This window comes from Vitis vinifera, chromosome 14 (genome assembly GCF_030704535.1).
Source record: "Vitis vinifera cultivar Pinot Noir 40024 chromosome 14, ASM3070453v1".
Lineage (NCBI taxonomy): Eukaryota > Viridiplantae > Streptophyta > Magnoliopsida > Vitales > Vitaceae > Vitis > Vitis vinifera.
Window position 1 is genome coordinate 12,830,731 of NC_081818.1, and position 142,642 is coordinate 12,973,372.

Genomic DNA, 142,642 nt, shown 5'->3' on the forward strand with positions numbered 1-142,642 from the left:
CAACAAACCTATATTCAACAACTCTTTATAATCAAGATATATTTTTAATAAAAGTTATTTTTAGATTCAAATATTTGTGTTTTTATGATTAAATTTTTGAATAAATTAGACAGAATTAGACCGGAATTATCTATATTTTTATGCTTGGAGTTCATTAGACAAAATTAATTTGTTGTGTGCATGAACGGTTAAGACTTAACTTTATATATTAAAATTATTTTTAAGAGAGAATTTTAATATAATATAACTCCATTTTAATTGATGTTTCACCTATTTTTAAAAATTTAGAAATATTTTTTTAACTATTATCAAATTTAAAATATTTTTATAACTCTCATTTTTATTTTTTTAAATTTAAAATGCTGCATAAATGCCAAAAAAAAAAAAAAAAAAATCTTATTTTCACCTATATCTTAATAAATCGTTAATCACAAGACATGTGGTAGTGTTTAATATCATTTAAAAATAAATAAAATATTACATCATCAAAATAAAACCTGTGTTGAAATCTTACGAGGAATAATAGTAGTCTTTATATGTAATTGTGACGTCATTTCCAATTATCCGTATACACTTATAAAATTAATTTATTCATTTTTTTTAAATTTTTGAAAAAGGGTAGAAAACAAAATAAATAATTGCGGGAGTATTTATTTTTATTTTAGCTTTTCCTTAGGGTTTCTCAGCTTTTCCGTAGGGTTTATCAGCTCTTCCTCAATTTCATCTACGTCTTCTCTGCCTTCTCACTATCTTCACTGGTACGCTCTTTTTGCTAAATTCCTGTAAGCTAAATTGGTTGTTTATGCTTTTGTTCTTTTGCCCCCTGTTTCTTTGCTGAGATATCCAAGGAAAGGAATTTGGAATTTTGAGATTTGGCGTGTTTGGATTTTTTTTTTTTTGTTTATTTTTTGGCTTTTGATATCTCAGAATATGAAAAACTCACCTCAAGTGAGTGAAACAATTGAGGGAAGGTTTTTGATTTTTGAAGTTCCAAACAGTGTGAAACTATTTCAAATTTTGTATATTTTTTTCTCAGGAAACAAATGGAAGCGTGAAACCTTTAAATGTGTGGTCTAAGGTTATCTTAATTAATTGGTAAATGAGTTTCAAAAATGCGATTTTGATTGCTTTTTAGGTGGACTTGAATCTCTCTATGTGCTTCCTTTTTCCCAAGTTGGTTGTATGTGTTCGTGTTGCTCTTGATATCAGTTTTCAAAGTAAGCCTGATATAGCTATTTATTCTATTAAAAGAATTGAGCTTTGCATTCTCCTGAATGCGTTTTGTTTTCTCGAACAATAAGGTTGCTTGTTGATTGTACCATCCATTTGCAAGAGAGATTATTGGATATCAGTTTTTTATAAACACAGTACAAAAGTGTTTGCCTAATGGTTCCATTGTTTCGGGTTTTCATAGCCCAAGTGCCTGTATTTGCTTTATCTTATCATTTTTTTTAATTACGCTTTTCTTAGTTTGATGTTTGAGAACAATGTTCTGAATCTGAATTTCCAGTTTCTTAAGGATGAGCAGCAATGTGAATGTTCTTTCTGATGTTTCTACAATGTACCATAATGAAAGTCAATTGATTTATTTTCTAAGGTTTCTAATGATCTTGTGGCAACTGCTAGAGTGTTAATGCCATTTCTTTTGCATGATTGAATATTGATTATTCTTTCTAGATATTACATGCCTTTCTCTCTAGTGGTTTTGCATACCTGTAAAACAAACTCATCATCACAAATCCATCAAAAAGGCCAATCCTGAGAACATCCGATATCACTGATTCACTGTCATGAAATGGATTCAAATGCTTTTGAAAACCATGTATATGAAGTAATTTTGAATTTCTCTCTCATTTTCTTTTGCTTGCTCTTAGGTTGTTATCTAACCTTAAGGTTTTGCTGCTTGCACTTTAATTGAATTGACTTGGCTTTAGAAAATTCGTTATTTTCTACTTTTTTTTTAATTATCTTACTAAGCTATCCACTTTAATTGAATCGACTTAGGATGTTAACTCAATGTCTTCATACTCTATAGGTAATTTTAACTATTGACTTTAGTTTTCTTATGTATGTAATTTAAGGTTTTGTTGATTTTAGTGGGGGTTTGTTATAATGTTAGACTTGTGGAATGTGTTTGTTGCCTTGCTTTGTGTTTGGACTCATTTCATGTTTTTTTTAAAATTAAATTAAAGACTATTTATATACCAAGTCTTGTCATAACAAAAAGGAAAAACTATATTTTAGAGGGATATAGATAAAATTAGTGAAAAAAAAAATCACAAATACTATTTGCATAAAGTAAGTTCTTAGTATTTTGCTTTTGTAAATGTTAACTCTACCATTCTTGTGGTCTTTCTAATTTTTTCTTTTTTTTTTAATTAGTACCCCTGATCACTGTTTACGCAAAAGCATTCAACCTCCAAAGGGCTGTATTTTGGTAGATCTCTTACTTCAAGGTATTGTTCCAATCTCTATTCCCAATTCACTCAATAGACTTTTACGTTAAATATAATCAAATAGTGAGAAAATGGAAGAAATTTTGTAATTGTACAATTTTCACCATCTAGGGTTAAAAAATATAGAAGATTACACTTTATCTAAAATTCATTAGACTTTGGGCTTAGTTGATAAGAGTTTTTGAATTTTATTTTTATTTTTGTTAGCAAGGAAAGTGAGAGAGATAACATAGCAATCAAAATGTGGTTTTCTTTTATTTTTCTTCATTTTGTTGTAACCAAACATGGGTTCAATTTCCACTCTGAGTGTTTTATAAGTTGGATTATGCTATTGCTTGAAATTTTCAATTCTAGGGTTTCTCTTTGAACAACCGTGGAACTATTGCCAAGTTGGATGACAACTCAGATTGAAATTTTTGTTAGATTAATTATCTTAGCTATTTGGAATATTTTTTTTTTTTGGGTATAAAAATAGATTTTGTTTGAATATGGAGAAAATATGAAAAAAGTAATTAAAATTTTGAATTATAGAATTTTCACTGACAATAATTTGAATCATAAAATTTTCACCAATGAATGATTTGGGAATACAGAAACATGCCACTTTACTGACATTTCACAGTGCTGAGGGGCCTTTTTTTGGAAGCAAAAGATGAGAAATAAGTTGTTTTCTTTTATTGCTCTATTTTCTTGGAAACCAAATAGAGGGCTAGGGTTTTTCTTTGAATGCTTTCAGCTTGTTAATGCTATTGTTGAAAATTTTGAATTCTAGGATTTATTTTGGACTACAACTCACTTATCAAAAAAAAAATTAAATTGGGACTACAACTCAATCTAGAATTTTTATAAAATTAATTATCTAGGAACATTATCTTGTAGGATGGAATGCTCTTTTTTTCCTCTTGTATGTAATCAGGTATATTATAGTTATATATAACTATTTGGGGCTAATGGCTGCTTTCTCTGAGGGGAAAGGAGCTCCGAAGGGGGGTAAGAGCTGGTTTGCGGTGGAATCAAAGACATTTGAGATCTCCATTGAAGAGATTGGAGGCAAACTGAGGGGGGTTATTCTGGAAAGAAGCAAAGGCTTCTCTTCTTGGATAAAATTTGGTGAAAAGAGCTTCAGTTCTTTGTTGGAAGGAGTGGAAGATTGGTGTAGAGAAGAATCAAGCTCGAGGCGCCTTAGAGTTTGGGAAGAAGGAGGAAGGAAATATAGGTTGGAGTGTCGTTCAAATGTTGCAGGTAGGTATCTGCTTTGTTCGGTGAGGGACGTGGAGGCGAAGAGGTTTTGTCTAGTTTTCCCATAAGGTAAGGGCTTAGTAGGAGGGTGGTTTATGCTGGCTCAGAAGCTAAGAGCCCTTGGAATTACTAATCAACCCATGAGGAATGTTGAAATGGGTACTTCCATCTTTGTAAAGGAGGATTATAGAGGTAAAGGAAAGGAGAAAGGGAAAGGAGTTTTTCCAGATGCCGTGAGAATGGAGACAAGGGTATTAAGGGAAGCTTTATGGGTGCAGGTTGGTGAGCGAGACTTGACCAGTAGGGAAGTGCAACTTAGTCGCTACCTGGTAGGATGTTTTGGTGATAGTGTTGAGGCCGTTCCGTCTTTGTCATTATTGAAGGAGTGGGCGTATGAAAGGTGGTCTCTTAAGGGAGGTTTAAAAATCTCCCGTTTGGGTGGAGCCCTAGTGTTGTTCGAATTTGAAGATAAAGTGGAAGCGGACTGGGTGCTATTAAGGGGTAGTAGAAGTCTTCAGATGAGAGAGTTTTTCTTGCAGAAATGGGGACCTGAAGTGGGGTGTTGCAGAAATGGAAGCCACCCAAAGGAAGTGTGGGTGAAAGTAGTCGGTCTACCACTTCACCTTTGGAGTAGAGAAGTGTTCAAGAGTATAGGAGAGAGGTGCGGGGGATTCATAGCTGTGGATGAGGATACAACCTTTTTCTCCGAGCTGTAGTGGGCTCGTATTTTGGTGAGAGCTCCTGGGAAGATTAGACAGGGTACGTTGCAGGTGGTAGCCGGGAATTGTTGTTGGACGGTGAGTCTCTGGTGGGAAAATCCTCCATGGTTTTCGGAGGTGGTAGCAAGATCAGCCTGGTTTAATGAGGAGAGGTGGGAGGTTAGGGATGAGGGAGGGGGGGGATTCACGTGCCAGTGGCAGCGTGAGAGTGGTTCAAAATGGTAAAAGTGAGTTGCAGGCTCGAGGGACAGGGGAGCAGTTTGAGTGTGGTAGAGGACAAGGTGAGGCGGCAGGTGCAGAGGCGGCAGAGGGAAGGAGGCCTTTTGCAGGTGATTTGGGCCCTTCTAATAGTGGGTTTGGACCCAGAAAAGATAAGGGGCAGGTTTTAAAAGGTAATGAAGATTTGGGCTTAAGTGAGGAAATGTTTTGGGCCAAAGGCCCACTACCCGTTAGTTCTAAAAAGGCGGGCTGGGGGGGGGGCTTCTAAGCCCACTTCTGGTATGGGTTTCGTGGAGCGGTCCTCCTCGGCTAGGGCTTCATCAGTTCCCGCGGAGGTTGAAGGGGGGATGGAACCGAAGCTCATGGCTGTCCAAGTTGAAGCTGTTGTCGAGTTGACGCCGCGTGGATGGAGAGTCACCGACGAAGCTCTGATGGAGGAGGCTTCCAGGTATTATGCTGGTCCTTCTCCTCTTTCTGAGTTGGGGCATCGGGGATACTCCTACTCTTCTTCTTCTTCTTTTTGGGGCAACGCCGAGGCTGTAGGGGCTTCGGAGGGGTTGGTTTTCGGAGCGGAAGGGGAGTTGGGTAGTTATGAGACTAGAATGGGGAGAAACAGAGCCGCGTCGGCTTGCGGAGACTGGAGTGGACATCTTCGGGACTCGGGTGACGCTGAAAGAGGAAAGGAGTTAGCTCTGGTACCAGTTGGGGAGGTTTTTATGAGTCTCTGTGAGGAAGAGGATGCCTGTCACATAGAAGAAGGGGGAAGTGGGGAAGGGTGGAGTGCTAGCAGCCTTGCGAGATTCAATCACTGTTTGGGGATGCCGACGGAAGGCTTCGAAGAGGAAATCTTATATCTCTTAAGGAGAATGAAGGGGAGAATTGAGCAAAAGGGCAAGTAAGGGGTGACTAGGAAGACAAGTTTAAAATCTTCAAAATCCAGTAGGGAACTCAAGAAGTTGGAGTGGACTGTTAGCTACAAAAAGGCAAAAATGGGATCTAGCGCGGGTATTTTTGGAGGGGCTTCAGGATCAGGGTGTAAATAAAGATAAGAATTCTGTCATGGAATGTTAGAGGGGCTAATGATAGGGATAAAAGGAGGATTATCAAGTCAGTTCTTAAATCCCAGAGAGTGGATGTGGTTTGTGTACAGGAAACTAAAATTAAAGAAATGACTACGGGGCTTGTTCGAAGTTTGGGGGTGGGAAGAAATATAGAGTGGAGAGCAGTCAACTCTAGGGGTGCAGTTGGGGGTATTTTGGTGTTTTGGGACAATAGGGTGGTGGAACTGGTGGGATGGGAAGAAGGAGTGCTCTCAATTTCGTGCTGGTTCAAAAATTGTGTGGATGGTGTTGTGTGGGTGTTCACTGGTGTGTATGAGCCGGTTTGGAGTGGTGATAGAGAGGAGTTTTGGGAGGAACTTGGGTCAGTTAAAGGGTTATGGAGTGACCCTTGGTGTGTGGGAGGGGATTTCAACTTGGTAAGGTTTCCAGAGGAGCGTAGCAGGGGAGGTGGTCTTACAGCTTCTATGAGGAGATTCTCAGAAGTGTTAGAGGAGCCGGAGCTCAGGGACTACCCTTTGAGGGGGGGTCCGTTTACTTGGAGAGGGGGTTTGAATAACCAGGTCCAGTCTAGGCTGGATAGGTTCTTAGTGACGGATAGCTGGGATAATTTGTTCAATGGTGCTGTGCAGGGCATTCTCCCCAGACCTGTCTTGGATCACTTCCCCATCCTCCTAGAAGGAGGAGGGCTGAAGAGGGGACCTTCCCCTTTTAGATTTGAGAACATGTGGTTGGAGGAGGAGGGTTTTAAAGACAAGATGAAGACGTGGTGGGGGAGTTTAAATTTTACTGGGTCATCCAGCTACATTTTATATGCTAAATTGAGGGCCCTTAAAAATATTCTGAAGATTTGGAATAAAGAAGAGTTTGGGTTAGTTGAGGCTAAAAAGGGTGAAGCTCTTAAGCAGATTGAGTATTGGGATGAAAAGGAGAAATATGCTGCTTTAAATATGGAAGATTGTGAAGCAAGAAATGGAGCAAGGGAGGCCTACAAGTCTTGAGTGATAAAGGAAGAGATTTTTTGGAGGCAAAAGTCTAGGGAGTTGTGGTTGAAGGAGGGGGACAATAATACCAAATTCTTTCATAGGATGACGAATGCTCATAGTAGAAGAAACTGGCTGTCCAAGTTGAAAGTTAATGGCTGTTGGCATTCAGAGGAAAATAACTTAAGAAACAGTGTGGTGGGGGCGTTTCAAGAGCTGTGCCAGGAGGAAGAGGGGTGGCGCCCTAGTGTCGACGGGATCCCTTTTATGAGGTTAGATAACAGTGAGGTTGAGGGGTTGGAGATTCCTTTCTTGGAGGAAGAGGTGTTAGCAGCTCTTACGGACCTAGGCAAAGACAAAGCCTCGGGGCCAGATGGCTTTACAATGACGTTCTGGCTTTTTGGGTGGGATGTGGTGAAGTTTGAAATTATGGGCTTTTTTAGAGAATTCCATGAAAGCGACAGATTTGTAAAATCCCTAAATGCAACCTTCTTGGTTTTAGTCCCTAAGAAGGGAGGTGCAGAAGATTTGAAAGATTTTAGACCGATTAGCCTTGTGGGAAGCCTTTACAAGTTGTTGGCCAAGGTGTTGGCAAATAGAATCAAGAAGGTTATGGGAAAAGTGATTTCGGAACCCCAAAATGCCTTTGTGGAGGGTAGACAAATTCTTGATGCAGTTTTGATTGCTAATGAGGTTGTGGATTCCAGATTGAAAAGCAATCAAGGGGGCGTAATGTGCAAATTGGATATAGAGAAGGCCTATGATCATGTTGGCTGGAAGTTCTTGTTGGCTGTGCTAAAGCAAATGGGATTTGGGGAGAGATAGATTAAGTGGATAGAGTGGTGTATTTCAACTGTAAGATACTCTGTTATGATAAATGGCTCTCCTTCCGGATTCTTCCAAAGCTCAAGGGGTTTGAGACAAGGAGACCCTCTATCCCCTTACTATGGAGGTGTTTAGTTGCTTAATGAGAAGGGCCATCAGTGGGGGCTTTTTATCTGGATGGAGGGCTAGAGGTAGGGGTGGAGAAGGGATTCTGATATCTCATTTGCTCTTTGTGGACGACACCTTGGTGTTTTGTGAGGAGTCTCAGGATCAGTTGACGTATTTAAGTTGGCTTCTCATGTGGTTTGAGGCTTGCTCAGGGTTGAAAGTTAACTTGGAGAAGAGTGAGCTTATTCTGGTGGGGAGGGTGAATGACATAGAGGATTTGGCTCTGGAGTTGGGTTGTAAGGTGGGTGGTTTGCCTTCCAGTTATTTGGGATTGCCTTTGGGGGCACCTTTCAAATCAGAGGTGGTATGGGATAGTGTTGAAGAGAGGTTTAGGAAAAGGTTGGCTATGTGGAAGAGACAGTATATTTCCAAAGGGGGAAGACTCACCCTAATTTGGAGCACTCTTTCTAGTTTGCCGGTTTACTTCATGTCTCTTTTCCTTTTGCCCAGAAAAGTAAGGATGCGGTTGGAGAAGATTCAGAGGGACTGCCTGTGGGGGGGAGGTGCTCTTGATCAGAGGCCTCATCTGGTTAAGTGGAATCTGGTTTGCCTGGAAAGGAAGAAAGGTGGTTTGGGGGTAAGAAACTTAGCGTTGATGAATAAAGCTCTCTTGGGTAAGTGGAATTGGCGTTTTGCCATTGAAAGTGAGGCTTTGTGGAAGCAAGTGATCAGTCACAAATATGGTGTAGAGGAGGGGGGTTGGTGTACTCAGGCCGAAAGAGGGAGGCATGGTGTAGGGCTTTGGAAAGCTATTAGAACGGAGTGGTTGGGTATGTATAGCAGTTTAGCCTTCCGTGTGGGCAATGGTTGGAGAGTGAGATTCTGGAATGATAAGTGGTGTGGAGATGAGCCTCTCTACGAGTCCTTCCCTTCTCTTTTTGCCATTTCCCGGGCTAAAGACGCTTGGGTATCGGAAGTGTGGAACCCAGATGGTGTAGGGGATGGTTGGACCCCTCTTTTCTCAAGGGCGCTTAATGATTGGGAAATTGAGATGATGGAACAGTTTATGCTAAAAATCCAAGCTTTTAGGGTGCAAAGGGAGAACGAGGATAAGATGGTTTGGACAGCATCTAGAAGTGGTGTTTTCTCAGTCAAGTCGCTCTACTCTACTCTAGAGCCTGGTGGTTCTGCTCTGTTCCCTTATGTTGGTATTTGGAGAGTGTGTGTGCCTCCAAAGGTAGCTTTTTTCGCTTGGGAAGCTTCCTAGGGCAAAATCTTAACTTTAGACCAACTCCAGAGGAGGGGTTATTCTTTGGCAAATAGGTGTTTTCTTTGTCTTGCTGAAGCAGAAACGGTGGATCATCTTTTACTCCATTGTGTTATGACGAGGGCATTGTGGAATCTTCTTTTTTCTTTCTTTGGTGTGGAGTGGGTTCTCTCTGGTATAGTTAAGGAAACTCTCCTTGGGTGGCATGGAGCGTTTGTGGGGAAAATCCGTAAAAAGGCGTGGCAAATGGCCCCCTTATGTATATTTTGGTCAGTTTGGAAGGAAAGAAATTTGTTGGCTTTTGGGAATGAGGTGTTGTCAATCCAAAGGTTGAAACATTCTTTTGTATGTAATCTGTGGTCATGGGTGAGGGTGTTTATAGTTTTGAGCCCGTGGTCTCTTGTTAGCTTTTTTGAGTGGCTAGACTTTAGTTATAGGTAGGGGTTTCGGCCCGCTACCTTGGTTTAGAGTCGAGGGGCTGCTTTTGTATACTCCCTGTATACCTAGAGGGCACTAGTTTGGTGTCTCCTCTTTCATTTTAATATACTTCTCTTTACTTATCAAAAAAAAAATTATCTTGTAGGATTATATATTAAAACAATTTGATTGAGTAAAAACATTCATTAGTTTTACCATGGAAACATTAATGGTACTTACCATGCTATGAACAAATCCCAATGTAAATGTAAGCCTTTGGAAGAAAAGGAAGACCAACCAAATAAATAAGTAAATAATAAAAACAAACACTCTTATCTTGAAGAAAGAAAAAGAAGAGCATTAAAGTGCAAAATAAATGAGCCTATTAGGGCGTGGCTTCGTTGTAGGGGCGAGTATCAGGATATGTGGAAGAAGCTCATGATCTCGGTTTGATTCCTACCACCAGGAATCTTGGAATCCCAGTGCTAGTTGTGATGGGTACAGTCAGTAACCCTGGGGTTTGGTAACCATGGATGGGTCCAAAGGACCTTGCCATGGTGAGGCTCCCTGGTTAAAATGTACATATATTATGATCTTTAAGGTGAATTTATTAATGATTATTATGCTAAATAATGAAGATGTGAAATATAAGTGCAAATAATTTATATAATAGTGGTACTTTGAGAAGAAAAAAGTTTACAAACTCTTTGTACTTTTATATAAATAATATTTGGTTCCTTTCCTCCTAAGTGAATATTATGTTTGTTTCCTTTACTCAATTTTATTGTTCATTGTTTCTTTCATGCTTAAGAATCTGAAGATAGTATCAGGGTTTTGTTTGTTTTGATATTCGGGGAAGGAAAGGGGCCCATGCGGTTGAGTGACATTTCATGTTTCTGTGATTGTGGTTTTTCTTTTCTAGAAAATTTTGTATTCTTCACTCATTCAGTTCGTCATAGTTTAGACATGCTTAGCCAGAGATTCAAAGTAACTACGGGTGAATTCATTCATTTATGTTCATTTATATGACTGTAAGTAGGTTTGTCTCCTCTCACACTCACTCAATGGCCAGGCCATAATTAAGCATTGTATCTAGGAACTATTTGATTGGCTGTGGACTGTAGTTCATTTAATTTGGTAAAGCTTCCTTTTCTTAGATTGCAAGCTCAATTCTTTGTTTACAAATTAGTTGTGGCCTGGTCAGTTGCACTAAGGGAATGGGGATTTGCTGTCTAATAAATTCAACAAGTTATGCCAGGTTCTGAAAGTCAGCTTGGCAGGGTTAGCTTTAACCTTATGATTTGAAGGTGTCGTTGTTTTGCACCCAAATAGTAAAACCCCTTTCCTCATGTTCTGGTTTTGATTCTGGGTTAAAAGTGAGGCTAGCATTGAATTTTATTTTCAATTTTTTCTTTCTTTTTTATCTGTTGTAGGACTGGGAGAAGATCAAAGAGTGTAATGGGAGCAAAGAGGAAGAAGAGAGAAGAAGTTGGGGGGGATGATGAAGTAGCTGGAGGAAAGAAACAAATACTCCCATCTATGATAAAGAACAAGGACAAGAGAAGTGCTGTTCATGCAAAGCTCAAGCACCAAAAGAAGATTGAGAAGCGTAAAAAAGCAAAGGCTCGTGAAGCTGCTGAGAAGAGAGCTCTTGAGCTTGGTGAGGAGGTCCTTTCTACAATACCCTAACCTTTTGATTTGATAATTCATTTAAAGGAATTAAAAACTTGAATATAATAATAATAATAATTATATTCTATCTTAATAATAATGGTACTAATACAAAGAACCTGAAGGTAGTCAATTTTCAAGATTGAGGTTTTAATTTGAATTGTTATATCTTCCTTCCTTCTACAGCCTCCTGTGAAGGCGATCCCCCGCACTATTGAGAACACCAGAGAGTTTGATGAGACCGTTTGCAAGCCTGATGATGAAGAGGTTTGCCATTCAATCTCTCCCTGAATTTATTTCTCTTTAAAATTGATTGTATAACTGATTGTGTTTTTATTTAGTAGTTTCTTGTGGGCTATATGGAATGATAGCTATAGTCTGAAGACATCAATGCTGGACTATTTAATATCTAACAATTTTACTTAGATGAATTTATTTGCACTTTTGTAGTATAACAAATGATGTGCAGTATGGGATATACCAAAAAGAAAGAAATTTTTTCACATTTTTTCATCTGCTTCAACTTAAAGCAGGAGTTATGTTTTTCACATGAGTTTCTAATGTTGGAATTTTGTGCAACCTGGCTTTAGAGTTTCTAAAATTATTGAAGGATTTAGTGTTTTGATGGAGAAAAGCCAGCTTTAGAACTTCTTCTGGAAAAAATAATAGGATGCCGTAATGATCATGGTTTAGCCTCTCAATTTATGGCTCAGGAAAGTATGGTTGTAAAAGTGGTTTGGAGGCCAAGCCAGCCTTTTTTTTTTATTCCCTTATGGCAAGACTTGGCTACTTCTGAGTTTAAAAATACACCTTTCTGTTTTACTTTTCTAAGCATTAGGATCATGTAAGAGTAAGTTGGAAGGATATTTCATCAATAGAACATACAAATATAAAGGCACCATATGGGATTCAACCCATGTATATAGGTATTCAAAGATAAAAAAATAAGCCAAATGGAAAAAAAATACCACAATGGACTATATAATTCATCTAGAAAGGGACAATATTGGATTCTCATGCAGAGATCAGATTCTTCATACTTAAGGAAGTTTGGTGGAGATTCTTGTGGAAGTCTACAAGGTTGGATTGGCAAACTATTATAAATAATTTATATTTGGCCAAAAGCAATGAGTTGTTAAAAATTGAAGTGGCTATTTGTGTGGTTGGGGTTTGGAATAACTTATTTTCTGTCAAAATTGCTAAGTGAGGGAGGTGTATAGATTGACACTGGATCACCCTGGGAAGTTGGCAAAAGTTAGCTCTCATTTTTTTGTGCATCAAGAGGATAAAGAAGAGTAGTTTGAGTATGCTATGAGTCTGTGTTGATAACTAAAATGAGATGCATTAGAATATTATTAACTAGTATTCTTCTATTATTGCTGTCTGGATGCATTGTGTGGAGTGGGTGGATTTGCAAATGCTGATTAGTTTCAAATCCAAAGTAGGGTACATAATTGCCTGTGGTGACAGATTGAAAGGAGTTTTACTTTTACATCTGCCTGGCTGCAGTGACAAAGGAATCTAGATCTTACAGTTGTTGATTAATGGCAGTTTTGAAGATCGTTGAACATAGGTTTGTGCAGAATTCAGATTTAAAAGAGCCTTTTGGTCTCATGGGGCCTTATATGGAGGGTAAAACCCAAACTTCTGGAAGGAAATCATCAGCTGTCTAAGAGGATTGATGCTAATGAAAGTCTACCTATTTCTAGTAAAATCTGATGACTACAAACTTCTGACATCAGGAACATGAACCTAACCATGATGGATATGATTTCCACGATCTTAAGTTATTGTCAAATGCAGAATTCCATAAATTAGATAATAGCTCTCCTTGATACTTGTTACTTCAGTGAAATCTCAACTCAAACATATTTCAAAGCTTGGATGACAACAATAAACTAGTACATGGCTCAACTCAATTGATTGAAAGATTGGTAGATGTTATTAGCTTGTTTCATGATTCTACCTTTGTGTTTGGAGGATTCTAATAATGATAATTTATTTATTGATAACTGGAACTAAAGTGTAGTTGAAGGTGTGATCTGAAAAATTGACAAATTATCAATATATCAGACAAGTTATCATTCTGAACATAAAAATTTTGAGATCCTGATCTATCCCAAAATGTATCACATGGTAAATTAGTGTTATTCATTAACTATGGATGATTCATTGATACTTGTATGTTTCCTTTAGAAGAAGGGGGGTGTCTTTAGTAAATAGATGCTTTATGTGTAAAAGGGAGGAGGAATCCATGGACCTCATGCTTCTTCATTGTGTTACATCTGGTTTCCTATGACTGTTGATTTTTTCCTTATTTAGGTTCTAGTGGGTGATGCATTTTTCAGTTAGGCTGATGTTGCTAAGCTAGAATGGGGCTCAAGTAGGAAAAAGGCGGAAGAAAACTTGGTTAGTTGTCCCATTGTTTCCTTTTTGGACCATTTGACATGAAAGAAATCGGAGGGTGTTTGAAGATGTGGAATTCTAAGATCAATTGCTAAAATCCTCTTTTTTGCTTTCTTTTTTGGATTGTGTTAGGCTTCATATATAAGGTCTTTAATTGATTTTTTTGATTGGTTAGAAGTCAAGTAATTGTTGGGCAGGTGCTGTTTTCCTTTGTTTGCCACCTTTCGCTGTCCTTTTCCCTAGGTTCCCTTTGTATACTCCCGGTGTACTTTAGCAAACATTTCTGATTGTACCACCGGTTCTATACATACATACATGCATACATTTCTGATTGTACCACTCTTTCTATACATACATACACATTTTTTATTGTACTATCCTTTCTATACATGCATACATACATTCATACATTTTTTTTTTTGATAAGTAAAGGATATGCATTAAAAAGGCAAAACGCCGCAAAACATACAGGGAGTATACAAGGCAACTAAGGCCTCAAAAAACAAAGACAAAAAGAATCACCTCCCTTTAAGTGGAAGCTACCCACTCTAGGAACCCTATAAGGGAGAACGCCTCCTCACCTACATATAATTTGGCCCAACTCCACAAATTACAGACAAAAAAATTCTTTTAACTTTTGAACGTTCAACACCCCCCCCCCCCCCCCCCCCCCCCTTAAAAGCTAATCTATTCCTCTCCTTCCACACCGTCCAAAAAATACACAATGGAATGACATCCCATATCTTTTTCCTTTTCTTTCCCACAAACGATCCCCTCCAACTAGCTAAAACCTCTTTTACAGTTTCTGGAAAAACCCATTTCACATCAACTAAACCAAAAACAATATCCCATAAAGCTCTAACCACTGTACAATGTATAAGGATATGATTTACACTTTCTTTCTCACATCCACACAAGAAACAACGATTTGAAAGTTGTAGACCTCTTCTTTGAAGTCTATCCAAGGTAAGCACCTTCCCCCATGTCGCCTCCCATGCGAAAAAAGCAACTTTAGTTGGCACCCTTGCCACCCAAATGCTTCTTGAAGGAAAACCTGTATCATCAGACTTCGTCAACAAACTATAAGCTTCCTTAACCCTAAACTGACCACTTCTTCCTTGCCTCCACAGAACTGAGTCTTCCTCCAATGAGGGTTTATAACCCCTCAATATATGGAGAAAATCCCCAACCAAATCCAACTCCCAATCATTGAAGTCCCTCAAGAAATTTAGATTCCAATTTCCTTGACCCGAATTTTGATCCCACATTTCCTCAACCGTTGAGTTCCTTTGCGCAGCCATACCAAAGAGATGAGGAAAACAGTGAGACAACGCTGATTCTAAACACCACACATCTATCCAAAATCTGATCATGATGCCCTTCCCCACTCGGAATATCATGTTGTCCCAACACTACTCTGATTCTTTCAAAATCTCCTTCCAAACCCCTACTCCAACCACCCCATTTGCCTTCTTTGGCCTCCAATCAAGACCCTCCTGCCCATACTTCACCTTGATCACTTGTTTCCACAGATTATCTTTGTCACAGGCATACCTCCATATCCACTTGCCAAGTAAAGCTTTGTTCAACAAAGCTAGCTTCCTAAGTCCTGACCCACCTTTATCCTTGTTTGTACATACCACCTCCCATTTAACCAGATGAATTTTCCCCTCCATATTTCCCCCTCCCCACAAAAAATCCCTTTGCACTTTCTCAATCCTTCTAACAACGACCTTGGGCATTCTGAGAATAGACATTTGATAGATTGACATGCTAGCCAAAGTACTTTTTATTAAGGTGACTCTTCCGCCTTTAGAAATATATTGCCGTTTCCAAAGAGCTAGTCTCCTCCTTACTCTCTCTTCCACCCCATCCCATATATAAGGCGCTCTATTAGGGGCCCCTAAAGGAAGACCCAAGTACTGAGAAGGTAAAGACCCCACCCTGCAGCCTAGCTCAACAACCAACTCCTCCATCTCCACCACCTCTCCAACTAGAATGATTTCACTCTTGGCTAAATTAATCCTTAGGCCTGAAGTCGCTTCAAACCATAATAAAATCCAATTTAAATGAGTTAGATGATCCTTTCTGGCCTCACAGAATATAATTGTGTCGTCAACAAAAAACAAATGAGAGATGTTCAAAGGGGGGCCACTTCCACCCCTTATATTACACCCTGATAAAAACCCCCCCTCCACAGCTCTCCTGATAAGAACATCTAGCACTTCCATTCCCATAACAAAGAGATAAGGAGACAAAGGATCTCCTTGTCTAAGACCTTTAGTGCTAGGGAAGAATCCTGCAGGCACTCCATTAACCAACACTGAAAATTTAGCTGAGGATAGGCAGCTCCACATCCACCCCACCCACTTAGACCCAAAACCCATCTTTTGCAACACCTTTAGCAAGAACTTCCAATTGATGCTGGCATAAGCTTTCTCTATATCCAATTTGCATATAAGGCCCTTTTCTTTTCGTTTCTGCCACGTGTCTATCACTTCATTTGCAATTAAAGAAGCGTCAAGAATTTGTCTTCCCCTCACAAAGGCATTCTGAGAAGTGGAAACCACCTTACCAACTACTTTCTTCAGTCTGTTAGCTAGTACTTTAGCCAATAACTTGTAAAGCCCCCCCAGGAGACTAATAGGTCTGAAGTCTCCAAGGTCCTCAGCCCCACTTTTCTTGGGGATCAACACCAAGAAAGTATTGTTGAGACTCTTGAGGAACGAGCTGTGTTTGTAGAAGTCCTTGAACATTTCTAGAATCTCCTCTTTAATGAACTCCCAACAACTTTGCCAAAATGCCATAGTAAAGCCATTCGGACCAGGGGCTTTATCCCCATTCATCTCCATCAGATCCACATGGATTTCATCCTCTGTAAAGGGCCTCTCCAGGTTCTCAGCCTCTTGTTGGCTGATCTGATCAAACTGAAGTCTCCCAATGTCCGCCTTCCACCCCATATCTTCTGAAAGCAAATTTTGAAACGCATTAGCAATTCCTTCCCTGATTTCCTACTCCTCTAGCAGCCATTCTCCATTGATCTTAATTCTCTTCAAAGAGTTATTTCTACGGTGAGCGCTTGCCATGCGATGAAAGAAGCCCGTGTTTCTATCCCTCTCCTTTAGCCATATTTCCCTTGAGAGCTGTCTCCAGTGAGTTTCCTCCATAATCACCCATTTTCTATAGTTTTCCTTTGCTTTCTTAAGCTCTGTTTCCTCCACAGTCAGAATTCTTTTACTTTCCTCCCTATCCCAGAATTCCACCTGCTGCAAGGCTAAGGATTTGTTGCACTCCAGCTTTCCAAAGACTTCTCTATTCCAAACTTTCAATTTCTGTTTGATTTCCTTCATCTTAGTAGCCAATTTGTAACTAGCACTGCCCCTAACCTCAATTCCTTGCCACCAGCTGTGCACAAGATCTTTGAAACCCTCAACCTTAAGCCACATATTTTCAAATCTGAATGGAGTCGGGCCTCGTCTTATTCCACCCCCCACTAATGTGATTGGGAAATGATCGGATATCGGACGGGGCAACCTACACTGATTAATCCCATTGAATTGGTCTATCCAGCTAGGGGACACAAGGAACCTGTCCAATCTTGCCCAAGCCTGATTATTTTGGCCCCCATTCCAAGTAAATACTCCCCCCTGAAGGGGAAGATCCACCAGCCCAAGATCACCCACAATTTCAGCAAATTTCCTCATTGCTGAATTCATTCTCCTCTGGCTACTCCTTTCCCTCGGAAACAAAGTGATATTAAAATCCCCCCCTAAACACCAAGGGTTTTCCCACAGCCCTCTAATCGCCCCAAACTCATCTCATAATGCATCCCTTTCCACTTTGGAGAACGGGCCATACACTCCCGTAAAAACCCAGATAGCCCCATTTTCTACGTTCCGGAATCTGCAAGATAACGTAAACTAACTCTCTTCCCAATCTAGAATGTCCAAAGACCTTCTATCCCAGCATATAAGAATTCCTCCTGAAGCCCCCTCCGCATTCACAGCTTTCCAATCTAGGAATCTCTCGGAGCCTATACTTCTCGCAATGCTATCCGACATAGCTTGAATTTTAGTCTCCTGAATACAGATTAAGTCCACCCTCTGGTTCCTTATGAACGTCTTAATAACTTTTCTTTTGGAGCTATCATTTGCTCCCCTCACGTTCCAACTCAGAATTTTCACCTTCATTGGACAATCACAATCTGGCGCCCTTTGCCTTGTGCCGAGCCTTTCTGTTTAATCCCCCCCTCATAATTTATGGAACATTCCAGTCTTTTTAACTCCCTTTCAAACTTGGATTTTTCCAGTAGCTCTTTGCTATGAATTTTCTCCCGTCTTTTTCTGATTTTGGTAAGAAAATTCAAGATTTCCTTCTCCAGCCCCTCCGTGGGGAAGCCCAGGAATTGGCTGAATTTCGCCAAATCACTCTCTTCCCATTTGCCCTTCGACTCACTTCTCTCTGCTTGGGCATCATATGTGTCTCCGACCCCATCCATCCCCCTGCCTTTGTTACTGCTACTTTTATTTGTTCCCAATTCCTTACAGCCATTGCTCCTTTCATTACAAGCCTCATACACTGTTAACCACATTGTATTATCAGCCCGAACTTCCTCATTCCAGTCCCCAGAATGATCGAAAAACTCCCCCCCCGGAGTCCGATCAAAAAGAATAGAATTGAGATGAGAGGCCCCCAAAACCCTTTTCCCCCAAGAACACGACTCCATTCCATACCTCATTGATTCCTCTTCAAGCGCCTTATCCGTCTCTGATATCCTAACCACTCCATGTAGCTTCCTCATATCCTTAGTCTCCCGCGCAACAAAAGGCTCTGGCTCATGGGGATTACTTGAAGCGAGACATGTCAACAGTAAGTTCGTCTCCTGAAGATTATTTTGGTCTTGGGCTGCTGAGGAAGTTGGGCCCTCCCTTAGCTTTCCATCTGGATCGGGCTGTTGGGGACATCCCTTTGAGTAAATTGGGCCTTTGTTTGACAATCGGGCTTTCGGCGAATCTGGGCCTTTAGCAGAGCAGCCCACCTCATCCCTATATGACGGACCTACTTCTGGGCCAATCTCACTTGCAGCCACACCTTTCATCTTCAAGCCCATGGCTCCGCTCATCAGACCAGGCCCACCAACCCTCCTTGGCTCCTTTGGGCTCGCGGTTGGGCTTAAGAAATGCATTTTACCAGTTGGAGCCCAGTCCAGGTTGTCGGGCTTATAGCTGCACTGGCCACAACCCGAACCGACCCGACCCCCTGCTCACCCGTCCCTTCATCTGACGGGTTCAGAGTCTTGAGCCTCATGCTCACCCACTCCTTCGTCACTCGCTGCTCCGCGCGTGAGACCTCCTCACCCCTAACCTCACTGCTATGACGACCGGCTTCTTGTCTGCGATTCCTCCTTAACACCGGACGACATTCCCACCATAAGGACACGACATAAACCTCCTCCTCCGCTTCGACTTCCAGGATACTCGGTCTAGTTTCTCCTCTCACTCTCACCAAGATTCTGGCCCATTGGAGCTCGCCCATCGTTTTCGTCTGTTCATCGACTGTAATAAAACCGCCACATGTGTCCCCCACTCTCTTCAAAATCTCTGGACTCCATAGCGAGACTGGGAGCCCAACTATTCTCACCCAAATTTCCTTTCTCTCTTCCTCCTCTGCCCAACATCCACTCCTAGGACTCCAGTACTCCAACCCTACCTGGATTCCTTCCATCGCGCGATTCCCAGAGGAGACAACACGTCTAGCCTCTTCCAAATCTTCAAAGTCCAGCAGAGCTCTTTCCTTTTCCAACTTAGCCAAACCTAAGCTACCTTTAAGCTCCCACGACTTTGCCCAAAGCTGCCCCAACTTCTCAAGATTATCTTCTCCCCCTGAGTTATCTTTCCAACTCGCCACAACACAATGTTCCAATTTCTTTAACAATCCTATTGATTCCTCCCTTTTCACTTTCACTACGATTGCATTTGGGTTACCCGACAGTGATTGTTTTGCTATTGTTGCATACGATCTTCCCCCAACAGCCTTCTCCATAGCCTTTCCTTCCTGGTTTTCTGGTTTTTTGCCAAGAAAACCTACCATCTGGTTAAGCTTCTCCGCCATGGTCATCCACCCCCTTTTATCCCTTCTACCTCTCGGGATGAAGATGCAGAACTGCTTCCTCTCTAGATCGGAGACCCCTAGCCGTATAAACCCCCCCGCTCTGTTTATCCCTCGTGTCATAGAGTACATTCTCCCCTGCTCCTTCCATTCCCTTCCCCATTTTGCTTCTTTCTCATCCTTGATACAGAGATTCAGCCCTTCTAAGAAAAACCCTAAGCTGTCCGATCCCAATCGGACCCATGACGAAACCCCTCCCTTCTTCTCCACAATGAGGACTTGGATTTTTCCTTTTCTATCATCCACAACAATCTCGAACGCCTTGGATTCCACTATGAAGCTGTACTCCTTCCTTCTGCTTCGCGGCGCCGAGCTCTCCTCCCCTTCCTCACCATCGCACTCACCTTCGCACTCTCTCTCGTCCTCTCTCGCTCTCTCTCTCTCTCCCATTTTTTATCATACATACATTCATACATACATACATTTTTTATTTTACTACCCTTTCTATACATACATTTAAACCTCCCACAATATACCAAACAATATCCTCTTCTTCTATTTTTTATATTAACATCTGTATTTTTTGGAATATATACATACATACATTTAAACCTCCCACAACAAACACATACATACACATACAATATCCTCTTCTTCTATTTTTTACATACACATACAATATCCTCTTCTTCTATTTTTTATATTAACATCTCTATTTTTTGGATAGAAAACAAATACTTCTATGGCGTTTGTTTTTTTATCTATAAAATTTGAAAAAATTGATGTGAAAGTGCCATTTAGACTTTAGGTTTCAAATAAAAGTGACAATTTTTTACTTTTTGTATTAAAACAAAATATCTGAAAGTAAGACTTAAAAAAATAATGGTCTGCATCTCATGGAAAATGAAAAATCAGTATAAAATGATGTTATCCTTCAAAATTGTATATATCTACCCAAAAGGAAAAAATAAAGAAGGAAAAATATAGTAGAACCAAAGTGGTGAAAAATGCCCCAAAAAAGATACCAAGTAAGAGGTGTCTCGTTTGGCCAAGCTATCCACTAATCAATGAATAATAGATGGAGTGCCTTAAAGCTTTGGCCAAGTCTATAGTTTTATGAACTATCCTATCAAATTTCCACAGATTACTCTTTCTTTGAGAGACATCTCATCCCTTTCAGTAATGTCTTTTGCAGCCTTTTAAAGTTACATTTAGAATTCCATGTTTTCACTATAACGGTTGAGGATGTGAGAGGTCTTCTCCTTTCTAGACATAGATTCTTATTCCTTCTCAGTACTTCTCTTTGTTTACGAATTTAAAAAATAATTCCATGTTTTGATACTAATTGCAACTTTTTTCACAATTGATATTGATATAATTATACCCATCAATATTTCCATATATTTTACGTGTTTGACATTTGTGAGTGCCAATGTTTTATTCCTTGGTTGAAGGTACCAGGAGGGTCTATGAGATATTTTGACTGAGATTAACACAAGGCTTTGAGTTGTACCCATGAGACACACTAGCTAACCCTTAAAATGATTTGGGGATTCTTCTCTATGGTTCTTCTTGGAAATTACTATTTTTCTCATCCCCTAGATAGTGTTACTTGTGTTGATGTTGAGGAGCATTGATGTAGGATGGTCCTAGGATGGTTGTGTACACTGAAGTAAGGTGAGCTAGTGGTCTACTCTTTTTGGATTTGTGGGAAATAGTAGTTAAAGTTATGGCACAAAGAAAAAAAATTTACAAAGTGGGAAAAGGAGAGAATATAAAGAAGAGAAGATAGAAAAATTTTAGAATTTCATATAGGCTTTCTAGGACTCACCTGTAAGAGAAACAATGGATTCTCACTATTGAAAGTTGTAATATGCAAAAAAAATAAAAAATAAAAATAAAGAAGAAGAAGAAGAAGAAGTATGGTACAAGATCAATGAGCTATTTAAGGCTTTAATATCTATCAACTTCAACATTTAGTAGTGCAATTAACAGAGCTATTGAAAGAAAATTTAGTTTGTGGTAAGATGCTGCCCTAACTTTACAAGTGATCCCTCACAAGGCACAGCAAGAGATTAGCAATGCAGCAGCTACTGACAATTTCTGATTGGCATGAGTTTGAGGATGAAATGCATTTGAGGTTTTCAGTTTGTTGCCTAATTTGGGCAACCAGGTTTAAAATCACTCACTAATTCATCATCACAATTAGAAATAATGGAGTTTGGAAGTCCCTGTAATCAAATTATGTTGTTGAAGAAGTGCTTTCCATAGTATAAAATGAGTCATTATGGACAATTGGTCACCACAACAAGCATGGAAGCAAAACCCTGTTTTGGTAGTCCAAGTACCAAATCCATGCTCAAGCCTTCCCAAGATTTGGTTGGAAAAGGTAGTGGTGTATATAACCCTCTATTCTGAACATCTTTCTTCAGACTAGACTAAAAGAATTGATCCTCTATTAAAGCAATACTCTTGTCTTGTCCAAATGTCCTCCACTAACTCCTCCATGGAGTTCCCATATGATACAAACATGTAGGGAAGTCCTTGGCAATCATAGATGCCTTTTACAGAAAAATACCCATTCAAAATCTGGGAATCAGTTTGTGGTACCTCTGTAGTTTGTAATATTTCTTTAGTCAATGCATAAATTTCATGGTTCATTATAATATTTTCTTCTTTGATCTTTAGCTGTGAAAAAATAGATACTGCTGCCATGATTGACATCCCATTATCTATGTTCATTTGCAGCTATTTGCTGGAAATGATGCAGATGAGTTTAGTTCAATTCTGAATCGGAAATCTGATCCAAAGATACTGATTACCACCTGCCGCTTCAATTCTACTGTATGTCTTCTTTCCTTCTTACTGTGATTTTCAAATCACTTTCGATTTTTTGCATGAATGATGAGTCACTTTTTTAATCCTTTTCCCACATTTCAGGGTTTTTTTTGTAGTTAATTTCCAGTTTGTTTAGGTCAATATTGGTTTATATTTTGCATGACATGCAGAGAGGACCTGCTTTTATATCCGAACTGCTATCGGTGATCCCAAATGCTCATTACTATAAGAGAGGAACCTATGACCTGAAAAAGGTGCTGGTTATTACTCTCTCTCTCTCTCTCTCTCTCTCTCTGCCTTTTCCTGTGCATCTTTTTGTAAAAGATGGTACTGAAAAATTTATTACCTGATATCAATGTTTTATTTAAGATATCATTTTATTTTTTCTGCAGATTGTAGAATATGCAAAAATCAAGGACTTCACTTCTCTTATAGTTGTTCACACCAATCGCAGGGAACCAGGTTGACTATACTTTTGTTTGATTTGTGCTCTTTGGCTTTTTTATTTTTTTATTTGCCTCTAAACTATTAATTGAAAATGTTTTCTTTTTTAATCAGACACATCCTCTTTTTCAATATTTGTCAGCATAAAATTTCTAATTATCAGTTGATGTGTGTGTGTGTGTGTGTGTGTTTTGTTTGTGTTTTTGTTTTTGTTTTTGTTTTTGTATCAGAAACAAACAATTCATTAATATGAATTTTTCTGGTGGTTGTTTTATAGATGCTCTTCTAATCATTGGCTTACCAGATGGACCTACTGCCCATTTCAAGCTCTCAAAACTTGTTTTACACAAGGATGTCAAGGTTTGTTGTTTTTTACTTCAAAAGTTGCATGCTTATTTATTTTCAAACAACCCTAAAATATTTTTTCAATCAAAATGACCCTCCCCTCCAACCCCACCCCCAACCAACCACACCCCCCAACACAGGGACATAAAAAACTACATGAAAAAGCCCATAAAACAAATTATTTTATATATAGTTTGCACAAGTGGAATTTTCTGGATGGTTCTGTCACTCAGGTTTGAGCATACATACCCCATAGCATGCTCACCCTAGTTGATCAGTAATGGATGATTATTTATTTTTATGTGTTGTGTTATTCCCCCCCTATTATTTGTAAGCAACCTGTCATGTTTACAAGTACCTCAGAAAAAATTTTGCGTGTCTTTTTGATCTTTAAATAAGGAAAGCCAATATCAAATATAAGATATGGACTACAGTGAAGAAAGTTGAGTATTAGGAATTTAGTGCTGATGCTAATATAATTTCTCTTATTTTTTATTCTATTTTTGCTCTACTGCAAAAGGCACTAACACTAGCAAGATCTGAAAAACAGTAACTCCTTGATGAAACAAAGGAAATAAGAGAAATGAAATTTATTGGCTAATAACTTTTCTGAAAATTGAACATTATATTACATGTATGTGTATGTGAAGGTGCGGGAGTGTTATGCATGAGGTTTTGATTTTACTATATATTGAACTCTATTTGCATTTTTTGCAGAATCATGGAAACCCAACTAGTCACATACCTGAGCTAGTGCTGAATAACTTCACAACACGTTTGGGTCATCGTATTGGGAGGTTGGTTCTAATATCTTCTTTTATATATAATCAAGGAAGTAGTTCATAGATTGCACTCTATTTACAATCATCAAAACCATCTAATGTTTTTTTTTTTTATCCTTTTGATATGCATCACCTAGGATGATACAATCACTTTTTCCTCAAGCTCCAAACTTTCGTGGGCGTAGAGTTGTGACATTCCACAATCAGCGCGATTTTATATTCTTCCGCCATCATCGGTCTGTCTTGATTCTTTTGTAGAGTGTGCTGTACTTTGAGGTACAAAACTTGTTTTAAGGTTTTGTATTACTTATAAACATTTTTGCTTCTGTCTGAAGGTATATTTTTGAAAGCAAAGAAAGTAAGCAAGGTGATACAAAAGGTAACAAAGACAAAGATGCCAAGGGTGAGAAAAGCTCTCAAGGAAAAGTGGTTGCCCGCCTTCAGGTTCATGTCATTTAATTTATTTGATTTATTAGGATATTGTTACCTGATAGTGATGATATCCAGTATCTGCTAGCATTTAAAACTCACGTTGGCTGGCCGAAATTATCATTATTATTATTATTATTTTATTTATTTATTTATTTATCAGAAACAAGAATTGTATTAATAACGTATAAAGATTTCATGAGAGGGATGAGGAATCCTTCCCACAGATATACAAATCTAATCTAAACTACTAAAAACCTCTTCCATACAAGGAGATTTGTACAATAAGATAGATCGCAAAAGAATATACTAGAGGAACCTCTCCTAAAAAGACAGCTAGGCTTCCTTCGATGGTGGCCCAACCCTAGTGGTGTACATACTGCAAGCCAACTAAGCTGAATAACGTTATTATTTGGGTGGGTAAAAAGACTAACTCACATCAAACGGGCCTATCAATATATTCAACCGTCATCAATTTCACCTTAAGATTTTGTTAGGAATTCCTAGCCTATGCCAAGCCCACGGGACTTGGTTTCCCATGGGTTTTTAGAAGTCAATAAAAATTCTAGAATGAAATCTCTTAATAAATAAAACAATTATTTGGAAGCCATAAAATATGAACTATAAAACGCCAAATATGTTTCAAAGTTATAAAATATATCATTTATTATTATTATTTTGATAGGCAAAAAGAGGACATGTATTAAAAGCACCTTGGAGAAAGAGAAACAAGTATACACGAGGTATACAAACAAAACCTAGTATAGGCAAAAAAGTAAGGAGACAAAACCCTTCTCCTTACTAGGAACTCAACCAATATACAAAATCTTACATAGTGTATGGTCCTCTATATACACCATAGCCCAATCCACAAAAGTATGCATAAAAATAAGATTAATCACTTGGTCAGATTGCTCAACATCATTAAAAGGCCTTCTGTTCCTTTCCTTCCAAATAGTCCACCACAAGCACAAGGGAGCAACCCTCCACACTTTCTTCCGTTTCTTACCCATGAAAGAGCTATGTCAACCCAATAGATTCCCGATAGATTCCCAATAGATTCCCTCTAATTGAGGAATGCAAAGCCCATTCACCTCCAAAAAGGGAGCAAATCAAATTCCACAACATTCTTGCTTTGGGGCAAAAAAGAAGCTAGTGATCAGTAGGTTCCTCCTCTATTTTGCACAAATAACACCTATTTGGGGGAGCCAAACCCCTTCTTTTAAGCTGATCAAGAGTTAAATTCTGCCCCAAGATGTTTCCCAAGCAAAAAAAAGTGACCTTGATAGGAGTCTAAGTCCTCCACACAATAGTAAATGGAAAAGGATCTCTAAGTCCTTTAGAAAAGGAGCAATAAAGAGATCTAACTAAGAACCTGCCATTCTTGGTTTTATTCCAACTCAAATTGTCCTCAACATCCCTTTTAAATACTAAAGGTTGTAATTTCCGAAACAAAGTTTCCACTTCACCTTGTTCCTACTTGTTAAAATGTCTTGAGAAACGAGGGCTTCAATTGCCTCGATCCCCATCCTCCTCCCAAGCCTCAACCACCCAACCATCTTTGTTGACTACACAGGAGAACAAGCTTAAGAATGCTTCTTCCAAAGTTTGGTTTTTGCACCTCAAGTCTTTCCAAAATTTAACCACCCTTCTCTCATTCCCAACTAAAAAGTGAGATCTACTTATTATATCCTCCCATTCATTTCTGATGGCCTTCCACACTCCAACTCCATAACCTTCTCTCGCTTCTCCGAAACACTACCCCCCTTCCTCTCCTCTATACTTCCCTATCATGATTTGTTTACATAAGGGCTCCCTTTTTGTAGCAAATCTCCAACTCCTCCCAAGAAAGGCTTTGTTTAGGTCAACAATGTTATGAATTCTGAGACCCCTCTCCTTCTTGCCTAATTGAATTAGATCCTAATTCACTAGATGAGGTTTATTCTCTAGTGCACCACCTCTCTACAAAAAATCTCTTTGGATCTTTTCAAGCCTTGAACTATCCTTTCTTAGGATGACGAATACAGACATGAAATAAATGGAAAGGCTTGATAAAGTGTTTTTGATCAAAGTAAGTCTCCCACCCTTAGAGAGGTATTGTCTCTTTTACATCGCTAATATTTTTCTAAATCTCTCTTCCACTACATCCCACACCTTAGAATTAAACGAAGCTCCCAAAGGTAGGCCCAAATAGGAAGTGGGCAGCTTCCCTATTCTACATTTTAACACTAATGCTGGGTTCTTCGCATTAGCTATCCCCCCCAGAAGAATAACCTCGCCTTTATCCAAATTATTTTTTAGTCCAAAGATTGCCTCAAACCACATGAACATTGAACTCAAATGTTTCAACTGATCACTGTTGACCTTACAAAAAATCAAGGTGTGTTGTTGATGAACAAGAGATGAGACACATCTATCCCCTCTCCACCCCTTCTTTCCACCCTAAAACATAAAATGAAGCCATCACTCCTAGCCTTGCTCAACAATTGACTAAGAGCTTCTAGAGTCATAATGAAAAGATAGGAGGATAAAGGACCACCTTGCCTCCAACCCTTAGAGCTCTGAAAGAAACCCGAAGGAGCTTTGTTAATGAGAACTAAAAATCTTGCCATTGAAATACATCAATTTATCCATCTTATCCACTTTTGCTCAAACCCCATTTTAGACAAGACAACAATAAGAAGTCCCAATTGACATGATCATAAGCTTTTCAATATCCATCTTTAAGATAAGATCTCGAGTGTTGCTCTTTAACCTAGAGTCAATGGCTTCACTAGCAATGAGTGCTGCATCAAGAATCTCTCTCTTTTATAAAAACATGTTGAGATTCTAAAATCACCTCTCCCACTTTCTTGAGTCTGACAACTTTAGCTAGCAACTGGTACAAGCCCCCTACAAGGCTAATGGGTCTAAAGTCTTTTAAATCTTTAGCTTCCGCCCCCCCCCGCCCGCCCGCTTTTTTTGGGACCAACACCAAGAAAGTGGTATTTAAGCTTCTTTGAAAAGTGCATTAAGTGAAGAACTCTTTAAAAAATCCATGATCTTAGTCTAGATGAAATCTTAACAAAATTGCCAAAACACCATAGTAAAAACATCTAGTCCTGGAGCTTTATCCCCACAAAGACTATTGAGAGCATCAAAGACTTCCTCCTCTGAGAAAGGCTCCTCTAAGCTCCTAGAATTGTCTCTTCCTAAAATTTTAAGGCACAAACCCCTTATGGTTGGTCTCCCATCCCTTGACTTCGAAAGGAGAGTATGAAAAGCTCTACGCACTCCATCCTTAATTTCGTCAACCTTGGTCAAAAGAGCACCATTAACTCTCACTTTGGTCAACAAGTTATTTCTACTTTGAGCAATGGCTATTTTGTGGAAAAGCCTGATGTTCTTATCTCCCCCCCTTAACCAAATTTCTCTAGCCTTTTGGCTCCATGAAGATTCTTCCATTAAATCCCACTTTTTAAACTCCTCAAAAGCCAACCTTCTAGCTTCTGCCAACTTGGGGGAAGGAGGAGAAACAGAGCTTCTGCCTTGCTAAACATTACCAAGAACTTCTTTATTCAACACCTTAAGGTCCTTTTTAAGGCCCTTTAGCTTCACAAGGCAGTGACTGCTAGCTCCATTAACAACATACCCCATCCACCAATTTCTGAAGAGATCTTTGAACCCATTCACCTTAAGCCCTTTTTGAACCCCCCCTGAAACTAAGGAATGGTCAAGCCTCAAGGCTGACTGAGAGTTCCACACCAGGTAAATGGACCTCCAAAAATATATCATTTATTATTAAATTCAACTATCTGCGTTAAAAATTACTTTAACAATTAAATAAAAATATTTAAATATAATTAAAAAATGAGAAATGTCAGTTTTTTATCATCTATTTTATATTTTTATATTTAAATAAAATAAAAAAATAATACAATTCAAAATTAATAAACAAATAATAATGTGCGGGTTGAAGTTCTGATGGGTTGCTTGGACCTTCAACACTGGCCAACCCTAATATTTTTGCCTTACTATTTTTCTGCTCCAGGTTCAACACTAAACCATAAACCCAAACCTTTGGTTGGGGACAGATTGGATCCGCCCAAGTTATAGTTCAATTATTCCTATTTTAAGCTTATTTAGTTAAAATGTTGGCCTTGTAACTTATCCTTCTATTCCAATATGCAGGAGTGTGGCCCTCGGTTCACGCTGAAGCTAATAAATTTACAGCATGGAACATTTGATACCAAAGGCGGGGAATATGAGTGGGTTCACAAGGTAAATTCATTTCTCATCTCAATCCCAATCGGTCTGCTGTATGGATTTGATTCCTGATACTTAAATCAGTTGGTATTTGCTCTAATTTCTTCTCCCTTGCCCTGAATTTTAGCCGGAGATGGACACAAGCCGCAGGAGATTTTTCTTGTGACCCGTTTTCAGATTTGTCGTGAAAGATCAGAGTTTTGGCGCATTGGAAACTCATATTTGACTTCCTGGGCGTCTGAAATTTTGTTGTTTGAATTCAACAAAAAAACGAACTGATATGTACCATCTGTTTAGGCTGATTTTGAATTCAATACAAAAAAACGAACTGACATCACAGATTAGGGTTTTCGTTTCCTGTTTGAGATGCAAGATAAATTCTTGTCATTATCTACAGTACGGCTGATGATTTGTATTAGTTGATCAAACTTTGATGGAACACTGTTCATACCCGGAGAATTTAAATGGGTAGAGCTATTTTTTGGTTGGTAAATTGAAGCCCGATTTGGCCGCAGTTCTTGTCAAAACGTTTTTAGCCTGTGGCCTTTCGTTATGTTGGAAGTATTTTTATGGAGAATCTGTTAATATTTTGAGATAAACCTCTAAATAATAAAATGTAATTTTGAAATCTAAATAGTAAATTTCAAGGCAAATGTTTTAAGGAACAACTTATTTCCTAAATTTATCATTTGAAATGGAACACTTTACTACTAAATGAGTTTATACAGTATAAAAGACTGCACTTTTTAAGCCGTTTGGTAGTGTTCTGTAGTGCTTTAGTGAACTTAAAAGAGAATTTAGAAAAGTGACTTAATAGTGTTTTTAATGATATATTGCATAAATATGAAATAAAAAGGATATAATTTAATTAGAAAAAATAAATATAATAGTAAACCAAGAGCTTTTCTTATAAAAGAATATATAAATATCTATGTGAAAAGAATATATAAACATTTATATTGTTAAAAAAAATTAAAAATAATCACTTTTATGATTATAAGAAAATTTTGAAAAATATTTTTTTAAAAATGGATTAATAAATAAATATCAATCATGATATAATATTTTTTCAAAATAAAATAAATTATTTGATTATATATTATATTAAAAATAAGATATATATATATATATATATATATATATATATACACATATATATGGAATGATGGGTGATAACTACATGAATCAAATGTTAATTCTTAGCGTATTCCTGGGAATGGGGGATTAGGTTATAAAATATGATTGAAAATGTAGCTTTACAATATTTGTGATATGTGTGTAATCTGTAGGTTCGGACACCACATATGTGTTGAATATATGCCAATTTTCTTCCTTATGTGATATAGGAATGCCTATATACACCTTGCACATCATTCACTTTACAAAATTTGCATATTTAGAACAGAGAGTACCTTGGAGTAGAGTTCAAGGATGTTGAATGAAAGTGATGAGAGTCTTTGCATTGTGGAGTCTCTACTTGGATGAAGAGGGAAGGAGGAAGAGGAGAGTGAAGGAGGATATTATGTACAAATTAAATTTCATAATGACGAGGTTACAAAAGTTGTAACACTATATTCATATAAATGAAATTTTCTTACTTCCCATTTATAAATTTAGTCTTCCATACATAAGACTCTTGGATGCCCAATCAATTGATTTATCTATCTATCAATTGATACTCTTAAATAATATTTACACAAATATAATTATATATAATCATACATTATAGGAAAAATGCTAACACTATAGGCATTAGCTAGATAAAATGTTGTTGTGCCAGTGGAAGCATCAATATAAATATATTGAAGGAAGAACACAAAAATAAAGCAAACCACACAAAAGGTACACAAGGTTTTAAAGTGATTCGACCAATCATGTTTGCCTCCATGGATGAGATAGAACATTCTATTATATGATAGAGAATATCACAGAAGGCAAAAATTAGATACAACTATTGGATCCCTTTGTATCTCCACCCTAAACCATGAGCCATTTTGGTCTACTAGGTGTCTCTCACTCTTCCTTACATCTATATCCTAGTAGGCCCTCTAACTTCACTAGGTGTCTCTTGCTTTTCCTCACACCTCTATCCCATTTTTCTCTCTCATAATTTTTTCCCCTCACGATCGAGAATATTTATATAAATATTCTCACTAACTTTTCTTAAAGGAATCTAACTACAATCACATATAAAATTAGGAAGAACTATATTTTAAATAGGAATTTGAGACACCTTAACAATCTCTACCCTAAATCAAATTCCAATGAAGTAAACTTCCATCTCTTCATAATCTACTATTTCTTTGTGCATGTCACTCTTCTCATGTGTCATTATTCTTTTCATGCACTATGTTCTTGTTGTATGCCACAATTTTCTTATTTCTTGTATTATTGATGATAGAAAAATTGACTTCATTTGAAACTTTTTTTTTTTTTTTTTTGTAATCTTCTTCTATGCTTTAATCTCTTTACTCTTCCTGAAATCTTCAAATCTCTAGGACATCTTCAACCAAAGTTTTTCTAGGTGTTTTCACTCAAGGCTCTTCCAAACATTTTCAACCAAAGCCTCCATAGATTTTTTCAACCAAAGCTTTGATAACACTTGTTGAGTATGCAAAAGCTCTAATACCACTTGTTGGAAAAAATCACAACACAGTTGGGTGTGAATTGTTACAAATGACATCGGAGCCAATCCTTGATCCCGATGTGGGGGTTTGTTTTGCCTCGTGAGGGGTGTCCATTTGTTTAGCCCCACAATCCCATAAGACAAAATGAAGATGTTGTGTCTTCATGAAGAGGGGGAGGGGGAGAGAGAGGGTGTTTGTGATGTCTCACATCGAATATGGGATCAAGTTCCTAGTGCTATATAAATATTAACTCTTTTTAACAATGTAGAAAAGTTTTAAAATTGTGAGGGCCTATTTGGGCTTAGAACGGACAATATCTACACAATTGGGTATGAGTTGTTACAAATGGTATTATAGTCAATCTTCGACCTTGGTGTGAGAGTTTGTTTGGCCCCTTGAGGGGTGTTTGTCTGTTTGGACTTTTAATCATGTGGGAAACAACTAGGGATGACAGCGGGGCGGGTTTTTTCGGGTACTCGCCCCACCTCGTCCCTAATGGGACGAGGTTTAATTTAATAAATGGGTTTGGGACGGGTATGAGATTTTTTTTTTTTAAACCCGGGGCGGGTTCGGGTATTGCTCCGTCCCGCCCCGTTTACATATAAAATTAATTTTAAAATTAAATTTAATTTAAAATTTAAAATTAATTTAATTTAAAATTTAATTTTTCTATTTTTAATATATAGATAATAATAATTTTTTTTAATAAAATAAGTTATAAAAAATATAATAATTTTATTATTTATAAAATATATTTATTTTAATGTAATTAAAAAATTTAAAAGTAATTTAGAAAAAAAAATTAAAAAAAAAAGAAGCTAAACGGGGCGAGGCGGGGTATGGGAAATTCCCATACCCACCTTGCCCCGTTTTATTTTTTAAACGGGACGGGGATGAGAATTGTTTTTAATAAACAGGGCGGGGTTAGGATGGGGGCGACCTGTCTCAAACCCGTCCCGTTGCCATTCCTAGAAACAACAATGACATTGTCTTTATATGAGGGGGTGTTTGTGATATCCCACATCGGATAGAAGAAAAAGTTACTGGGACTATATATGGATAGACTCCTTTTAACCTTATAAATGCGTTTTAAAACCGTAAGAGCCCCCTTGGATTCAGAACGGACAATATCTACACGATTGGGTGTAGGTCATTACAAATGACATTAGAGTCAATCCCCGACCTCGGTGTGGGGGTTTGTTTGGCCCTATGAGGGGTGTTTTTTTTGTTTTGCCCCACAATCCCGTGAGACACAACGAGGACGTTGTCTCTACATAGGAGGATGTTTGTGATATCCCACATCGGATAAGGGAGAAAGTTACTAAGGTTATATATGTATGGACTACTCTTAACCTTGTAGACGGGTTTTAAATCTATGAGAGCCCATTTAGGCCTAGAGCGAGCAATACTTACACGATTAGGTGTGGGTTGTTACATTAGTACTTCATTAATTCTTTATAGTGCCTTTTGATGTGTCTCCTTTTATGATAGTAATAACACTTTATATCCTTTCAAAATCATGATTAGGAATGATAATCTTTTCTATCACAATTCCTCCCTCATGATTTACTCCTACCATGATGTGGTTTAAAATTTATCATAAGAGCTTGCCTAGTATGAGACAAACTACTTGGCTGCTATAATATTTTCAATTTCTAAAAGAGCCATTGACTCCTCACCCGATGTCAACGTTGTCTTCCCAATTAAGAGCGTAATCATTATTGCCTCATGATTTTGGTAGAGATGCCAATAAAATAATAATTTGATTTTTTTTTCTTATTAATCTTAATCTTTACACTTAATAATTGAGTGACACATTTATTAAATTTATTTATAAGATCACCGACATCAATTCCTTCATTCATCTTCAACTCAAATAGTTGTTTCTTCAAATATAGCTTATGTAAGGGATTTTGACATATAATTTTTTTTTCTCTCTAACTTTTTCCATAAATCAGATGGAGACTTTTCATTCAAAACACTATACTTTATTTCAAGAGCCAGACTTAAATGAATAGTACTTATCACTCTTGTTTCTAATTCTTCCCATTCTTCATCTCTCATCCTCTCTAATTTCTTGCCTTTTAATGCTTTAAGAAGTCTTTGTTACACCAAAACATATTTAACAATACTTTGCTAAATACTAAAATTGTTTTTCCCATCAAAAGGTTCAATATTATATTTTATCCTCGACATCATCCTCAAAGCAATTTTCGAACGATCTTGACACTGTGACCCTAATACCACTTGCCGAGTATGCAAAAACTTTGATACCACTTGTTGAGCTAGTGGAAAGGTCAATCTAAACATGTTAAAGGAATAACACAAAAATAAAACAAATCACACAAAAAGTGCATGAGGTTTTAACATGGTTTAACCAATTATGCCTACTTCCACGGATGAGAGATAACAATCCATTATATGAGAGAGAGTATCATATAGGACAAAAATTAGATACAATTATTAGGTCCCTTTGTATCTCCACATTAAACCATGAACCCTTTTGCTCCACTAGGTGTCTTTCACTCTTCCTCACATCTACACCCTAGTGAGCTCTCTAGCTTCACTGGATGTCTCTCGTTCTTTCCTACATCTCTATCCCATCTTTCTATCTCATAACTTTTTCTTCTCATGACCTAGAATATTTATAGAGATATTCCAACTAACTTTCCTTATTCTATAAGGAATCTAATTACAATCACATATAAAGTTAGGAAATATTCTATATAATATTCCTTTTAAAAAAAAAACTAGATTATAAATAGGAATTTGAGACCCCTTCCTAAAAAATGTCTCCTTGTTCTTTTGGTCCATGATACTACTGCCTAACATGAGGTCAATTTTGCTGCCATTGCATATGTGAGTACATACCCAAGTGGTGAAGTTAATGACTTCTTCGTCACAGTGAGGCGTTGAAGGAACTTAGGGTTGAGCCTAACAATCCAATAGTTTGCAAAACATTGAATATGAATATGGAAATATTGATGATAATGTTGAGGCACTTAGAGATCAGGCTGACATTTCAATGAGAATTTTCATAACCAAATATGAGGAGATTGAAGATGTTATTGATTCAATTGGCTTGGAAGAGAACACCATCAAGACCATGCATGCAACTAAATCATCCATGGATAAGTTGGAGAAAGTTTAACTACTTCTTGTTGGGTTAGACCATGCATACATGTTTACCTATAGTGATTGGATTATTGCATGGTTAAATAGAGTCACTTGTACTCTTTGTTTTAATTTCAAATGCCATGTTGATTCTATTATATTCAAAGATAGTTATTGGTTTGATCTTAAAAAGTTTCTCTTAATCGTTTGATGTTAATGATTATAACCAAAATCCATTAGAATATGAATTGTATTATCCGTGATTAATTTACTGAGTTAAAAAAAGGTTTAATTTTTTTTTTCTTAATTTATATAATTTAATTAATTAGGGTGAAAGTGTTCAATTTGTGTTCCTATGTACTTAGAACTCATGCATGCATATCCAAAATATTGGTTGGCATCTCAATCATCCAACATGCCAACCCAAGTATGTGATTGTGTACCTACCCAAAGGCATATGTGTTTTGTGATGATGACAAGATTGAGTGGGTTTGGCAACAACGCATTTTGTGATAAATGTTTTATCCAAGGAGACATTGATGCTATTAATTTGTTGATTATGGAATCATATGAATGCATACAATATTTGTCTGTTTAAGGGCTATGTTGCTAAACAATATTCCATATACAAGAATCAACATATAATTTTACCTTCATTAGAGCCACAAAAGCCTCCCATGGAGTTTCCATGCTTGTCATCATACAGTTCATGGCATGTTTGAAATAACATAATATAGCATCAGTTTTCCTATTTGTGCATATCCTAGGCTATTTATAGGATGCTTTTAATTAGACTCAAGATTAATGATTGAGGGATATAGAATGTAGCGTAGAAAGATGATACTACAACATATAGAAATTGGATATTTTATTCACTATAAGAATGTGTAGAAAGTGAATAAAAAGTAAGTTTTTTGGTGTTTAGTGATTTGAGATACATCTTAATTACCAATTTTTACCTAAGTGGATTAGGTATAGATTGTGATGACATGATATCTTAATAGAATATAGCTGTTTGGGAAGGGCTTTCTAGTTAAGAGTAAGAATGAAAATATTAATGTTTATGGATATATCAGTAACTCGATGTTATGAATACATCAGGATATATAGGGAGATATCAATAGATATTTTGACACAAAATATCAATGAGATGGAAATTGATTAAAACTCATAAAAAGTTGAAAAAATATTCTAAGAAATGATATAAGAAGTAATAATAGACATTTTAAGGTTGTTTTGTTATATAAATTGATATATGTAAGATATAATTTGTGACATTCAACTATAATATTCAGAATTTAAAAGTACATTTTATATAGGTTTATCTAATTTGGATGTATGCAATGGCATAAAAGAAATTATGTTTTATGTATAAGTATTTTTATTTTAAAATATTGATAATTTTATTTTTAAATTTATATTTATTTTGTATTTAATCATTATACAAAATACATGATAATTAAAATTACTTTATTTGTAATAATTTTATTCTAATTATATATATATATATATGGAGGACATTGGATTCGAGATTGAACTAGCCTTGGGGGTCTAGGCTTCCCATGCATACTTGGATGGGAGCTTTTAGGCTAAGCACTCACATTTATGGCCTCGTGACACTCCCTACTCACCATGGTCTTTAGGATGTGGCTCCAACTTAGGAGGTAGTATAGGAGGCATCCTTAGATGAGGATGAGCTTTGAGTGATGGATTAGGATGCTCCTATTCCAGAGACAAACTTTCCTAAGCTAGCTCTAAGGACTTAACCCAATCGTGGTTGTGTCGGTTCTTCACGAGCTTCTCATACTATATTTTCTTCTATCGACCCAACTTCCCAAGAGATGTTAGGTTCCATGGCCCATTTTCACCTAAGGATGGACTCATAATACATTTAACTCCATGAGATCCAGGGTTAGCTTACATATATCATATCTTGGATCCACTGTCAGGGCACCTCGAGCTCCGCTCCTCCTCCACCTCCTCTCGATGCTTTGTTATATATGTATCTTTGTATTTTTGATCTAGATTGTTCTCTTATTGTATCCAAAATCATTTTTAACATATATATATATATATACATATGATATTGATTTTTTATCTTTCTCTCTTGTGGGCTTTCCCATTCATATTTTTGTTTTTTGCCATTTTTGTGACAAAAAAGGAGGGTACATTTCATAATTGCTAAGCCTTGTGGTTCACTTAATTAAATGGAGTACATTAAGTTTGAGAAAAGTTAATATTCTTAGACAATAAGGGGGAGACATTCCCTAAGGGGGAGTTAGTTATTTTGAGATAGTTATTTTTTGAATTGTTTAATTCATTTTTTTTTTGAATTTTTGAATTCATTTTTTTCTTTAGGGAAATTAATTGAAATATTAAAGGAAACTAATCTTGATACATTGTTGGAAACCAAATCAACTGTTGAAAACATGACTTAGAAGTTTAAGAGAGATACCTGATACAGATGTTTCTTACAAGATATTTCTATTTGAATTGTCGATTTCTCTAAAACTATTCTAAGTCATAGAATCTTCTTTCCATGATCTTCATTGCCTATTTTTTGGTTGGAGATAGACCTTTAAGTTTTATTGTTGAGCGATTGTGTCTTATCAGGCTTCTATTATGTTTGGTTGATTTGCATGCATCTATATTCCTCTCAAGTTTTGCTTTGTACATTGGTGTTGCTACAGGAATTTGTTCATCTTTCATGTTTTCATAATGCATCAAGCAAAATCTCCAATTATCCTACTTTGTTGTCTTGACATTATTCTATCCTACACATTCACCTTTGGTATAGTTTTCCGTATGTGTGCAAGTTATAGGTTTGGGATATAAGTACTACAAGATGATGCAGTGTATTCCCTTAATTATTTTTAATTGAGCATTAATGTGTGTTATGTAAAATCCTTTATGAGAGTTTAGGTGGGTTTATGTAACGATGTTTTCTCGCAAAATTGCCAAAAAGAGAGATTGTTATGACATTTAGTCTTGTTTGTATGCTGAAAATTTTGTTCTTTTTAATGTTTGACCATATAAGTCATTTTAAATAGTGACTTGCTCTCCATTAAAGATCAAGAGTTGTTGTTCGTCAAACTAAGAAGTCACATGTACGTCTAAAAAGGTTTGATTGTGGCAAGTTAGGCTCCTAAGAGGTATAAAGAGGAACAATACTCTTTTAATAAATGAAAATTGATTTTACATGAATTTGGAAAGAAACAAGGAACGCTCGAGTGGGCAGCAACACTCAAGTGTTAGGACCGCTCAAGCGCTTAAGGAGCTTAAGCGGTGGTTAAGTGTGCTCAAGCGGTCATGCCTTTTCTGCCAAGATTTGGAAGATATTTTCGAGAATTTCACATAAATCTTATTTGGAAACTTTACAATACCAAACCTCTTTGACATATTTGCTTAAAAATACCTCACTATAACTCTTCTAGGGTTAGAGATTGAAGAGATTTCAATAAAGAAATCTTAATTTCTTTAGAAAGAGAGTTTTTGAGGAGAAAGCCTAATGAGTCACACCTTTCCCAATCTCTTATTCAAAGGATTCAAACTTTGAATCTTAGGTTGAAGATTTCATCCCTTCAGTGAGGCTGAAATGTATTCACTAGAGCAATCGAAGGTTGCTGTGTCACGGACATGGATTAAGTTGTAGATACTGAAGAGTAAGTCTTTAGGGTAAAACAGTCAGGTAAATCCGTGTAACTTGATCTCATATAGTGGATTTAAATTAGCGGTCTTAGACATTGTGATTTTTTTTTATCTCCATAGTTAATGTGAGGGTTTTCCATGTGAAACTCCTTGTGCCTCATTGAATATTTTTATTATCTTAATTACATTACTTATTGTTGAATGATTTGATAATCCTTAACTACTCGCACGGAAAAAGTTACTTATAATATACAAATAATCATTTAAAATTTTAAATACACCCATTTACCCCCCCTCCTCCCTTTGGGTGTAACCCTACTAGATTTTGATTTTTCAATGACATACATTAGACTATCACTTATATGTGAATATTGTAATTGAGATATTGTTTAACCAATATTTGAGATAATATAGATATAAATCTATTGGTGTCTTTATTATATCTTCATATTTGTTAATTTTTTTACCTATTGTCTTAATGTAATGTGATTGAGATAACACTAGTTCGTCATATGTCTTAGAGATTTTGATTCCTAATATGACATTTTCTTTCTTAGTAATTTTATTGATATCATTATTGTTATCTAAAATTAACATATTTACCAGATTCATTGATATTGAAGCCATTAAATAAAATAATATTGACAAAACTCTCATGTCATTGCTTTGGTGTTTCTTTTAATCCCTACATGGATTTGATAAGCCTACACACTTTTTACTATTGTCTTAGGACAAAAAACCCTTTAGATAACTTCTTAGAATTCACTATTTAAGAAGGTTGTCTTGACATGCATTTGATGAATTTTAAGATTATGCAATGTACAGATAGCAATTAAACTTTGATGGGAGTTATTCTTGTAACTAGTGACTATGTATGAAAAAAATTTAGGCATTCTCTTTGTTTAAAACCTTTGGCTACTAGTCAATCTTATATTTATCAATTGATCCATCAACCTTCAACTTCCTCTTAAAAATTCCATTTGCATTTTAAAGGTTTATTACTTGGTGTAAGATCCACTAGATCCCATGGATGTTTTTTCATGATGGATTCAATTTCACTATTGATAGATTCTCTATAGAATGAAGCTTTTGAAGTCTTGCTTCATTAATGTATTGAACTAGTTGTGTATTGGTCTAATTAGTTTAAGTTGACAATTTTCTTCCATCCATCCTAGTTTAGAACTTTATATTTTCCTACAACTTACACTTTATTGAAGACTCAAGGTTGTTATTGAATCAACCAAGGATAGCATAGTAAAGTACAAAGAGTTACTAAAAAGATAATAACTTTTACAAGTGGTATAAAGTGGACTTTAGGGAATTAAGTAATTGAGCATTTTGATTTAATTGAAAAATTGGATTTTAAGATCAAATGCTCAAGCAGTACTTGATAGTACTAAAGCGATGCTTGAGAGCACTCAAGCATTGCCTTGAGGCACTTGAGTGCTTGAAGTATGAACAACCTAGTTTAGTTTTCAAAGTTTCTAATTTTTATACATATTTGGGGTTTTAGAAACTAGTCTAAGTCTAGTAGGATTTCTCACACACGTGTGTGTGTGTGTTTGTATGTGTCTCATATTTTTAGTTTCTTCTTGATGTGCAAAAAAAGCCTAAAAGTAATTACACTTTGCGTTAACCTAAAATTGTTTGGTTTAATTCTTGCATTTGTGAGTGAGATTTACATCTCCTCAAGTTGTTGAGGAATTCCCAAAGGTGCATGGTGGTGCTACGTCATAGGTGTGAGTTCAGGTGTAGGTATTAGGGTGTAAGTCTCACAAAGTAGTTGTTGTCAGATAAATCTATATATCTAATTCTTCATAATTAGTGAATTATAATTTTACGGTCTTAGACCCATAATTTTTTCATTTACAAAATCTCTAGAAGGCATTTGGTGTGGTTTTCCACATAAATCATGAGTCTCTTCATGTGATTAGAATTCTTGAATGGTTATTAAATTAATTAAAAAATTCTTAAAAATAAAAATTTGGAATATTTAGGCTAATTGAATAAATGATTACCTATTCATCCCCTTTTGGTAGTTTCAAGAGTAAGATCTTAAACTTTTAGGGTTCATATGATTGGAATTCTTGAATTCTTGAATGGTTATTAAATTAATTAAAGAATTCGTAAAAATAAAAATTTGGAATATTTAGGCTAATTGATAAACGATTATCTATTCACCCCTAAGTAGTTTCATTACTAAGATATTAAACTTTTAGGGTTCATTTTCTAACATATAAGTTAGAGAACAAGGCTTAGAAGTTTTGACCCTTATAATACATCTAGTATCTTCAAACTTTTGATGACTATTATTAGTGGTACTGTATGTTTTTGTTTTTTTTTTCTTGAGAATTTTTCTCTAGTGTGTGTGCATATGAAAAATTCTAAAAAATAAAAATAAAATTATATATATATATTTTATAATGAATGGAGTTCTAAAAGAACCATCAAAGATTGTATTTTCGTAAGTATTAGGAATGTTTGATGTTTTTGGATAGGACTAACCAAACCGTTGATTAGAGCTTGATCTAGTTTGGTTCACATGTTGAGCTAGGAAACATATTGAATTAGTGTGGAGTCGAACCGATTAGTGATTCAACTAGTACCAAATCAGTGAATCGGTCAATCGATTCTATCTTTTTCTTTTTTTCTTTATTATTATTATTATTATTATTATTATTATTATTTGGATTTGGCGAAAGGATTAACCCATGATCACTAGCCAAACTGTTGATCAGAGCCTGGTTTGGTTCCGTTCACATGTTGAGCTAGGAACTATATTGAATCGATGTTGAGTTGAACTGAACAGTGGTTCAGCCACCAAATCGGTGAACTAGTGAAATGGTTCTATCATTTTCTTGTTTTGGATTTGGGCGAAAGGGTCAGCCCATGCTCTTAGGCAGCTCTATGGGCTCCACTAAAGCAAGGCCCACATGGTTGGATTTTGATTTTAAAGGCCTTCCTTCATCAGTTTCTGACCATAGAGTAACAAAGCAGCGGTACAACCACTAGGCTGAGTACAGGTTTTGCTAAATATTGCAAGACAATAAATAAAATTAACATTGTTGTTTATAAATATGAAAATAATATAAGCACAATAACCTAATTTTTTTTTTAAATTATAAAATAATATGATATATAATATATACATAAAATTAAATAATATAATTTTATTTTTTATTTTTAATATATATATATATATATATATATATATATATATATATATATCTTCACATCTAAATATTATGCATATTTTGTCTAATGAAATTTAAAATATTAATCATTTATATTTATTTATTATTTAATTGACGATATCAGATATGAAAAATAAATATTATTGCTTTTGAATATATTATTATTTTTTAATTATTTTTCCTTTTAATAAAATAAATGTAATGGAGAATTACTTCCGACTCACAAATTTTGGATAACAATAATTTATTAACATAACATTCATCGTGTCCTTTAATGTTTGATTCCTGTGTTTATAAATACCATTTGATTGAGGTAAATAAGAAGTGATAACTTGGTTAATAATAACATGTTTTGAACATTACTCTTTAGTAATTTCCTGATGTAGAAAAATAATTTTATTTATTTTTCACACAATAAGCATTTTAATTAATATTAATTTTTCCATACAATAAAATCAAATTCTAAAAAGTATCCATTTTAATTTACTTATGAAATTAATTTTTAATGATTTTTTTGAATAGAAATTTTTAATTTTTAATTATTTGTAATTCCTAAGTATAAAAAATTAAAATTAAAAATAATTTTTTGTTTAATTGATTTATAATAATGACTTTTTATTGGAAGATTATAAAATTTCTTATTAAAGAAAATAAAAAAGAGAGAGAAGAAGATCAAATTTAAATACAACAAAATGAAAATTTTAAATAAATTTTCATTTAATTGATTTATAATAATTACTTTTTATCAAAAGATTGTTAAATTTCTTGTTAAAGGGAAAAAAAATAAAATAAAAAAGAGAGAAGAAGATCGATGAAATTTAAATGGTAGAATATAAGAACATTTTTATGTTATTTATTTATTATATATTGTGATTATTATTTTTATTTATTTTTAAATATTTGATATAATAGAATTAGAATTTGAATTAAACTCTATTTGTATGAAAGTAAAATGAAAAATACGAGTTCACAAGATATAAATTAGTTTGACTTATGGCCCAAGGTTTCTCATAGAAACCTAGCTAGTATTAACTATGAAAAAACATATTCTCTCATAATAGATGTAATTATATTTAAGCATCTAATGGGTTTAGTAGTTTCGTAAGAACTAGATTATGTCTCATCATAAATGTAGTCACAATTTATTTATATGGATCCTTGGATGGTGATATTAATTTATATGAAAATTTTCGAAGGATTTAAAATTTCTTAGTATTTATCTCACAATCTTGTAGTTTATACTCGATTAAACAAGAATAATTCTTACAAGGATTAAAGCAATATGGAAACATGTAGTATAATCGTTTTAATGAATACCTAATAAAAGAATGATATGCAAATAATTTAATTTGTTCATGCGTCCTCATTAAAAAGTCAAAAATTGGATTTAAAATTATCATAGTATATGTCAATAACCTAAATATTATTGGAACTCTTAAAAGGCTCATATATAAGAACAATGACTAATTTGAAAAATAAAATAAAATGAAAGAACTTAAAAGGACAATTTTGTGTCAACATGTTGTTTGTGCATGTTTTAAATGCAATATTTTTCCATCAATCAACATACACAAAAAAAAGTTCTAAAATACTTTCATAAGAGTAAAGCACATACATTAAGCTCACTAATGGTTTTTCATTCACTTGAGTGAATAAAGAATCATTTCATTCGTGTGAGCATGACGAAGATTTACTTAGTTTTGTACTACTATATCTTAGTGCAATCGTGCACTTATGTGTTTTGAAAATCGTACACAATTTAATATCACATTTTTTATGAAATAGTATTAGACATGTATTGCGTTATCTATGCACAATAATTGACACAAGTCTATTTTATTCAAGAAATTCAAAATCAAAAGTACTTAGATATGCAAATGGAGGTTATCTTTCAAACACTCATAAGGCTTGGTTTAAAAAATGACATTTATTCTCTTATGACAATTAATGTTGCATGTATTACATGTATTAAAAGAAAATATATTAAAGATGAAATAATTAATCATATCTTACCTAAATTCTTTTATACAACTCTAAAAGGTATTACTAATTATAACATTCAAAAGGTTAATATACAAGATTGGAATATGCTAACTCAACAATCTTTTTTGATAAATCAATGAAAAACTTGTACGTATATCAACACAAGGTGTAGATTGTTCATAAAAGATATTGGTATACTATAACTTTTTTTTTTTCCTCCTTTGTTTATATTTTGCCCAATTAAGTTTTACTAGTGAGGATTTTAATGAGATAGTCATGATAGACTAAGATTATTTTTTAGATTTATGAAAATATTAATATACTCTTTTCTTTGTTCGATTCTTTTAATAGGTTTTTTCTAGCGAAGTTTTAATGATGTACATTCTTCTAAATTTAGTTGACACCCAAAGGAATTTTTGCAAATGCATGATGGTAAATGACCACATATGCATGCACAGACTATTATTTCATGAACAATAAATACTCTTAATGCATGTTTGGTACGTGAGAATGAGAAATAGAAATGAGTATTTTGTTTCTATTCCTATTCCCTCTTAAATAAAAATGAATTTCGTGATTCAAATTATTGTGTTTAGATGCATATAGGAATATAAGATCGTGTTAGGAATTTGAGGCTAATCCAACCTATGGTAATCACCCTAGAGGAGGGTGAATAGGGTGATGGTCTCTTTTCGCAAATTTAAACAAGTGAATGCAAGAGACAATTATATGCAAGTATGTAATAATCAATATATAGACAATTGCATATAAATTAAAGAGTAGGGAAGAGAGAATGCAAACACAAGAGTTTATAGTGGTTCGGCGCAACCCGGCCTACATCCACTCTCCTCTAGCTTCAATCCCGAGCTTGAGGTTCCACTAATCCAAGGCTTCCAAACCAAGCCTTCAAGCAATACAATTGGATTATGGTTCCAATTCACCCTCTTGGACTTTTGGCTCCAAGCACCCTTTACACTTCTCAAGAGATATCCTACTCTTGAACAACCCCTCAAGTGATACCCCACACTTGAGAAACTTCCTCTCAAAGATTTACAAATGAATGATCTCTCAAAAATCCTGGCACAAGAACTTTAAGTTCAAATGATACAAGAAAAACTAGGATTGAATGGTGCACTAAAGATATGCAAGTTTTGAAATAATGGTGCACTAAAAAATACTCTTCCAAGGCTCAAATATAATCAAAAAAGATTTGGGAAGGTTAAGCTCTTGAAACAATGAAGATTGGAGCCTTTTTATAGAAGAAAAAAGCCAAACTAACCGTTGGGGGTTCGACCGGTGGATTAGCCGTTAGCATTTAATGCTTGGTAGGTGACCGTTGGGCCTCAACCGGACCTCGATCGGACCTCAACCGGTTGAGGTTCAACCTTGACCGGGAAGAGAAGGCCACTGGAAGAGAGAGAAACTTTTTGGCCTCCCTCAACAGGTCCTCGACCGGACGAGCACAACCGGTCGACCGATTGAACTGGTTGAGCCATTTTTTGGCTCAACACCCAACCTTTTTCAACTTAAAACCTTTTAACACAAGTTTGAAAATCATTTAACATAAGGTTTTAGTTGAAAACATGAAATCATCCAATTCTTAAGATATTTAAAACAATATTACTCTTGGATGATTTTGGTGCATAAATAAAGAATGAAATGCATGAAAATATTGAAAATAAGGCCTATTCTTAAGAAAACTCCCTATGAGCTTTGGAAAAACAAAAAACCCAACATTAGCTATTTCAAAGTCTTTGAGTGCAAATGCTTTATATTAAACACCAAAGACAATCTTGGAAAATTTGATGCAAAATTGGATGTTGGAATTTTTCTTGGTTACTCAACTTCAAGTAAAGCCTTTAGAGTTTTTAACAAAAGAACCATGGTAGTTGAGGAGTCCATCCATGTTATTTTTGATGAATCTAACAATTCTCTCCAAGAAAGAGAGAGTTTTGATGATGATTTAGGCTTGGAGACCTCCATGGGAAAATTGAAAATTGAAGATAGAAGGCAACAAGAAGAAGTTGTAGAGGATCCCAAGAAAGAAGAATTACCTTTGGCATTACCTCCTCCTCAACAAGTGCAAGGTGAATCAAGCTAAGACCTCCCTAAAGATTGGAAGTTTGTCATCAACCACCAACAAGATCAAATTATATGTAATCCATCTAGTGGGGTAAGAACTAGATCATCCCTTAGAAATATTTGCAATAATCTTGCTTTTATCTCTCAAATTGAACCTAAAAATATAAAAGATGCTCTAGTTGATGAAAATTGGATGATTGCCATGCAAAAAGAGTTAAACCAATTTGAAAGAAGTGAAGTATGAGAATTAGTGTCAAGACCTCAAAATCAAAGTGTTATTGGAACTAGATGGGTCTTTAGAAACAAAATGGATGAAAATGGCATAATTGTAAGGAATAAAGCAAGATTGGTAGCCCAAGGTTTTAATCAAGAAGAAGGGATAGATTATGAAGAAACCTTTGCTCCCGTAGCTAGATTGGAAGCCATTAGGATGCTACTTGCCTTTGCATGTTTTAAAGACTTTGTTTTATATCAAATGGATGTGAAAAGTGCTTTCTTAAATGGCTTTATAAATGAAGAGGTATATGTTGAACAACCACCCGGTTTTCAAAGTTTTAACTTTCCTAATCATGTTTTTAGACTTAAAAAGACACTTTATGGTTTAAAACAAGCACCTAGAGCATGGTATGAAAGATTGAGTAAATTTCTTTTGAAAAAGGGTTTTAAAATGGGAAAAATTGACACAACTCTTTTCATAAAAACCAAAGATAATGACATGCTCTTAGTACAAATATACGTTGATGATATCATTTTTGGAGCTACTAATGTCTCTCTTTGTGAAGAATTCTCTAAATGCATGCATAGTGAGTTCGAAATGAGCATGATGGGAGAACTTAACTTCTTCATTGGACTTCAAATCAAGCAACTAAAGGAAGGAACCTTCATCAATCAAGCAAAGTATATAAGAGATCTCCTCAAAAGGTTCAATATGGAGGAAGCCAAAACAATGAAGACTCCAATGAGTTCATCCATCAAGCTTGACATGGATGAGAAAGGTAAGCTCATAAACTCAACTATGTATAGAGGCATGATAGGTTCTTTGCTATATTTGACCGCTAGTAGACCCGACATCATGTATAGTATATGCTTGTGTGCTAGATTTCAATCTTGTCCTAAGGAATCTCATTTAAGTGCTGTAAAACGAATTCTTAGATATTTAAAAGGAATTATGGACATAGGCCTATGGTATCCTAAGGGTGATAACTTTGAATTAATTGGATACTTGGATGCCGACTTTGCCGGTTGTAAAGTTGAGAGGAAAAGCACTAGTGACACTTGTCATTTCCTAGGACACTCACTTGTTTCATGGCATAGTAAGAAGCAAAATTCGATAGCTTTGTCTACGGCGGAAGCCGAATACATAGCAGCCGGTTTATATTGTGCACAAATCCTTTGGATGAAACAAACACTTAGTGATTTCAATTTGATTTTTGAGCATGTTCCTATAAAATGTGATAACACTAGTGCCATAAATATTTCAAAAAATCTGGTACAACACTCTAGGACTAAGCATATAGAGATAAGACATCATTTTCTTAGAGACCATGCACAAAAAGGTGACATTACACTTGAATTTGTAAGCACAAAAGATCAACTTGTCGATATTTTTACAAAACCCCTAAGTGAAGAGCAATTTGTTGATATTAGAAGACAACTAGGGGTGATTTGTTTATGATAAAATGATTGCTTGATGAATTCTTGTTGATATTACACTTGAATATACCCTATGATTGCGTGAAATTCATATCATATGCATCATATAGAAATAATCCTAGGAAAGAGGTCAAATTTTGACCAAAAATCAAAATTCCCGTGGCATTGGACATAAAAAATTGGGGATTTCAACTGAAAAGGGTAGGGGGAGGATCACGAGACAAGAAAATGCAACAAAATTTGGAAAAATTGACCGTTGACCACGACCGTTGACCGTTGACCAGGCGGTCGACCGGTTCGTCGGGGCTGGGAATTTAAACCCCCCCCGCGCGCGCACGCTTCATTTCTCACATTTTCTCCTCCATAGCTTGTCGCATCACATACCTGCTTCCAGAGGCCATTTTGGGTTGAATTTTGGACTGATTGAAGGCTTAGACTTGTTTTTGGGACGGATTTGAGCTAGGGCTTTGATTTGAAACCCAGGGTTTCAACTTTTGGGAGCGTCTCCTTTTTGCACCGCGTGCCTCAGGGTTGTTTCAGCTTCTTCTCCGTGCGCCTAGGGCTTCGGGTTTGTGATTGCTCCTTCTTGTTTCATTTTCTTCTCTCTTTTTAAACTCCTTCTCATTTTCGTTCATTGATGGCACCAAGGCGAGAGACGGGCATCTCCAGGGCTCAGGGCAAGTGCCCTGCTGAGCCATCTCAGCCCGAGCAGACGGAGGCTCGCCGAAAAGCGAGGTATGATATGACACTCTTCAGTTCGAATGAAGACTATCAGCGCTACAAGCAAAAATTTGCCCAGAGGAAAGTCATCCCAGGGAGAAGTGTCAATTTCTCCCAACTTCAGCACTTCGGGTTTGGAGGGCTTTTCGGACGGATGGGATGGCTGCCAGTAGTGACGATTTCTGAGCCAATCTTCCCGACTCTGGTGCGGGCTTTTTATTCTTGGGCGACCTATGGGCTTGGAGGACCCGTATTGTCCACTGTGAGGGGGAGTTGAGATCAAATTGAGTCCCGAGAGTATCTGCCGCATTCTCGACATCCCTTCGGTTGGACTCCGAGTGTATGAGGCCAAGGCGTGGCCCATTGTGTCGGGATTCGATCCTAGAGAGGTTGTTCAGAGGTTGTGCGGACTCGCCGATCCCCAGGGGATGGGCAAACCATCGGCTCACAGCTTGACCGTGACCAGCCGAGTCCTTCACTACATGATCTGCTCTATTCTCTTGCCACATGGAGGACATTGAGATGAGGTTTCTTACCTCGAGGCTTTTATTGTGGACTCGATCCTCACCGGGAGACGGATTCACGTGGGATACTTGATGATGATGCATATGATCTCTTGCATTGAGAGCACAACACGAGTACTCCCCTACGACCGCTTCCTTACTCGAGTTTTCAAGGATGCCGGAGTCGACTTGGGTAAAGAGACGAATTTCGAGGCCTCCACCAACTATGACACGTATGATGAGTAGTTTTTGGGGCGCATGAAGTTCGAGAAGGCACCCGATGGCTCTTGGGTTAGGAAAGCCGAGCGATAGGCCCGGGGACAGGATCAGATACATCCCGGAGTAGAGGAGGAGGCCGAGATCAGAGAGATGGAGGATGAGTTGGACCTTCAGAGGGACTTTGAGTAGAGAGGGCCCGAGCTTGACATTCCGCCTCCACCTCAATCAGAAGGCATTCATGTTGAGGCTACCTTCTCAGAGCCTATGATGACTGAGCCGTCTTTCATAGCAGGCCCTTCATCTCAGCCATCATTTACCGAGCTACCATCTCAGGTACCTCACGTTCCTGATCATGCGCCTTGGATGGATGTCTCTACTCAGATAAGCTCTCTTGGGACTCGTATGGAGGAGCTTGCCTTAGTCCATGACTCTCGCTTCTACTCTATGGAGGAGCACCTAGATCAGTATCAGAGTGAAGTCACTTCTCGGTTTGATCACTTCCAACAGCAATTTGAGCGCATAGAGGAGCGTATGGATCAGCAGCAGGCTACCTTCGACCATCTCCAGCAGCGCATTGATCGTATTGAGAGCCGTCAGGCGAGTCAGCATGAAGAGATGATGACATATCTCCGCTCTGTGTTTCCTCCTCCACCCCCTCAGCCTTGAGACTATTTAGACATCAGCCTCCGTTTCTTTTTGATGTTGCCAAAGGGGGAGAAATTTATAGGATCTAGGAGACCCTCATGCATGTCATTGTTATCATTGTCATATCTATCTTGTTGTACATGTGAGGTTTCCATATATATATGATATGATATTTTTATGATCCACTGTTCATTTTTCGTGTTTTACATTGCTTCATATTAAAAATCATTTGATTGATCCATGATTGGTTTGAGGGGGAGATTTTTTTTCTCCTAGATAACCAAGGTTTGTCATCATAAAAAAGGAGAAGATTGTTAGCCCAAGGGTTCTCCTAATGGGGTTTTGATGATAATAAACCATGGTTAAATGACTAATTGGTTTAATGTTTAAGAATCTCAGGTATAAACTCGAAAATTCATCAAAGGACTAAATGGATACAAGATCGAGACGCTTGGGAGACTTGTGATCGTAGGAAACTAATGTAAGATGAATGCATGAGTGCACTTAGGATTTTCATACGTTTCATGTATCTTAGAAAACTCGGTTTATTCTTTAAAACGTTGATTTTATTAAAACCCGAGTTTTTAACTAATGTACCTTAGGCAAAATGTTTTATAATTGGCTTAATAATTTACCTAAAGACCTTGCCTAAGTGTTAGAAAAGAAAGGAATAAAAAAATAGGTTTTCGGGGCCAAAAAGGCTCAACCGGTCGAGGTTATGGCCAACCGGCCAACCGGTTGAGGAACCGGTCGACCGGTTGTGGTCGTCCGGTCGAGGAAGGTCAAAAACCTTTTCTCTCTCCCAGTAGCCTTCTGTTCCCGGTCGAGGTGATTCCCTTACCGGTCGAGGTCCGGTTGAGGCAACGGTAACCTGTCATGCATTAAATGCTCCAACGGCTAGTGAACCGGTTGACCCTTAGCTCGAGCGAACGAGGTTACCTTTTGCTGTTTTTGACTCCCGAGCTTAGAAACCTATAAATTGAGAGTTCCACTTCATTTATTGCCAAGAGAACACTTGCATTCAAAGCCTATCTACCTGTTCTTGATAAAAAAGCTCTCATTTCTTTCATAGTGCATTAAATCATCATTTGCATATCCTTTAGTGTACTCTTATTTGTCATCCTAGCTTTGTCTTGTATTTGAGTCATCTTTAAGCTAGGTTGAGTGATTATATCTTGCAATAATCTGAGTGTTAACGCCTTCAAGAGGGTTGAATCTTGAATAGGTTGTGTAAAACCCCATTGGAACCAGAATCCAAGTGTAAGAAGATTCAAAGCTTGGTTGAAGCTTCAAGTTAGTGAAACCCTCACTCGGTTAGAAGGTTGAAGAGAGTGGACATAGGCAAGAAAGTGCCGAACCACTATAAACCCGAGTTTGAATTCTCTAAACTCTATCTCTTTACTTTGCTTATATTTTGTTTAAATTTGTTGTGATTGAAAAGATTTTAAAAACCCAATTCACCCCCCCTCCCTTTTGGGTGTTTTTCTTAACTAAGCATAGCCTTTGTTTTCTCAGATTGGAATGATAATTTGTTTCCATTTTAATATTAAGTAAAAAATGGGAATGAAAATGAAAAAAGAAATAAATTGTCAATAGCATTCACACATATAGTTTAAAATAATTTGTTAATTTTTATTTTAAAAAAAGCCTCACATTGAAATAATTTTTTATTTTTATTTAAAAAACTCCATGATAGTTTTTTTGCTAAATAATATAAACCCATTTGGGCGTGTCATTTAAAGACAATTGTTTTTAAAAATTTATACCACTTTTTGATTGTTATTTTATATAAACACTTTTTTAAAACAAAGTAAAATAGAGAATTTTTCTTCCTTTGATATTTTTTCATTAGAGAAAACAAATTTCAAATCAATTGAGACTTTGTATTGAATTTATTGAGAAGTTTAATAATTTTAAAAAATAGTTTAAAACACAAAAAATATATAATGACGATAAAAAATAATAGACATAATTAATACTTTGAATTCTTTAATAAATCTTGTAATTTTTAAGAATAATTTTAAATTTCAAAAACCGATTAATTAATTATAGATTAAATAAAATAATGCAAAATGTTATCTTCATAATTGAGTAATAAATATATGTATATAATACAAATTTTAGTTTCATTTATACCTTAAAAAATTAAATTTTATTTGTTCTTATATTCATTTAAAATAGAATAGTAATAGCAATTATTCATTGTAAATAATTATATTTATTTTTAGTAAAATAAATTAATTATATTTTTATAAGGTGTTAATATCAATATTTTATAACATTTATAAAATCATATATATTGTATTAGAAATGATTAATTTTGAATTATTATTATTTTATTTATTTTTAACAAAATAAATCAATTAATATTAATATCTATAAATTTTTATAATATTTATAGAAAATATAATTTATGATTTTATTATATTATTAATATTCATATTTTGATTAAAAAATATTTATTTTTAATTTATTTATAATTAAAAAAATATTTTTATTTTTAATAAGATGTGAATTAATTTAGTTTATTTATATAAATTGAATTTACAATTTGTGTTTTTTTACAAAATCAAAATGAAAGATTACTTTTAAAAACAACTTATTTAAAAAAGTATGTAGTTTTTAAATTTTTGAAAAGTACTTTTAAAAAATCAAAATATTTCCTAATTGGGATGAATTGAAATCTCACTTATAAGTCGGATTTTATTTCCATTTGAATCACTTTTAATTTTATTTCTATGATCATTTAAGTTATCTAAAAATAAGAATTGGGAAGAAAAAAAAAGATGCCCGTTCTCACTTCTCATTCTCGCTTATAACACGCCATTAGTTTGTCCTGTGGAAGCCTTATAAAATGCTATTGGCAAGGAAAGTGCACTCCCTGGGAGCAATTTCTTTCTCATTCTTCTTTCTATTTCCACTATTTCATATTTTATTTTCATAATATTATTAAACATTTAAGGAGTATTTTGAAAACTGCTAATGTGGAATATGAATGTCCAAGAATAAAACCCATCTAAATACGCAATCAATTACGAAATTTTCTTTCATTTTCAGTACTAAAATATATATCCAATACACGTGGATATAATATCAGCCATGATTCCTCAAAGGCTTCTCCAACAAAGCCGAAAGATACATCTCCCTGAGCTTGGGCCCTCTGTCAAGCTTTTTCCCCACAACCCACTTCAACTTTTTGAAGCCAACACTCTCAATTAGTGGTTTGTACACCTCCTCCATCTGCTCATCCATACAGAAGAAGTGGTCTAGCCAAAACAGCCCGCCTGGCCTCAGAACCCTATAGATGTCAAATAACAGGAAATGCAGCAGCGTGTTGGGGATCCAATTACTCAATACATGCATAGAGTGCACAATATCAAGGGTATTATCGAAGAATGGCAGCCTCTGAGAAATGCTTATGTACAAAGGAACAACCCCTCTGGATGCTATAAAGCTGTTGAAAGGGCCATTCAAGTTCATGGATGTTGTCACAATAGTTATGTTCCTCTCCAACATTCTCACAGCAAAAGTTCCTGCGCCACCTCCAATGTCCAGACCTATTCGAACCGTGCCCCGCTTCTTCATTTCAAGTACTTCATCAATGGTGAAGTCCAGCTCATTGTGTCCGCTCTTGGATCCAATCCAACGATATCTCTCAGTGCCCTCTAGATCAAAACAGTCTTTGCAGTCATCGAAGCCCTTTTGGTTGCGCTTTCGGTTGATGAGGCAGGAGTAGTTCTTGCACGTGTAGGCTGTCCACACCACAGATGAGTCGGGTGGAGTGGACCATAGGCTAGCAGGAAGGGGATATGGTTCTTGATATTCATTCGGAGTGGTGGGGCGGCAGCGGCGGCGGGGGAGCGGCTCACAGCCCTTGAGGAGGAGCTTTTGGGCAAAGAGCTCGTCATCAGGGCAAGAGCCATTGACTCTGTATGACATGTAGCGGCTGAGGTCATTGGCGAAGAAGGTGCATGGATGGCCAACAGGAGCGATGATAGAGTCTGAATCAAAGTTGGTGGTGAACCCAAATGGAAGTAGCTGTGGAGATGTGAAGGAGATAAATTCAGTGGGGAGGTCTGTAGTAGTTTGAGAGTTAATAACATTATCTGATACTGGGTCATCAACAGCAGCAACATGTGTGGTGGAAGGAGTAATTGAACACGAGGAATAGAGGCTGGAGGAGAATAAAAAGGTAAGAAAATTGGTGGAGAAGAGGACGACAAGGAAGAAGACATTGGTGGAGAAAGGCTTCAACTTCTGAGAGGAATCCATTGGTTTGGTTCAGTTTGGTAGACGATGAGACATTTGGGAAGTATATAAGTGCTAAAAAAACAAAGTGAAATGCATAGCTTAGAGCAGCGTAGGCATCTCAGTTACACCTGCCCACAATAAATTAGTGCTGGATTAGGTACTTGGAAATCATAGAGGGTCAACGCTGGGGTAGGTCCAAGGATTCCATAATTAGTCCATTGTTTTCTATAGTTAATTTAAATAAGTTCAGAACCGTCCAAAGCTCCTAATATGTAGAATTGTTTGTTGCAATGTTTTAAAAATCAGAGGGAAACGGATTAATTAAAATTGTTCATTTTAATCATAAATGACTAATTTTACTCTGACTTTAAATTTTAAAGTTGAAATTTTGATATAATTAAAGGAAATGCTTCTTTTTTCTTTTTTGCTTTAGTCAAATTTATCATTTAAATATGTATTTTATTTTATTTATTGATAAAAGGAAAATCAGAAAATAATTGAGAATTGGACTTCACATAAAAAATTGATAATATTGTTTTTATTGTTTTTATTTATTTGTAGTAAGAAGGTGATAATTAGTGGTGTTTTCATCAATGTGTGTGATACAATGTACATACGATTGAATCCATCCGCACTTGCAACTCAACCCATTCACCCATCTCAATCCTGTCCCATTTATTCAAAGTAATTCTCATTCTCATTCCATTTAATTTTTTTTAAACGAAACGAGGACTCGAGTTTCCCATAACAACCCTCCTCATTTATTTATTTATTTATTTATTGAATATTTTAATTTTTTAATTATATTAAAATAAATATATTTTATAAATCATTAAAAATATTATAATTTTTTATAACTTATTTTATTAAAAAGTATTATTGTTATTATTATTATTATATATCAAAAAATAGAGAAATAAAAAATAAATTAAATTAATTTTATATTAATCGAGGTGAAGTGGGATAAGACAATATCTGAACTAGCTTCGAACTTGTCTTGGGTTTAAAAAATAATATCAAACATATTTTCAATCCATTTATTTAAATTTCAAACTCATCCTGTTAGGTGTGGGGTGAATACCCGAAAAAAATTCGTGTGATTGTCATCCCTAATTGTGTATATTTTAAAAATATTTTGAAATGATGTTTATTAAAGAATTTCTTAATGCAGCTAAAACATAAAAGCAAAACCAAACTGGGATGTCCCATTATGATGGATTAAAATTATGAAACCCGTTTTAGAAGTCTTCCCTCTATTAGTGGAAGTTTATTGTGATTGAGATCGGACTTTGGAGGTAGTTTGGCATGTATATTATTATTTATTTTGAGAAGCTTATTTGTATAAATAAAATATTAGCATTATCTCTCAAATAACAAAAAATTTGTAATTATTTAAGCCTCATTGAGTTTATTCAATAAAGTAAAAGAAATTACTTTCCCTTCCAGCAATGCCAAAAAAATTTAAGAATCAACTATCCCAATTTCAGTACGTGTTTAGCAGTGACTGGACTCAAAATTATAATAATCAATGGCTTATATTGGGGCTTGCATGTGATTAGTTAGACCAAATTTCATTGTGTCAAAGTAGTTCCTAGGATGATACACTGATTATGCAGCCTTCACCATCAACCAAAACTCAGTGAACTTGGTTACTGTAGCTGGTAAAGTAAGTATTATCCACCACGATGCTAGGATGATATGCTTAAGGTATAGAAATTGTAGGAATCAAGATGACATTGGCACTAGAAAAAGGTTGTGATGGTGAAATTGTTTTGTGAAGAGCAACTTTGATGTAAAACTGTGGCAATGGTTCAGCAAAAGATTTTAAGAAAGACTACAGTAGTTGCAAAGCTTTGGATTTAAGATCTACTTTAACCCCTGAGATCTTCCACTAATCTTACATATTATCAAATATATAATGGCTGTTTGGTAAATCAATTTTGACTTAATAATTTAATTTAAGTCATTAAGTAAATTAAGTATGTTTGGTTAAATAATCTAATGGTATGACTTAAAGTATATTAATATGATATACTAAAATGGGGAAAAGAGGAGGGAGTTGCTGGTTTGCAGTAGACTCCAAGTCTTTTGAAATTTCTATGGATGTGCTTGGGAAGAAACTAAAGGGGATCATTGTGGAAAGAAACAGAGGATTCACTTCGTGGATAAGGTTTGGAAGTTCCAGCTTGTGCTGGCTGTTGGAGGGAGTGGAGGCTAACTGTATGGGTGAGTTTGGGCAGAGATTCGTCAAAAGTTGGGAGGATGGAGGTAGGAAGTTTAAACTAGAATGTCGAGCAAATGAGGCCGGTAGATTTTTATTGTGTTCAGTGGTTGACTCGAATGCAAAGAGACATTGTTTAGTGTTCCCAGAAGGAAAAGGTTTTTTGGGAGGTTGGGCTTTGTTGGCTAAAAAACTTCGCTCACTTGGAATATCGACACGTGATGAGCCAAGGAAGTTTTTGATTCCTCTAAGATTGAGAGCAGAGATGGGGATTCTAAGGGGAAGAAAGAAAAATCCTACGTTGATGCGGTGAATACAAGAGGAGTTTCAAGAGTGAGAAGGCTAGGGGAAGCAGCATGGTTACAACTAGGAGAAGAAGACGTGTCAAGAGGAAGAAAGCTGTTAGACCGATGCCTGGTTGGGAGATAGGGAGAGACTTTGGTTTCAGTTCCACACCTGTGTGATCTGGAAAGCTGGAGAAAAAGTCACCAGAAGCTCAAAGGAGGAGTAAAGTTCGCGAGGATGGGGGCTCCTTTTATTTTGATTGAGTTTGAGAATAAAACAGAGGCAGACAAAGTGTTATTAAGAGGTTTATGATGTTTTAAGGATTCAATTCTGCACTTGGAAAGGTGGGACCCAAAAGTGGGGTGTTCTCAAAGTTGTGAACATCTTAAGGAAGTTTGGGTGAGAGTGATGGGATTACTATTGCACCTTTGGAGCCGAGAAGTTTTTAAAAAGATTGGAGACTGCTGTGGGGCCTTTGTTGTAGTGGATGAAAGCATTGTTGCTTTTAAGGAGCTCTAATGGGCCAGATTATTAGTGAAGTTGGAGGGGACAGAATGGCCAAGTTCCCTGCAAGTGTTAATCGACACTACTTGCTTTGCTATTCAACTGTGGTGGGAGGTTCTGCCAAGGGTGTCCGAAGTGCTTCCGGCGATCAGAAATGGGTCGGGGAAGGAGTAAGAGGTTAGGGAAGAAGAAGGGGGGACTTCACGCGCCGACTGCGTGGTGAAGCAGATGTAGTCAAATGGATAGCTTGTAAAGGTGGCTGTGCCGTCTGAAGATGGAGCAAAAACACTATAGGACAGACATGGAGGCTCTTATTTCTGACTTGATGTTGACAAGAGGGGCAAAGGCAGACAAGTCCAAAAGAAGGCAACAGTTTGATTGAGGGAATAATTCAAAAACTAGGCTTGCAGCTAAAGCTAAGGGAACTTTGGGTTGGGACGTGGAACTGGCAGTAGAGAGAAGGTTCATTGAGGAGGGCCTGCTTGGAAGCAAAGAAGTTTGTGGGCCGTCACACTTAAGCCCAATATCATTCATGCTGGAGACAAGTCTCTAGAGGAGGCCCAATGAAGAGGGCCTTTTTGGTTTCATGGAGGACGGTGGGCTATCCCACTTAGGCCCATTGCCAAACATGCACTTACTGCTTGGAAGTGGGCCGACCCACTCTGGACTCTCCTAAAGGCCCAATTGTGGTGGGATGACCCATTGTCGAAGACACGTATGGGGGCTAGGGCTAGTGGGGGTTGTTGAGAGGAGGTCTGTGGGTGTCTAGACGGGGCTGATTTTGGCCTCCAGCAGGGTTCGTCTCCTTCGACGCCAAAGACTAAAGTACTCACCAATGAAGCTTTGATGGAGGAGGCGTCTAGGTACACAGGTTCTCATTCTCGACCTTTATTCTCATTGGGGAAGCGGGTTTTCTTTTCTTCTTCTTCTCTTTCTGGGCCGGATGGGTTGTTTGTCACCACAGATGGGGGTTTCAGTCAGGGTTGTAGTTCGGAAATAGGTGGGGGAATAGAGTTGGGTCCTCTAAGAATGATATTGGCGGATGGAAGGGAGGCGGAGGTCTCCAGGTTATCGAGGTTGGCAAACGAGATGACCGAGGAGGGGATGAAGGATGTTTTGGATAGGGCTCCTTATGAGATTATAGAGGAAGGGAACGAAGTGGGTGAGCTGAGTTGGCAGTCGAGTTGTTTGGCTAAGTTTAGTCGATGCCTCGGAATGCCAACGAAGGGCTTTGAAGGAGAGATCCTATTTTTGCTTAAAAGAATGAAAGAAAGGAAATCTCAGTAGGGGAAGTTGGAAGGTAGGAAAAAGAGAAAATTGGAATCTTCAAAGTTTGAAAGGGAGTTGAGAAAGTTGGAATGAACTGTGAATTATCTTGGAGGAGGAAAAAGGGGGGGGGGTAGCTACTCTAAGTTTAGATGAAGATTCGTCTTCTTTCTTGGAGTGTCAGAGAGGCTAATAATTGTGATCAAAGCTTTGATTAAGAAGAATAGGGTGGACCTGGTTTGCTTATAGGAAACAAAAATCCAATAGATGTTAAGGGGTCTTATTCGGAGCTTAGGAGTGGGGAGATTTTTAGAATAGGGAACTATGGATTCAAGGGGCTTAGCGGGTGGTATAGTGGTGTTCTGGGATAATAGGGTGCTGGATTTGATCGAGTTAGAAAAGGGAGAACATTCAATTTCTTGCCATTTTAAAAATTGTGAGGATGGTTTTATGTGGACTTTTACAGAGGTTTATGGTTCGACCTTGAGGAGAGACAGAGAATGTTTATGGAATGAGTTAGGGGCCATCTACGGTCTTTGAAATGGGTCGTGGTGTGTTGCTTGTGATTTTAATACGATCTTAAGCCCTGAAGAGCGCAGTAGAGGAGGGAACTTGAATTCATACATGGGAAGATTCTCAGATGTAATAGAAGATTTATAGCTAAAGGACTTGCCCCTGATAGGAGGTCCTTTTACTTGGAATAGAGGGGTGAATAACCAGTCTTTCTCAATGTAAGATGGATTTTTGGTCAATGAGGAGTGAGATTGCCATTTTCATGGTTCAAGGCAATGTGTCTTCACAAGACCAGTGTCTGAGCACTTCCCAATTCTATTAGAAGGAGGGGAGTTGAGAAGAGGACCATCCCCTTTCAAATTTGAGAATATGTGGCTTAAAGTGGAGGGATTTAAGGAGCTGTTGAAGGCTTGGTGGGAGAGGGACACCTTTAATGGTTCTACAAGCTTTATTCTAGCTGAAAAACTAAAGGTTGTGAAGTCTAAACTGAAGGAGTGGAACAGAGATGTCTTTGGCAGGGTGGAATATATGAAGAATTTGGCTTTGGATCAGCTGTAGTTTTGGGATGCAAAGGAGAAGACTAACAGACTGTCCTTGGAAGAGATGTATGCTAGAAGAGAAGCGAGGGAAGAATACAAAAAATAGGTTTTATTAGAAGAGATGACTTGGAGACAAAAATCTAGGAAAGTGTGGCTGAAAGAGGGTGATAGAAATACGGGATTTTTCCACAAGATGGCAAACACTCACAGAAGAAGAAACAATGTGGACCAAATTAGGATTAATGGTGTTTGACATTCGGAGGAGAATGAGATTAGCGAAGGAATAGTGAATGTCTTTAGATCTTTGCGGTCTAATCCAGGGGACTGGTGCCCTTCTTTATCTGGGCTATAGTGCGAAACGTTGTAGAATTTGGATGTTGATGCTTTGGAGGCGCAGTTCACGAAAGAGGAGGTGTATGGTGCGCTGTTGGGTTGTAGTGAGAATAAAGCTCCGGGGCCTGATGACTTTACAATGGCTTTCTGGTAGTTTGCTTGGGACTTTGTGAAAGAGGATGTGATGAGTTTCTTCAGGGAGTTCCATGATCACAGTAAATTTGTTAAAAGCCTAAACACAACTTTTCTGGTTTTAATCCCAAAAAAATTGGGGGCTGAAGATTTGAGGGATTTTAGGCCCATAAGCTTAGTGGGAAGCCTGTACAAATGGTTGGCTAAGGTTTTAGCCAATAGACTTAAAAAGGTGGTTGGAAAGGTGGTTTCTAAGGCTCAAGGGACCTTTGTGGGGGGTAGACAAATTCTAGATGCAGTGCTAATAGCTAATGAAGCCATTAACTCGATTTTGAAGAATAATGAGAATGGTTTTATGTGCAAACTTGACATAGAGAAGGCATCTGACAATGTGGATTGGTCTTTCCTTTTCACAGTTATGCAGAAAATGGGCTTTGGGGAGAAATGGATAGGGTGGATTAAGTGGTGCATATCCATTGCAAGTTTCTCTATGTTGATTAATGGTATGTCTAAGGGTTTCTTCCAAAGCTCAAGGGGATTGAGGCAAGATGATCCTCTCTCGCCTTATCTTTTTGTGATTGCCATGAAGGTCTTTAGTTTTTTTCTTAAAAGGGTTGTGGATGGAGGTTTTATGTCGGGCTGTAAAGTGAAGGGTAGGAATGAAGAAAGGGTTCAAATTCCCACTTGCTGTTTGCTGATGACACCTTGGTGTTTTGCTAAGCTTCTCAAGACCAGCTGACTTACCTAAGCTGGTTGCTTATGTGGTTTGAGGCTGTATCAGGATTGAGAATTAACTTGGAGAAGAGTGAACTCATTTTAGTAGGGAGGGTAAAGAATATTAATGATCTTGCCTTGGACTTTGGTTGTAGAGTGGGTAGTCTCCCGTCCACTTATCTGAGCTTCCCTTTGGGTGCTCCGTTTAAGACAGTATCAATGTGGGATGGAGTGGAAGAGCGATTCTGTAAAAGATTGGCATGTGGAAGAGACAATACCTATCAAAGGGGGGGATAGCAACTCTAATCCGAAGCACTTTGTCGAATCTTCCTATTTACTTTATGTCCTTGTTGAGGTTACCAAGTTCAGTTAGACGAAGACTAAAGCAAATCCAAAGGGACTTCCTTTGGGGTGGTGGCAACTTGGAACGAAAACCACACTTAATAAGATGGGAGGTGGTGTGCTTAAGTAAAAAGAAAGGGGGATTGGGGGTCAAATGTCTTTCCATTCTCAATAAGGCTCTCATTTCCAAATGGAATTGGTGATTCGCAAATGAGAGAGAGGCTTTGTGGAATCAAGTGATTAGAAGAAAGTATGGGGAAGCTAGAGGGGGTTGGAGCTCTCGGGAAATGAGAGAGACACATGGTGTGGGGCTTTGGAAAGGAATAAGGATGGATTGGGAGTTGGTGGGCGCTCGGATTTCTTTTAGAGTTGGCAATGGGAGGAGGGTGAGCTTTTGGAGGTGTGGGGACTCCCCCATGTGTGAGTCTTTTCCTTCACTCTTTGCTTTGTCTGTTGGAAAGGAAGGTTGGGTGGCGGATGTTTGGGATCCCTTGGTCGAGGGGGGTTAGAGCCCCTGTTTTTCAAGAGCTCTAAATGATTGGGAGGTGAAGGAGGCGGAAAGATTTTCGGAGCATCTTCGCGGGAAGAGAGTGCTTGGAGATGTAGAGGATATGGTGGTTTGGACCAAAACAAAGAGTGGCAAATTTTCGACAAAGTCTCTCTACCTTGCTCTAGAAGCGGATTACCCTGCTTTGTTTCCTTTTAGCTATATTTGGAATGTGTGGGTACAACCCAAAATCAGTTTCTTTGCGTGGGAGGCTGCATGGGGTAAAGTTTTAACCCTAGATCTTGTTCAGAAAAGAGGATGGTCCTTAGAAAATAGATGCTTTATGTGTCTTGAGAATGAGGAGACCATAGATCATTTGCTTCTTCACTGTTAAAAAACAAGGGCCTTAGGAGTTACTCTTTACCTTGGTTGGGGTCTCTTAGGTGTTGTCCTCTTCAGTTAGAGAGACTCTTCTTAGCTGACATGGTTCATTTGTGGGCAAAAAGCGCAAGAAGGTGTGGAGAGCTGCTCCTTTTCATATATTTTGGACGGTGTGGAAGACGAGAAATAGATTGACATTCAAGGATGATGAGTTGTCAATCCAAAGATTGAAATATTCCTTTCTTCTCTTTCTTTGGTCTGAGGCTAAGTTGTTTTATAGTTGAATGCCCTCTAACTATGGTTAATTTTATTGATTTGTTGGGATCCTTTTAAGGTTGTTTTTTGGGCTAGGTGACTTTTTGGGTCTCTTTCTTTATCTTTAGCCTTTTTGGTGGTGGGTGTTTAGGTTTGTATACCTTGCATAGTTTTGTATACCTTGAGTCGCTTTTTTGGCGTCTCTTTTTAATGAATTTATTTTTACCTATAAAAATAAAAATAAAAATGGTATGACTTAAAGTAAAAAAACAACTTTAAGTAATAAGTAAAAATAATTAAATTATTTTTAAATTCATATTTTTATTTTACTTTTTTACACTTATTTATCATAATTACTTTCATGATTTTTTTTTGTTACTCCACAACCTTCAATGTCATTCGACCTCCTTTATCCTAATTATAATTTATGAGGATAAATATGTTAATTTGATGATTTAAAATGAATTTTAAATTAATTTTATCAAGCAATTTTAATGCTTAAAGTAAAAATTAAGTAATAAGTTTTAAGTTAACAATTTAAGTATAATTTAACTTAAAATCGACTTAAGTTATCAAGTGTTAAGTTTTACCAAACACCCCCATAGTCGGGGAAACATGTGATATTGTATTAAAATTCAAATTAAAAATGCATTTGCGATTAGGTTTTAATCCCTTGAACTTTTTTCACCTTCAAATCTATTTTCATCTCTAATATAAAATGATTTTGCAGATTATGAATCTAAACTAATCTCGACATATCAAATAACAAACAAGAATTTGCTGAACCAACTAAGCATTCACTTTCTACATCTCATCAAAGATAGTTTACAAGAGAGTTAATTTCATCAATTTAAGTTAAAAGATAATTAAAATTAAGTACCAAAATAGACTCAAAATACTCCATGATTTCCATGTATTATTTGGAATTAATCCTCCTCCAGCAAAAGAAGATCTAGCCATTCATGTTCTAGAGGACCTCAAAAGCCCTGTTTGGTTTGAAAGAAAAATATAGATAGTAAGGAAAATGAGAGTGCAGTTAAGAAAATGTTGTCCATGATTTATCTAACTTATTCTTTAGCAATATATATAATTAATTATATAAAATAAAAAAATGAGGACTCAAGGATTTTTAATATCCATGCGAATTTAGGAGGAGATCAACAAACACTTTTTAGTTAGAGGAGAACCATAACATATAGCATAATATATATAAGCCCAAAACACAGGAGCTGAAACAAAAGATCAGGAGCTCCTCTTAACAAGCAGATCATCTAAACCAGAAGAAGCCCAAGGATTAAATCTAGGAGTAGCGTATGTGTTGAACTTGCCGAAAATGATTTTGTGCTGCTGTGTTACATGCAGTTGGAAGATCATTCTCCAAGTCTTCCAGCGTAGTCTGCTTCTTGGAATTTGATTGATCAGAAGAGAACAGATGAAAAACCCTACCCAAAACATGGTAAAACATGGTGAAGAAGGAACAAAAAACCTTAGAGCTTCTCAGAACCATGGTTTATGGGTGCTCTAGTGACTAGGAACAGTTCTGGTGACTTTATGAGATTGATCAAAAATATATTCCAAATGTGGAACCCACGGCTATTAAAAATTTAAAATTCAATCGCGTGATTGAGAAGCCAACTCCCTGTGCATATATGTGTATATCTTTAGGGCCTTTGGAGATAGTGGCTGTGCATACACCCACGTACATTTGTATGTCCAGGAACTTAGAGGAATGATGATTATTTAGGACACAATGTGGAAAATATGTTGCAATTCTAATTATAAAATGAAATACAAAACCTATTGGCCTCAACATGTAGCTTATTATCACCTATGTTTCTTTTCTCTCTCTCTCTCTCTCTTCTCTTTTCATTTACTGAAATTGTTTGTTCGACCTCTCTTTGATTTTCTTCATGTGGGAAATAAAAACTCGTTGGAATTAACATCATAATATCTGTCTACGCGACCAAGTTTCTCTCAAACCCATACAATTTAATTTTGTTATCAAGTACATCTTTTGAGTGTTAGGTTGATGTCAACATTGTCAAGAGTCACTTTATGTTTGTTTTATACTTATTATTAAAATATTTTTTGAAAAATATTTGTTGTAACAATAGTTAAAAAAAAGAAGTAATAATTTAGAAATAATTTGGACGAAAAATAATTTAATTTTTTTAGAAGTTTTTAATTACATATTGTAAATTTTCAAGTAAAAATTTTAATTGTAAGTTTTTAATTTAAAAGTTAAAATTTAATTTTTAGAAGTCATTTTATTTTAAATTTATTAAAAGTTTCAAATTTTAATAAAATTATGCATTTTAAAATTTTTATTTAATAAATGTTTTAAATTTCGATATTTTTATTTTAAATTTATTAAATATTTTAAAATGAAAAAGATTATTTTATTTGAAAAAAAAAAATAAGAGTGTGCAGGGATAAAGTATGGGAAGGTTTTATAATTTTTTTTTTTAAATTTATAAAATTTTCAATTCTTTAATGCAATTATACCATTGTTTCTACACCCTAAAGTATAATTTTTTTTGAATAAAATAAAATATAATAATCCTCCTTTTCATATAGTTAATGAATTATAATTTGTATGACTATCATATGGGAGATACTATACAGTTTTCTAAAAATTAAGATTCTATTTAGTAACTGAATTTTAAAAAGGTTTTGAAAAATAATTTTTACCTACGATTTTTGAAAACTATTTTATAATATTTTATAAAATAAAAGTCTATTTAAAAATTTGAAATATTTTAGTTTATTTTTAATATTTTTAAATATGTTTTAGAAATAATTTTATGTCTAGAACTTGATTTTTAATCATTATGTACATTTGTATAATTATTTTTAAAGTAATTTTAAAAAACAAGTAAAAATAATTAAAAAAAGTTAAGAGATATTATATAAAAATATTATGTTTTCTATTATTAAGAATAGATGTTGATAACAGAAAAAAGAAAATAGTTTTTTAATTGTTATTTTTATTTTTTATTTTTAAATAGAAAATTGTTTTCGAAAATAGTTTCAAAAACCGAGCTTAAATGATATTAATTATTTTATCATGCTAAATGTTTGAAGTTTTTGTATAGTTTTGTCATATTTTTGGTTCCCTAGTCCAAATCATCCATAGAAGAAATACAAAGTTAAATTTATTTAAATTTAACTTTGGCAGAATTTGCAATCAGTGCTGTGTAGACTTCGTGGAAAGAGCAGATGAAAAGTCTTTCCTGAACTTTTTCATATTAATATTATAAGACAGAGAGATGGTAATGTGATAATAAAAAAAATTAAAAATTTCTATAATGAGATTGAAATTGAGGCCCTTGATATGATAGCAATATTCCAATATGGATACTATTATTTTAATATGTTAGGTGAGCTGCTGGCTTCTTTTTGAAGCTGTGTGGATATTATTGTAGTCATGGAATCTTAGGGAGACAAATTACGTATGCCCACGGCTCACATCGCGATTTGTGCTTTGTAGCTTGCGAGATAAAAAATGAACTATGATTTAGACGTGCATTACAATGGGGAAAGATCGGATTTCCGAACGAATCTTACGACACTTTTACGTTTGATAATATCAATGGGAAGTTGTCTATTTCCAAATTCAAATAAGACGGTATTTACAAAACACTAATATTTTCAGAATCAAATTGGACATGAATTGGAAAGTTATTGATTCACGGTTAATTGATCGAATCGGTGGTCAAATCGCGGTTGAACCGGTGACGTTATAAATATATAATTTATATTTTATTAAAATTAAAAATGATTTTAAAATATTTAAAATATGTATAATTAAAAATTAATAATATTTATTTATTTTTATATAAATGTTTTAATATTTTAAATTTATTAAACAATATATATAATATTTAAATATGAAAATATATTGAAAATGGTAAAAAAAATTGTATTTAACTATTTAAGTATGAAAACATATGGAAAAAGAAAAAAAAATTATGTAATTTATATATATAAATTATTTTTTGAAATAAATCCTAACACATTGAGCACAGGGGTGGGGGTGGGGGCGGGGGCGGGGGTGGTTGTTGCAGTTGGAGGCTACAATTGACGCAGGAGGAGAGGGGTTTTAACATGAGGGGTGGGGGAGGGAGGGATTTACAGTTGATGTTGCCAGGGAAGGGGGGTTTACAGCGGGTGCCACTTAGGGAGGGCTTCACAACACTGCAAGAGGGTGGGATGGGGGCGTTTTGCTATCATAGGGTGCCATTGGGGGTGCGTTTTGCTGTCACGGGGTGTTGCCGGGGGAGCGATGTTCGACCAATGGTAGCTCCATGTTAGCGATAGTGGGCGGGTCCTAGAGAGGTTGCTAGGGGAGGGTTGAAATGTCGTTTTGATATTGTATAATAATAATAATAATAATAATTGAGCCTCCCAGTCGATGGGAATCGATCGGTTCGTCCTATTTGCCGGTTAGACTGTTAGTTCAATCGGTCCAATTCTAGTTCAACCTCTTTCCGGGCCAATTGACTGGATCGGACTAGAACTGTGACCGGTCAAAGGTCAAATTGGTCGGACCGGCTGGTCCGGTCCGATTTTTAAAACTATGCAAAACACTACTTTTAATTGAGTTTTTTGAAAATCCCATATATTTAGAAATAATTTTAAAGTGTGATATTTTAATAAATGATTTTTTTAAAATCACTATATGTTAGCTAAGAACCGAGTTTTAAATGACTACAACATAAAGTTAATACACTAATGGTTCAAATTAAGCTAAGTTTTTAGGTTTGTTTGTGAAAATTCAAAGAAAGCTCATATAACAATGGAACAAGACCAATACACTGAAGAGTAGGGTTCCATGAAGACTTGAAGTGACTTGGGATTAAATGTGAGATGATATTTTGTTGGTGCACTTAAATGTAAATCGTTTTCATGCATTTGAAGTTTTTTATTTTTATCATTATCATTATCATTTCTTAAGCTTAAAACGATGTCTTTTATCAAAGAATTGATTGGATAAATCTTTATTTTAATCTAATACCTAGAGCTAAATTCTTTCTAAACTTATCCTAAAATGTTTTATTTTAATCTAAAATCTTTGTACACAAGTTGTTGAAAATTTCAAATATCAAATTTGGTCATTTTAAGCACTCTATAATGCAATCGATTGAGGGTGCCTTTTAATTTTCTCTCTCTTCTAATAGTTAGAGTGTAGTTGGTTGAGGCAATCGAGTTGATTGCCTTAGCATTTGAGGTTCTAAACCCTAATAGCCACTTGTAAAGCATTAGATATACAATGGTTAGTAAACAAGTCAAATCAGGGTCCTCAACTAGAAACTTATAAATTAAGGATTTTAGAGCATTTTTTTTAATAAGAGAACAACTACATTTAATTGAAAAACATCATTTTTTTTCTTGCATTTAAAGCTCTTCTACAAGTGCATTGATTTCCTAACTTGTAAATCCTTTTGTACACCTTCAAATCTATCTTAGTTTATTCTTGTATTAAGAGAAAAATTTGCTACTATGTTTGGACTTATGAAATCCTTTCTTACCTACTCTTTGTGGGAGATTTATTTAAGTAAGGAGGTTATTTGAAGAGGTTATGAAGGTCCATTGGAACCTTGGAATCCAAGTGTAAAAAGTTTGAAGATTTTGGCTATAAAAGTCTCAAAGATAGTGGAATCTAAAAAGCCTTTTGTTCTAGTAAGGTAACAACCAAAGAGGGACGATGAATAAGTGTATTTCAAAGATTTCAGTATAAGTTGTCAATGATAATCCAACACACAAGAGACAAGAGGTTTTTTATGTGGAAAACCCCTATATTGACTATGGAGATAAAAAAGAAAAATAAAAAGAAACCACGAGGTCTAAGATCTAAGATATAAAATCTATTGTATGAGATCATGATATATATTTTTATCTGGATGCTTACCCTATGACTTACTCTTTAGTACCTATATCATGATTCATATATGCGATACAATACCTCGAAGGCTCTAGTGGATTTGCCTTAGTCTCTGGGGGGATGTAGGTCTTTTCAACAATATAGAGTTTGTTTAAAGAAATTTAGAGAGCTTTTGGAAATGGTAGGGCAAGTTAATGTGTTTTCTAAATGAGAGCCCTATCTTAAAATGTATTAGATATGATAGATCTAGGCTTTAGAGCTTAGAGGGTCAGAAATGGAATTTTCTTAAAAAGTAAAACCTCAACTTTCTAAAAATTAATTGAAGCATTTTAACTCAATTCTAAAACTTCAGATCCAATTGTACCTTATTAAAAAAACTAACTTGCCTTTACTCTAACCATTTTAAACTTACCTACGATGGTTTGGTTGACTAAATGGCAACTTAGAATCTTCAATGGAGAGTAAGTCATTGTTTTGGAAAGATCCTATGCTAGAATGAAGAGAAACAAAATTGGAAAAAAAAAAAGAAAAAAAAGTCCTAACAATCTCTCATTTTGTCAATTTTATGATAAAACAAAGTTACATAAACCCCCCCCCCCCCCCCAAAAAAAAAACTCTTAAATGAAGTTTACATAACACTTAATAGCACTTGTCTAAACCTATTCAATTGACCACATGTAAAGGATAAAACTATGCATCCAATAACGCAGAATATCCTTATACTTATAATTTGCACACATTAAACATAAATACCCAAGGTAAAGTAATGTGTGGAAATGATATAAACAACGAAATCAAATAAGAATAATAGGAAAAGTAAATCAAGAATGTGAGTCATGCACACATGTAAATCAACCGAAATCATCAAAATTAATCCTATTTCCCCTTGTTGTCATAAAATATGATAAAGAAAAGAAAATATGACATAGAGAGAGAGAGAGAGAAAGAGAGAGAGAAAAAGAGAGAGAGAGAGAGAGAGAGAGAGAGAGAGAGAGAGAGTTAATATCTATAGATAGATCAAAAGGGTTTTGGATGCAAGAGATAATGAAATGAGAAACATACATCTAGACCAAGTAAGCAAAAAACAAAGAAAAAAAATGAGCCTACATGACTTTAGTGTACACAAAATGGATCATAAAAAAATAGTGATAAATTCAAAATCTATAACTTAGGGCTCAATTTAACCAAATAAACTTGAAAAATTAGAAAGAATAGTAATAAATCAACAAGTACAAGATCTAGATAAAAGATTTTAATCAAATAAGACTGAGTTTCTAAATCCAGAGAAAATTGTTAATCACAATCTCAATTTGGAAAGAAAATCAATATAAATCAAAGTATATGAGAGTCAAAATGAAATAAAGGTATTGATTTTCAAGGGAATTAACTTACTTTCTAATTCTATAATTTGAATTTGAATTCTTAGAAGCTACTAAACCATGCCATGATCTAATTAATTTACATTCAATCAATTTGATCTAAGTTCACTGGACTTATGTTTAACATGACATTTATTGATCTACAAACAATACAACTTTATTCCCTCTCAATTATATATCATCATTTTTTTTGGAGAAGCGGAGACATTATACACAATTTATGGAAATCATATTTTCATCATGGTTGCCTTATTCCACTTAGAGGGTGTTTCCAAGTATTGCAATGATGACATATAAAACTTAAAAGGAAACTTTGATTTTTATTTTAGCTAACAAGCCATTATTCACTCTAGAAACAAAACGTTGAACATAGTCAAACATGATATATGTATTAAAATTGACTAGGCATGGTGTTTGTTACTTATAAAGAAAACAAAAATCACTTTATTAGTTAAATTTACTAAGATTCCCTATCAATCACTTACTAGAGATCATTTTAGATTTTTTACTATAGAAGAATTTTTATATACCTTGATTCTTTACCTTAAAAAGTGATTAAAAGTATTCAAAGGAAGAAAAATCAAATCTTGTGGATATAACACATTAACCCCATTCCTTAAAATCGAGAAATTTAAGATCTTACTAATAAAACAAGTAAATAAGCTACCTTGAGTTACCCTAAATAGAAATGGAACAAGCTTAGAAGCAAAAACAAGGAGACAATAAAAGCACATATTTATAGGCCTATATGTCATAGGTGCAAAAACTCTCATATAACTTTTTGCACTTGTATGACGCTTAAACACCCTTCTAGCTTTAAGCCAACCTTCTGAAACCCACATGAGATTAGATCAAAGAGACCCACACAAGCACACACCAAACTATGAGGCATCGACCCTAACTTGTATTTTTTTGCTTCATTAAATACGAATACAAGACACTATTGTTAGTAAGATTCCTATAATGGAATTGGTGAGTTCATTCTGTTTAGATCTCTTTCTTACTAGATCCTTCTATAGATCCTCTATGTGTATCAGAGAGGCTCTCCCCTCCCTCTTATATAGAGTGGTTGCCACCCACTCCTTGTTAGACTAGGAGTACTCATCTTAGTTCTACTAGGACATATTTTCTGATAGGTCGTGGAACCAACCACTACATCTAAGACTTTGAGTCCTATTTTGACTACAATTATGATTACAATAGGAATACACCTTCTACTTATGCTGGGCTCATAATCCCACTTCGAGTTCAACTCTTCATGCTATTGCTGTATGCATCAAGATATATCTCGTGTGCCTTCCAAGCATTTTTTGGTCCAAACATTTGAGTCCTATCCGTGCCGAGGCAACATACTCTTTGCATTATCGTGTTATTGTTATGTATGCCTACATAAGTAGCTCTCGTGTGTGCCAAGCCCTCTTCTTAGTCTGCACATCCATGTTGAGGCAACCATCCATCTTTATACCTACACCCTATGTCATTGCGCCCATGAGTTGCATCACATCCTAGCTCTTTTCCCATGATTGCATGCTTTGGCAAGGGTCACTCCCACTCCTTGCTCATGCTTAAAGCCCCTGCCTCTTCTTGTTGTTGCTATGGCACCATTCCACATCCTATCATCTCTTGGTGCAACAACGTGTCATGACATTGCACCCATGACTCCTCAACGATGCACAAGGCATTATGCCCTTATGCATAGAATCTTACATCATATCTTGAGCCAACTTCATTGCTGTTGCATCCTCATGGCTCATCCAAGTAACAAACCATGACATTGTGCCCATAGCTCTTCAAGTTGCTTCGCACAAGGCATTGCACCTTTTTTCCTTCATTAAGAAGGGAGTTCGCATCATGCCTAATGCCATTTCAACCATAGGTTACACATTACTACATGTCATGGAGCTCATGCATAGGTGCCAACAAAGATTACCCTATGTGCCTTGCTCATGTTAAAGGCCTTACACCAAGGCTTCTTGGTGTGGCCATGCCCTTGTCGCCATGTCTCACCTTGAGGCATGATACATAGTTTTATTTGGATGCTTACCAAAATACTTACTCTTTAACACTTATATCACGATGCATGTCTGTGATGAAGCACCTTGAATGCTTTAGTGGATTCACCTCAACCTTTAAGGGGGTGCAGGTCTTTTCAACAACCTAGAGTTTGTTTAGAGAATCTTTGAGAGCTTTTGGAAATGGTAGGGTAAGTTAGGTTATTTTCTAAATGAGAGCATTTTATCCTAAAACATATTTAGGTAAGGTATATATGGGCCCAAGGGCTAGAGGGTCAAAAAAAGAATTTTCTTAAAAAATAAATCTCAACTTTTCAAAAATTAATTAAGACATTTTAACTCAATTTTAAAACTTCAATCTAACCATACCTTATAAAAATACTAACTTGCCTTTACTTAAATATAATGTCTTAATAAGAACTCTCACTTGGCTAGGAGCTTGAAGAGAGTGGACATAGATAAATTGCCGAATCACTATAAAAGAGTTTGCATATATCTTTTCTCTTTATATCTTATATTGATCTTATTTCGTTCCTCATGGCTCATAAATTTTGTTTTTAGTTGTTTTTGGAAAAAATGTTTAACCTCTTCCATCTCTTAGATGATTATCTTAATTTAATTAGCCATTTTTCACAATTGGTATATGAGTTAAGCCTTATTTTTTTTTTATTTAACCATTTAAGAGGAGATGACTTATTCTTCTAATTCATCCCATATGGAAGGGTTGTCAATCAATAGACTTCTATTCTTTTTCGAAATCGATTGCTCTTATTGGAAAACTATAATGTCATAGTTTTAAAATCTACTAATAATTATGATATTTAGGATGTCATCTAAACTGGTCCTCATATTCCAACCAATCTTGAAATTGGAGCAGTTAGTTCTAAACCTAGCCAAGAGTAGGATGAGCTTTCTAATGGTCCCCTTATTCCAAGCAAACTTGAAAAGGGAGTGGTTATTCCAAAACTTAGCCATGAATGGGATGGGCTTGACAAAAAGAAAGTTCAATTAAATACTAGAGCTATTTATTATTTACATTATGCAATTGATAGAAATGAATACAATTGTGTTTGCCATTGTGAATTTGTTAAGGATATTTAGATTATGAAAAATAACTCATAAAGGAATAAATCAAGTTAAAGAATCTCAAATAAATATATTGTATAGTTATGAGTTATTTTCTATGAAAATAATGAATCTATTGTTGAGATATTCACTAGGTTCACCAACATCATCAATAGGCTCTAAGCTTTGAGAAAAATCTACCAAGAATTATAGAAAATCATGAAGATTCTAAGATCTCTTCCAAAGAAGTGGGAAGCAAAAACTGAGGATATACAAGAAGCTAAAAACTTCAAAAAGCTTCCTTCAGAGGAATTAATTATATCTTTGATGACCTATAAAATCACCATGAAGAGTCATCAAGAAGTGGAAGACAAGATCGAGAAGGAAAAGATTTACCCTAAAAGCCTCCACCATTGATGAAGAAGAAGAGAATGAAGTCAATGAAGAAAATGAGAACCTTGCACTCATCATAAGAAAAATTGAAAAAGTTCATCAAGTTTGAGAAAAACAAAGGAAAGAAATTCTATCCAAGGAAAGATTCTAAAAATAAATTAAGAATAATCAAATGTTGAAAATAGAAGAAACACTTCATATGCTACAAATGCATAAAACGTAGCCACATTAAGTATGATTGCTCTTTCTACAAAAGTAAAGCGAAGAAGGAAAAGAAGAAGGTAATGATGACTATATGGAGTGATAATGAAGATGATTCAATTGAAGAAAATAACTAAAATAAAATAACCAATAAGTGCTTTATGGCAATTGAAGAAGATGAGGTAAATTTTAACTCAAGCTATGAAGATTTACAAGAAGCTTTTGAAGAACTTTATGTAGATCTTTAAAAACTTGGTTTGAAAAATGCTTTCTTCAAAAATAAAATCCTAAGTTTTGAAAATGTATTTAAGAATTTACAAAAGAAACTTGAAAAAAAATTGAAAAAGAAAAGATTTCTTTTGAAAAAATAAAAAAAAAAGTATTATTAAAAAAGACAAAGGAATGGTTGACCTATTCTCTTTCAAAATCTTTTACGGACATAAAGCCTTTGAAATGATTCTTGCTAGACCAAAATGCATTTTTCATAAAAAAAAAGAAAAAAAAAAAGAGGCCTAGGCTACAAGCCATTCAAGAATAAAAAAAATTTCAAAAACTACTTTGTTAAGGAAGCAATTTAGTGCTAGACCATCCACTACTTGCAACTTTTGTAAAAGAGGATGTCACATTAATGGTATTTGTTCCCTAAGAAATGTTTCCTAAAATGCTACTACTCCAAAGTAAAAAAAATGTTTAGGTTGCAAAAGTGAAAAATACTAATCCTTAAGGACCCAAGAAGATATAAGCACCTAAATTAAATCATCTTGAATTTTTTTTAAGAATCAAAGAAGGATAAAATATTTTTGATTAGTGCATATTTAAGACATATGATTGAAGATGAATCCAAATTTGTTTTTCTTGTAAAAAAGAAATGTGGTTTTATGACTTTTGGAGACAATATAAAAGTAATGATTATTGGACATGGAAATGTTGCTAATATAATACTTTTTACTTGATTGAATTATGAACATTAATGTTAGGATAAAGCCCTTAAAGGCATGACATAATGTAATAAACCTTTGGATTTTATTATTTATTAATTAATAAATTTCCAATTCACTTTTATCTATCCACATTTTATGCATTATATCTTGTAAGCATTTTGGCTTGCATCTCTGGCATTGTGCGAGACTTGAGTGTATTAGGAATTCCTCAAAAGATCCAAGTCATGGGTTCCTTACAAGTAGATGACTTGTTTATAGCCAATTTATGGGCTTAAGCAACTCATTAGAGACTATGGTGTACTACTTCCTAATTGGAAGAATGATCGGTCTTAACTATCATAATAAGTTTCTCATGGTGAGTGCACTAGTGTGTATATAGTTACACATTAGACATGACCTACAATAAGTTAGGACATAAGATTATCTTGTTATTATAACTTCACCAAGCTATTTCATTATTTTATCTGTTAACCTTGAGAGAATACTGAGTTTGTACTAAAGTTAGTAGTGGTTTTGACCTACGAGCTAGATTGTAAGATGATCATATATTTCCTATGTACTAGGTCATTTTTGATGGAAGTTGGTAGGAATAAGTATTCTCAATAGAGGTACCATGATATCCCATGGAATTAAACCAACGTGTCCTCTTGGGTGATTCTAAGGAGGTGTGTTAATATAAACTATAGCTATAATAGCTCCTTAAGTGGAACTTGACATAAGCTCTTGGAAAGCTAGGATATGTCATTAGACACACAATAAGAGGGTTTGTAACCCAAAGATGGTAGAGGTAGTCTTGAAAGGCTGATAACTTTCATTTTTTTTAGATTATAGACACCAGTTTATGAACAGATTAAACACAATTGATGGCAGGTCGTGGACCCGAGCACTTAGCGTCTCATTGTTATTTATATAGGATACTTGAATGTAGTTAATTCTTTATAGCGGGATGTTGAATCAACTTTATAATTGAATTATGGGGGAGCCAATACTGTCCTATGGGTCCTAGTGGTTCCTACATAAGCTTATATACCTTGTTAGCATAATTTATGATGGTTGGATTAGCTCTTAGTTCACTTTTATACATAAAATTGTTTTGGTAATTACGCAAGGTTGCATAGGAGTTAGTGAACAAAGTCTCTAGGTTAGGCTACTTTTGATTAATTAGAGGACTTTGTGGGGTTAATTAATTAATAGGACCAATTTTAGGCTAGATTAAGTGACCCAAGGCCTAGGTGGGCTCAAGCCACTTAAGCCCAATTAGAAAACTCGATAAATACCTCCTTAGAAGTTAGAGTTTTTAAATTAGTCAGCTTTCTCCATCTAAAAAGAAGAGAGAATCATAGCCTTCACCCTTCAAGACACTCATATTTGGTGTGCCAAGATCAAAGAAGAGCCATCAGTTGGAAGATCTTGGGTGTATGAGACTTTTAGAGGATTTGATCTTCATCTACATCGAAAGGAATAGATTTAAGAATGTCCAAATCTAAGGTATTGTATTCTATAGCACTTGATATAAATCTTTGTTTAAAAATATGCTTGTTTTCATTGTGCATAGGAGTTAGAGAAAGCCTAGGAAGATTTGTATGTATCTAACCTAATTTGGGTATAGGGAATGAAGAGGTCCGGGATTCCCTACAACTACTTCATAGGGAACTTATGAGTAATGATTAATAGGTCAAGGAGTTGAGATATTGATTAAATTAGATTTAATTAATTTATTTCTTGATTTAATTTCATAAGATGCTAGAATGCAGTTGACTTTCTATAATAGGATTTTAAGCCAACTTCAAAATTAGATAATAAGGGAGTTAGTATTTTCCTATGGATTCCAATGGCCCTTGCTTGAGGTCGTATGATATTTTAAGGGATATTTTAGTTTTTATTCATATGTATGCATAATGACATTTTGATAAAAACATAAGGTTGCATAAAAGCTTATGAATGATTTTTTTGGATTGAGCTAATTAATAATTAATTGAAACCCACCGGAGTTAATTAATTAATTAGGACCTAGTGAGCTAGATTAAGCGACTTAAGCCTAAAATAAGCTTAAGTCTAAAAGGTAGTTTATATAAAGCATCTTAGGGATTAGACACTGTAATTTATTGTTGTCTTCTAGAGAGAAAACCCTAACCTCCATCCCTCTAAAAAGAAAAGTTTACATTTCTCTACTGTTAAGATCCAAGGAAGAGAGTTATTGAGCAAAAAATCTTTTAGTCTTCGAGACCATTCTCCATTGATTGGAAAATGATTTGGGAATAGCCAAATATGGGGTATGAATTCTTGTTTATTTCTTTGTAGATAGAGGCTATCTAGTTTTCTATGGTGACCATGATCTTATTGCATGCACTCTTTAGAGAGATCTAGGGTTTGGGTCTTTCCAAGATTCTAACAGTTAGTAGTGTGCATTAATTGACTTATATTAGAGTAGACATTGTGTATTGAGTTGAACATATAAACAGATTCATAGTCTTTACAACAATCTCATTTGCAAGCAATAAAATATATCTTATGATACATCGAAGGTAGGTAAAGTAATAACATTTTTTAGTATGGGCTAACAGGATTGAGCTTGTTAGATATACAAGTAATGATTAGGCAAGTGATATAGGAAAGTAAAAGAGTATTTCAAATTATGCATATAATTTTATTTTAGAAATTTGATTTTGATCATCTAAGAAACAAAAATATGTTGTTTTGTCAATATCAAAAGCTTAGCATATTGCAAATGCTTTCTAAATTATTTAAGATATTCATAAAAGATATTGGGTGATAGTAAATCAATAATTATATTAACATAAAATCAATTTTTTCATAGAAGAAATAAAACCATTGATACCATATTTTATTATACTTATATGTTGGTAAAAGATAAAAATATATATATATTATTAAGCTTTGTTCCTTTTTGAAAAAAAAATAAATCAAATTGTTGAGTGAAAATTTGCTCAAAGAAAATGATGAGAATGATTAAACTTACAAAGCTTGATTTAAAGGAGGCAAATTAAATAATGCCAATTATATCAAGTATATGTTTTCTTAGTTTACTAAAATAATTTTGGTAGCTTTTGTATTATTAGTTTTTTTGGTATTTGGGATCCTAACTTTACTAAGAATTTGGTTTCTACTAGGATTAAGCTTTTATAATTTTTTTCTTACATACATTGGAAAAGAATGAAGAATAGAGAGTGATTTTTTTTTCTCTTATTAAGTTGTTTTCCTCTTCATAGCTAGTTTTTGTTCTTTTTTAAACGATTCTTGATTAGTAACCCTAGAGTAAATTTAGTTCTTGCCCAAGTAACAAGAACAAAAATTAAATTGTAAAATAACCAAATTTGTATTTGAACTATATTAAGGATATATTTCCACCTAATTTTTTTTTAATCTATTACTTAGAAATTTGCAATTAAAGTAAGAAGATCTAGGATAGAAATAGAGAACATAATTGATATAAGCAAGAAAGAAATATCCAAGGTGTGGATTTGACTTGAGAAAGTATGCTTGAAGTTTCCCTTTTTCATAAATCTTCAACCACCATGGTCCATTGTCCACAATATACTTTTGCTAATTCAAATTCATGGAATAACATTTTTTTTTTTTTTTTTGGAGACTTTCAAAAGAAATGAAACAACCTTGAGCCCAAGAACACACTCTTTTATCTCATAGAAAATATATTGGATTGATTATATATGGGCTTACAGCCAAAGCTACATGCTCCCAACCTTTTGATCACACCTATCTGTTCCCAGAGAACGATTTTAAAAGAAACACAGGAAGATCAGAAATGGTATGATGAGTTGAGGCAGAAAATTAACGGAAAACCAACTCCTCTTTACAAGTAGAGCATCTAAAAGCAGCAACCATAGCATCTAAAACACCAGAACTTATGAAAAGCGAACGTGTTGAGGTTGCCGAAAATGGTTTTGTGCTGCTTGGTTACAAGCAGTGGGAAGATCAGTTTCGACGTCTTCCAACATGGTCTGCTTGCCGGAATCTTCAGTTGGTTCCGATTGAGAAGAGAGAAGATGAAAAAAATTACCCACGAGAAGGCCTAAAATGGTAAAGAAGGAACAAAAAACTGTGGTGCTTCTCAGATTCATTGTTTCCGGATGCCCTAGTTGGGTGAATGTAAGCGTGGAATCCACAGCTCTTAATAAAGGTCAATTGCGTGGTTCTCAAGTTAAGGAAAATTCCATGTGTTGATAGAATTTTCAAGCCCACCTCGTAGGAAAATCCAAAAAGAAAATATATGTACAGTAATGTTTGTTTTCTTGAAAGCAGTTTGATGGATGTTATCCTAATTAATTAAAGGAGCTAGGGTCATGATATAGATGAGGATAACTACGTGTGCAAGAATTAAAGTTCACTTAGAGTGTCGTTGATAATAATTTTAGAAAGTGTTTCTAGCATCTTTAATACTTGAAAAATTTTATCTTTAATACTTGAAAAATAAAATTCTTCAAGTATTATAAATACTAGAAACACTTCTTAAAATCATTGCTAAGTGCACTCTTATGTGGAAGAAATTTGCTCCATCTTACAAGTGCCAAAATTTAATGTTAGGAAGCTTTGACATCTTAACAAATTTAGTTATGGTAATGTTCCCAAATGTTATTCTATCAATTGTTTGATTAAGATTGCTTTTAATTGGAAGTAATTCCGGTTAAACGTTTTTAATTTGGATTGCTTTTATTGATACCACTTTAGTTAGAAATGCTTTTAATAAAAATTAATTAGTTTAGAAATGCTTTTAATAAATATCAATTAGTATTTAAATTGTGAGTGTTTAGCTAAATTAGTAATTTTGGACAAAAATTCCTAAATATCTCTTAACTCGGGTTTTTCGAATCCTTTCTATGACTACATGATTAATGAAGATCAACATGTTGGCCAAGGTATTTAGTTTAGGTTGTAGATGGAGAAACTTGAATCAATCAAGTTTTTCAAATTGTTGTTGGATCAAGCTTTTCAAATTGTTGTTTTTCTTGATTTGTTTTTTTAATTAGTTAGGGAGGCTAGAGAATTTGTCTATTTTAACTAAGTGTTTATGTGCCTTGTTCTATGCTTGATCCAGATTTAAGTAAGATCGATCCATATTTTGTTGGATCTTTATTTAGCCATTAAATTAAGGGGTACTCTTTCTTTTTGAACCAAAATGCTTCTAGTTTAGGAAGGGGAGATCTACAATCGATTCAAACTCAGGCAAAAGGCTTAGGTTGAAGCCTGACTACCATTGGGCTAAATCCATGTTTGTTAATATATGTTCACAATAAATATGTTAAATTTCATTATTAAAAGAATAAATAAATTAATTCTAATTATTTTATTTTAAATTTTATTTAATTGATTAATAAAAGTATAAAAACTATCACTATAATTTTCTTAACAAGTCTTTTTTTATATCATTTATATGATAATTAAATATAAAAATATAAATATTAAAAAAAATCATATATGCATAATCATTTATTTTACATTATTTACTACATTTGAATTAAATAAATTATAGTTTTAATATTAAAAGTATCATCATTTATCTCATTAATCATATTTTAAAAAATTATTATCACTTCACTTTTAAATTTTTTATATTTATCCTTTTAATTTTATTTAATTTTGAATATTTTTATTTTAAAATATTAAAAATATACATTTATTAAAAAATTTACTAAAAAAAAAATAATAACAAAGTTCTAATATTTTATAAATTAAAATTAATTTAATAAGATAAATAATAAATTATTAAGATTGATATATCCTTGTTTACCGATATTTTTCTCCTTAACCATACCTATGTCAATTACACTCACAAAATAGCTTTAACATGTGTATTATTGCTTATTTTATAATTTTTTTTGGATGTTTTCTAAACATTTTCAAGAATTTTGAATAATTTTCACTTCACCAATATTTTTATCAAAATATCCACCAATATTTTTTTATATATTCGTAAAATCCAAGTACCAATATATTCGTAATTACCAATATTTCAAACCATGGTCTCATGTAATTTTTCTAAGAAATGAATAAATAAGTAAATAAAAAAAATATGAATAAATAGATAAAAGGTATAAAAATAAAAATTAGACGTATTCAATATATATATATATATATATATATATATATATATATATATATATATATATATATATATATATAAAAAGAGGAATTAAACTAATGCAACATATAATAATAATCGAAATGTCAAACTAAAACCACCAAAGATCAAAAAATTCATCTCATGCAATAAAATAATAAAAAATCAAGTCAATACTTACCTAATCTAAAAAATTAAGCAATCAAAACCAAGAACTAACCTAAGTGAGCTAGGTGGAAAATGTATCTAAGTGGCCTAAGTGGAAGTGCCAACGTGAACTACGACGTGTTTAAGTGACCTAGGGTGTGTCTAAGCATGCTAGGGTGTGTCTAAGTGTCCTAAAAGTGTACCTAAATGAGCTATTCTAAAAAGAAAAAAAAGGAAAATCCTAGATCTAACTCAGTGCTACCAAGGGTCACAAGGAGGGGTTAGATAAATCCCTCAACTAGAGTCTCCAAGATAACTAAAAAAGGTAAGTTATATGAGTAGTAATGGACCACCGGAGAACTATTGAAAGAACACTCAATAGGACATGTGCTAAGGGGATAAAATGAAGGGTTTACACTTACAACCAAATATATAAACAAACAAAGAAAGAAAACAACTATCCCATTCGATCAACACATGCAATAATAAAAAGGAACATACACGTGTCCCTTGGCCATGGGATAATATCAGGTTGCAAAAAAGAGGTTAGCACACCCTAAATAAAGATCTAAACATGCTTATAAACATTATACTCTGATACCAATTGTTGGAATCTTAGATCTAAGTAACAATAGTAATACCAAATTTTCAAAAAATTGATTTTTGTGGTTAAAGTACTAATATTTAGGTTTGGATGTTCCTAAACCTTAAATTCCAATTATTGAAAACAACCTTGAAGTTGTTAAAAGTTTCATAAACCCACAATCTTCCACCCGATGACTCAACCTCTGTAAGACCCGCACCCAACCATATAGATATTGTCTGCTTTGGGCCTAAGAGGGCCCTCATGGCTTTAAAACGCGTCTACTTGGTTAAGAGGAGCCTCTACATATATAGCGCTAGGAACATTCTCTCCTATCCAATGTGGGACATCACAAACACCCCCCCCCCCCCATGCAGACACAATGTCTTCATTGTGTCCCATGGGATTGCGGGGCCAAACAGACAAACACCCCTTACAAGGCCAAACAAACCCCACATTGAGGTCGAGGATCGACTTTGATACCACTCTGTCACACCCTAAGACCCACTCCAAAGGCGTGATGGTCATTTCACACCTCAAACCAGAAGGTTTAAAGTGTAACCTGACCCAAATAATCATATTGTAACTGGAAGTAACCAATTACCAAAAACCTGTTCAAAGTAGCGGAATAAAATTCTAAAATCTTCAAACTTAACTTTAAAACTAAGCATCCATTAACCAAAATCCATTATCCAAATAGATTGCAAGCTTAAATAAATCAAGTGCTAACAAATTTCCATAATCTCCAAATCTCAACTTCAAACTTATCAAAAAAAATTATTTAAAAGCTCAATATCTAAATAGCTTCCAAAAACCAAATAATCCTAAGGAACATAAACTCATAAGCTAACAATGTCCAAATAACATCCTAAGCAAAATCCTAATGATGACCATTCCTCGACCTAGCCATCACTCTTCGCCCGAACTAAGGGTGCCTGAAAAGTAATCAACAAATAGGAATGAGTTCAAAGCCCAATAAGGAACATTAATGCAGTCCATGGATCAAATATTTCAAGTTCACTTGCAAAATAAGAGATATTATAATTAATTATTTTCATAAACCTTTGAGTTAGTTTTGCCAATACATTCAAAACTTTTAATTGTACACTTTCATTTCTGATTCAAACATTTTCATATCAAATTCAATCATAATATTCAAATCATTTATTTACTATGATCATCAAACATCAAATAGTGCCTAGTTAGGTGGGACTTTTCAAATAGGTGGCTAACCTCAAATTGTTCCTTTAAGGTGGACAGAACCAAACACTACTAGTACTAGTAACCTCTAACCAAACCCCTAGAGGCTGGGGTTCAAATCAATTACATTCCCCACCAAGAAATGTAAAGGTCAACTATTATATCCCGTTGACAAGGGCCAAAAAGTCATAAGTCAACCATTATATCCCATTGACAAGGGCTAAACAAACCAGAGTCAAACATTTATTTCAATTATTCAAATTTACAAAACATAATATCTCCACATTTCTCTGTTGTAAACAAAATATAAAGTTCTAACATACTTTTCATACAAAACATATTTGATCCATGCATAAAACAAATATTAATTCAAAATATTTCCAAAAGATGTATATAAAAATTTGTTTCTATAAAATAATAATAACTGCATTAATTTCCCTTATCTCAAAAGAAGTCCTCGAAAACTTGAGAGAAAAATAATTTTGGAAAATCTACTCTTCACCTAATATAATATAAGAGAAATAACTATTACTATTTATCTTTAATTTAACTAATTTATTCCTTATTTAAATAAAATTAATAAATTCCCAATTTGTTTCTAATAACACATTACTAATTTAATTAAATTGCAATTTTATTTCATTATAAAAATTCTATATAATTTTTTTTTACTAAATCTCTCATTCTATTTATTACAATAAACCATTATTACTATTATCTTATTTAATAATTTAAAACTAAATACTATTATTTTATTAATTATCAAATTCAGTAGCCACCCAAACCATTCCCCACTTGTCTTAGTACACACAAAACCGATAAAGCAAAGCAAGTACTTTCCATTGCTATCATCATTATTATGATGATTCATTATATATATATATATATAAATCAAGCTTTGGTTCTTCAGTCACCGTCTCACTCCATTATTCCACTTTTGCAGGCTCATTGGCCTTTCCCTATGAATCATGTCATGGAGGTATGTGAAGTCCTTGTTTATATGAAAATCTTCTTTTTCTTTGAATAATCGAACTTCTGGAGTTCATCTCCAAAAAGTCTAAATTAGTATCTCATTTCTGATTTGCGATTACTACTAAATCTCTCATTCTATTTATTACAATAAACCATTATTACTATTATCTTATTTAATAATTTAAAACTAAATACTATTATTTTATTAATTATCAAATTCAATAGCCACCCAAACCATTCCCCACTTGTCTTAGTACACACAAAACCGATAAAGCAAAGCAAGTACTTTCCATTGCTATCATCATTATTATGATGATTCATTATATATATATATACACTACAAGGAAAAAGGTATATGGTGACATTTATAACGAGTCACCATAAACATAAGGTGTCATTACAACATAGCGTCACCTTCTCCACTGACACCATAGAGGGTACCAATTGGTGACATATTTGGAAGTGACACCAAAGTAGATAAATGGTGACCCATTCAGAAGTGACACCATATATTTCTAGTGATGATAGGGTGTCACATTAAATACATCATCTTTGAGTTATGATGTCACATTAAATGCACCACCTTTGAGTTATGGTATCACATCATTGTAAATTATTGTGAAATATATGATTGGTTTTAGTTGTTGATTTTTGTAATGCTTATGAATTAATAAGATTAACCTATTTATATTTTGTCCATAAATATAACAATCATATTATATTTAACTCATTTTTCTGTAATGTTTCTGGAATAACTCATAATACATTGATCATCTAATAATATTTGTATATCAAATGTTCACAAAAGGATAGTACGTCCAACATATCAAACCCATCAAAACTAAAAAAGAAGAGTGAATACATACCAAAACATGATTTAGAAATGTTAAAGATCCCAAGATTCATGTATACCTCCATTTCATAAGCATAAAACCGGCTAACCATAAAATGACATAGAAGTCCCATCTAAAAATCTAAATTTCTCAGTTGCAATTAAAGTAACATTTATGTCCTACAATGTATGACATAAGAGTTGCATTTAAAAACCCAAAATCTTGTTGCCTTCTTCTTTCTTTTTATTCTCCATTTCACCCTCCCAAGGGTGTATACCTGCATTTCAAAATTTAATGAGTTTTAGAGATTTTTATTGAAGAAAATAAACATGGATCTATGTTATCATAAATGAACAAATCTAAGAATTAATTTTTTTTTTCAAATAGAAACATTGTTCAAAGAATAAGCATTACTATACAATACCTATGGAAAAATTCATGTAGTAGCTAAGGGACTCACCATGCATGGTGATCATGATGCATCAACATGATTCATGATTAGTTGTAGCATAAAAGTAGCCCATTCTCCTCTAATTTCATCGAATTCTACTTGAGAATATGTTTCTTTTATTACAAAACTGAAATCAAATAAGAAAATAACATTAAAATGCATAACATTTGGAAGCCTAAAACTATGTACAATTCATTAAATAAGTAATACCTTTGAAGCAATAATTGTAGGATAAAAAATTATCTCTTTAATGAATCTCATAACAAAGTAGCCACATTCGAACCCTCCTTCTTATCTTGGACACTAATCGATCAATTATAAAATAACATTAATACTCACATATATAAATGGTGCAAATGCATAAGCTAATGTGTAAAGAAATTTTTTTGGATGTCACCTGCACTAGTTGCTAAGATGGCTCCCTCTTAGATGTTTTCTTTGCAGATATTCGAAGAGCCCTATGTAAATAAGTTCAATGGGTACATTTTTAAAATAGGTAAATGCTATATGTTTTAATATATATAAATAATAAAAAAAATGTGTTTGAGGTGAATGTATTTTTTTTTTTATTTAAAAATAATACTATGAAAAATAATAGGAAGAACTTACATGTTTACGATATCCTTTAAGTCCTCACATGGTTTGTGATGCATAGGGTCAAGATAGTGGACTATCATTTTCCTTGGTTCAAGCACTACCTAAATATAAACCTTTTAAGTCCTCATATCTATTTCTATTAACAAAATATAAAAACTTTCCAAAACTTAACTACTTAAATATAAAAACAAAATCAAATAAAATATTTAGCTAATTGGATTTTAGAAACTAAATAAACTATAAATAAACTAAATATAAAAACTAAATAAAATATTTATGCCCATGAATTAATTGAAGAGGATAGAAAGACACAGAGAGAACATGACTATGGTTATGATTTCCATCTTATCATTTCCTGTCAATACCACACATGCCCATTTTAAGGTTGGACACTACTTTTTGTTGCTGGACTTGGAAAGGGAACTTCAAATTTGAAAACATAAATAAACCCTTATGTAAAAAAAAAATAACATTAAAATATAATTGAGCATTAAAATATTTACTCTCTTTCATCACTTTCATTTGAATATTAATAATCTCTTATTGAGATAGATACTTACAATTTAACAAAATAGAAATTCCTAATAATAAAAAATATAAAATTTCTATTTCTATTAACAAAATATAAAAACTTTCCAAAACTCAACTACTTAAATATAAAAATAAAATCAAATAAAATATCTAGCTAATTGGATTTTAGAAACTAAATAAACTAAATATAAAAACTAAATAAAATATCTATGCCCATTAATTAATTGAAGATGATAGAAAGGCACAGAGAGAACATGGCTATGGTTATGATTTCCATCTTATCATATCCCGTCAATACCACACATGCCCATTTTAAGGTTGGACACTACTTTTGTTGCTGGACTTGGAAAGAGAACTTCAAAATTGAAAACATAAATAAACCCTTATGTAAAAAAAAAAAAAACATTAAAATATAATTGAGCATTAAAATATTTACTCTCTTTCATCACTTTCATTTGAATATTAATAATCTCTTATTGAGATAGATACTTACAATTTAACAAAATAGAAATTCCTAATAATAAAAAATATAAAAATTTCTATTTCTATTAACAAAATATAAAAACTTTCCAAAACTCAAATACTTAAATATAAAAACAAAATCAAATAAAATATCTAACTAATTGGATTTTAGGAACTAAATAAACTATAAATAAACTAAATATAAAAACTAAATAAAATATCTATGCCCATGAATTAATTGAAGAGGATAGAAAGACACAAAGAGAACATGGCTATGGTTATGATTTTCATCTTATCATCTCCCGTCAATACCACACATGCCTTCCCGGATTGGTCCTTTTGGGGTTGGATACTCTCAACGAAATTCTATATCTCATTCCCACTTAGATACAAAGAGAAAAATTATTCTTTTTTTTTCCTCTCTCGTTTTTTAGAAAGGATGAAGATTATGTGATAGTATATCTTAAAAAAATTCTGTACCTGTCATTCTCACACAAATACATATTAAAAATCATTCATTTTTTCCTGTTTTTCACTTTTTTTTAAGGACTTGATCATGTGTTTGGTTTAGATTAAAAAAATCAATTAATCTATAGTTTTTTCTTCCATGCTAGAAGATTAAACCTAAATTTTTCTTCCCTACAACTCAAGAAAACACAATTCACAAAAACCATAATACAAAGATGTTGAAACAATTAATATAATGGCATTAATAAAAGAAAAAAAAAATGATAGATCCAAGAGATTTTGGGTTACCTGGGAGTCCACAAAGTGAAGAATGTTGGTTTTGAGCGTGTTGACTATGGATGAGTGAGAGAAAAGGTTGAAGAAGATCATGATTTTATATATAGGATTTATATATTGAGATTTTTTGGATTGTGGGTGAGATATGGAAACAATGGGATTTTTATATGGTATCCATCATTATTAATTCTAAAACTGGGCTCATCAAATTATAATACTTAAAAAAATTTATTTTATATGATGTCACTTCCCAAAAAATGACACTATAAATATAAAATTAATATTATCTAACTACCTCAATTGAAGATTTTTTATATGATGTGTCACCTTTATTAATTATAAACCCTATGATGTCATTATTTTAAAAGTGACACCGTAAATAATGACACCATAAACTATTTTTGTAGTAGTGATATATATATATATATATATATATATATATTGTTTTTTTGTTTTTTTTTTCCAAGGCCTTCCTTCCATCCAATGCACACTGCCTTTTTTTTTTTTTCCAGCAACGTGCACACAACTAGAATGCCTCAATACAATAAATACAAGTATCTATATCAACCCTCCAAAATCCAGAAATCATGTAATTCTTCCTATTATTTATTTATTTTTCTTTCAATCTAACAACTCGACAAACAACATATTTATTCATTATATAAATCTAAAATTTATTTTCTTCCTCTGATTTTTTTTTTCATTTTAAATTTATTTATTTATTTTTCTATTCCATTGAAAATTTTGAAATTTTCCTATCTTCATCAATAAATCAACCTATACTTGCAAATTTTCAAACATTTTGATCTAAAAGTTAAATAAACAAACCCTAATCTAGATTTGGATTTTCCAAAAAATATATAATGTGTTTGAATTTAAAATATTAATCTAGGGGTTAGAATCTCACCTATAGAGATCTGTTCTTCAAACCTTGAAATCTGACTCCAATTTTACGTTCTCAGGAACTCTCTATGAACAGGAAGAACAAAATTCTAATTTATACCTAGAGTATTATTCGTAAAATTACATTTTCACCATTATTCCATTTTATTAAAATAATTAATTAATTAATTTAATATTATTGATATTTTCCTAAATTGCCCCTAAAAAAAAAAACTTGGGCGTTACATCCTCTCTTCCTTAACGAAAGTTTAGTCCTCTAAACTTGACATTCCTCAGTCTTGAAATAATTGAGAATGCTTTTCTCTCATCTCTTTTTCTAACTCCCAAGTGGCCTCTCGGATACTATGATTGCTCCACTGGACCTTTACCAACTTGACAACAGCATGTCATAGTACCTTATCCATCACATCCACAATTTGAACGGGTACCTCTTCATAGGCCAAGTCCTCAAAAATTTGAATAGGCTCCAACTCCACAACATGAGAGAGATCATAAATATATTTTCTCAAGGTCGAAACATGGAATACATTATGAATCTTAGATAGACTTGGGGGCAAGGCCACTTTATAAGCTAAAATGCCTACTCTTTCTAATACCTCAATTGGTCCCAAAAAACGAGGACTGGGTTTCCTTTTTCTTTCAAATCTCATTATAGACTTCATAGGTGAAACTTTCAAGAAAACATGATCACCCACCTCAAACTCCAAATATCGTTTACGATTATTAGCATAACTGTTTTGTCTACTTTGTGCTGCTTTCAATCTTTCCTTAATTAAAGAGACCTTTTCAACAGTCAACTACACAAGTTCAAGCCCCAAAAGATTCTTCTCTCCAACATCATCCCAACAAACAGGAGATCGACATCTCCTACCATACAACGCCTCAAAAGGTGCCATCCCAATGCTAGCTTGAAAGCTATTATTATAGGCAAACTCCATTAGGGGCAAATAATCATCCCAATTACCTTTTAGGTCCAAAGCACAAGCTCTCAACAAATCTTCCAAGACTTGAATTACCCTCTTTGATTGACCATCAGTCTACGGATGAAAAACAATACTAAAACTCAACTTAGTACCTAATGCTTTCTGTAAACTATGCCAAAATCTAGAAGTGAAACAAGGATCTCTGTCAGATACTATAGAAACAGGTACACCATGCATTCTCACAATCTTCTTAATATAAAGAGAAGCCAAACGATCCATAGAAAAAATGACTTTCATAGGCAGAAAATGAGTAGACTTTGTCAATCAATCAACAATAACCCAAATTGCATTATTGCCCCCTAAGGTCCTTGGTAACCCAGTCACAAAATCCATAGTAATATGTTCCCATTTCCACTCGGAATAGAAAGTGGTTGCAAAAACCCTGCTGGTCGTTGATGCTCATCTTTCACTTGTTGACACACCAAACATTGAGCCACAAATTGCGCAATCTCTCACTTCATACCTAACCACCAATAATTCTATCTCAAATATTTGTACATCTTTGTCCCTCCTGGGTGGATTACAAGCCTAGAACAATGAGCTTTCTCCAAAAGCTCCCTTCTTAAGTTTCCATCATTTAGGACATAAAGTCCAGTCCTAAACCTCAAAATCCCATCATCTAATAAAACGAAGTCAGGCTTACTACCCTTTTTAACCTCTTCCATAAGTTGCACTAAATTCAAATCATTCTTTTGTAGGGCCTTAATTCTCCCAACTAAGTTTGGTTGTACTCTAAAGTTCGCCACAAGAGCTCTCGAGTCCAAAACTCTCATATGGACTTGTAAACTCCTCAAATCTTCCAATAATTACCTCTGACAACCTCTAATAGCTGCTAAAGAACCAACAGATTTCCTACTCAAGGCGTCAGCCATAACATTCGCCTTTTCTAAGTGATACCGAATAATGCAGTCATAGTCTTTAAGTAATTCAATCCACCTCATCTGTCTCATGTTCAATTCCTTTTGGGAAAATAAATACTTCAAACTCTTATGATTTATGAATATCTCATAAGTTTCACCAAAAAGAAAATGTCTCCAGATTTTAAGTGCAAAAACCACTACAGCTAACTTCAAATCATGAGTAGGATAATTTTGTTCATAAGACTTCAACTGCCTAGAAGCATAAGCTACAACTTTCCCATGTTGCATAAGAACACAACCTAAACCCTGATGAGAGGCATCATTATACACCACAAACCCTCTTAAGCCTGAAGGGATAGTCAAAATAGGGGCTGCCACTAATATGTTCTTTAACTCTTGGAAACCACGTCCACAATCATTATACCACTCAAACTTAACCCCTTTCTGAGTCAACCGGGTTAAAGGTAGGGCGATCTTAGAGAACCCCTTAATAAGCCACCTATAATAACCATCCAGTCCTAAGAAACTTTGAATCTCGGTCATAGTATTAGGTCTCCTCTAATTTGACACAACATCTACTTTTCCAAGGTCAATAGAGATGTCATCCTTGGTCACTACATGCCCAAGGAAAGAGACTTTATCTAACCAGAACTCACACTTCTTTAGTTTAGCATACAGTTGCTTATCTCTGAGAGTCTGCAATACAAAACTCAAATGGCGCTCATGCTCTTCACTACTCTTTGAGTACACCAAAATATCATCTATAAAAACTACCACAAACTGATCTAGATAAGGCTTGAATACCCTATTCATTAAGTCCATAAAAACAGTAGGTGCGTTAGTCAAACCAAAAGGCATAACCAAAAACTCATAATGCCCATAACTAGTTCGAAAAGCAGTCTTGGGTACATCTTCACTTCTAACCCTTAACTGATGATAACCAGATCGAAGATCAATTTTAGAGAACACACATGCACCCTGAAGTGGATCAAACAAATCATCAATCCGAGGAAGAGGATACTTGTTCCTCACCGTCACCTTATTTAGCTTCCTAAAATCAATGCAGAGTCCATAGATCCATCATTCTTCTTTACAAATAAAACCGGAGCTCCCCAAAGTGAAACACTAGGCCTAATGAAGCCCTTATCTAACAACTCCTAAAGTTGAATCTTCAACTCCTTAAGCTCCATAGGTGCCATCCTATAAGGGGCCTTAGAGATAGGAGCTGTCTCTGGTGCCAAATCAATAGTGAACTCCACTTCCCTCTCTGGTGGCAAGCCAAGTAGATCATTTGGAAAGACATCGGAATAGTCTTTTACAATGGGTATGTCTTCCAACTTTAAATCATTTTCCTCATTCACAACATAAGTCAAAAAGCCTTGACAACCTTTCCTGAGCAAAGAACTAGCTCACAAGGCTGAGATCATACGTAGTGGTTTGTCCACATGCTTGATAAGATAAATATAAAAATAATAATAATGAAGTTCTAATATTTTATAAATTAAAATTAATTTAATAAGATAAATAATAAATTATTAAGATTGATATATCCTTGCTTACTGATATTTTTCTCCTTAACCATACCTATGTCAATTACACTCACAAAATAACTTTAACATGTGTATTATTGCTTATTTTATAATTTTTTTGGATGTTTTCTAAATATTTTCAAGAATTTTGAATAATTTTCACTTCACCGATATTTTTATCAAAATATCCACCAATATTTTTGATATATTCGTAAAATCCAAGTACCAATATATTTGTAATTACCAATATTTCAAACCATGGTCTCATGTAATTTTTCTAAGAAATGAATAAATAAGTAAATAAAAAAATATGAATAAATAGATAAAAGGTATAAAAATAAAAATTATACGTATTCAATATATATATATATATATATATATATATAAAGAGGAATTAAACTAATGCAACATATAATAATAATCGAAATGTCAAACTAAAACCACCAAAGATCAGAAAATTCATCTCATGCAATAAAATAATAAAAAATTAAGCAATCAAAACCAAAAACTAACCTAAGTGAGCTAGGTGGAAAATGTATCTAAGTGGCCTAAGTGGAAGTGCCAATGTGAACTACGATGTGTCTAAGTGACCTAGGGTGTGTCTAAGCATGCTAAAGTGTGTCTAAGTGTCCTAAAAGTGTACCTAAATGAGCTATTCTAAAAAGAAAAAAAGGAAAATCCTAGATCTAACTCAGTGCTACCAAGGGTCACAAGGAGGGGTTAGATAAATCCCTCAACTAGAGTCTCCAAGATGACTAAAAAAGGTAAGTTATATGAATAGTAATGGACCACCGGAGAACTATTGAAAGAACACTCAATAGGACATGTGCTAAGGGGATAAAATGAAGGGTCTACACTGACAACCAAATATATAAACAAACAAAGAAAGAAAACAACTATCCCATTCGATCAACACATGCAATAATAAAAAGGAACATACACGTGTCCCTTGGCCATGGGATAATATCAAGGTTGCAAAAAAAAGGTTAGCACATCCTAAATAAAGATCTAAGCATGCTTATAACATTATACTCTGATACCAATTGTTGGAATCTTAGATCTAAGCAACAATAGTAATACCAAATTTTCAAAAAATTGATCTTTGTGGTTAAAGTACTAATCTTTAGGTTTGGATGTTCCTAAACCTTAAATTCCAATTATTGAAAACAACCTCGAAGTTGTTGGAAGTCTCGTAAACCCACGATCTTCCACCCAATGACTCAACCTCGTCTTAGCATACTTCTTATGAGGATGAAAGAAGGGTGGATGCTATGACTCTCTTTCTCTTTAGATGGTGGATGACAAAAGTGATGGAAACCTAACCTTTATAGAGTATTTATAAGGTTCCTAACTAGGTTTAAGTGACTTGAGCCACATGGACTCGGGTCACTTAGTCTAGCCTAAATTGAGTCTTAATTGATTAGTTAACCCAAAAAGGCCTACTAATTAATCAATTAGCCTAATCCAGAGGCCTTGTTCACTTACCCTTATGCAACATTACGTAATTATCAAAACGTCTTTATACACAAAAGTGAACTTAGAGCAATCCAACCCTCATAACCCATGCCAACAAGGTATATGAGCTCAAAGAGGTGACCATTAGGACCCATAGGAGTATTGACTCCTTTAAAATCCAATTCTAAAGTTTATTTAACATCCCACTATAGAGAATCAAGTGAACTCCAACATCTTATGTAAATAACAAGTAGACACCAGGTGCTTCTAATCATGACCTGTTATCCATTGCATTCAGTCTTCCCATGAACTAGTGTCTGTAGTCTAATAAGGTGAAAGTTATAAGCCTTTCAAGACTATATTTACTACCCTTGAGTTACAAATCCTCCGATTGTGTGTTCAAGTTTCGCTTAAGAAACTACTATAACCATAGTGTCTATGAACACACCTCTTTAGGATCACACAAGAGGAAACTCTGTCTCAATCTTATGAGATATCATGGTGCCTTTATTAATAATACCTATTTCTATTGGCTACCATCAATAGTGACCCATTCCATAAGGAATATATGATCAACTTATGTGTCACCTATAGGTCAAAGCCACTGGTAACTTTAGTACAAGCTTAATATTCTCTCAAGGTTGAGATATAACACAATGAAATAACTTGGTGAGGTTATAACTACTTGATAGCCTTAAGTTGTAACTCATTGTAGGTTCTGTTCAATGTGTAATAATACACACTAGTGCACTCACCATGGGAAACCCATCCTGATAGCCCAGACCATTCATCCCTCCAATTAGGAGGTAGTGCACTACAACCTTTAATGGGTTGCTTAGACCCATAAACCGGCTATGAACAAGTCATCTATTTGTAAGGAACCGATGACTTAGATTTTTCATGCAACTCTTAATGTACTCAAGTTACATACAATGTAAAAGATGTAGGCAAGAATGCTCATATAGTATAATACATGGAATAAGGATAGATAAAAGTGAAACTGGAATATCATTAAATAATAATTCCAAATTTGTTACATCAAGTCATTCTTTTAAAGGCTCTATCCTAATAGTCAAGTCCTTTGACTTTGATAAAAATAAGGATGAACTTTGTGTGTATAAGAAAGTGCAAGGAAGCACAATGGTCTTTATGGTCTTGTATGTTGATGACATTCTACTCATTGGTAATGATGTAAGGCTATTGTCATTAATCAAGATCTAGTTGCCTACTTAGTTTCAAATAAAGGTTCTCGAAGAAACGTAATATATTTTTGGGATAAAGGTCCTCAGAGACAATAAGAATAGGAAATAAGTGTTCTCTCAAGCTACCTACATAGATAAGTTTTTTTTATGAAGTATGTGATGCAGGATTCAAAGAAGGTTTATTACCCTTCAAGCATGAAATTCTTCTTTCTTAGGATCAGTGTCCTGGACACCTAAAAAGAAAAAGCATATGTAGCTAGTACCCTATCAAATCCAACCCAAAACATTGGACAATTATCAAACATATACTCAAGTATCTTAAGAGAATGAGGGATTATATGCTTGTGTTCTAGAGTGACGAGATAGAACCTAGAGGATACACAAATTCAAACTTTTAGTATGATAAGGATTCTAATTGGTTTACTTCTAGTTTTGTTTTTACTTATGGTGGTGCAGTTGTTAATTGAAGAGTGAAACAATTTTGCATTGCTGACTCTACTATGAAAGTTGAGTATGTAGCAACTTCTACAGTAGTAAAGGAAGTTATTTGGCTTAGGAAGTTCCTCATGGAACTTGGGGTTGTTCCCTTAGTCATATAACCTATGATACCGTTTTGTGACAACAATGGGGCTATGACACAATTTAAAGAATCAAGTGTTAGGATTAAGCCCTAGAAAACATGACATAATGTAAAAGTTTGAGATATATTTATAAATTTATTTATTTATTTATGTTTCTTGGTTTCCCTTGATCATATTTACATTATTTGGTTATTTAAACATATACACCCCACATCACTTGCTTTGTACATGACTTACATGTATTAAGAGTTGCATAGAAAATCCAAGTTATGGGTTCCTTACAGAGTGATGAGTTATCCACAGTCAATTCATGGATTTGATCAATCCATCTAAGATTATAGTATACTACCTCCTAATTAGAGGGATGACTTATTTTGGTTGTCGAGATAGTTTTCCCATGGTGAGTGCACTAGTGTATGTGATGCACACTGGATAGGACCTATGGTGAATCATGACATTAGGCTATTAATTGTCATGATTCCCCAAGCTACTATATTGTATGGACTTTCAACCTTGAGAAGATATTGAACCTATGTCAAAGTCAATAGGAGGTTTTGACCTATGGATATATAAGACCCTAAGGTAGTCATATACCCCCATGAATTGGGTCATTGTTGATGGAAATTGGTAACAACAAGTGTTCTCAATAAAGGCATCATGATATCTCATAGATTGAGACACTGTATCCCGTTGAGTGATCTAAAGGACATCTGACCTAGAAGACTATGGCTATAACATTTTTTTTAGTGGAAATTTGACATATGCTCCTTAAAGCTAGAGTATTTCAATTGATCACACTAATCTTCGTAGGTGATAACACTACCTTTTTGGATCATGAACACCAGTTCATGAGAAGTATGCATGTAATGGATAGTAGGTCACAGACTCGAGCTTCGTCTCATTGTTATTTACATACTAGAGAGCAGTTGATTCTCTTTAGTGAAATATTGAATCAACTTCATAATTGGATTTTGAGGGAGCTAGTACTCTAATAGGTCCCAATGGTCCTTACTTTGAGCTCATATACCATGATGACACAGTTTATAAGGGTTGAATTGGCTCTAGGTTCACTCTTATGCATAAGGGTGTTTTAGTAATTACGCAAGGTGGCATAGGGGATAGTGAACAAGTTCTCTGGATCAAGCTAATTAATTAATTCGTTCTTTGTCTTCACCCATCGATTTGAATTAGGAACATTCGAATCTAAGGTATGTTTTTCATTAGCACTTTCTAAATCCATATTAAGTTTAAAAATACAATTTTTTCACTGTGCATAGGATTTAAAAAATCCTAAGATAGTCAAGATTGTTCCTAAAGGAGAGATTTGAGATTTTCCCATCATAGATGACTTGTTCACAGCCGATTCATAAGTCTAGGCAATCCATTAAAGGTTATAGCACGCCATGACCTAATTGGAGGGATAACTACTCTTGGTTATTGGGATGAATTTCTTATGGAGTGCACTAGTATGTATGGTTACTCATTGCCTTTCAAATGGTTGTAGCTCCACTCCAGGCATGAGTATACTTTTTCCTCCACTTCTCTGATGTTTGTTGGTGCAGAACTCCTGAGTTCTTCCAAGGCATTCTTCCATATAGCCAGGCTTTCATCTTTTAATGCCTTTGCAATTGTTACAATTGCAACTGGTAGAAGACCCTCGCATTCTTTAACTGTCTCCCTTGCTGTGGGTTGCAATTCAAGATTATTCTCCACGGAATCACCTGCTGTCTTCTTAAATAAATGCCATGCTTCTTCTTGTGATAAATGTTAAATTGGAAAACATTCTTGTGCGCCCATGTCTTTGCGTAATAAGGCTTCATTTCTAGAAGCCAACACTATTTTGCATTTTTTCTGATCATCTTTAGAAGGAATTCCAACTTTCTCCAAATCAACTTCCTTCCAAATGTCATCTAAGATAATAAGGATCTTCTCCTTCTTCAGTCTCTGCTTCAGTTCAACTGCTCTTGTGGTTTCATCTTTCCTCTGAAATTGGAAGCCTAACATTTCTGCAGTTTTTTTGTTGAATTTTAGCAATTCCTTCTTAAAGTTTTTCTGACTGTCGAGTCCAGGATGAATCTATATAGATTTCTGTGGCGAACAAATTCTCTTGCTTAGCTTGTATAGTCACTTGTTTGACCAGCGTGGTTTTGCCCACACTGCCCATGCCCCATATCCCAATCATATTGACATCATCACATCGTAACCGCTCCATGATTTTTTCCAATGTCAGGTTTCTTGATTCAAAAGCTTCGTGACCTTCAAGAGCTGTAGATCCAGCCCCTAACAGGGGGAGCCGATAAAATATTGTTTGAAAATCGCCTCCTTCTTGGCTTTTCTTGACATCCAGGGCCTTTTTCTTTGCTTGACTGCTGAGCTGGTATCGTGAGATCAAATTATTGGCACAACCCAGCAGTTTGTTTTGAATCCGGGATTTTCTTCAATCAGTTTGTTGATAACTCCTTAACTAGTCAAACTACCATTTCGGGTGGAAGTTGTTGCCATTGAGACTTCTTCATCTTTCAACTTCTCTCCACTATTGTAGCATGAATTGTGGGAGTTTTCAGCCTTATCACTTCCATAGTTATCCACCTTATCACTCCGTTGAGTCCCACAATTCACGCCAAGGTGCTGCTGGGTTGTGCCAATACAAATTAGGACAGCCCTTGAGACAGCTCTTCTTTGCTTTCTTTTCATCTTCAATGAATTCCTGAGCCTCCTAGGAGATGTCATCAGCTCGTGTCAGCCAGATGCGAACATCTAGTAAGATTTCACCCCCATGCCTATTAGCCTCGCCCACACGTAGCTGCAGGCTCTCCCTTGCTTCACCCAGCTTCTCAACTTGATCCCGGATTTCCGCCATGTTGCAATTGTAATGAAAGAGATAACCTAGCTGATGTCCAACTGGAGCAACCAAGTATTCAGCAACTTTTGCTGCAATGGAAATAACAATCTCCACCATTTTCTACTTTTGATTTTTTCTTTTCCCTGGGTAAATTGGTGAGAATTAAGCTAAAGCAGATAACAGAAAAAGAAATAATAAGGACAGAGCGCTATTGGATTGAATGTGAGAAATGAAAAACAAGGAGATGAAAGGTTTTAGCTATCAAAGGAGAAGAGTTTTGCTCCAAGAGGAGAGACAAGCACCAGGAATGCGAAAGGACCGAAAGTAGGAATGGACAACAAACAAGGACAAAAGGGCTCCGGAATCAAAAGAGAGATAACCCAGCTGACGTCCAATTGGATCTACCAAGTATTTAGTTGAGTTTTCTTTTTCAGGTTATGGCGAAATAGCTAGATGAGGAAAGCAAACTGGAGAGAGGATAATGATGTACTTGGATTGAACGAGAGAAACGAAATTAATGAAGGAAATGAAGGCACCAGTGTATTTGTTAATCAAAGAAGGAAAGATGGTAATAGGATGGATAGTGTTGAGGAGTGAGAACGAGCATGATGGCAAGCGTAGAGGGCAGTAGTAATGGATGGTGAGTAGGAAATGAAAGGCAGAAGCAAATGAAAGCAGCAATAAGAAGAAACTAAAAGAAGAAAGCGCAAGAAATGAAAGGAGAAGAGTATTCTGTTCCAAGTAGAGGGGTGGTGAGTAGGAAAATGAAAAGAAGAAACAGTGGTGAAATTGAAAACGAGTGAAGTTAGGAATGGATGATAAAGAGGCAAATGGGTCGAGAGTGAAGTGATGGAGAAAGCTCAAGGAATGCTTGTGATTTGATTCAGTGTGAGAAAACGAGCACAAGGAAAGCTAATGTTTTGAAAGCAAAAAAGGCAGAGCAAGCAGGTCCCTGATGTAAGGTTGGATGTGAAGACTGAAAACGAGATTAGAGTGGTAGGTACGAGAGAGAGCAGCAGCAACAGGGTTCCAAGCAGAGAGAAATGAGAATACACCACCAAAATTCATTAATGATTTGAGTGTATTTAGGCATTTTTAACAAAAACAAGTATTTTGCAGCCTTGGATTCCAGTGGCCATTATTCACCTGCATCTCACTCCCACAACTCATTCTAGACTCAGTGTCACCCGTCTGAACTAATATTTTTTAAAGCGTAGTAAATTATAGGTATTGAAGACGACAAGAGGGAAATATTATTAGAACCTTTTTAAAAACCTTTTTATATTTTTAAAAAATCATCTAAATTATCTCTCATCTTACTCCCCTTCCTCCTTTATTCCCATTTATTCATCTCCTTTAAAACAAAAATATGCCAAAGTGCCCTAATTTCTATTCTTTATTAATATTAGTAAGTTACTGTAACGAATGTAAGATACGTGTCTTACTAAGACAGTGTTTGTTTTTTATTGAACCAAAAAAAAATTTAATTTTTTTTTATTTAGATAAAAGTAATCTATCGATATCAATTAACATAATTAAAATGAATTTGTTATTAATATATTCAATTTAGTTATATTAATTAATATCAATAAATTACTTTTAGTTGAATAAAAAAAAAAGTCAAATATTTAACTTTTTCTATTTAGAAAAACCAAACACCACCTAAGTTTCTACTATTTATTCTTATTATTATTAATTTATTTTTTAAGCATATAATTAAATTTTCTTTACATAAAAACAATATTAACTGCTTTGTTGTTTAAAAAGATCACATTTTTAAAGTGCTTGTAATTGCAATTGATGGGAAAATGAAAATTACTCGAAAGATGTTTGTATTATTGAAACATAGTTGTTTATATGTATAATGTTTTAAAAAATATATGTGAATTTAAATGTATACACTTCTGTGGACCCCGTATTTTGGCTCAATGCGTTTCCCACTCGATGGCAAGCTCGATTTTTCTTTTGAAAATTTGATTTTATTTTGATTAAGAAAACTGATTTAGAGTCACCACTTATTTTTGTTTTATTTTTAAAAGGGTAAACAAAATAAGAAAGAAAAACCCTAAGTGTGACTCCTTATTTTGGAAAAGGTGATCTACGAAAAACTGGATCGGGTTCGGGGGTCAGGTTACTTATCGGGAAGGTACGGTAAAAACCATAGCACCCCTCTAAGCCCCTGAAGTCGGGTCTCTACTAATAAAATGAAGTTGACATGGCAATTAATGAGAAAGTCAATGGATACCTAAGTCAAATCATGCATATGAGAATCGGAACATACGTAGAGAATGATCAGGATGAAAATGCATGCGTACCTGGGCCACGAGCCAGAATGCGCTATCAAGAAACAGGATTAGGACACAATTAATGAATACAAAATACAGTTCATGCATATCGGAGTGCAAAACGAAGATTAAGCAAAATATATTAAGCACAACAGTTGACAATCGAAAGAGATCAAACATAGGGCCCCCACCAAAGCCTAATTTATTACTCATGAACTAGTCTCACAAATTCTGTGTTTTAGAATTATGAAGAATTCAAGAATTCACTATTACTTATGTAAAATCAAGAAGAACAGAGGATTATTTAGGAACCGAAATGGAATTAAAACTATTTGAGTAAAAACTGGATTCTTGAAATTTGTTTGAAAATCGGGGGTCTTGGGAATTAAATTTAAGATTGAGAATTAAATTAGAAAGAAATTAGAATTTTGGAAATTGGAAATTAAGTTCGGAAATTGGAATTTTCAAGAATTGTTTAAAATGAAATTTCAGAATAAATAAGTAAGATAATAATAATTAAATAGATTAATGTGAATATTGAAATTTTGGAATTAGAAATTAAATTGGAAGTCGGAAATTTTAATGAATTGTTTAAGAATGGAATTTTAGAATAAATAAGTAAAAATAATAATAATTAAATAGATTAATGTTTAGCATAAATAAGTAAAAATAATAATAATTAAATAGATTAATGTTTAGAATAAATAAGTAAAAATAATAATAATTAAATAGATTAATGTGAATGTTGGGATTTGTGGAATTAGAAATTAAAATCGGAAGTCAAAAATTTTAATGAATTGTTTAAAATGAAATTTTAGAATAAATAAATAAAATAATAATTAAATAGATTAATGTGAATATCGGAATTTTCAGAAATAGAAATTTAATTCGAAAATCGGAAGTTTTAAATGAATTGTTGAAAATGGAATTTTAGAATAAATAAATAAAGTAATAATAATTAAATATATTAATGTGAAAATTGGGATTTCATAAAATTATTTGAGAATGAAATTTTTAACGATTATTTGAAAATTGGAATAGAAATGGGATTGTTCGTGAAATCGGAATTTTGAGAATCATTTAAAAAGAATTTACGAAAATCAGACATTTGATACCAAACTTTGACACATGAAAAAAAAATAAAAAAAAATAAAAAATAAAATAAAATCCACCATGGAACCACAACTGGGCCTTGCCACTACCACTAATTTATTCAAAAAGAAAACTTGTGCCCAGCCACTTATGAGAAATACCATGCCACCATTGACTTTTCATTTATTTAAACTTTCTTATGTCCTTAGTGGATGGCCACCAACGAAGCCCCATTTCTCCATTGAAGCAACAGCCCGCAGCCCATGTACACTCGGCAACGCACAAGTCACCATGCGGAACCTCATTCCACCTCCTAAAAGGCAGCAAGAGACTCGTGACATGCTTAAAAACATCATGACTAGGTATCTCGTGACATTTGCATGGAGCTTCGTTTACATGGGTATGGATATGGATGGGGAGAAACGGGCACGAAATGGGCATGAGCATGGAATGAGCAAGATGCAGCCATGCATGGCCACGCATGGCCATGCAAAAGTGGCAAGTGAGGGGTTCAACGGATAGGTGAACAACGAGGAAGCTGGATAGAGATGTGGGCATAAATGGTGATCAGTCCAAGTGGTCTTGGGTGTGTGCGTGGTGTAGTGAGAGGAAATGTGAGGGATAAAAAATGGGTGTGGGCATGGGGGTATGAGACATGGATATAAAGAGAGAAGGGGAGAGGGACCATGCGTGCCAAGCGGGTGTGGAAATGAGAAAACATCAATGAGGATGGATGGAGATATGACTGTGGGCTGATGTTGAATGTTTCCACAAGTTTTACATTTACACCTTTCATCTTTAAAGAGTATCTCATTTCGTTGATGCAACTGTAAAATTTGAAGACTCGCCATGGATCCTCACCTTGTAAAACTAGCACATCCTCCTCACTTTCATGCAGTGTCTTTAGCTACCGTGGGGAGTGAGATTCTGAGGAAGGAGACTTTTCTTGTATTTCATGGCAACAGTCCCAAATAGAGCACCAACTCAGACTCAGAACCCTCATTCCATGGCGGATAGGTCACCTGTACGCTTGGATAGCCTCCAAACACTCACCTACTGAGGATATGCCTTTGATAACCCTTTGTTCCCATAGGCAGAGATGAAGAAAAAATTAAATAAAATAATGCGTCCCAGGAGCAGGTACAGCAACAGGGGAAGATGGAGAAAACAGAGCACGAAGTGCTGGAGTGGAAACGAAATCCATACATGGTAAATCTGGAACCAATATGCTTAGGTGGAGGGATATATTGAAAATGGATCTCAATCAAATCTTCAAAGAAGAAACAAACAAGACATGAATACCAAAATAGAAGTTTGAAAATGGATTGAAGACCAAGCTAAAAACCAAGCATAACGTGAAAGCTCAAATCCCATAAGAACATGATAAAATCCACAAGGCTCACATGCAGACATCAGAATAAATATATATATATAAAAAAAACTAGTGATCCCATAAATCATAACTGAAACTAGATGAAAGCAAAGAAATCCATTTAACATAAAACCATACCCATGCTATCCCTCCTTCAGCAACACCCCTCCCAGAAAGATGAACCTGATAGAACCAAAAATGACAAGTTCTGTAAATGCAAAGTTTGATAACACTAGAACTCTGGGAGAATGCAACTTAGATTAAAAAACAATAATCATGGCTATTAAATAGCCTTACACCAAAACAGAAATGTAAACTGCAACCCACGATTTTACAGGACCTAGAATCGTGGTTCATGACTAAGTCTTGAACAAGAAACAGCAAACGTATCCCTCAAGTATAGGAGGGTTATTAGCACGACTGAAACAAATCCTAAAAACAAGGTTCCTGACCTTAACAGCTAGGAAAAAACCAACAATTTTATCATCCTCCCTTAAACTGAATACTATTGACTTTCAGTTTATTCCAGAATATTCGCAGACGCCCATTAAACCTCGCAGCTTCTGAAATGCTTCAAGCTTCAATGGCTTTGTCATGATATCTGCAATCTGCTCATGGGTAGAACACTGTAACAGCTCCACTACTTCATCTTTGATAAGATCTCGAAGAAAATGAAAGCGCACATCTATGTGCTTGCTCCGACCGTGCATGACTGGATTCTTCGAGAGCTTAATTGCTGATACATTGTCGCAGTATATCACCGTAGGACTAGTTTGCACTTGATTCAAACTTTTCAAAATTCTTCTTAACCAAACAGCTTGGCATGCACTTGACGCTGCAGCAATGAACTCTGCTTCAGTGGTAGACAGAGTAACCACTGGTTGCTTCTTTGAAGACCATGATACTGCACTTGAATTCATAAAAACATAACCTGAGGTGCTCTTCCTGTCGTCCTGATCACCAGCATAATCGCTGTCCGTATAGCCAATAAACTTGTCATCTCCTCCCTTCTTGTAGAACATTCCAAACTCAACTGTGCCCTTCACATACCTTAGTATTCTTTTTGCTGCCAGCAAATGGGACTCAGTGGGATGCTCCATGTATCTACTAATTAAACTCACACTAAACATTAGATCAGGACGCGTTGCCGTTAAGTACATAAGGCTTCCCACCATTTGCTTGTAAAGAGTGCCATCGACTTCCACTCCTTCTTTATCCCGTGTAAGTTTAAAACCAGGAACCACTGGATTTTGCACTGGGTTACACTGATACAAATTAAATCTCTCTAACACTTCTTGCGCATACTTCCTTTGACTGATAAAAATACCATCTGTTTTTTGCATCACTTCAATACCAAGGAAGTACCTCAATTTTCCGAGGTCAGTCATATCGAATTCCACCATCATGGACTTCTTGAATTGCTTGAACATAGACTCATCATTTCCAGTAAAAATAAGGTCATCAACGTAAAGACAAACAATCAAAATTTTACCTCCTTCTGCTGTTTTAGTGAACAAAGTGTGCTCGTAGGGACATTTGTTGAATCCTTCCTTGATGAAATATGACTCTATACGACTATACCAGGCTCGTGGAGCCTGTTTGAGTCCGTATAATGCCTTTTTGAGACGATACACCTTTGATTCCTTCCCTTTCTGTTCGTAACCTGGTGGCTGTTCAACAAAGACTTCTTCATGAATTTCTCCATGCAAAAATGCCGATTTCACGTCGAGTTGATAGATCATCCAATCCTTTTGTGCAGCAAGTGAAATAACTATTCGAATTGTTTCTAGGCGAGCTACTGGTGCGAACACTTCGACGTAATCCACCCCATATTGTTGGCTATATCCCTTAGCAACTAACCGAGCCTTGTACTTGTCCACTTCCCCATTCTCATTAAGCTTCGTCTTGAAAATCCACTTCACTCCAATGGTTTTCCCTCCTGATGGTAGATCCGTTAATTCCCACGTATTATTCCTCTCTATTGCTTCGATTTCCTGATTCATGGCCAGCCTCCACTTTTCACTTCTCACGGCATCATCATATGTTGTGGGATCACTGTCAGTGAACAAGGCTAACTGAGCCAAATTCACACTTTCTTCATCTGAAAGTCCTGCACCAGTTTCGTAATCTTGCATCCAAGTTGGTGGTCTTCGTGTTCGTCCTTCATGAGGTGTGCTATCTTCATATGTGGTTTCTCCATTTTCGAATGAGTCACTGTCGTTTGACTCACTGTTTCCCATATCTTCACCAGCTTCAGGTTCTTCTTCATTTCCGTCATCTTCCGTATTTGTTTCTTCATCCGATTCCCACTCAAGATCAGCCAAAATGGTTGGCTCATGACTGTCATCCCACTTCCATTGTTGATCTTCTTCAAAGACCACATCTCGGCTTATAATAATTTTCTGTGAGATAGGATCAAACAGTCTATAGGCCTTAGATTCTTCACTTACCCCTAGCAATATACACCTAAGACTTTTGGCATCAAGTTTCACTCTTTTGTGGTCAGGCACGTGCACATGGGATATGCATCCAAATATTCTGAAGTGGTCGACAGATGGTTTGCGCCCACTCCATGCTTCTTCAGGTGTTTTATTCTTCACAGCAAGAGTTGGACTTCGGTTTAGCACATGCACTGTCCAGTTGACTGCTTCAGGCTAAAAGGTTTTAGGAATTTGTTTCTCTGATAACATACTTCGTACCATATTCATAATGGTTCGATTCTTCCTTTCGGCGACACCGTTTTGCTGAGGAGTATAGGCAGCCGTCAATTGCCTTAGGATTCCATTCTCATTGCAGAAACTTGTGAATTCGTTTGATGTGAATTCACCCCCACGATCTGTTCTCAGGCTCCTTATGAATGCTCCGGTTTCCTTCTCAACCTTGGCCTTGTACGTTTTGAATGTGGCATAGGCTTCTGACTTTTCAACTAGGAAGTAAACCCAAGTTTTACGACTGAAGTCATCAATAAAGGTGATTAAGTACCTTTTCTTGCTATTCGAAATTGGATTTATCGGGCCACATATGTCAGCATGTATTAATTGAAGGATCTTGGAGGCTCTCCACAAACTTTCCTTTGGAAAAGGATCACGGTGCTGTTTGCCCACAAGACAGTTCTCGCACACTTTCTGAGAAGCTTTGAGCTTTGGTAACCCTTCAACCATGTTCTTCTGTTGGATCACTTTGAGTCCATTCCAGCTGAGGTGCCCATAACGACAATGCCAAAGATCTGCTTGATCTGTGGTCATCATGGAGAGACACTTTTGTTCCTTTGGTGGGCAGCGAGCAAGCACAGCAAACATTCTATTATATGTCATCTTAGTTTCCATAATGAGACCTTTCTCAGGATGAAAGATCTTACATTTGCCATGTTGTATAAGCACGGCAAGTCCCCTTTCTTGTAGTTGGCCTATGCTGAGCAAGTTATTCTTCAAATCTGGCACAAAGTAAACTCCTGTAATCACATGTACGATCCCGTTCACCTCCATTCGAACCTTGCCCTTGCCTTTAACCGTGAGACTAGAATCATTTCCCAGCTTCACTGACTCTCTGAAGTTGCTATCGAGTTCAATAAATATTTCCCTTCGGCCACACATATGGTTGCTACACCCAGAGTCAAGAAACCAAATGTATTTCGTCCCAGCTTCTTTAAAGTCCACCTGTGCCATCAATAACATCTCTTCTTTTGTTTCTGCGTAGTTCACCTTTGGATCCCTTGCTCTCTTAGGGCACTCCCATTGAAAATGCCCTAATTCATGACAGTTATAGCATTCCAGGAAAGATTTGTCGAACCCAAATCTACCATTTCCCCTTCCTCTTCCACGATAAGCACCTCGACCGCCATGTCTTCCTCCCTGCTGGGCTCCTGTCGTGACTTGGAGTGCTTGTTCATCCACAACATGCCGACTGATTCGCTGTTCGTGCACCAGGAGGCTACTCTGAAGCTCATCTATGGACAAAGTGTCCAAGTCATTCGACTCCTCAATTGAGCAAACGACATAATCATATTTTGAAGTCATAGACCTCAAAATTTTTTCAATAATCACCACATCCACCATTCTCTCGCCGTGAGTCCTCATCTTGTTAGCTATGATGAGTGTTCTTCCAAAATAATCGTTGACAGATTCTCCAGTCTTCATGTGCAACACTTCAAACTCTTTACGAAGAGCTTGCAGTTGGGCACGCTTGACCCGTGCCGTCCCCTGATATTTCTGCTTCAAAGAATCCCATATGTCCTTTGCAGTATCTTTCTTCAAGATTGTCTCCAGGATTGAACGATCAATGGCCTGGAATAAGTAGTTCTTAGCCTTCAAGTCTTTCAGCTTCTGATCTTCCAATGCCTTCTTCTGCGCATCACTGAGATCAATTCCTTCTGCTGCTGCAGTGATCCCCGTTTCCACCAGGTTCCAGTATTCCTTGGAACGTAGGAAATTCTCCATTAGCATGCTCCAGTGATCATAGTGTCCATCAAACCTTGGAATGGCAGGTTGTACGAAACTGTTCTCAGATGCCATGTCTTTTGTTCCTTCATGCTAAGTTTGGTCAGGCCCGGTGATGTTGCTCTGATACCAAATGATAGAACCAAAAATGACAAGTTCTGTAAATGCAAAGTTTGATAACACTAGAACTCTGGGAGAATGCAACTTAGATTAAAAAACAATAATCATGGCTATTAAATAGCCTTACACCAAAACAGAAATGTAAACTGCAACCCACGATTTTACAGGACCTAGAATCGTGGTTCATGACTAAGTCTTGAACAAGAAACAACAAACGTATCCCTCAAGTATAGGAGGGTTATTAGCACGACTGAAACAAATCCTAAAAACAAGGTTCCTGACCTTAACAGCTAGGAAAAAACCAACAATTTTATCAGAACCTCCCTCTCTCTAATAGAAATGCGATCCCCCTCCAAAACCCCGTGAGTCTCCCCGCCCTTCTTTTTTTTTCAGCTCGCACTTCTCCCTGACTCGCTTTTCCACAAGCTCCTCTCACCCGAAAAATCCGCACCCATTCCTCTATTCACCACCTCAGCAGGTCAGGAGCTCCAACCACCACCCTGGCTCTAGTCACCTGCTCCGCTACGTGTCTCCAACAGCTCGCTTGAAGAAGTCGGTCCCCCTCTCCTCCTCTACAAGAAGCTGTCGTCCATCCCAGGTGCAGTATGAGGGGTCTACAACTTCCTATTTTTTATTTTAAAATTAAAAGATTAAAATAATATTATCTTTTATATAATATACCAGATTTTTATATTCAAAAGAAAAAAAATTTTAAAGTTGAGATATCAAAATAAATAATGTCTTAAAATTTTAAATATGAAGTAAATCTAAATTTTTTTATATAAAATTTTATTTTTTATATAGAATTTATTAATATATTCTATTTTTTTTATAAACTTTTTAAATGAAAAATTATCATCCAACCCACCCAAGTTTTTTTATTTACCAAGGGTATGTTTAGTTTATGGAAAATTTGAAGGAAAATGTAAGGGAAATAAAATATAGAAGAAATATAAAAGGAAAATAAAAAATAAGTTTAAACTTAATAAATTATTTATATAAAGATAAAAAAATTTAAAAATATATAAAATTTTAAGGAATTTTAATTATATTTGGTTTTCATTTGTATATTTTATTATGATACTAAATATGAGAAAATCATTTTTTTTAATATTTTTTTTTTCTTTAATAGTTTTTGGGAACCAAAAATAGCCTAAAACAACAATACGGGTGACTCACTCTCACCTATAAGCATTAAAAAATAGTAAAAAAAAAAAATTATAATTTTATTTCCTTTTTATTACATAATTACCAAACATTTTTTTTTTTCTCATTTTGATGAAAATAAAAAATAAAATTGTAACCACCAACAAAGGAATACAAATACATGGTCTATAGCTTTCACGAAAGTGGGTCATCGGTTTTCAATAACTCCTGAGCCTTGGATGCCTTTACATCAACCACTATTGTGTATAGTGAAAAGGGGCTCGCTCAATCAATGGGAGCCTACTGTAGCAATGAATGAAATAGAGAAAAAGACCAATACATGAAATCATAATCAGTACGTGACTTTAAATTCCATTGTCCGCCGTTCACCAAGAGCATGTGACTCCCACAACACATTCAAGTTTCGGTCTCCTTTGGTTGTTAAATTATTGTCATTTTAATCTCTTCTTTGACTATAAAAAATAATCATAATTTATTCATCATACATGTTTTAAGATATAATATATGTGAATCGCCCCTCTTAGTTACTTAAATTATTTTTGCCTACAAGGTTTGATAATATGATCTAATTTTAATGTCTTTATACTATAAAAGTTGGAATGTAAGTTTTGTTATAACTTTTTTTTACCATTTTTACCCCTATTTTCTTTGAATATTTACAAAACTACCCACACCAATGGATAATGCCCTTTTGAGATATTAATAATAATGCCCTAAAATATTAGGTTATATAACTTATATCAAATTGGATATGTGTAACAAGTCTTATATTATGTATGTTAAAGGTATAAAAATTAGAGTGAACAACATCTCATCTTAATTTTTTATATATATAAAATAAAATTATATAACATCTTAATATGTGACATTAAAAATATATGAAATCTCTCTTAGAGCCCATTTGACTCTGCTTCTAGTGAAAGTGTTTTCTTCTACAATATTTTTATGAAAAACGCTTTTCTAAGAATTTAAAAAAGTGATTCTAATAATGTTTTTTTATAATATATTGTATAAGTACAAAAACACTTTTAATGATAGTAAATTACTAAAAAGGACATTTATTTAAAAAAATAAAATATTATAATCAACCAAATACTTTTATTACATATATATTCTAATAATTTGTTTTATAACTAAGGGAGAATTGTGTTTTGGGCCCAGTTGGGCTCAAAAATTAACATTTGGTCCTCCAACCACCCATAATTGATAATAAGGATATGAGATAGTAATTGACAAATATACCCCCTTAACTCATTTTTGTCTTTATTCTACTACTTGTCACTATTCTTATTTAACCATTTTTTGATTTTTTATTTTTTTAAAACTCTTATAAATAATTGAAAAATTAACATTATTTTTTATTTTAAAATTATAAATATAAAAAAATTATATTAATGATTCAAAGACTATTTTGGAAAATACTTTCTAAAAAAACATTAATTTAAATAAATAAAAATTATCTTTTACATTTATTTTTATCATTTACATTTTAGAAATAAATAATTTAATGATTAAAATACCATTTAAAATAAATATATTCACTATTTTAATTTTTTTATATTAAAAAGTGTTTAAATTTTTATTTTTTTTACTATTATAAAATAAAAAGTTCAATTTTTTTTTTAATCTTCTTTCTTCCTTATTTTAATAACTTTTTGAACATGACTTTTAGTAATAAGTTATATGAAATGCTACAAATTAGTTTATGAAGGAAATTTTTTTTAATGATTTGAATTAATTGAAAATTTATTAAAATAAGAAAAAGAAAAATTTATTCTAAACCACTTTTTTATTTTTCCTTGTCACCCAAGAATTGTATGCCTATGTCATACATTTTATTTAACTTTCATATGAAAATTCTAATATTTTCCCCAATAATGATATTTGGGAAAAAATTTGATCCTAAGTCATCTACCATTTTCTTAACCAAACAATTGAAAATATGATTAATACACCTACATGAACATATAAGTTATGACAAATATGAAATTTGTGTCATTGTATAAGGGTATTACACTAATTGTACAAAAAAAAATGTGCTAAGTGTACAAGGGTATACAAGGCTCCTAATAGGTTTTGTATGATTTTTAAACAACTTGAATTTGATATTAAGACAATTATTGATAGTTTTTTTTTCTTTTTTTTACTAAACTATTTTATTAAGACATTCCCTACAAAAATTAACACATAGGAAATAAAATTAAAATCAATAATGTTTGAATTGTTCATTATAAGTAAACTAAATGAAATATACATTTTTACTATTTTTCTTTTATAAACATAATTTCTTTGTTATAAATAGAGATTAAAAAAAATCATATTTAAATAGAATTAAAAATAAACAAAAATTATTTATAACATTTTTATTTTTTTAAATCATTAATTTAAATTATGAAATTAGTTTTAAAATTAAAAATATTTGTTGTAATTATAGTTTTGAAGATTTCATTATTTTTATCTTATTACTTTGAAAAAATTGCTTTAATAAGAAAGTGTTTATTTTAATTATTTTAAATATTTAAATCTTTATTAAAAAATATTTAAGATTGGTGTGGAGAGCAATTAGGTAATTTTGGAACGGAGAAATTTTGAATATTTTGAAGAATTTAATTCGGCAAATTACCCTATTACACTTTTTAAAATATTTTGGAATGGAGAAATTTTGAATATTTTGATGGCATAGTTCAAAGAATTGAAAGATTTTAATCAATTTTGGACAACTTTTTTTTTTTTGTCTTGTCATCTAAGGATTGCACACTCTTAAGGTACACATTCCTTTATTACACATTCATTTTATGCACTTTATTTAACTCGCGCATAATCATTCGAATACTTATCCTACTAATGATGTTTGAAAGAAAATTTTGTTTTTCCATCTTCTACTATTTTTTGAAAAAAAAACCAATGAAAACATGGTTAAGATACCTATGCTTATACATTGAGTAGCAGGTATATGGAATTTGAGTCACTGTACAAGGTATTTACACTAAATGTACATGGAAAATATACTAACTATATAAAGGTGTATAAGACTATTATTTGTGAAATATTTTAAGTGGTTTTGAAAAACTTGTTTGTTTATTTCCTCTAACCGATGATAAATAACATTCCTTACACACATTGGTTAAGTATACATTCATCTCATGTGCTTTATCTAACTTGTATATGATTATTTGAATAGGTACCTCACTTATGATGATTGTAAAACAAAATTCTACAACAATTTTTCTTCTTTTTTAAAACCAAACCAATGCAAACATGGTTAACCGACCTATTGTTAGATATTCATGATATGATTTATGAAATTTAAGTTATCGTACAAGGGTATTACACTAATTGTACAAGGCAAATTTACTAATTGTATAAGGGTGCACAAGACTACTTTTTGTTAAGGATTTCAAGTTATTTTGAAAAACTTTCCTTTTTTTTTCCACTCAAAGATTTTTTTTCCCCACTCAAATTCTCTCACTCAAGAATTGTTTCAAATTTAATTTTTAAATTTCATCATCAAAATTTTGTAATTGCATATTTTGTTTTTATAGTTTTAGCAATGTTCTTTCTTTTAACTTTTTTTTTTTTTTTTTTTGTGAAATTTTATCCAAATGAATCTATATTTAAAATTATAATCATATTTATCAATTTTTTTACTAAGATTATCTTTAATTCTTTTAATATATTTATACTCATTTATTTAAAAAATGAAAAACTAATTTTTTTTTTTGTAAACATGTTCTATTACCTTTCAAGTAAAAAATTAGATAAGTTTGAAAGTCAATAAAAAAAAATTAAATACCACTTTCAATAATTTTTAGATAAAATTTTATATAATATATTTTATTTAAAATTTAATTTTTAAAGCTTAACTTAAAAATTGTATTGACAATTTTCTTGTTGTGAGTCAAAATACTTTGCATTAGTCTATCTAGATAAGAAAAATTATTAATATAATATTAGAACTTCATATCTTAGTTATTTTTTTTAATAAATTTATCATTTTAAAAATTAAAAAGCTAAAAAGATATTTATATATATATATATATATATATATATATATATATATATATATATAATAAAGTGAAGTGATAATCAATTTTAATTTTTTTTTAAATATGGTTAATGTAGAAAATATAAAAAATAATTAAAAATAAGAGAAAAATATAAATGAAAGTCCTGAACTTAAAAAACCATTAAATGAACGAAATAGAAAAACCCAAGTAAAAATAAACCTAATAAATGAGTATCAGCTAGATAGTGAAGAAGAAGAACTTATCAGTGAATTAGACTGTTATCAACTCCAATTATATTTTTAACAACAAGCCTTTCATATTGTTCAGTCAGAAGAGCTGATTTCTTAATTAAACTAATTACTTCAGGTTGACTGTTTGAACAGTTGGTTTGATTGGTTGACACTGTACTGGTTTTCAAATCTTCTATCAGTTTTTCTTGATTTTCTTGGATTTTAAGGTTTTGGAATTTTTGGGTTTCTAAAGCAATCAGTTGGTTTTGAAGGTTTTGTAAATGTTGGGCTAAAGCTGAGACTGTTTTTCCATAAGCGTATTCTAAATTTTGGTTCGGAAAACTTTGTGGTTTTAAAGACCAAAAATTATCTACAATAACCTTATGTTCTTCAAAAAGGTTTTGAGAAAATAAAGAGTTAAACCTTAGGTTTGGATTTAACACTTCGTTTAGACATATGGTTCCATATTGAAAGGTTCTAGCTTTCGTAGGTTTTCTTTGAGCCATGTTCCTGTAATCATGAAATCAATCATTAGTATTATCGACATTATTAATTATTTGTCTACTTAACCAGTCTGCTAATATATTATATTTTCCTTTAATATGTTCAAATTTAGGTTTGAAACCAATTAAAGAGTTTTGAAACTTTATCCATCTTTTGGTGGACAGTTTTGAAGAATTTTTGTTTTCAAAGAATTTTTTAATATTCTCACAATCGGTTCTTAAAGTAAATTGTTCTTGGTTCAAAAATAATTGAAATTTTTCTAAGACTAATATTATTGCTTCAATTTCTAAGTCTATAGAGCTAAGGTTCTTTTGATAATCATTAAAAGTTCCACTACAATATCTACAAACTTTTTCTTCTCCTATATTAGTTACAGCTAAAAGTATACCTCCCCATCCTGTTTGACTAGCATCAGTTTGGACTATTTTATATTCATTTTCTAAGGGTAAATGTAAGGTTGGGAGATGTTTCACAAGTTCTTTTATTTTCTGTATAAGTTTAATATCTTCTTGGTTAAAATATCTCTACCCTGTATTTTTTGTTTTACTATAAAGGGGTCCAGCTAATCTACTAAGGTTTTTAATGTACGGTTAACATAGCATAGTTTAATAATCCTAAAAAACCCTTCAAAGTTTTTTAGGATTATTAAACTATGCTAGGCCATACATTAAAAACCTTAGTAGATTAGCTGGACCCCTTTATAGTAAAACAAAAAATACAGGGCAGAGATATTTTAACCAAGAAGATATTAAACTTATACAGAAAATAAAAGAACTTGTGAAACATCTCCCAACCTTACATTTACCCTTAGAAAATGAATATAAAATAGTCCAAACTGATGCTAGTCAAACAGGATGGGGAGGTATACTTTTAGCTGTAACTAATATAGGAGAAGAAAAACTTTGTAGATATTGTAGTGGAACTTTTAATGATTATCAAAAGAACCTTAGCTCTACAGACTTAGAAATTGAAGCAATAATATTAGTCTTAGAAAAATTTCAATTATTTTTGAACCAAGAACAATTTACTTTAAGAACCGATTGTGAGAATATTAAAAAATTCTTTGAAAACAAAAATTCTTCAAAACTGTCCACCAAAAGATGGATAAAGTTTCAAAACTCTTTAATTGGTTTCAAACTTAAATTTGAACATATTAAAGGAAAAGATAATATATTAGCAAACTGGTTAAGTAGACAAATAATTAATAATGTCGATAATACTAATGATTGATTTCATGATTATAGGAACATGGCTCAAAGAAAACCTACGAAAGCTAGAACCTTTCAATATGGAACCATATGTCTAAACGAAGTGTTGAATCCAAACCTAAGGTTTAACTCTTTATTTTCTCAAAACCTTTTTGAAGAACATAAGGTTATTGTAGATAATTTTTGGTCTTTAAAACCACAAAGTTTTCCGAACCAAAATTTAGAATACGCTTATGGAAAAACAGTCTCAGCTTTAGCCCAACATTTACAAAACCTTCAAAACCAACTGATTGCTTTAGAAACCCAAAAATTCCAAAACCTCAAAATCCAAGAAAATCAAGAAAAACTGATAGAAGATTTGAAAACCAGTACAGTGTCAACCAATCAAACCAGCTGTTCAAACAGTCAACCTGAAGTAATTAGTTTAATTAAGAAATCAGCTCTTCTGACTGAACAATATGAAAGGCTTGTTGTTAAAAATATAATTGGAGTTGATAACTACTCTTTCGTCAAAACCTTTTTTCTACAAAACCAATATAACAAAGTGTTTAAAAATCAAGAACTTTTGTATAAACATTTTAGAACTAAAAATGCCGGGATAAAAACAGGGTATATGGCATATCACGACCCTGAATTTTTCTTTGTTATATATCTAGCTTATGTAAATATGTCTGTTGTAAATAAAGAAAATTTTGATTTAGTACCGCAACTTATGGATCAGGGAATTTTAAAAAATGTTTTTATGAACCATATATCTCAAATCCCTGAAAATTTCCCAGAAAAATTGAAAGATATTTTAACTTATCTTTTTAAAACCGAAAAATATATAGATATTTCTTTTGAAACCATTCCACCTTTATTTCAACCCGATGGATCAGTAGTACTAGCCTATCATCATGTATATATAAAACATAATAAAGAACCACTCATCCCTCAACAAGAACCAGAATGGGAAATGACCCGTTCAGATGAATTTCCAGAATTTTTTACTCACTATAAAGCTTTTCAAATCTATGATCTTAGACCAACCCGGAATAAATCATTTCATCTCATTGGCGAAACAAAAACCATGTCTATATGGAAAATAAAACCTTTAGAACACATTATTGTTCCAAACCCTTTTATTACTTCTGAAGAACAGAATTTTATAACCGAACTCAGTGTAGATATACCGGAACCATCTTCCTACCTCAGCGATGACGCATTATTTTGGGACAACCTGGACGATGAAAGTTATCATAATCTACAAAATGCAATGGAAGGATGATGTCAGCAATGACGACATTGAAGCAGTAAATGCGTCTTCAACTACAAAAATTAAACATGGCAGTACAAGTTCAGAAGCAGTAAAGACATCCACAAGCCACGTGTTATGCATGTAATAAAAAGAGAAGAAAAGGACAAGAGAAAGAGACAAGAAAGAAGAGAAGAACGGATGAATTAAAGTCATAGTCTCAAAAGTCTTTGTATTTATTTTATACCAAACCTTTGAACACCGTAAATATTTTTCCTGCCATCCAACCACTTGAAATTAATTCTCACCTGTATTCTCACCTGTCATTTGTAAATGCTTTGCCTATATATTAGTGGTAAAAGGAAAGAAGTGTGTGCCCGAGAGAGTGTGTCAAAAGGTGTGTGCAATAGTGTCTGTAAAAGGAAGCTCCATCTTCAGCCTTGTATATTCATCAGCAATCAATAAGAAAGTAAGAATTTTTTGTTAAATTTTTGCCTTCATTTAAATTTATTATGTATTTTTCTTACCCTTAGGGGGTAAAAAGGGGTAAAAAGGTAAAGTAGGGAAATGAAAATTATTTGAATTATTTTTAAGTTTTCTTTACTAGTTAATATATGTAATATACATGGATCCTTTTTATATAATGTTCTCATCAACATAAAAAAAAAAAAAAAAAAAAAAAATCGGTTTATTTAGAAAATTTTGGGTGTAAAATCATGTTTTAAAACTAGAGTCTTTAGTCTTAACCCTTGACCTCAAACCCGTTTTTGCCGGAAAATTGGCGTTTTAGGGAGACTATGTCTGGTCAGAAGGGGGGTATTACCTTGACACGAAGTGATGTTTTAAAATTTTTGAATTTTACTACCTGAATTTTTGAGATATCCGATTTCAAAAACTTAATTTTTATACGTTCAAGATTTCAGAAACTTAATTTTATATGTTAAAAAACTTTAACTATAAGCACAGAACCCTTTTTATATTATTTTAATAAGTGTTTGAAAAATTTTTATATTAAAATATTAAGTTTTTCAAAATGTCTGAAACCTTTTATGTTATTTTAATAAAGTTTGAAACTTTTATGTTAATTTAATATGTTTTTGTAACTTTTATATTAAAATATTAAGTAGATGTAAAATGTTTATATTATTTTAATGATAGTAATAAATGTGTTCACACTTTAATTCAATAAAAAACTTTAATTGAACTCTCATTGCTAACGGAGAAATTCAATAAAAAACTTTAATTGAACTCTCATTGCTAACGGAGATTTTAAGAACCTTTACTAACAAACTGTTGTTGAAACTGATTAAACTGATTATTGGGAAAAGTGACTGGTGATGAGAAAAGTTGGTATCAGAGCTTCTCTCTGTGTATTGCAGTATATTAATTAGGAAAGGAGACTGTAGATTCAAATTGATTTTCAGAGTACCGAACTTTACCTTACCCCATATAAAGTCTGATTAATTTTGCTTAATTTATTCTAAATCTTTATTTGCTCTGCTTACTTAACATGAATTAGGAATTAATGTCTTTTATTCCTTATCCTCCTGGTATATATAATATAGATTATGATCGTGTAAAAGAACTTAATAATAGGTCGTATTCTCAACGTAAAGAATTTAGAGAAACTTGTGATAAATTACATAATTTAAGAACTACTGTAAAAGATTTAACCATAGATATTAAAAACTTAACTTCTCTTAAATATTTGAATGAATACGAAGTAGCTATACAAGAAGCTTTTGATGAACTTTTTGCTACAGAAACCATAATTAGAAGAGAAATTATAAAATATTATATTGATAATTTATATGCTAGCTCATCTAATTAAAACATACTAGAGATAATGAACCCTCATCTACAAACCCAAGAGGTAAAGCAGTTAAAATTTTTAGTAGAGACACAATTAAAAATAACAAACGAAGTATTACAAGAACAAATTCAGAAAGAAAACCAAAACAATATAGATATTTTAAAAGAAATCCAGAAAAGACAAATAAAATTTGTAGAAAAACTAAACACGGTCTTAGGAATTAGAAAAGAAGCTGAAAGACTTTAAGAACCATAATTTGCTAAGAAATAACCTAGATTATATTAAAGAAAAATTAGCTAGAGAAGAAAAATTTGTTAGAAAAGAAATAGAACAAATAAAATTAGAACAACAAAATTTAAAAGAAACTTTAGAAAAAATTAACCAAAAAGTAGATAAACTTTTAGAACAAAGAAATATAGTAATATCAGAGGAACAAAAATTAAATAACCTTTTAAAACAATTTGAAAACTTTAATTTAGGAGAAAAACCAATAATTAAAATAGAAAGAAAAATAAATCCTTTTGAACCAAAAAATCTAGCAATAAAACCATGGAAATAGTAGAAGCAATAAACCCTCGAGACAATGTAAAAGAATTTATTGAAGAAAAATTAAAAAAGGCAGTAAAGGAAGTAACACCTTACAAAAAACAATTAGTTCAAAATTATAAAATAACTAGATTTTTAAATCAACATACTATAAGTTCAATAGGAAATATTGCATATTTAGATTTAGTATCTCCAGAAACAAAACATAAATTATTAAAAAATAAAACCGATAAATATATGCACTTAGGAATAATTTTGATAGGAATAATAGGACTTCATCGTAAAGAAATTGGAGCACTTATAAATATTAACCTTTTAGATACTAGAAACAACACAGTAGGACGAGCTCTTTTAGCTAGTGCAGAAGTTAATATGAACCAAAATTACGCAATTATTGGTTGTATACCTCAATTTTGTATAGATCTTAAGGAATTCACAGAAAAAATAAAAATAACTGTAAATACTAAAGGTTATGATATGGAAGTAGGAAGTAAAAACCTTAGCATAGCTATAGGATTTATAGGAAAAACTACTAATGCTTTAAGTTTAAAATGTATGATGAAATTCGATGATATAGTAAAAACCTTTGGAAGTAAGACAGTAAATATGATAGAAGCAAAACCTGTAAATATAGACTATTTACTAGGACGAGAGTGGAAATTACCTCAAATAAATAAACCAATAATAAGATATCCAACATCCAGTAGCTTATATGAAAACCAAGATGGAAGTGCAAGTATAACCTTTGGAAATTATAAAACTGTAAATGTAGAGGTAGAGTCAGATAGTGAAATAGAAAATGTAAATGTTATACAAGAAGATATTTTACTAAACATTGAGACAATAGAAAACCTATACAAAAACTCAGAGTTAGTAAATATAATGTTAGAAGAATTTAGTAATCCAATATTACTAGACGAACAAATGGATCAAGAAAACTTTGTTAATATAATGTTTAACAACTATACAGATGACCAAATAATAGAACAACTCTATAAAACCAATTTAATCAAAAAACTTATAGATATAGAAATGATAAATCAATTTACTATTCAACCAAAAGTTAACGAAAACATAGAAATAATCTCAAACGAATCAATAAATACAATAAATGAAGAAAAAGAAACTGTAAATGTAAAAAGTGAAATAGTAAAATATAATAAGTCATATAGCAAGCCAAAAGGACCTCAATGGAAAACTAAAACAGAACCTTCTAGTTCTTTGCAACCAATATACGAATATGGAACAATATTAGATATAGATAGTGCACAAGATCTTAGAAAAACCATAGAAAATTGGGAGCAATCTTTAAATTCAGCAGGTGTGGTAGTATCCTTTGAAAATCAACAAGAAATTTATGAATTTTGTAAAAGCACCCTTAGAGGAACTGTACTACAATTTTACCTTTCAAGTAAAAAATTAGATAAGTTTGAAAGTCAATAAAAAAAATTAAATACCACTTTCAATAATTTTTAGATAAAATTTTATATAATATATTTTATTTAAAATTTAATTTTTAAAGCTTAACTTAAAAATTGTATTGACAATTTTCTTGTTGTGAGTCAAAATACTTTGCATTAGTCTATCTAGATAAGAAAAATTATTAATATAATATTAGAACTTCATATCTTAGTTATTTTTTTTAATAAATTTATCATTTTAAAAATTAAAAAGCTAAAAAGATATTTATATATATATATATATATATATATATATATATATATATATATATATATATATATATATATATAATAAAGTGAAGTGATAATCAATTTTAAATTTTTTTAAATATGGTTAATGTAGAAAATATAAAAAATAATTAAAAATAAGAGAAAAATATAAATGAAAGGGTAATATAATTTTAAAATAAAAAATAAAAAATAAACTAAAAGATAAATACAAAAAGATAAAAAATATTTGGATGAAAAATCCCAAAATTTTTATCATTGCTTTTAATAAGAGCAAAAAGATTCAATATCTTTAAAAATAAAAAATAAAAAAACATTATTGTTTTTTATTTGACATAAAATAGAAATATATATTGGAATAAAAAGAAAAAAAAAGTTAGAAATGAGTAATACTTAATAGGGAATAGAAAAGGAAAAAAAAACACAAAAAAAATTGAATTTCACTCACATAAGGGATAAGGGTATTTTAGGAATTAATGAAAGACAATATCCTTCATCTTAATTTTCATTCTTTGTTTGGGTCTTGGGCTTAAATATGCATGATAGATGGACCAAATGTTAATTTTTAGGCCTAGCTGGGCCCAAAACACAATTCTCCCTATAACTAATTCAAAATTCACTATAACGTAAATTATATACGAGGATATTACCATAAAAAACAATAGGCAATCGCAAAACCCACTTTGTTTTTTCCTCTTTAACTCTTTGATCTCGTGCACAAAATAAGACGATACAAATTCAACCCAATTCATTTTTTTTATTGAATCAATGTCTTCCACAAGATGTAAAAAAGAATGTTTCACAAAAAACTTCATTGTTGGGCACAACAATGCATCCAACACAAATAATACAAAACAAACTTTGAAATCATTCTCACCTTCTTTACTCTCACTAATTTGATTTTCTAACACGACTAATGGCAATCACCCATTTTATCACAATATTTGTTTATTTACATTAATAATTCTTATTGCTAACATATTTGTTCATGTCAATCCTCAACTCTCTTACCCTCAATCCCATAATAAATTCAACATTAATTGAGGATAATTTGATACAAGTATATAGCTCTAACATATAAGTATTTTGATTGAAACTATTTATCAACAAAGACATAACCCATGATCAATTTTCCTACATAGAAGTTCCAAGAGGCTACCAAATCCTATTTCTTCTATGGTTGTTTTTTGCTTTGGTTCTAATTCTTCAATAACACTAATCACTCGCTCGGGTGAGCATCGAGTATGAAGATGTAACTGAAAAGATACACAAACACCAAACATGTTTACATTAATATAATCTGCAACAAATACATAAGTAATGAATTTTTTTATTCATTACAAAAAATTCACCTTTGGACCCACACCCTTTTGAAGCAAATATTGTTTTGAACTTCCCTTTGACTTTACCATGAAACTACTTTTGAAAGCGCATTCCACTTCTTGCTCATTTTTTTCTTCAACTACATTAATTTTCCATTTACTTCAAATTCAAATTTTAAAATTTAATTATTTTAGCCATAAAAGTATTACTCTTTACATCATCATTTATCTCCACTCATTTATCCTTCTCTTTGATCATGGTCAATTGATTATTACTACAAAACAATTTCAATCAAATATAACTATAACAACCACCAAAAAAAAAAAAAAAACATATTCTTTTACATATTTCTATTTTTCCTTACTAGTAATGTATCCAAGCTCCCATAGGTCTCTTTGGATTTCTACGAACTTCAACACCATCACACTTACTCCTAAATCATAAAAATAGTAAAAAATCATTTAAAAAATATAATTTTATTTCCTTTTTATTACATAATTACCAAACATTTTTTTCTCATTTTGATGAAAATAAAAAATAAAATTGTAACCACCAACAAAGGAATATAAATACGTGGTCTATAGCTTACATGAAAGTGGGTGTGGACCCCGCATTTCGTTTCGCTCAATGCGTTTCCCACTCGAATGGCGAGTTCGATTTTATTTAAGAAAAAATTGATTTTTTATTGATTAAAAACTTTGACTTGGAGTCGCCACTTATTTTTGTTTTATTTTTAAAAGGGTAAACAAAATAAGAAAGAAAACCCTAAACGTGACTCTTTATTTTGGAAAAGGTGATCTATGAAAAACCGGATCGAGCTCGGGGGTCAGATTACTTATCAGGAAGGTACGGTATAAACCATAACACCTCTTTAAATCCCTAAAGTCGGGTTTCTACTAATACAATGAAACTGACGTGGCAATCAACGAGAAAGCCAATGGATACTCACCTAAATCATACACAATATGAGAATCAAAACACGCAATAGAGACTGACTAGAATGGGAGTGGATGCGTACCTCGACCACGAACCACAATGCGCTATCAAGAAACGGGATTAGTGCATAATTAATGAATACAAAACATAGCCCATTCATATCAAAGTGCAAAACGAAGCTCAAGCAAAATACAGTAAGCACGATAATTGACGGTCAAAAGGGATCAAACATAGGGCCCCCAACAAAGTCTGATTTATTGTTCATGAGCTAATCTCACAAATCCCGTGTTTTAGAATTATGAAGGAATCACTATTGCTTATGTAAAATCAAGAAGATCAAAAGATTATTTAGGAACTGGAATGGGATTAAAAACTATTCGAGTGAAAACTAAATTATTGGAGCTTGTTTGAAAATTTGAGTATTTGGAATTAAATTTTAAAGATTAAAGCTCCGATGATTAAATTGAAATTTGTTAAAGAAAATGAGAAACGAACTTTAGGAAATTGAACTGCGAGACCATAGACTTTTGAAAATTGAATTTATAATAATGATAGTAATAAGGTCTTGAGAGTTTGAATTAATAATAGTAATAATAATATGATTTCGAAAGTCTGAATTAATGATAATAATAATAATAATAATAAGATTTTGAGAATTGAATTAATAATAATAATAATAATAAGATTTTAAAAGTTGAGTTAATGATAATAATAATAATAAGATTTTGAGAGTTTAATTAATAATAATAATAATAATAATAATAATAATAATGAGGTTTTAAAAGTTGAATTAATGATAATAATAATAATAAGATTATGAAAATGTGAATCGATAATAATAACAATAAATAGATTTTGAAAGTCGAGTTAATAATAATAATAATAATAATGAGATTTTTGAAAGTTTGGATTAATGATGATAAGAATAATAATAAATAGATGTAGAAAGTGGGAATTAATAATAAGGATAATAATGAGATTTTGAAAGTTGGGTTAATAATAATAATAATAGTAATGAGATTTTTGAAAGTTTGGATTAATAATGATAAGAATAATAATAAATAGATGTAGAAAGTGGGAATTAATAATAAGGATAATAATCAGATTTTGAAAGTTGGGTTAATAATAATAATAGTAATAAGATTTTTGAAAGTTGGGTTAATAATAATAACAATAGGATTTTGAAAGTTTGGATTAATGATAATAAAAATAATAATAAATATATTTTGAAAGTTGAGTTAATAATAATAATAATAATGAGATTTTTAAAAGTTTGGATTAATGATGATAAGAATAATATAATAAATAGATGTAGAAAGTGGAAATTAATAATAAGGATAATAATGAGATTTTGAAAGTTGGGTTAATAATAATAATAGTAATGAGATTTTTGAAAGTTTGGATTAATAATGATAAGAATAATAATAAATAGACGTAGAAAGTGGGAATTAATAATAAGGATAATAATCAGATTTTGAAAGTTGAGTTAATAATAATAATAGTAATGAGATTTTTGAAAGTTGAGTTAGTAATAATAACAATAGGATTTTGAAAGTTTGGATTAATGATAATAATAATAATAATAATAATAATAATTAATAGATTTTGAAAGTTGAGTTAATAATAATAATAATAATAATAATATTTTAAAAGTTGAACTAATAATAATAATAACAAGATTTAAAATAATAATAACAACAATGATAATAAGGATTAAATAAATAAATGTAGAAATTGGAATTTTGGAAATTATAAATCGAATTTGGAGATCGGGATTTTAAAGAATTACTTTAAAAAGAAAATAAATAAATAAATAAATAATGAAAATAATGTTGATTAAATAAATAAAGGTGAAAATTAGAATTAAAAATAAATAAATAAATTTGGAGTGTTGGGATTTTCGGAAGATTAAATTTAAAAATTTGAATCCTAGAATATTAAATTTAAAATCAAAACCTTATAAAACTATTTTGAGAATTAAATTGAAAGAAAAATAAAATAAAATAAAATAAAATAAAGAATAATAATAATAACAATAATAATAAATAGAAAAAAAAAAGTTTCGGATAATTGAACTTCAAGACTTAAAGTTTGATAAACTGAATTGACACACCATTTATATTAAAACAAAAAAAAAAATCCAAAGGCTGCCATCAACTTATAAGTCCACCACTACCACCTTTCTCTCTCATACTAGCCAGCTAGTGCAGACCTAATGCATGGCTATCACCCAATCTACTCAAGCTTGAGACCACACAATCCACAAATTCATCAAGCACTGCAGCCTTACACGTCTTGTTGAGGCAGGACAAGTTCTTGCAAAGCTTTCACTCTTCCTGCTATCCTCTCTCTACGTAACATCCCAACAACGCTGTGAGGGTCAGTGACTTGTCCACACCAAACACGCATCCTTGGGCGAGTAGCAGGCAGGTGTAGTGCAGCAATAATTCAGACAAGAGTTGGCTGGCCGTGAAAAGCTTGGTGGATCTGAGGAACGACGAGTCGGAATGAGAGAGACTGTGCATGTCCATATGCCGAAAATGAACCATCCAAATGCATCGACTCTCTCTCGCTCCTCCCTGAAAAAATTCTGGCATCAACGTCACCTTGAAAACCTCTCGTCACTTCCCGACGCCGCCTATGTCGTTGTAATCCCGCTCTCCAAGCTCAGGCCTAACGGAAAGACCGACCCTTGGAAGCCGCCTCCGACGAAGTGGATTGAGCCATCGCCTAAACTCAGCCGCAGCGCCATGGTAGAACCCATTACTAGAATATAAGGGTCGTGTCCAGAATAGGAGAGAATTGCGAGAATTTTGCTCCAAGAAGTCACCGGCGTAACCTTCAGGCAGGTTGGTGGCCATGGCTGATGAATGGACGGGAACGGAAAATAGATTTTCCGGCGAGAAGCAAAGAAGAGATAAGGATGGTTTTCGGGTTTAGCAGAAAGGTCAAATGGTTGGAGAAAGAGGTCACAGAGAGGTCATTCGATGAATCGGAAAGAGACGTTTGGGAAGAGAAACAAAAATGAACCCGTGAAATCCACATTCAGATCAAAATAGGAGAGAAAAGCAATGCGACATTACATCCATACTCACACAATCAAACAATGCTTAGAATGTGGCAGAAAGAATGAAAATAATAATGATAATAATAATAATAATATAGAGTGACAAATAAGAGTGAGCTCAAAAGCTACAACAAACATACCTGGAAGTACTCCCCTTCAGTCGGAATCCCTGAGCTCCAGGCTGCTCTCCGTTTTCGCCTTAAAAAAACCTCTTCTTTTTTTTCTCTCTCAAGCTCCCCGTCTTCCCTGATCCGGCATCTCCTTTTTCTTTCCTTCACCAGTAGCTCAAACTCCTTCAAAACATCTCCTCAGCTCTCAAAAATATCTTCTCACGGCAGCTGCAACTCTCTCCTGCAGCTCCCTCTTTTTTGCTTTTTTTTTCTTTCCCGCCCATTCCTCCACAGCTCTCACCTACTCTCTGCCCCTCTCACGTCCCAACTGGCCGCCACCACTAGCCTCATTTTCGGGTCGTCGGGAGCATAAATCAATAAAAGCACTATCACCCCTAAAGAAACTCCACTGTTCGGAGGGTCTACAGTGGGCTATCAATTTTCAATAACAAAGACAAACATCTTGAGCCTTGGATGTGTTTACATGAACCACTATTGTGTATAGTGAAAAGAGGCTCCCATTATTAGGCTCAATCAATGGAAGCCTATTGTAGCAATGAATTAAATAGAGAAAAAGACCAACACATGAAATCATAATCAGTGACTTTAAATTCCATTGTCTACCATTCACCAAGAGCATGTGACTCCAACAACACATTCAAGTTTCGGTCTCCTTTGGTTGTTAAATTATTGCCATTTTAATATCTTCTTTGGCTATAAAAAATAATCATAATTTATTTATCATACAAGTTTTAAGATATAATATATGTGAATCGCCCCTCTTAGTTGCTTAAATTGTTTTTGCCTACAAGGTTTGATAATATGATCTAATTTTAATGTCTTTATACTATAAAAGTTGGAATGTAAGTTTTGTTATAACCTTTTGTTTTTTTACCATTTTTACCCCTATTTTTTTAATATTTACAAAACTACCCACACCAATGGATAATGCCCTTTTGAGATATTAATAATAATACCCTAAAATATCAGGTTATATAACTTATATCAAATTGGATATGTGTAACAAGTCTTATATAATGTATGTTGAAAGGAATAAAAATTAGAGTGAACAACATCTCATCTTAATTTTTTTTATATATAAAATAAAAGTATATAACATCTCAATATGTGATATTAAAAATATATGAAATCTCTCTTAGAGCCTTTTTGGCATTGCTTTAGTGAAAGTGTTTTTATTAAAGTAATTTTTTCTACAATACTTTTGTGAAAAACACTTTTATAAGAATCTAGAAAAGTGATTCTCATAATGTTTTTTATAATATATTGTATAAGTATAAGAACATTTTTAATAATAGTAAATTACTAAAAAGTACATTTATTAAAAAAATTAAATATTATAGTAAATCGAATACTTTTATTACAAAAAATATATATAAAAATTTATATTGTTATAAAAAAAATAGAAAAATATTGGTATGAAAGGGAAGTGAAAGAAGAAGAGGTGAGTGAGAAGGAAGCAGGGGGTGAAAGAGAAATGGAGAATAGCGGGAAATGGTATTTTAGTAATATATGAACATTTTTAAAGTGTTTTTTTTTTAAAAGAAACACCTCTCAAGTGCTTCTCTAAAAAAACTTTAAGTGTTTTTCTAAATTTTCAAAAGTGTTTTTTTAAATATTGTCAAACACTTAATTTTTACCTTAAAAATGTTTTTAAGTGTTTTTGGGACTAAAAACACTTTTAAAAGGCACTATCAAACGAGCTTTTAATTTACTTCTCTTTTTAAAAGTTGTGATATAAAAACTTTTAAAATTATTTTTTAAGTCACGTTTGGTGTTATATTTTTACTTTTTACTTTTTACTTTTTACTTTTTAAATTTGATAACAAGAAGTTAAGGATAAAGGTATAAATTTGTTTGATACCCAATTTAATAAAAAGCAAATAGAAAATTATCAATCAACTCATCCCGATTTTGTTCTTATTTATCAAACCAACCATGTGGATGACATCAAATATTTCATAAAAAATAATAAAAAAAAATTATCTTTTTTTTTTTAATGAAAATGACAAAACAAGTTATAACCACCAAATATATTTAATATTTATAAAAACAAAAAGAATAAATAAAAAATCATTTATTTTTTAAAATATTATAGAAATATATCTTATCTATTAATTCTATTTATCGTAGCACTTTACATCAACATTTTTAAAATTCAATGAATTATATATTACATTAATATAATATTTATTTATAAAAATTATATTTATACAAGCTTCTATCATATAAAAGTGGATCGATTACCAATCTTGTGACAAAAATGTGTTTAAATTTATCGGCACAATAAAAAAGATTTAAAATTTTAAATTAAGCAAATTATAAGATTGGTAATATGAAGATGTAATTTTAGGGGTTATCCAAAGTTTTAAAATGGAAAAAAGGGGTCAATTATGTAACTTTAAACAACTTTAAAAAGGAGAGTTCAACTTCTTTGCTTTCATCTTTGTTAAACTTAAATCATAATTACTTTTTAGAAAAAACTCAATATCTTTCATGTGCACTCATCTTATTCCCCTTCCATTTTTATGCATTTTTATCTAGTTTTATTCACCTTTATTTATCTTCATTAAAAAAAAAAAAAAAACAAACAAACAAAAAGAATGGATAGGGCACAACACTCCAAGTGACCATGATAATAGTTCCAACTTTAGAGCATGAAAAAAATTATCAAGTGTTTTTCTAAATTTTCAAAAGTGTTTTTTCAAATATTTTCGAACACTTATTTTTTACTTTAAAAACGTTTTTAAATGTTTTTAGGACTAAAAACACTTTTAAAAGGCAATGTCAAACAAGCTTTTAATTTACTTCTCTTTTTAAAAGTTATGATATCAAAACTTTTAAAATTATTTCATAAGTCACCTTTGGTATTATATTTTTACTTTTTACTTTTTAAATTTGATAACAAGAAGATAAGGATAAAGATATAAATTTGTTTGATACCTAATTTAATAAAAAGCAAATAGAAAATTATCAATCAACTCATCCCTATTTTGTTCTTATTTATCAAACCAACCATGTGGATGGCATCAAATATTTCATAAAAAATAATATAAAAAAAAAGTTATCTTTTTTTTTTTTTAATGAAAATGACAAAACAAGTTATAACCACCAAATATATTTAATATTTATAAAAACAAAAGGAATAAATAAAAATCATTTATTTACTTTTTAAATATTATAGAAACATATCTTATCTATTAATTCTATTTATCATAGTACTTTACATTAACATTTTTAAAATTCAATGAATTATATATTACTTTAATATAATATTTATTTATAAAAATTATATTTATACAAGTGTCTATCATATAAAAGTGGATCGATTATGAACTTGTGACAAAAATGTGTTTAAATTTATCGCACAATAAAAAAGATTTAAAAAAATTAAATTAAGCAAAATATAAGATTGGTAATATGAAGATGTAATTTTAGGGGTTATTCAAAGTTTTAAAATGGAAAAGAAGGTCAATTATGTAACTTTAAACAACTTTAAAAAGGAGAGTTCAACTTCTTTGCTTTCATCTTTGTTAAACTTAAATCATAATTACTTTTTAGGAAAAACTCAATATCTTTCATGAACTCATCTTATTCCCCTTCCATTTTTATGCATTTTTATCTAGTTTTATTCACCTTTATTTATCTTCATTTAAAAGAAAAAAAAAAACAAAAAGAATGGATAGGGCACAACACTCCAAGTGACCATGATAATAGTTTCAACTTTAGAGCATGACAAAATTATCAAGTGATTCTCTGAAAAACACTTTTTTCTAAATTTTCAAAAGTGTTTTTTCAAATATTGTCAAATACTTATTTTTTTTACCTTAAAAACGTTCTAAGTGTTTTTAGGACTAAAAACACTTTTAAAAGGCACTGTCAAACGAGATTTTAATTTACTTCTCTTTTTAAAAGTTTTGATATCAAAACTTTTAAAATTATTTCATAAGTTGCATTTGGTATTATATTTTTACTTTTTACTTTTTAAATTTGATAATAAGAAGCTAAGGATAAAGGTTTAAATTTGTTTGATACCCAATTTTATAAAAAGAAAATAGAAAATTATCAATCAACTCATCCCTATTTTGTTCTTATTCATCAAACCAACTATGTGGATGACATCAAATATTTCATAAAAAATAACAAAAAAATATTTCTTTTTTTTTTTTAATGAAAATGATAAAACAAGTTATAACCACCAAATATATTTAATATTTATAAAAACAAAAAGAATAAATAAAAATCATTTATTTATTTTTTAAATATTATAGAAATATATCTTATCTATTAATTCTTTATCATAGTACTGTACATCAACATTTTTTAAATGCAATGAATTATATATTACTTTAATATAATATTTATTTATAAAAATTATATTTATACAAGCTTCTATCATATAAAAGTGGATCGATTACCAATCTTGTGACAAAAATGTGTTTAAATTTATCGCACAATAAAAAAGATTTTAAAAATTAAATTAAGCAAAATATAAGATTGGTAATATGAAGATGTAATTTTAGGGGTTATCCAAAGTTTTAAAATGGAAAAAAAAAAGGGTCAATTATGTAACTTTAAACAACTTTAAAAAGGAGAGTTTAACTTCTTTGCTTTCATCTTTGTTAAACTTAAATCATAATTACTTTTTAGATAAAACTCAATATCTTTCATGTGCACTCATCTTATTCCCTTCCATTTTTATGCATTTTTATCTAGTTTTATTCATCTTTATTTATCTTCATTTAAAAAAAAAAAAAAAAAAGAATAGGGCACAACACTCTAAGTGACCATGATAATAGTTCCAACTTTAGAGCATGGCAAAATTATCAAATAGATGGGTCGACATTGATAATGGCGATCACTTATCTCATTAGAACTTGTTTTAGACAAAAGCATCTATCATCAATAGTGCATATCTCATTTTTCAAGAAATTGATTTCACATTTGAATAGAACCTGCCATCAAATATACCTTAAGGTCACTTACTTCAACTTCTTAATGTTCACTATGTTAACCTTTAATGACTAATTTTTATAAAGAAAAAAAAATTATAAATATTGTGAATTTATATTGCTACTTCATTTAGCTTTTAAAGTTAGTTTGTAGTATTTAACTTGCATTACGACACTTAAATGGTCCAATGATGGTTTTTGCTTTTTAATCATTTGTATTGTTTATTATTTAAACCTAGGAAAAAGGTGAAGTTTGAAAAAAAAAAAAATGAAAAACATGGATTTGAATTATAGTTTTTTTTTTTTTTTAGGTGAGAACAATGATATAAAAATAATACAAATCTTTATAAATTAAGATAGGGCATTGTTAAACATATCCATCTCATCTCTTTATGCATCAACACATTTTCCCCTTTTTTTTTTTTTTTTATTATAAATAAAATTATATGTAAAGGGATCAAATTACTCACTTCTTCTACTTCTAGACATATCCATCTTAAACCTTATTATCCATTACTATCCTAAAGACCATGTTGGTCATGTTGAATTCTTCCGATATAGTGTAAAGTGTCATTCACATGAAATTGAATGTCATTAGTGACTTAACTTTATCTCTTATAGAATTTGTAATCAAATTTACTTGAAATTTATCAACATCAATAAGATAAAAATATTGAAATAAATTTATCAAACACTCAAAACTAGTAAATATGACTATGCATGTATTAAAAAAGTAATTTAATTTTTTTTAAATAAGATAAAATGTACAATTTCAAAGATTTCAATCTATAAGCTAGCAAAAAGAATACAATCAAATTAAATTTGAATTATAGCAAATTAATTAAGAATATATAAAATAATAACTTCAAACTAGGAACATTTATCATATTTATATAGTTTTTCATAGCTATAAGGCAAATGAATTTCTCATCTTTATATGATTCCACATATATGGTTTAATAAATTATATATATTCATGCTTCAATATCAAAAATCATTTTTCGGTACCATACCCACCTTTTTAGGCCAAAATTAAAGTAAACCAATTCTTCAAGTTAACCAACCTTACCAATCGGTTGTCAGGGAAATTAATTCCATGCACCACACATTGGCATCATTTGTTACAATAACCAATTATAAAATTTGTTTAAATGTTTAATATAATAAATGCGTTTGGGATTTTTTTTTTATGAAGTAGAAAAATAAAGAAAATTTTGGAAAGAGAAATTGCAATTTATTTATTGTTTTAATATAAAGTGATAAACCCAAGAGATAAAGAAAAAAAATTAAATTTAAAATAAACTCAAATTTCTAAAAAAATAATTTGGTTCTATAATTTATAAATTAAGGAAAAGTAATTTTATTTTATTTTAACTTCAAATTACTTGTTGAAAAAATTGGATGAATATTTGAAGCGTGAAAAACAATATAATTGGTTTATGAAGTGAAAAAATATTGAATAATTTCAATGAATTTAATAGTAAATGAAATGAGATTTCTTTTTTCTTTTTATAAAAATGGGGAAAATTGAAATAAATTTAAATAAGTATATATTATTTTAAAATTAAAATAGCTATTTACTAATTATTAATTAAGAAATATATGAATAAATTAATTTTTAGCATTAAAATTTACTTACACAAAAGATTGGTCGAAATATTGAAAATACAATAAATAAAAGTATAATTAATAACTCACTAATTTTTTTAGTAAATTTCGATTTTAAATATTTCGGCCATCATTAACACCCCCTAAATGTAATGAACTTGTCTAAAAAAATATACAAGCCATGTAAAGTCATAAAATACTTTTAAAGGGTAAAAAAAAAAAAAAAGTGAAGAGTAGGGAGGGTACGAGAAATGTGAGGATTCCTCACACTCGTTGTACATTTGCTAATTTTCTAATATTTTTGGATTTTGATTTTTCCGGCCATCATTTGAATACACCCTAATTGTAATGAACTTATCCCCCAAAAAAAAATTAAAATTAAAAGGTCAAAGATGTGGAGAATGGAGAAGGTAGGATTCTTTGCATTCTTCGTACCACTTGTTAATTCTTTAGTATTTTTGGATTTTAATTTTTTTCAGTCATCCATTGAACACCCCTTAATTGTAATGAGATTATTTAAACAATATCCAATTCATATGAGATTCCCCCAAAAAAATTAAACTTCAAAAAAGTGGAGAATTAGGAGGGTACAAAGAATGTGAGGAATCCTCACCTTCTTCATACCCTTGCTAATTTTTTATTATTTTTGGATTTTGATTTTTCTAGACATCCATTGAACACCCCTTAAGTGTAATGAACCTATATAAATAATATCTAAGCCATATGAGGTCCAAAAAACTTCAAAGAAGTAGAGAATTGGGAGGGTACGAAGAATATGAGGATTTCTATATTCTTCATACCCTTGCTAATTTTTAAGTATTTTTGAATTTTGATTTTTCCAAACATTCACTGAACACCCCTTGATTGTAATGAGATTATTTAAATAATATCCAAGTAATATGAGATCCCAAAAAAAAATTTAAACTTCAAAGAAGTGGAGAATTGGGAGGTTCCTCACATTCTTTGTACCCTTGCTAATTTTTTAGTATTTTTGGATTTTAATTTTTTCAAACATCAATTGAACACCCCCTTAAGTGTAATGAACTTATCTAAATAATATCCAGCCATATGATATCCCAAAAAAATTATTAAACTTCAAAGAGGTGGAGAATTGGGAGGGTCTGAAGAATGTGAGGATTCCTCACATTCTTTTACCCTTGCTAATTTTTAAGTATTTTTAGATTTTGATTTTTTCAGGCATCCACTAAATACCCCCAATTGTAATTAGATTATTTAAATAATATCCAAGTCACATGAGATCCCCCCAAAAAATTTAAACTTCAAATAAGTGGAGAATTGAGAGGGTATGAACAATGTGAGAAGTCCTCATATTCTTCATACCCTTGTTAATTCTTAAGTATTCTTGGATTTTGATTTTTTCGGGCATCCACTGAACACTCCCTAATTGGAATGATATTATTTAAATAATATCCAAGTTATATGAGATTCTAATTTTTTTTTAAACTTCAAAGAAGTGGATAATTGGGAGGGTATGAAGAATGTGAGGATTCCTCACATTCTTGATTCCCTTGCTAATTTTTTAATATTTTTGGATTTTGATTTTTTTTAGGCATCAATTGAACACACCTTTAAGTGTAATGAACCTATCTAAACAATATCCCATCAATATGAGATCCCAAAAATTATTAAACTTCAAAGAAGTGTAGAATTGAGAGGGTCCAAAGAATATGAGAATTCCTCACATTTTTCGTACCCTTGCTAATTTTTAAGTTTTTTTGGATTTTGATTTTTTTGGGCATCCACTGAACACTCCCTAATTATAATGAGATTATTTAAATAATATCCAAGTCATATGAGATCCCCAAAAAAAATTAAAACTTCAAAGTGGAGAAATGGCAGGGTACGAAGAATGTGAGGATTCCTTGTATTCTTCGTACCCTTACTAATTTTTAAGTATTTTTGGATTTTGATTTTTTTGGGCATCCACTGAATACCCCATAATTGTAATGAGATTATTTAAATAATATCCAAGTCATATGAGATCCCCCCCAAAAAAATTAAACGTCAAAGAAGTGGAGAATTGGAAGGGTACGGAGAATGTGAGGATCCTCACATTCTCCTTACCCTTGCAAATTTTTTAGTATTTTTGGATTTTTGATTTTTCTAGGCATCAATTGAACACCCCCTAAAGTGCAATGAACCTATCTAAAAAATATCCCAGTCATATGAGATCCCCAAAAAATTTATTAAACTTCAAAGAAGTGGAGAATTGGGAGGGCCCGAAGAATGTGAGGATTCGTCACATTCTTCATACCCTTGCTAATTTGTAAGTATTTTTGGATTTTAATTTTTCTGGGCATCCACTAAACACTCTCTAATTATAATGAGATTATTTAAATAATATCCAAGTCATATGAGATCCAAAAAAAAAAAAATTAAACTTTAAAGAAGTGGAGAATTAGGAGGGTACGAGGAATGTGAGGATTCCCCACATTCTTCGTACCCTCACTAATTTTTAAGTATTTTTGGATTTTGATTTTTCTGGGCATCCATTCAATATCCCCTAATTATAATGAGATTATTTAAACAATATCCAAGCCATATGAGATCCAATTTTTTTTTAAAAAAAAAACTTTAAATAAATGGAGAATTGGAAGGGAACGAGGAGTGTAAGTATTCTTCACATTCTTCGTGCCCTTGAGAATATTTTTGTAGAAGAAAGAGATGAAAAACATTCCTTATGTTTCTACAATTGGGAGCTTAATGTATGCTTAGGTTTGTACAAGGCCTGACATTTCTTATGCAATAGGAATGTTAGTAGATATCAAAGTAATCTAGGTCTGGATCACTAGAAAGCTGCAAAGAAAGTCATGCGATACCTTAAGAGGACTAGGGATTACAAGCTTACATACATGCGATTTGATCATTTGGATGTGGTTGGATATTCAGATTCTGACTTTGTTGGTTGTCTTGATTCTAGAAAGTTGACATCTGGATATGTCTTCTTATTAGCTAGAAGGGCCATTTCATGGAGAAGTGCAAAGCAAACATTGGTTGCTACTTCGACCATAAAAGCATAATTTGTTTCATGTTTTGAAGCAATATCACAGGCTATTTGGTTCAGGATTTTTATTTCAGGGCTTTAGGTTGTTGACTCAATTTCTAAGCCATTGAGGATTTACTGTTTCAAGGCTTCAGGTTGTTGACTCGATTTCTAAGCCATTAAGGATTCATTGTGATAACTCTATTGGAGTGTTTTTAGTTAAAAATAATAAGAGTGAAAGTCATAGTAAACACATTAACATAAAGTACTTAGCTATTAGGGAACATGTTAAGTCAAACAAGGTGGCTATTGAGCATATTAGTACTGGATTGATGATTGTGAATCCTTTGATGAAAGGATTTCCACCTAAGGCTAATAGGGAACATGTTGAGCATATGGGACTCAATTTTGTTTTGTAAATTTCAGGTAATTGAGACACCCTTTGTGTTTTATCGCATTTTTGGTCGATATGAAAACTCCAATTATTTCAATCCTGTCTTCTCATTTGGTTGTATACATAAAGTTTAGAGCATGACAATATGCATGTTATGAATGTTAAGTAGACCCATAATGAGAATTTTGGAAACTCATTCATAAAGGAATGACTCACATATTGCTCTTATTCAAAAGAGAAAGTTACATTGTAATACATGAAAAGTAATACTCGTTTTTAGAGGACTTAGCGCCATGATTCATGTGCTTTAAAGTCTTTTGATTAAGTATAAGGATTTAGGGAAAAATATGTTATGTATTAATTTAATTAATACATATTAAGTAATTTTTATGGGCCAAGTAGGAGAAATGTTGGAAACAGATTTACATTTTAATAAAATTAAATAAAATAATTTTTTAAAAAAAATTGTGGCTCATTTAAATATTATTTTCCCTAAAATAAATTAAATGTGAGGCCATATCTCTTATGAAGTAACCACCCATGTCTGCAGACATGAGACATATTACTAGGTGTGAAAACTACCTTAAGTCTTCTTTGATGAGAAAAAGAGAAAAAAAAAAAAGATATGCAATATTAATTCCTGAAGTGGGATAAAAGGTCTTTGGTTTGCAAGAATAAGTCTATGAGTTCCAACGGTGCATGGACATAAGGTCTTGTAAGGACTAACCAACTAATCTCTATTTTGTGTGAATCTGATTGCCATGGTTGGAGGTACAATCTTGGATTTTCATTTTATTACTTGTAACTTTAGAAATTTTTAACTAACAAGAAATTCAGCAAGCAAATTGATGAATAAAAAGGGGAAAAAAAAAACTAGTCTTTTATCTCCATTTTTTAAAGAAGATTTTACATTGTTTAGTCGTCTTGTTTTTCTAGGTAAGACAAGGGAATGACAACTCAGACCCGAAAATCATGAAACAAAGGAGCCTGGCAAAGCAAAACATCTTCCACCCAACAAAGTGAGGAAATACTTACAGAATTGAAGTGTCATGCATAGATGGTAATATCGCTTTACTACTATTTCTGCAGCAACTACAAAGAAGGATTTTGTGGAACTCCAGAAGATCAAGTTGAATTCTTCTTCTTGGGTCTCCCATTAAAGCCTATAACACATTTGAGAAGTTTAAAATTATAGATTTGGTATGATACAAAATGCAATTTTCAAGAACTTCAATAGGGAAATAAAAAAGTTTACAAGTTCCAAGAAAAAAAAGGCAAATCTAAAAAAACCTCAACTTTAAATTACCATATCTTAAAATAAAGCATTCATACTTCATACTTGATAAAATTGTCACATGCACGAAAAGTTTGCTGCACCCACTTGATCAAAAGAGGTTGTTTTCTACTCAGTGCAATCCTCCAAATCATCTAACTTCCTTATAATAATGGTAATATATGCTTAAACATCTAAATCCTTTGGTAATACATACACTCTACTAGCTTTTACCCTGTTCATTGTTCTATCTCTAGATGGTTCCTTGACAATTGGTTCTTCCCAACTTCTAGATACCTCAGCAACATAATCAAGGAATTGAAATGCTTCATCGGGGTTTTTATTCATGAAATCTCCTTCACACATAGTCTCAAGAAGTTGTTTCATTAATGGTGACATCCCTTCATAGAAATACGATACTAGTATCTAGTTGTCAAATCCGTGATGAGGGCATCTTGCAACCATCTCCTTGAATCTTTCTTAGCAAGCAAAAAAATTCTCATCCTCCATAGCCTTGAAATTTGAGATCTCCTTTTTCAATGCATTAATCCTATGTGTTGGAAAGAATTTTTGTAGAATCATTAATTATAGATCACCCCAATTTCCGATGATATACGATTTAAGACTATTTAACTAAGTCTTAGCGTTATCCTTCATTAACAAGGAGAATAGCTTCATGCGATAGATATCCAAAGAAGTGTTGGCTTCTCAAAAAATTGAAATGATGTCCTCAAATTCCTTGATGTGAGAGTATGGGTTTTCATTTTCTATCCCCCTAATATTGGGTAATTGAGATACCACGTGAGGCCAAATGGTAACATGATCATCATTTGGAGGTAGCATAAAACACGATGGTGTGCTCAACTTGGGAGGATTTAGAAACTCTCTCATAGTTTTTTGGTCCTACATAGGTGGTTGAGGCCTGTTGTTGTTGTTGTTGAACTCTTCAATGTCCTCCATATTTAGTTGAGATTTCTCAGTTGTTCTTTGAAGTCTACTTGAAAGATTTCTTTCCCAACCTAGCATAAAATAAAGGAAAAATATATATAAGAAAAAAACAAAATTAAAAGAACTAAACAAAGTAATGCACTATATCCTAGTTATGACGATTGCCAATCCCCGACAATGACACCAATTTCTTAACTGAACTTCTCTATTGTACCAAAATACCTAGCCTTTTTCCATGGCAACTCTAGTAAAGAAAAACTAAAGAAAGAGTCACTACAACTTTTGTAGTACTTCGGGTATCTTCCTTAGGGACTAGCTTATGGAAATTGTCAATACTAAAATAAATTAATTGTTTTTGTTTAAATCTTAAAATGAAAAATAATATGTGAATGAAGTGAAACTAAGTAAAAGAACTAAATTAATAATAATAATAATAAATAAATAAATAAAAAGAAATAATCTAGCTGGGTTTCACGCTTCAGAAGTTCTAGGTGGACTAACCCTCTTTAAGCACACATTTTAGCACTAATTAGAATATTCTTACAATAGTCCAACGACAAGCAATGTAGAACAACCACTTGGTGTTGTTTTTTAACCTTTTTAAATAATACCCGGAAGTTATAACTTTTTCCATTTGTTGATGTAGGTATACTCTGGCTCAGGAGCATGGTGATCTTATCAATCTCCATGATTGGTACTAGTCTTTCAAATCAACTGTCTTTCAGCCAAGTACTAAAGGGAAACACAAGTTGAAGCAGTCCCCAGCTAAGAAAAGAAAGGACACAAATGAATCTCAAAACCAGAGTGAAGCATCGATTCAGTATCCTATTCCTTTTCCATTCTGCATAGCATTTTTCACTTTCATTGGATTAGTAACTGTGATGCAGACTTCTTAAACATACAATGGATTCAAACATTAAATCACAAATTCACACTGCATAACTTGTTAGGAAGGCTAGATTAGGTGCTTTTAAACCTTTTGCTATAGATATCAATTTAAGATCCTAGAGTTTCGCTTTTGAGTTTTACTGTCAGTGTCATTTCATTAGATTATATGAATAGAAATTATCAAGAGAATGAAAATCATGGAAAACATTTACTGTATTTTGGCCATTTATGTCAGAATTCGAACTTACAAGACTCTCCAAACTTGAGACAAGAACCATAGAAAACAGTTACTAGATTCTAATGATTTGCAAACTTGAGCTGGAAACAAACACTGCATGAAGTTAATATCCTAATTACATTCATTCAAACTATATTCAATATCTGTTATGGAGCTCATAATTTGTTGTCCCATGTTTTCTTGCCTTATTTCTTACTCTATAATGGTTTATCTCATATTCCAAACTCATGATATCATCTTTTTTCCTTTCCTCATGGTCCATGAGTCTTGACTCACTTATTTCCTCATTTAACCCTTTCTTGATCTTTAAAAATTTTAAATGATTCAAATTGCACCATTTTCTTCCCTTTAACCTGAGATAAATCTCCAAAATACAAGTTAAACTCATGACTAGGGCCTCAAATTCAATTTAGGTCAAGTTAGGTTATTTGAGTGTCTTTTGGTGCACAAATCATATCAAATATGTGCCATTAGAGCACATATTTTGGCTCCAATCGTTCCCTATCAACTTAAACTTTGCTAGTCCCTAGAAAATGAAAAGAGTACAAAAAGAATGAAAAATATGTAATGAGATTCATGAAACCATAGTGACTCGACATAACATGTTTCACACACAAGATACCTAAGTAGTCAAATTTCCTAGAATTGAGCAAAATGACACAAGATATGCAATTTCTTAGTTTTCTCACTTTATCTTTGTATAAATAAATGCACATCTATGTTTAGCATTCCCCTTAGTGTCTCTTGATTTTCTCTTGATTGGTTTTTTCCACCTAAACCTCATGTGCTTAATTTTTGTGTCCCTTCGTAGTATTCTTCTTAAGACTTTTTCTTAAACTCAAATTTCATCATTCTTTAAGTTAAAGAGGGAAGAAAATTTATTTTGAATTTTCTTTCCTAGTTTAGGAAATCTCTTTTTATATGGTTCAATAGGGATCTACCATAAACGCTCAAGTTTTCACCCAAGGTACCAGGTATTGAGAAGCTTTATAAGCCACTTACCCCTCAGGTTCTCACCCTAGCTCAATATAGAACAAGATCGAATTTCCCAAACATTTATTTATTTATTTATTTATTCTAAAATGAGTTTAGCTTGTGTTGTGTAACGAGCAAGATACCGATAACTCCTAACTAGTTGGTTTAGAGCACCAAGGCTTGAAGACATAAGGCCATTACCCCCTCGGATAATATATATCTCAAGGTCTCAAACCTTTAAGCAGGTTACTATGGCTAATCCCTCTCAAAAGGAATTAACAACAAGTTCTTCTTTTTCAAGTAAACAAATTGTGGTGGCTGCCAACCCCACACCTCTTTCAGCAAAATCAAGATATTGGCAAAAGGATTTAAACCAACCTCTTTTGGTTATTGAGAGAGATTTTTTCTCTGAAAACCCTAGAGAGATTGCAGCAAAAGCTTTTCATAAAAATTTTCACGATCTCTCTAGTGATCTTTTAAAAACAAGAAAATTTTATGAAGTAGTTCTCGTTGAGACTGGTTCTGTTAAGATCAAGCATAATGCTGATAAATTCAACAATTTATATATATATATATATATATATATATATATATTATTTCATCATCTTGTTGCTTAAGAACAACTCCTTTTAAGCTAAAAAAAAATTATCTTAATCAATATACCATAAGGGTATTCGTGCATTGTGTGTACTTTGAGTCATAAATAGAAAATAACCATCAAAGAAAAATTGGAGGTATCCCAATGATTCAACCTAACTATTTTTACACTTGAAGGTATATGAAGAAAAGGTAAGCAAATTAATACTCTTGCTTTAATTGTATCTATTCTCAAATTCTAAAGAAATAATGCTACTTAAAGCATTCTCATGCAAAATAAACCATGAGTCACTAAGGCAAATCAAGAATCACATTAACTAACCAAAGATAGCATGCAAACTTTTGAAAAAAAAAAAAGGGCTAATATACCTTCCTCCCTCAACCTAAATTACACAATGTCCCCAATGTGTAGAACAAGTGAAAAGAATAGGGTAAGTGTTACCTCACGATCATAGAATCAGAATGGCAGGTTAGAAAACCAAATCCTGTATCAGCCAATCATCTAGGAAACAATATCATAAAACTACCAAGAAATAAAAATTATCAAAATATTCTAAATAAGAAAAAAAAAGACAAGAAAACAAAGCATAACAATTCAAATCCTAAAAGTCTTAAGGGAGAAATAAACTAGAAATACCTAAACATGAATAAATGAAAAAGAAATAAAAACAAAAACAATAACCAAAAAAACAACCTAAACCTAATTTTACCTACTGGATAAAGGAAAATGCATCATCCATTTGGAATCTCTCCATCAACAAGATAGTAAGTTTCCTTCTATGGCCTCACTTGCTCTCTAAGGAACTTGAGGCAATGGTCTTTCACCTTAAACTTATGACCAATTTTGGGATTGAGTAGGGTGATGGAGCCAAAAATAGGAACTTGTCTCTTATTTGGCTTGAACTTTCTCCTCTTGTTCCTTTTACCATGATGAAATTTCAATTTATCTCTTGCTTTCATCCATTTTTCATATAGTTCTTCATCCAAAACACCTAAATTAATTTTTCCATTCATTCCATTTTTTTTTTACATTCCTTAAGAATTTTCAACAACTTTCTTCTTTGCACTTCTTCAATTGATGAAATTGAATCAAACATTGGTTCAATATCTTGAAATATCTAGTTTGTGGGCTTTGAATGAGAGTTTCAATTTGATTTGATTAGTGTAAAATTGCTCATTATTTATTACAATTAAATTATGCAAACTCATGGCATTGCATGCACAATAGCACTCAATATATCATGTTTTCTCAATATAAAGTGTCTTGATAATTTTATGAGTTTTTCAAGGAAACGTAGCAAAAGGTGGCTTAAATGGAGCAATTTGGAATTGTTAATAACCTTAGAAGGAAGATGACTTGATACCCCACTAATTCCCTTTCAAAAACCATAAAAGAATGCAAAAAATGTTCATCCTGGTAGGCTTAATGGTTAGGCTATTAGGCTTGCTAGGCTGAGAGCCTAGCAACTAATTATAGTTTTAAGCTTTATTTTATTTTATTTTATACTTTTTATAGCCCAAGCAGCCTCACAACCCTCCCAAATATCTCTTTCTTCATTTCTCACTCTACATCTCTTCTCCTTAGTGGAGACTTGAACTTTAAATCACCAAATCTCGATCACTTCTTCCCATTCTCACCCTTCATCTCTCATTCCTCTTTGAGCAAAGCTTTCTATGACCATTGTCAATGCCTCGGGAAATGATTCAAAGTTTTCATCAAAGCCCCAACTACCATAGCATGCATGACACTTGGCAATCTTAGGAAGTCACTGTAAGCAATTCATAATGCATATAAACAATCTTAATTTGTAACTTATGCCATACTTACCTCCAGCCATTGTTGGGTTGCAAGTCTTTGGTTTCCAAAACTCTATCTCTCCTTATGGATGGTGTAGTTTCTGAAGATTTTCAGCAGCATGAGAGAGGAGCTCGGGACGAAGACCGATATTTAAAATACAAAGAAAACGTGGCTTCCCATCAAAGCCACGTTTCTCTGATTTGCCACACGATGAGCAGTTGAGAGAAACGTGCTCCTTAACAGCAGCTACATGATGAAGGACGTGGCCAAGTGTTGGACCACTTCAGGGCAGCGGAACGTGGGTGATTTGATAACATTCTCCCACTTGGTCCACACTTTTAACCTCATGTCCTATCTTAGATCATCATTTTTCCGCATTAAGTAACAAATATATGAATCATGGCGATAAGTCCTCTTTATAACGAGTGTTATCTTCCATGTATTACAATGTATTCATTTCTTAACATTTTACTTTATGTGGCAATATTGCTTAATGAATAAACCCTATGTTCATTCTTGGTCCAATGAAGTTGAATTTTCTCAAAATTAAATAAAGGTGCACATCAATATGAGAAAACATCATAATAAGAGTTTGTACAATAAAACTACATAGGGGAACTAAGTCCCATGTTCATTACATGATCCTTGAATTTCAACGGTGGCATGCCCTTAGTCAAAGGATCAGCAATCATCAATTCAGTGCTAATGTGCTCAATAACCACTTTCTTTTCTTTAACACGTTCTCTTATGGCTAGATACTTAATGTCGATGTGTTTGCTTCGACTTCCACTTTTATTGTTCTTTGCCATAAAGACTGCAGCTGAATTGTCGCAATATATACTCAATGGCCTAGATATTGAATCCATAACTCTAAGCCCGGAAATGAAACTCTTAAGCCATACACCATGTGAAGTAGCCTCAAAACAAGAAATGAACTCAGCTTCCATAGTAGAAGTAGCAGTCATGGTCTGCTTAACGCTCCTCCAAGATATAGCTCCACTGGCCAATATAAAAATGTATCCAGATGTTGATTTACGTGAATCAACACAGCCAGCAAAGTCTGAATCTGAGTAGCCAACTACCTCTAAATTGCTTGTTCGTCTGTACATAAGCTTGTAATCTTTGGTTCCTTGAAGATATCTCATCACTTTCTTTGCAGCTTTCCAGTGGTCTATACCTGGGTTACTCTGATATCGTCCTAACATTCCAACAGCAAATGCAATGTCAGGCCTTGTGCAGACCTGAGCATACATCAAACTTCCGACTGCAGAAGCATATGGAATGTTCTTCATTTGTTCCCTCTCAAGATCGTTTTTCGGGCATTGGTCCAGATTGAACCTATCACCTTTCACTATAGGAGAAACACTAGGTGAACAATTCTTCATCCGAAATCTCTCTAAAACTTTATTGATATAGGTTTCTTGAGACAAACCTAAGATACCTTTAAATCTGTCTCTATGGATCTTAATGCCAATGACATAAGATGCCTCGCCCATATCCTTCATGTCGAAATTTTTAGAGAGGAATTGTTTTACCTCATGAAGTAAACCCTTATCATTGGTTGCAAGTAAGATGTCATCCACGTATAAAACAAGAAAACAAACTTTACTCCCACTGACCTTAAGGTATATGCATTGATCCATAACATTTTCAACAAAACCAAATGAAGAAATTATGTTATGGAATTTTAAATACCATTGGCGGGATGCTTGTTTTAAACCGTATATGGATTTCTTAAGCTTACAAACCAATTGCTCACCATCACTAGAGGGGAATCCTTCAGGTTGTTTCATGCAAACCTCCTCCTCTAGCTCTCCATTAAGAAATGCAGTTTTCACATCCATTTGTTGCAATTCTAAATCAAAGTGGGCTACTAATGCCAATATAATGCGCAAGGAATCTTTCTTAGATACAGGAGAAAAGGTTTCCGTGTAATCGATTCCTTCTTTCTGAGTGAACCCCTTTGCAACAAGTCTGGCCTTGTATCTCTCAATGTTGCCTAATGAGTCTTTCTTTGTCTTAAAAACCCATTTACAACCAATGGTTTTCACACCATTAGGCAACTCAACAAGGTCCCAAACATCGTTGCACTTCATGGAACTCATCTCATCCTTCATGGCATTGTACCACAATTCAGATTCTTTGCAACTCATGGCTTGTGAAAATGATTCGGGATCATTTTCGGCTCCTATATTATAGTCAGATTCTTGTAGATACACTACATAATCACTAGGAATTGCTGACCTCTTAGTTCGAGCAGACCTTCTTAAGGTTGTACCAATATCTTCCGAGGAAGTATGAGGTTCAACTTGTTGTTCAGAAGTGTTAGGCAACTCCTGATCAACTTGGTCTACTGGAATGTTGTCAACAACTTGTGGAACTTCAATGACTGGTTGAACTTCATCGATTGTTCGTTCAACACCCGTTTGTACTTGAGGGGTGTTATGAACAATAAACAATCTATCACTTGAAGTGGAAGGTTGAGACTCTGTATGATCAATATCAGAAACTATGTTTCTAAATTGATCGCTCCCACTGACCAAGTCATATTCAAGAAATTTAGCATTTCTCGATTCCACAATCCTAGTGCTGTGAGATGGACAGTAAAATCTGTACCCCTTAGACTTTTCAGCATATCCAATGAAATACCCACTAATAGTCCTTGGGTCCAGTTTCTTCTCCTGTGGATTATAAATTCTCACTTCAGACGAGCATCCCCAAACACGCATATGTCGCAAACTCGGTTTCCAACCTTTCAATAACTCAAATGGCGTCTTTGGGACAACCTTGGTTG

The 142,642-nt window shown here is 33.4% G+C and overlaps 2 protein-coding genes across 6 annotated transcripts; one reads left to right on the forward strand and one right to left on the reverse strand.

The window, feature by feature from the left end:
- Positions 1 to 617: 617 nt before the first annotated feature.
- LOC100263155 (uncharacterized) lies at positions 618 to 29,086 on the forward strand. 5 transcript variants are annotated; one of them, XM_010661865.3, is made up of 14 exons: positions 630 to 758; positions 2,383 to 2,456; positions 10,550 to 10,622; positions 10,725 to 10,959; positions 11,149 to 11,229; positions 22,225 to 22,320; positions 22,485 to 22,568; positions 22,707 to 22,776; positions 23,036 to 23,118; positions 23,821 to 23,900; positions 24,023 to 24,121; positions 24,221 to 24,329; positions 28,485 to 28,574; positions 28,687 to 29,086. In XM_010661865.3, the coding sequence occupies exons 4-14, from the start codon at positions 10,750 to 10,752 to the stop codon at positions 28,723 to 28,725; spliced, it is 1,041 nt and encodes a 346-aa protein (XP_010660167.1). In that variant the 5' UTR covers positions 630 to 758; positions 2,383 to 2,456; positions 10,550 to 10,622; positions 10,725 to 10,749; the 3' UTR covers positions 28,726 to 29,086. The 5 variants fall into 5 exon arrangements, with proteins under 5 accessions (XP_010660166.1, XP_059598604.1, XP_010660167.1 ...); XM_010661864.3 differs by lacking the exon at positions 10,550 to 10,622 and having other exon boundaries at positions 618 to 758; XM_010661867.3 differs by lacking the exon at positions 10,550 to 10,622 and having other exon boundaries at positions 10,725 to 10,951.
- A 22,954-nt stretch (positions 29,087 to 52,040) lies between these two features.
- LOC100251132 (probable methyltransferase PMT8-like) lies at positions 52,041 to 53,219 on the reverse strand. Its single transcript, XM_002263324.1, has one exon. The coding sequence runs from the start codon at positions 53,217 to 53,219 to the stop codon at positions 52,041 to 52,043; it is 1,179 nt and encodes a 392-aa protein (XP_002263360.1).
- Between the last annotated feature and the right edge of the window lie 89,423 nt (positions 53,220 to 142,642).

Coding starts and splice junctions, on each gene's coding strand:
- LOC100263155 (XM_059742621.1), top strand. CDS start 10,750: ATGGGAGCAAAGAGGAAGAAGAGAGAAGAAGTTGGGGGGGATGATGAA. Junction 22,569..22,706: donor GAACCTATGACCTGAAAAAG/GTGCTGGTTATT, acceptor TTTTTTCTGCAG/ATTGTAGAATATGCAAAAAT. Junction 23,901..24,022: donor TTGGGTCATCGTATTGGGAG/GTTGGTTCTAAT, acceptor TGCATCACCTAG/GATGATACAATCACTTTTTC.
- LOC100251132 (XM_002263324.1), bottom strand. CDS start 53,219: ATGGATTCCTCTCAGAAGTTGAAGCCTTTCTCCACCAATGTCTTCTTC.